This window comes from Pavona decussata, unplaced genomic scaffold, assembly GCF_977016875.1.
Source record: "Pavona decussata unplaced genomic scaffold, jaPavDecu1.1 SCAFFOLD_469, whole genome shotgun sequence".
Classification (NCBI taxonomy): Eukaryota; Metazoa; Cnidaria; class Anthozoa; order Scleractinia; family Agariciidae; genus Pavona; species Pavona decussata.
In genome coordinates this window covers 127,955-272,133 of record NW_028145807.1, presented here as the reverse complement: position 1 = coordinate 272,133, position 144,179 = coordinate 127,955, and the positions used below count along the sequence as shown (strand labels likewise).

The 144,179-nt window shown below is 39.0% G+C and overlaps 9 protein-coding genes, 1 long non-coding RNA gene and 3 pseudogenes across 11 annotated transcripts; 3 read left to right on the top strand and 10 right to left on the bottom strand.

The window, feature by feature from the left end:
* Nucleotides 1-19,273: 19,273 nt before the first annotated feature.
* Nucleotides 19,274-20,647, bottom strand: LOC146450289 (uncharacterized). Its single transcript, XM_085100564.1, has 2 exons — nt 20,520-20,647; nt 19,274-20,009 (listed from the first exon to the last, which is right to left on the bottom strand). Exons 1-2 carry the CDS (start codon nt 20,578-20,580, stop codon nt 19,630-19,632), a joined length of 441 nt encoding a protein of 146 aa, XP_084956690.1. The 5' UTR covers nt 20,581-20,647; the 3' UTR covers nt 19,274-19,629.
* A 1,775-nt stretch (nt 20,648-22,422) lies between these two features.
* On the top strand, nt 22,423-23,494 carry LOC146450288 (uncharacterized). Its single transcript, XM_085100559.1, has one exon. The coding sequence runs from the start codon at nt 22,463-22,465 to the stop codon at nt 23,204-23,206; it is 744 nt and encodes a 247-aa protein (XP_084956685.1). The 5' UTR covers nt 22,423-22,462; the 3' UTR covers nt 23,207-23,494.
* A 1,278-nt stretch (nt 23,495-24,772) lies between these two features.
* On the bottom strand, nt 24,773-26,238 carry LOC146450287 (uncharacterized). Its single transcript, XM_085100565.1, has 2 exons — nt 26,104-26,238; nt 24,773-25,510 (listed from the first exon to the last, which is right to left on the bottom strand). The coding sequence occupies exons 1-2, from the start codon at nt 26,162-26,164 to the stop codon at nt 25,131-25,133; spliced, it is 441 nt and encodes a 146-aa protein (XP_084956691.1). The 5' UTR covers nt 26,165-26,238; the 3' UTR covers nt 24,773-25,130.
* A 2,866-nt stretch (nt 26,239-29,104) lies between these two features.
* LOC146450286 (uncharacterized) lies at nt 29,105-34,022 on the top strand. The gene is made up of 2 exons (XM_085100560.1): nt 29,105-29,260; nt 32,426-34,022. The coding sequence occupies exons 1-2, from the start codon at nt 29,200-29,202 to the stop codon at nt 32,788-32,790; spliced, it is 426 nt and encodes a 141-aa protein (XP_084956686.1). The 5' UTR covers nt 29,105-29,199; the 3' UTR covers nt 32,791-34,022.
* Nucleotides 34,023-44,915: 10,893 nt separating this feature from the next.
* On the bottom strand, nt 44,916-100,843 carry LOC146450280 (uncharacterized). Its single transcript, XR_014860339.1, has 2 exons — nt 100,801-100,843; nt 44,916-45,052 (listed from the first exon to the last, which is right to left on the bottom strand). It is a non-coding gene; the product is annotated as an uncharacterized LOC146450280 (long non-coding RNA).
* Nucleotides 45,950-47,040, bottom strand: LOC146450285 (uncharacterized). Its single transcript, XM_085100551.1, has one exon. The coding sequence runs from the start codon at nt 46,994-46,996 to the stop codon at nt 46,253-46,255; it is 744 nt and encodes a 247-aa protein (XP_084956677.1). The 5' UTR covers nt 46,997-47,040; the 3' UTR covers nt 45,950-46,252.
* Nucleotides 59,211-61,194, bottom strand: LOC146450284 (uncharacterized; annotated as a pseudogene).
* On the bottom strand, nt 61,208-63,124 carry LOC146450283 (uncharacterized; annotated as a pseudogene).
* LOC146450282 (uncharacterized) lies at nt 63,237-64,438 on the bottom strand (annotated as a pseudogene). Its single transcript, XR_014860340.1, has 3 exons — nt 64,047-64,438; nt 63,802-63,934; nt 63,237-63,710 (listed from the first exon to the last, which is right to left on the bottom strand). The product of XR_014860340.1 is annotated as an uncharacterized LOC146450282 (transcript).
* Nucleotides 86,308-95,966, bottom strand: LOC146450281 (uncharacterized). The gene is made up of 2 exons (XM_085100563.1): nt 95,839-95,966; nt 86,308-86,912 (listed from the first exon to the last, which is right to left on the bottom strand). The coding sequence occupies exons 1-2, from the start codon at nt 95,897-95,899 to the stop codon at nt 86,548-86,550; spliced, it is 426 nt and encodes a 141-aa protein (XP_084956689.1). The 5' UTR covers nt 95,900-95,966; the 3' UTR covers nt 86,308-86,547.
* On the top strand, nt 99,472-107,507 carry LOC146450278 (uncharacterized). The gene is made up of 2 exons (XM_085100553.1): nt 99,472-99,629; nt 106,898-107,507. The coding sequence occupies exons 1-2, from the start codon at nt 99,569-99,571 to the stop codon at nt 107,275-107,277; spliced, it is 441 nt and encodes a 146-aa protein (XP_084956679.1). The 5' UTR covers nt 99,472-99,568; the 3' UTR covers nt 107,278-107,507.
* LOC146450279 (uncharacterized) lies at nt 102,021-103,069 on the bottom strand. Its single transcript, XM_085100552.1, has one exon. The coding sequence runs from the start codon at nt 103,052-103,054 to the stop codon at nt 102,311-102,313; it is 744 nt and encodes a 247-aa protein (XP_084956678.1). The 5' UTR covers nt 103,055-103,069; the 3' UTR covers nt 102,021-102,310.
* Nucleotides 107,508-123,324: 15,817 nt separating the features above from the next.
* LOC146450277 (uncharacterized) lies at nt 123,325-125,272 on the bottom strand. Its single transcript, XM_085100561.1, has one exon. The coding sequence runs from the start codon at nt 125,219-125,221 to the stop codon at nt 123,341-123,343; it is 1,881 nt and encodes a 626-aa protein (XP_084956687.1). The 5' UTR covers nt 125,222-125,272; the 3' UTR covers nt 123,325-123,340.
* Nucleotides 125,273-144,179: the final 18,907 nt, after the last annotated feature.

Here is a 144,179-nt window from a genome sequence, read left to right as displayed (position 1 = left end):
TTTCAGCTTCTTTAGAGACAGGGAAATTTAATTTAGTCTGTATCAGTCTCATATGCTACAAGCTATTACAGTTCCACCTCATTCAAAATGGAAACCATTGGACACTCTTCCCATTTTTTTATATCCTGACGCTTAGTCTGATGTGCCAACTACATTTAGTAAAACATTAACTTTTTCATGTAAATAAATGTATGCGATGGACAGTTTACAGACATTGCATCATTTCTGTATGGGTTACTATATGGATGATTGGGGGACTATATGGAGGGTTAGGGTTAGGGTTTATGTAAGGAGCAAGGAAAAGGACCAACAACAAACACATCCAACATATTACTCTGAGTCTGGGAGTATAAGGCAGATATAATTTGTAAACATAAAAAGGAATCTTGCACAGAAATGCAGTTTCCAAAAAAGGGATGAAATGCAATCAAATTTAAACCTTTGCGATTTGTAGCACTACGAACAGTATATATTGGAATTTAATAGACTGTATTTTATTGCTTTTTTGAGAAGGAACTAGGAAAAATTAAAACTGCACTGGTTAAGGAAAGTCTGAATAACAAACGAGTAAACCTACCCATCTGTGCTCCTCTGAGTTGTTGGTCTAAATGAAAAAAAAAAAAAAAAAATCAAAAATCAAAAAACAAATGATAGGCCGCTATCTACTTTCAAGAAGTTATGCAAGCTTGAATGGGGCGCTCAAATTCTTAATTTCCCTTCCCTAACCCACTCGTACTAATCGGTTGCGACAAATTTCTATCTCACCCCCGCTGTTGGCTTGTAGCATTTTTTGCGCTACTGATGTCAGTCCAATCGTTAACAAAACGTAGCAAATCGTTTCATCGTAATCTTGAACATTTTTTTAAATTTTAATTTCACGTCATTCAACCGGCCAACCAAATTAACAGCGTCAAGAAATACATGTGAGAACGGGAAGTCCGTTTGTTGGAGCCACGATGGCGCAGGTTAATATCATTTTGTGCTTGTTTCTTTGTTGGGAAGTTCGGAAGTGCTTTTTTTTAACCGAGTTTTCGGATGCTGTTTCAAATGTTAGCGAAATAGTGGCCTCCGTTGTTAAGATTATGCAAAAGATAGGAAGGTAACGAATTCCAATTTTAAGGAGCAGCAACAGTAAAAACAACAACAACAAAAAAAAAAGATGTCCTAATGTGGTTAGATTCCTGATTTGACAGTCCTGAATTGAGTAAACGATTGTTTATAAATTCCTTTGTTTATTCAATTCTAACGTTATTGTGTGCTTCATAATGAATTTATCAGTAGTACCAGATAACCTGTTTCATGACCAACATTACATTGAATAAGATGGCAGCTGTACACTTTAGATATACTATCTAGCCTAACGAACAAAGTAAAAAAAAAACGGTAAATCCCATCTTGCATCTTGCATCTTGAAATCATATGAGCGGCATGTGTGTCTGACTACGCTTTTGAAAACTAAAACAACAAGAAGCTGTTTCCATCTTATACTCAAGCCATATTTGACTGTGTGGTGCGTAAAGCCTACAATCTTTTAACAGTGATAACCTCCAGCATCGCCAATTTCCCCAAATAGATAGCTTTCGAGCAAGCTCTCCTGGGGGTGGATCCTCTTTCTCCCTTCCGCCCCCCACTCCCAGGAGAGCTTGCTCGCAGGCTACCAAATAGATAGATACAAAATATAGTGAGGCAATAAGTAACCACCAGATAGAATTGCATTTCTTGCAGTCAGAATGAAGTACAGGGGAAAGCGACATTTGTCATACGAATGCTTTTTATAATCCCCGGGCTTTAATCCTTACGCAGAGTTTCACTTTTCGTTCAGAGACAGAAACCATTTGTACGGTCCTAATATGCAGTATGTGACGCCGGGTCAATGACGGATCCTAATTTTCGGTATGATCCAGACCCCAGACCGGGGGGGGGGGGGGGGGTACTCCCTTATGTGTCATTACGGGGACGTGCGGCCCGATAGGGTATGGTTTTCAGGGTGTTTTGTCTTGAACAGGGTATCTATTTCATCACTTTCTGTCTTAAATAGGGTATCCCTACATGATCCAAAGGCTTAAACAGATTGTGATTGCCAATGCCTTAAAATACAGTAAGAAACTAGTGTATTCTTATTTCATTCTAATCTGAAACAGGGTGTGATTTGGGGTTAAATGTCTTAGAAAAGCCTGAAAATTTTGATTTCTGTCTTAAACGGGATAGGGAAATCAGAGAATTGTGTCTTAAGCAGGGTCAGGGTTTGAACGCCCGGGCCGCACCTCCCTACCCAAGCATCTGTTGAGTGCCACCCCCTCCCCCCCCGGATCTAGAGTAACGTTACGCATCACGCGTACGTTTATATCCTTGTACGTTTTTCAATGTTTCGCTGTTCATATTTTTAAATGTAATTCAGGGGAAAGCATTTTTTATTCACCTTTCATTTTGAAGACAGAAACTGAGAAACCGTTTCTACATTGATTGCTTTTCTATACTAAACGTAAGAATCTTTATTTATCTATCTATCTATCTATCTATCTATCTATCTATCTATCTATCTATCTATCTATCTATCTATCTATCTATCTATCTATCTATCTATCTATCTATCTATCTATCTATCTATCTATCTATCTATCTATCTATCTATCTAAACTAATTGTAAAGGTCAAGAAACCAACTTCATATAGGTCATTAGCTGTATTCGCTCTACGTTTTGGCCGTCGCGGCCTTCCTCAGGAGCGTACACTAGTTTGACAACAACGGTAACGGTTAGGTCAATATGAATTCAAATAATGCACTTACAATAAACGGTTAACTATGACGAAATAGCGATAACGTGACAAGTTCAAATAGATTAAAGGCACGCGCGCACGTGTAAATTAAGATTAGGTCACGGTGATCATACAAAATGACAACTATAAGGAACTTTACATGATTACAGTCAATTATTTATCACGGGTTTCAATTTGTTAATCCAAAAGCTCTCTCTGGCTCTTCTGATTGCAACGTCACTATTTCGTACCCCCTCTAGCTCAGTTAATTTAAAATATTTAAGGCCACAGGCCCTAAAATGTCTGACTGTGGGAATATTCTTGTGACCGGTTTGAATATCCGAACGGTGTTGGTTTGCACGCAAACGTATACAGTTCCCTGTTTCTCCAACATATTGTTCCTTGCATTTCTCACAGGTTACTAGATAAACAACGTTGGACGTTTGACACGTAGTGTTCTCCCTAATTGATACTCTTTCTCCGGTAGTAGTGCTTACGATATTTTGCGTAAAGAAACCATAAGTCTTACAACAGGCACATCTGGAGTCATTGTTACAAGGCCAGAATCCAGGTTGTGTATTAGAATCAACTGGACGTTGCTTGTGTCTGTGGGTAAAATGAATCTTCAGATTTTTGTTACTGTTGAAGGTGCGGTGACATATTACGCATTCAGTTTCAGTTGGGTTTGGGGTATTGATTGGAAGTTGGGATAGGCGGTTGTTAGCTAGCTCAGATTCTGCGCTGTTTAGAGGTGTTAGTCGCTTGCTTGTGAGTATTTGTGTTAGGTTCCTCCCTTTCCTATAGGCAATTATTGGGGGCTGAGAAAAAACATCAGTACATCTTTGTGACGTATGAAGGATTGGCTGGTGGACTTTAATGATTCTACGGAGGTCTTCTAGAGCTGGATTATACGTGACTACAAGAGGTACCCTATCGTTGCCCTTTTTTTCGATATCCGTTCGTAAAGCTTGTTCCCTGGAGACTTGTCGCGCTTTGCTGATTGAGTCTTTAATCAGCTTTTCCTTGTAACCACGATCAAGGAGGATGTTGTGTAGTTGATCGGTCCGCTTTTTGAAGAAATCTTCCGTGGAACAGATGCGGCGAAGTCTTAAGGCTAAGCTGTAAGGAATTGCGGTTTTGGTGTGTCGTGGGTGGCAACTAGTCCAGTTGAGGTATTGGTGTGTGTCGGTTGGTTTGGTGTAAAGATCGGTTATGATTTTGCCATCTTGTAGGATAACGTTGACGTCAAGAAAGGGTATGTCACTGGATGATACTGATTGTTCAAATTTGATGTGTGGATCGAAGTTGTTACATTGTTCATAAAACTGATTGAGTTTTATACGGCCGAATGTCCACAGGAAAAAAATATCGTCGATAAAGCGGAACCAGATGAGAGGTTTCAGCGTAGTTTGGTCAAGCAGTTGTTCTTCTAAGTGTCCCATAAACAGATTGGCATACGTAGGAGCCATCTTCGTCCCCATCGCGGTACCTGTCTGCTGAACAAAATGGTTCCCCTGGAATGTTAGATTATTGCATGTGAGTACTAGATTGATGAATCTCAAAATAGTGCTGATTTTATTCTCATTAAAGCCGTGTGCACGCATATAGTACTCACATGCTCCCATCCCACTAGCATGTGGGATGTTCGTATATAGGGACTTAACATCCCAGGAGACCAGTAATGTTTCCGGTGGTAGTGTCTCGGTGTTGTTGATTTCTACCAGTTTGCGTAAGAAATCGTTGTCATCCTTCAGATGGGAAGGTAATTTCTTCACCAGTGGTTGGAATTGGTCATCAACCCATTTAGAGATGTTAGCAGTTGGTGAGTTGATCGTGTTGCAAATTGGACGCGCTGGTGGTGGACGTTGTGGCTTGTGAATTTTCGGTAGAAAGTAGATGTTAGCTGGGCGTGCGTTAGCAACCACCAAGAAGTTGGCCGTATCATCATTGATCACACCTTTGGTCAAGGTTCACGGACTACAACTTTAACTCTCTCCAGAAAATCGTACGTGGGGTCACTTGGTAGTAGACGGTATACTTCCTCATTGTTCTCGTCTTTACCATTCAGTTGTTTGTTTCTATCTATCTATCTATCTATCTATCTATCTATCTATCTATCTATCTATCTATCTATCTATCTATCTATCTATCTATCTATCTATCTATCTATCTATCTATCTATCTATCTATCTATCTATCTATCTATCTATCTATCTATCTATCTATCTATCTATCTATCTATCTTCGCCCGCGAGGTCATAGACTGATTTAGTTGCCAAATTTTCGGTTAAACAAAACTAACCTTGAGGCACTCGGGTTAGCCTAAAAAACACTCCGGTTAGCTTAAAGAGCACTACAGTTACCGTAAATAGCACTTAGGTTAGCTTAAATAGCTCGCTGGTTAGCTTAACGGTTAGCAGTTTATGTTGGGGTTGTTCATGCCTGGCATGCCTCGCACGTCTGGCTCGCATATTGTAAACACTCCTCACGGCCCGAAAACAAAGAACGCGACCGAGAATTTAAAGAATTTGATAACACGACAGAAAATGTAACTCGTACCAGCCGAGTACAAAAAACGAGACCGAGAACAATAACTCGTGGCCCGAAGTCTTATCTCTCGGCCCATCACGACCCCAAAAAGAGAAAAGAATTAATTTGATAATGCTACCGAAACCTTAACTCGGTCCGCCTCACGGCCCAAGTAACAAGTTCAAGAGAACAACACAAGAACGTTCTGATTTTTTATTAGTATTATTATTATTACTTTTTTTTTTTGCAAAATTGACAAAGAAAGTTGTTCAAGGGGCTTCGAAGAGCTTTCTCTGAATCGGTCATGTCACTTTTCCATACTATTTTCATCGATTGAGCAGGCCAAGAGAGGTAATTCAATAAACGGACTTATACCTTATTAAAAAAAAATTATGTCGTTATAAAAATGTTAATTGTGGAGCTCCGCTTTTAGGCTAGCCTAAAAATAAATATTACAGCATAATAAACAACACCACAGGAAAGTATTGCTTAGCACGCAGCTTTCATTTGGATGCCCGCGTCACACTTTAGGATTTCACCCACAAACTAAAAAGTTAGAACAAACTTGTACAGCATATAAAATAGCACCACAGGAACGTACTTCTCAGTAGCCTACATTTGAATGGTCACACTTTAGGATTTCATTAACAGACTCAAAAGTTAGAGCAACCTTGTACAGCATATAAAATAGCACCACAGGAAAGTACTGCTCAATAGCTTTCATTGTAATGGTCACCCTTTAGGATTTCACCCAAAGAGTCCCAATTTAGAACCACGATGTACAACATAATAACCAGCACCAATGGATAATATTGCATAAGGGCTTTTATTTGAATATTGAATAAACAGCATCACAGAAAAGTACTGCTCAATAGCTTTCATTTGAATGGTCAAACTTTTCGATTTCACCCACAGACTCAAAGGTTAGATCCACCCTGTGTATAGCACCAATGGAAAGTATTGCTTAGCAGCTTTCATTTGATTGGTACTAGTCTCAAAAGCTAGAACCACCCAGTGTATAGCATAATAAACAGCACCATGGGAAAGTACTGCTTAGAAGCTTTCATTTGAATGGTCCCAGGTTAGGATTTCATCCACAGACTCAAAAAACCAGAACCACCTAGTGTATAGCGTAATAAACAGCACCACAGGAAAATACTGGTCAGTAGCTTCCATTTGAATGGTCACACTTTAGGATTTCACACACAGACTCAAAAGGTAGAACCACCCAGTATATAGCTTAATAAATAGCACCACAGGAAAGCACTGCTCAGTAGCTTTCATTTGAATGGTGAAGAAGAAGTGCCTTGATTTACCATTTTGTTTTAAAATAAGCTGTTACATCAAAAGGCAGGAGATCCAGCAAGCTCTGTTGAGCTTCTTAAAAGATCCCCGCTTAAAGTTATTTAAATTGATATGTAAATCAGTTAATAACAGAAGGCGGACTTCTTGTTTTACATTACTAATTGGAAAGCTATTTCTTGACTAACATGTTACTTATTGTAAACGAAAACGATTATGAAAGATGATCTTGAACATACTCTTTAAGTTTGGTTTTGAATGTATTAAACGAACTTATGTTTCTAATTTCGATGCGAAGGCTGTTCCATGTAATTGCTCCCTTAAACTTTATAGAAAATTTGCCATAATTTGTTCTTCTAAATTCGATATGTACCTTTGACGAAGATCGCGTATTATAGGAATGTATACTTTCATTAGTTTGAAAAAAGTTATCAAAGAATGCTGGTAATTTGTCATGGTTATATGAATACATGAAAACTGCCGTCAGGTACGTATTTAATTCAAAGATCCTCAGTATTTTCAATGACTTGAACAGTGGTCCAGATTTTTCTGTATAATTGGCGAAGCTTATAATCCTGATGAGTTTTTTTCTGTATCCTGAGGATAGGCTTTAATCTAGTCGGGTACGTGCTCGCCCAAATAATGTTGCAATATGTTAAATATGGGTAGATCATGGTGTTGTACAATGTGAGTAGTGTTTTAAGAGGTAAGAAATGTCTTGCTTTGGCCATTATGCCTGTCATTTTTGCCACTTTCATTGTGACATGGTTAATATGGTATTTCCAAGTGAGTTCTTCATCAATGTATAATCCTAGAAATTTGGTGTAGTTCACTTGATTTATTGGTTGTTCATTAATAATCACGTTTACTTTATAACTCAATTTACTCTTTTTAGTTTTGAAAATCATGAATTGTGTTTTATTGACATTAAGAGATGGCTTATTTGCATCTAACCATAAAGATACCTGTTTAAGTTCTTGATTCATCATTTTATATAATGTTTCTAGATCTTTATGACTAAAGAATAAGTTCGTGTCATCTGCAAATAGTATAAAAGACAGTATCTGAGAGGATTTAGTTATATCATTAACATAGATCAAAAACAAAAGAGGTCCTAAAACAGAGCTATGTGGTACTCCACATTTTATCGTCAAGCCGTTTGAGATGGTCAATTTATATTTGACAATTTGTTCTCGATTCGACAAATAATTCTTGAACCATTCTAATACAACTCCTCTTATGCCAAAGTGTTCAAGTTTATATAATAGGATATTGTGATTTACTGTGTCGAATGCTTTTGAGAGATCTAAGAACACACCCATGGTATATTCCTTATCGTCAATGGCTTTTGATATCTTTGAAGTTTCATTGTAGCGAGATTTGTCGAACGCTTCTTCCGAAAACCGTACTGATTTTCACTTAGAATACTATGCTTATCCAAAAATTTGACAACTCTCTTATACGTTAGTGTCTCTAAAATCTTTGAGAAGCATGGTAGAACTGAAATCGGTCGATAGTTTGAAAATGATTCTTTGTCGTTTGATTTAAATACTGGTGTAACGACTGCTTTTTTAAGTTCAGAAGGGACAATGCCCTTGACAAACGACAGATTATATACGTGCGTCAAAGGTTTTACTATGTGTTTTGAAACTGCTTTCACAACTTTTGGAGATATCTCATCAAAATCACCTGATTTATTTCCGTCTAATTGACCTATTTCTGTCGCCACTTCGTTCTCCGTGATTGCATCCAAGAACATGGAGTTTTGATTACTCTCACCTAAATACAAGCTGAAATCCCTAAAACTTGCTGGTATTTTATTAGCTAAATTAGGCCCTATGTTAATAAAGTACTCATTAAAGCGTTCAGCTATTTCAGTTGGGTCAGAAATCGTTTTATCATCCTTTACGAAGTTATCCGGTAACTCTGATTGCGATTTAGTTTTGTTAATTATTTCATTTATCAATTTCCACGTGTGTCTTAAATTTCCTTTTAACTCATTAAGTTTGTCACGGTAGTCAATTTCTTTGCCATTGTTTTGATTCCGTTAAATCTGTTTCGAAATCTTTTGTAAGTTTTCTCATTTACTTCAGTTGGATCGTCAATATATTTTTTGTATAGCTTGTTTTTAATCCATTTAGACGTTAAAATACCTTTTGTAATCCAGGGTGTTTGACTGGCTTTGTGGTAGCTATTGGTATTGTTAACTAGACGAATGCTTTTATCAAATGCGTTAAAAAGTGTGTTATAAAAAATAAGTATATGCGTGTTGCGGATTTTCCTCTCCATATATTTGTTCCCATTTTTCACATTCTAGTTTCTGGTTTAAGAGGTCGAGAGTTTTGTTTGTGATTTTCCTATGTTTTGTCTTTTTCTTTGTTGTATTTTGGGTTAGCGAAATTGTTATTTGTAATATGGGTAGGTGGTCAGAGAGATCAGTAGAAAGTAAACCACTAGTGAAGTTATCTACTAGACTGTTAACGAAAATGTTATCGATTTAAGTTGCACTTCTACTTGTTATTCTTGTCGGTTTCGAAATTAGCGGGTAAAAAGAGGATGAAAACATGCAATTTAAGACATCATTTGAATGCCGACTTTCTTCAACTTTCAGTTGATTGACATTGAAATCCCCCATAATGTAGCATTTCTTTTTTTGTAAATCAATTTTTTGAAGTATTTCAGATAAACTTTGCTTGAACTGATCTAACTTATCATTTGGAGGTCTATATATAACTCCCACAATGATATTATTTGGTTCTGTTAATTCTACAAACTGCGATTATATTATGTCATCAACATTAATAGAAAGATCATTCCTTTCTCTGAACTGGCATGATTGGTGTATATATAAACCTATACCGCCTCCGGGCTTTTGATCACGTACTTTACCTGTAAAGCTGTATTGTGACAAAGAAAAATCATTTATATTTTCATTTTTTAACCATGTTTCTGTTAACTCTATTACTGAAAATTTATATTCTAGAGAATCAAGATAAGCGACTAGATCGTCGTGCTTATTTAAAATGCTTCGTATATTTAAATGTAGAATTGAGAAATTAGTCTCTTTATATGTCTGCATTAATCGTTTGAATGTTTCTTCGTCAAAATAATCACAGTTATCAACATGATGAATAATGTTGGTCACACTTTAGGATTTCACACACAGACTCAAATGTTAGAACCACCCAGTGTATAGCATAATAAATAGCACCACAGGAAAGCACTGCTCAGTAGCTTTTATTTGAATGGTCAAACCTTAGGATTTCACCCACAGACTCAAAAGGTTAGATCCAGCCTGTGTATAGCACCAATAGAAAGTATTGCTTAGCAGCTTTCATTTGAATGGTACTGGTCTCAAAAGCTAGAACCACCCAGTGTTTAGCATAATAAACAGCACCATGGAAAAGTACTGCTTAGCAGCTTTCATTTGAATGGTCCCAGTTTAGGATTTCATCCACAGACTCAAAAAGCTAGAACCACCCAGTGTATAGCGTAATAAAGAGCACCACAGGAAAGTACTGCTTAGCAGCTTTCATTTGAATGGTCCCAGTTAGGATTTCATCCACATACTCAAAAAACTAGAACCACCCAGTGTATAGCATAATAGACAGCACCACAGGAAAGTACTGTTCAGTAGCTTTCATTTAAATGGTCCCAGTTTAGGATTTCATCCACAGACTCAACAGTTAGTATCACCTTTTACAGCATAATAAACAGCACCACAGGAAAGTACTGCTCAGTAGCTTTCATTTGAATGGTCACACTTTAGGATTTCACACACAGACTCAAAAGTTAGAACCACCCAGTGTATAGCATAATAAATAGCACCACAGGAAAGCACTGCTCACTAGCTTTCATTTGAATGGTCACACTTTAGGATTTCACACACAGACTCAAAAGCTAGAACCACCCAGTGTATAGCATAATAAATAGCACCACAGGAAAGCACTGCTCAGTAGCTTATATTTGAATGGTCAAACCTTAGGATTTCACCCACAGACTCAAAGGTTAGATCCACCCTGTGTATAGCACCAATAGAAAGTATTGCTTAGCAGCTTTCATTTGAATGGTACTGGTCTCAAAAGCTAAAACCACCCAGTGTATAGCATAATAAACAGCACCATGGAAAAGTACTGCTTAGCAGCTTTCATTTGAATGGTCCCAGGTTAGGATTTCATCCACAGACTCAAAAAACTAGAACCACCCAGTGTATAGCATAATAGACAGCACCACAGGAAAGTACTGTTCAGTAGCTTTCATTTAAATGGTCCCAGTTTAGGATTTCATCCACAGACTCAACAGTTAGTATCACCTTTTACAGCATAATAAACAGCACCACAGGAAAGTACTGCTCAGTAGCTTTCATTTGAATGGTCACACTTTAGGATTTCACACACAGACTCAAAAGTTAGAACCACCCAGTGTATAGCATAATAAATAGCACCACAGGAAAGCACTGCTCAGTAGCCAGGGGCACCCAACAGATCGTTTCGGTAAATTATCTGTTCGGAAGGCTTTTAATCCCCTATAATTTTCTAAAGGGAATTTTCACTTCGAACTTTCGTGATATGGAAAACTTTAGGCCTAGTGTTTTCGGATTGATTCCTCGCGAAGCGAGGTTAATAAATTTGTCGGGCCGAAGGCCGCGCTCGGGAGCTAAGCCGTGCGAATTCGAGCCGAACATGTATTTATATGTTTATATATTTCCGTGAAGGTGTCCGTGCTGTTGCCTGGCAACAGTGCGCAAACAAAGTATGAATGACGTCAGACTGTCTGGCGTCGTCTGAAAAAAATTTGCATACATCGGAAAAAAAAAGCGTGCATGATCAAATTTCAACTGCAATGTTCATCAATATTCACTGGATACAGAATTATCTCTCCAGAATCTTTTCCCTTTCTTTTAGAAATCTTTTTTGTGAAAGATTGAATTGAAGAAATTACACGTTTTGTGGCCGCGGTAAAATAATTTTACGTGGGAAATAAATTTATCGAACACGACAGCGCTGCACGCCTGTTGTACAGGGTGTTTCAAAAGTTCGTGGACACTTTATTTTAATACAAATAATTGATAGTTTTAGAAATCAGATATTAATGAAGGTTTTCCAGTTTTATGTACATTGTTTCCTTTGACCACTGTTGAAACATCAATATCCAGAGTGCCCCCATTGTTCTGTATAACGTTTTTGAGCCGTTGCGGCATGGAACGAGCTAGCTCCCTTAGGCTTGCTAGCGGTATGTTCTGCCAGGCGTTGCGTAACCTTGATTCTAGTTTTCCCATCGTCTTAGGGATCGGATCTCTGTATGCAGCTTCGTCGATGATGCTCCATAGGTTTTCAATGGGGTTAAGGTCAGGTGAATTTGCTGGCCACTCATCTTTTTGGATAAAATTCGGGAGGTTTCTCTTGCACCACTGCTGTGTTGCTTTCGCCGTATGAGCTGGTGCGCCTTCTTGAACGAGGGTCGCACTGCTATTGTTTTTAAAAAGCTTTCGTTTTACAGGCTCTTCTGTTGTAGATCTTCGGCTGAAAAGAGGCTTCATTTCTCTCTCAAAGATTTTTGTGATGTAATACTCTGCCGTTACAGTCTGTCCTTGCGGGATGAAATGTAGGGAAGTAAGGCCGCGGCCTGTCATGCCACCCCAAACCATCCATTTGGCGCTTCCTTTAAATTGGTACGATGGCGGAACTTGACTCTCCTGTGAGCCCCATACGCTATCGTTTTTAGGGTTCGGAAAATGAAAAAGGCCTTTTTAAGGTACTCATCGCTAAAGAGAATTTTCCCGTTCATCTGCTGTAAATTTATGATATTTATAAGCGAATACTAAGCGAGCTTTCCTCTGGTTGTTGCTCAGAAGTGGAAGCTCTTTTTCGTCTCAAAGGTTTATCCTTTTCTTGACATATACCTCCACACTGTTGGTGCAGATCCAGGCAGACCTTTGTTCTTCAGTTGCTTGCTGATTTTTCTTGTAGAATTTCCTCTTTTATACTTTGCTTTTTTCTATAACTTTCTTTGCCGTTCTGTCAAGGACTGATGGTCGACCACTTCTTGGCTTGTCGTAAAACTCTTGTAAACCTGTAATACCACTTCGCTACCCAGCTCTTGCTTTTTTGCAGTATTTTAGCCGTTTCTCGAACAGATACTCCAGATGATCCTAGAATTGCTGCCTGTGCTCTTAAATAGACTGCATTTTTAGGGTTCATAATTAAAAATTATACCAAGACGTGGAAAATCTACAGTATGTAGTTGCTACTGAAAACAGACAAAAATGGCGGGAAAGTACAGAAACACACACGTTACAGATTTGTACCTTTTGACGGGAAAATATTTATTTCAACGGGGATTTTTATCTGACTCATACAAAAGTTCTGAAAATCGATAAACAATAAGATTTGTTAATATCTGCAAGAAAATGGAGAGAAATATAAGAAATCTGGATGAAGTATAGACTTTTTAAAATGTCCACGAACTTTTGAAACACCCTGTACATTACGTGGCGTCAGAAATAGATTTTTAACCGCAAACTAGCCTGTGGAACTACGAAAAGACCATGCTCATAAAAAAAATCCTATGTCCCTTTTAATCCCCTCATTTGATGCTACAGTACGAGTAAAGAGGGTTTTCCACCCAGCCCCAGCTTCGCGAGGTTTTTGCGAGTCACGTATTTCTAGTAAAAATGTCGTTTCGAGTGCCGAAAAAAGGTCACCTAAGATTTTCGGGTAGGAAATAAGGCCTAAGATTTTCGGAAAATGGACAAAGATGCCCTAGTAATTTCGAAAAGATACAAGTTGCCCTAGAATGACCGCACAGATAAAAATATTATAGCGCGCCCTGAAATGAACCTACAAAGCTTTAAAGGCACTCCAGATAGCCTAAAATAGCGTTTCAAAGGATCTGAGAGAAAACTGTCGTTGGGTGCCCCTGAGCAGCTTTCATTTGAATGGTCCCAGTTTAGGATTTCACAAACAGACTAACGCTAGAACCATCCAGAGTATAGCATAATAAACAGCACCACAGGAAAGTACTCCTTAGCAGCTTTCATTTGAAATGTCACCCTTCAGGATTTTAGGGACAGACTCAAAAGTTAGATCCAGCCAGTGTATAGATCCAATGGGAAGTATTTCTTAGCAGCTTTAATTTCAATGGTCAAAGTCTTAAAAGTTAGAACCATCCAGTGTATAGTATAATAAACAGCACCTCAGGAAAGTACCGCACAGCAGCTTTCACTTGAATGATCACACTTGGGAATTTCATCCACAGACTCTAAAGTGAGAACCATCCAGTGTATAGGATAATAAACAGCACCACGGGAAAGTACTGGTTATAGCAGCTTTCATTTGAATGGCCCCAGTTTAGGATTTCATCCACAGACTTAAAACTTAGAACCACCCAGTGTTTAGCATAATAAACAGCACCACAGGAAAGTACTGCTTAGCATCTTTCATTTGAATGGTCCCAGTTTGGGATTTAATCCACAGCCTCAGGAGACACAGGGGTAAGAGAAGAGATACAAGTTGAAAACAAAAACGTGTCAACGTACAGAAATTTATAGACCCCTGTTCAGGAACATCAACACATGTTTATTTTGAAGCTTCTCGTAACAAGTAACCAAGATCTAAAGTTCTAGAGATATGATTAGTTATATACCAAGTAACGCTTCCTGTTAATAAAATTACTGAAACTTAAACATTAGGACATGTATACGGCGCTTGCACTGAGTAGATGTAAGTGATAATCCACAGAAATAGTCCCGTGTTCATTACTTGAGTAGAAATTTTACGGTATGAACAATGCTTTTGCTTTCTCTTACAGTTTGTATGTAGAGACGATTAGTTACACTTCAAATGCTGAGCTATAACGTTCAGAAGTAGTAATTAATATTAACAGTTTATACGTCAATTTCGTCAATATCCTTCTTGACTGTTTCTCCCAGCTTCTCAATAACGTTACCACGGACTTTGCCATATTTGTTATCGTCTAAGGTAAAACTCTGAACTGCCTTGAAAAGGCCTATGTCCTGCTTGGAATACGTCATGAAGAAGAAGTCGTCGGACACATGACTAGCCTGGAAAAATGAACCAAGGAAGGCCACAGTGATCTGGTTATTCTTGTCAGCTACACACGGCATAATTTGGAAGTTTCCATGCTTCTCGGAGGCGCTACTGGAACCAAACAGAGTGATCGCGTCTGCAGGCTTTTCCAGGTTATCGATAGTTGCCTTCAGGACTTCCATTAAATCTGTTTCTTGTTCAATCAGGGCAGCCAGAAGCTCGACCGTTATTTGGGAAATCTTGAGATCAGACTGAGAAGACTGGTATTTCTCGAACTTGAAGTCTTGTAGGACCCATCCAACGTTTCTCAAAACGTCAGTATAAACGTTGCACCACTTTTCAGTGTCAATAAAGCGGTCGTGTTTCTTGTTTGCTGCCAGTTGCGCAAGCAGAGTGGAATACAGGACATCTTGTTTCTGTTGCCTCTTCAAGTTGGACGTAAAGGAAACCAGGCTACCATCATTTACAAACCCCTGTGCCTTATAATCTTTAGACGAAAAAGCAACGCCAACTGACCTGCTACTAATAGAACGTTTCTCAATTTCCAACTCAGCAACAAATTTCACTGGATCCATGGTGATAGATTATTGTCGTATTGACAAACGGGAAAAGTTAAACGGTCTAATTACTGACCAGAAACGAGAATTGCCAAAAATGGTCTTATCCTGACGCTATTGGTCAGATCATACAAAATAAAGTGCCTCAGTTCTCATCTAATCAATGATTTTATTATTATTATTATTATTATTATTATTATTATTATTATTATTATTATTAATATTATTATTATTAATATTATAATGATAACCTTATTATTTACAAGAGTAAAATCTACTAGATACAGTTTGATTTTATTAAAACCTGAGTGATTTTACAGTTTGCTGTCATAAAATTGTGAAATATCAACATCTCATATATAAAACCTAATTCATATGGGTTTGTTTCAGAAGATAAAAGAACAATTTCCACTGATGTAATAAAAATATATATACCCTATTATTATTATTATTATTATTATTTGTATTATTATTATTATGATAACTTTATTTTACAAAAATAAAATCCACTAGATACAGTTTGATTCTATTAAAACCTGTGTGATTTTACAGTTTGCTGTCATAAAATTGTAAAATATCAACATCTCATATATAAAAGCTAATTCATATGGGTTTGTTTCAGAAGGTAAAAGAACAATTTGCACTGATGTAATAAAAATATATACCCTATTATTATTATTATTATTATTATTATTATTATTATTATTATTATTATTTTTATTATTATTATATTCTCATTAGTGCTTCGGTACAGTTCAGTTCGGTTGATATCCCGCCAGTCAGGCATGACAAGATATTTTTACTACTATTCCACTGCTATTTCCATTTCCACTACCTGTACGTGTTAATATCAACAAATAAAATTAAGTCACACAATCGCAACTTGTCAAAGCCCGCCGAAAGAACGAACTTCCGCTTTACGTTCTGCTGCACTTTTTTGGTCCGTTTCATGCACATTGAGGCTTTCCGTTAAAGAAAAAAACAAAAAAACAAAAAACAAAAAAAAAACAGAAACACAAAGTGCCATGGTGCTGTCGATTCTACTAAACTGCGCAAATCGTATGCAAGTTCAAAGAAACTCCAGTAACTTGTCTTTACTTGATACCGATACGGTTTAAACGATAGAATTACAAGAGTTTAAGGCGAAGAAATCATTCTGCAAGAACGGATCGTTTTGTTAAAGGGAAGACAAATTCTGCTATTAGTTAACATGACTTTCTAGGAGTGTTTGGAGGGCTTCATGTTAGATTGTTAATTGGTGCTAAATAATATTTTTTAATTGAGAAAATTTTTCGTATTCCTTATAGGTTTTGCGGATGTTGTGAGAAAACAAATGGAGCTCAGTTCAATCAATGCTCCAAAAATGACTCGCACAACAACTTGGTCTCAGCTTCTTAGAAAACATGGAACATCTCGCGAAGTGACGTAAGTGTCATCGATTCCGCGAAATTACATTAATTATATCTTATTGTTTTCTTTTGTCGGAATTGCGAGCTGGTCTTCAAGACTAGTGTTATTTCGATTCTCCCATCACTGCTAACAGAGGCTTCTTAACTTCACGAAAGACAGGCTCTGCAGAGATTGTTAAGTCTTCACTGTGCTCTGTAGGGATAAGTGTCAAGTCCTTGGTGAGCATTGGGAAAGCTGTTGCTTGGATACAGTGTCAAGTTTTTATTCTTGCAAAGAAAAAGTAACAATATCATCTAGTCTCAAAAACAAAATAGGCTTTTCTTCAGTTTCTTATAAAAGAGGGAAGTAGATGATTCACAAAAGTGATGGAAGTGTCGATTCCGCGAAAGCACGTTGACTGTAGCTTATGTATCAGTCAATTCCAAGCGCGATCATCCCCCCCCCGGGCAACCCCCGGGCATTTGACCCCTGTTCGGCTCCACATAGTGGGGCATTTGACGCGAATAGAAACCCGACCCATCGGGCATTTGACCCGTCGAAAAAATGCTGGTCAGCGGTCGCATAAATTGTCAGAATGCTTACTATTTACTCGTATATTTTGCGTCAAACAGTTTTAATGTAGTAAGCCATTTAATACTACCATAGAGAAGCGTTCCAACAAATATATCTGAGATTGTTTTTGGCATGGCGGGGTTACATATTGCTCTTCGCTTCTCATTTTCAGTGGTATGTCCAAGTTCCCTCAAGCTTCGTTCTCCCTTTGCTCGGCGTTCGAAGCTCGACTTGTTGGCATGTCTAGGTTTCATAACATATTGTTTTTTATCATTGTTCTTGTTATCACACGTATTAGCAAACTTCATGTACATTAAATACAAAAGAAAAGCGAGTATCGGTACATATATCGTTGAACTCTCTGTTAGTTGAGTTTCATATGTGATGTTATGCATTATCTTTAATAATAAATTGTTTTAAATTTATTAATGTATGAATTTCGTTGATTTTCATATAAACAGAGCTAGCGAATACAAAAAAAAAAAAAAAAACCAACACGATGACTTTTCAGCCCCAACCAGTGGGGCATTTGACCTAGAAATCGGCCCATATAGAGGGGAATTTGATCAGGCATTTTTAAAAAAGTCAAATGCCCGGGGGTTTGCCCGGGGGGGGGATGATCGCTTTTGGAATTGACCCAGACATTAGCTCGAACGAACACTATCTTTCGATACTTTGTAGCAAGGATTACCCTGACCACCTCGAGATCTAAATTGTTTTAGTGTCACTTTCATTAATTACTATTTTTAAACTTTATAGCTTGAAATTTAATAGGAGGTTTTGCCTAGCCACTTGGCGGATACAGTTAGTACTTCATTGGTTGAAAATTACTCTAATTAAGTCTCGAAAGTGCCTAAATGTCGTATACTTCTAACGCTGCAGGCAGTGGTAGACTAAGTTCCTTAGTCGTTAATAGGCAATTTCACATCAAGGTACTCTGAATTGTGGACTGAGTCCTGTTCCCTAGACATACGTAGTGGGTTTTAGTTGCTAAGACTGCTTTATTGGAGATCAATGGTCTCCAGACAACAACTAAGAACGTGCTTCACTTCAAATACTGTGGCAAACACTTGTCTGTGCAGCCAGGCATATACTACTTTGATTACATAAATAGACCACAAACAAAACATGATATTGAATGTGTGTTAATAACAAAGTCGCACAACTTGACAAAGACAGGAAAAAGATTGAACATCCGCTTAAGGAAAATTTCTGTGGTACTACTTTATCCGCAGACTCAAAAGATAGAATCACCTTGTACAGCATAATAAACATCACCACAGGAAAGTACTGCTCAGTAGCTTTCATTTGAATGGTCACACTATAGAATTTCACCCACAGACTCACAAGTTAGACCCACCCAGTGTATAGCATCAATGAAAAGTATTCCTAAGGAGCTCTCATTTGAATGGTCCCAGTTTAGGTTTTCTTCCAGACACTCAAAAGTTATAACAACCTTCACCAGCATATAAAATAGCACCAAAGAAATTTACTGCTCAGTAGCTTTCATTTGAATGGTCCCAGTTTAGGATTTCATCCAGAGACTCAAAAGTTAGAATCATCTTGCACAGCATAACAAACCCCACAACGGGAAAGTACTGTCCAGTAGCTTTCATTTGAATGGTCACACTTTAGGATTTCACCCACACACTCAAACGTTAGATCCACCCAGTGTATAGGACCAATGGAAAGTATTGCTTAGCAGGTGTCATTGGAATAGTCCCAAGCTAAAAAGTTAGAACCATCCAGTGTATTGCATGAAAAACCGCACCACAGGAAAGTACTTCTTAGCAGCTTTCATTAGAATGGTCCCAGTTTAGGATTTCATTATAACCACCCAGTGTATAGCATAATAAACAGCAACAAAGGAAAGTTCTGTTTAGCAGCTTAATTTCATTTGAATGCTCCCAGTTTAGGATTTCATCCAGAGACTCAAAACTTAGAGTCACCCAGTGTGATAGCATAATAAACAGCACCACAAGAAAAAATTGCTGAGCATCTTTCGTTTGAATTGCCCAGTTTAGGATTTAATCCACAGCCTCAGGAGAGAAAGGGATAAGAGAAGAGATACAAGTTGAAAATGAAAACGTGTCAACGTACAGAAATTTATAGACCCCCGGCTTTTCAGGAGCATCAACGCATGTTTATTTTGAAGCTTCTCGTGCAAAAGGAGCTATTTATAGTATAGATAAACAACTAAGATCATACGGCTTTCGCTTCTTGGAGAGAAAGCCACCGAATTGAAAACATGCATATGATAGCTTTCCTACAAATCAGTGTCGTTTTGTAATATTATAGCGGCTTTTAAGTTAATAAGTAACAATTCAAAAATTCTTCATTTCTTGGCTTCCTGTTTACAAGTAACCAAGAGGTTAAGTTCCAGAGATATGAATAGTTTTCATATGCCAAGTAAACGCTTTCTGTTAAGAAAGTTACCGAAACTAAAATATTGGTACATGTATACGGCGCTTGCACTCAGTATATGTAAGTCATAATCCACATTAATAGTCCCGTGTTCACTGCCGTCATCTTGCTGCTTATCTTATGGGATGATCCAGAGGGAACGATTCCAGAATTGCAGTTGTTCCCCGTACAACAAGTATTTTCAAAATCGAAAGACCAGCTAACTGGCGAAGAAGGGCAGGATGGTCTATCGCTCCTTGTGATGTCACAGATCTGTCCTTGGGCGCCACATCTTTTGTAGAAAACAGTTTTCCTTTCTTGACCAGCGCTGCATGTCATTTTGCCTGTGACACAATTCGGTGATCCGGATGGGCATGTGGTTTTAGTCAGCTTAGAATTGCAATCTTCCCAGGACAATTCGCTTGTACAACGGCCACAACTTAGAGAAAGGGCTGAAACAAACACATTAAACCAAACTTTAAAGAAGAATCGTACATACTATCGAGAAAAATAGCTCTTTTCTCGATCCCTTTGAAAAAGAAATTACCTTAAAGAGAGACTGTTTTGTCCACGAAATGCCAGTACAAAACTCTAATCAGCGAAGCAGTTAGAATAGAATAACTGCGGCAGGCGTATTTTGCAGAATGCAGCATTTAACGCTCTCTACAACATTTAGCACTTGAATACTATTTAGGGTTCAACAGTGATTTTAAAGACGGTTAGCTAATGGTTGTTGTTATGGCAGAAATTTTACATTACTGGACTGGCTTTGATTCGGTGTTTAGCGTTCGCCGTACTGCAACATACCCGTGCAAGAATAATTGTACTATCTTACGACTTGAACGAGAGTAATTCAACGCACGATGAAGCAATAATGTACTTTACATACTGACACGTTTCAGTCTTCTGAAATGGCGCACACGGATGTACTGTTGAGTTCGTGATAAATAAGGTTGACTTACTTTCTCGAGGAAATGTGAAAACCAGGATGATATAGGACATATAAAAGTAACTGGTCGCCATCGCTTGGAATTCCACAACGCTTCAGATCAGTGCTTCAAAGCCGAAGCTGACGAATGTCTTCGAGACAGATAAAATGTCGGATTGTGACTCTTTGGAGGGCAAAAGTCCACTGGGAAGTCACTCTACATTTGACGGGGGAGGGGATCGTAAGATAACCAAAGATAATAAATGGAGGTGGAGAATGATAAATAACACACAAAGAACCAAAGTTCATTATTAATTTAAATTATACGTGGATAAATTCTTGCAAAATCAAAACCACTACAAATTCTCTTTTTAAAAGAAATTTCGAAGTCCACCTCTCTCCAAACTCAAAATGGGCTCGTCTCATTTTCTTAGAAAAGGCGGACCTAATAAAGTGTCGTTGAATCCGAGAAATTACGTTGGTTAAACTCTCTTGAACAAACAGTCTTTCGAAAGTCTGTAGAAACACTGTAGACTTATAGCAGTGAGCATCTTTTATAGAAAAAATAAACAATTTTCGCTTTAAAGACGTCGGGGAATAGGTTATGGCGTGGTGAACTTGATTGCTTTTAAAACCTAGCTCGAAATGTAAATTCTTCTAGTTTCGCTTTTATTAATTTTTTTTGTTTTCGTTAAAGCTTGATATTTAACATGACCGTTTGCCTAGCCACTTGGAGAATTCTGTTAGTTCTGCATGGGCTGAACATTATTCTAATTAGCCTCCAACTGGTTAATATCGTCTATTTCTGACGGTGTAGGTGACTATATCCCGAGTCTACCCGCGGCCATTTCACGCAAAAGTACTCTGAATGCAGACTGAGTCCTGTCCCCGGCTGATAGACCTAAGTAGTGGGTTTTACTAGTTAATACTGCTTTATTGGAGATCAATGGTCTCCAGACAGCACTAAGAACGTACGTGCTTCACTCCCAATATTCTGGGAAACACTTGTGTGTTCAGCCAGGCGTACATTACTTTAATGAAAAAAAATTGACCACAAACAAAACATGATATTGAATGTGTTTTTATAACAAAGTCACACAACTTGGCAAAGACAGGAAAAAGAATAAACATCCGCTTAAAGATCTATTGCAACAAAGTGCCCTTAAAAAAATCTAGCAAACTACCAAGGTACACGAATACGGCAACATTATGTCAAGAAACTTAACTTGTCTTTCCGTAATATCGAGGGAAACTTCAGTTTGTGTAGAGCCCCATTTACAAGCGCAAAAATATCGGAATAGCACCTTCAGAAGGTAATGTTGGAACCCCTCCAATTAGGGGCACCGGTGCCGGACATTGTGGCGGAAAGTGCCGTGTCGGTTCTTTTTTCCGGGTGTAAATGGCATTTAAGTCATGTTAGAATCTTCAACATTTATTTGTGCTCTCCTTGGTAGCGAAAATGATTAAAGCGACAGCAACACTCGTTTACCGAATTCAGATAAGGCAGAATTTTTAGCTAAGTTTCTTTATTGGGGCAATAGCTTGATTTTCAACGAACATTTCGTAATAACAGCAAGGTATAATTTCCACCGCGCTATCAGTAGACAAAGTGCATGCCACCAAAGTTCATTCATAACTAGTGCAAATATCTATGCACTGACGGAGCATCAAACCGAACTAATTTGAAACTTAATTTTACATCTTTAACTCTGAAAAAAAAAAATCCCTCCAGATGTTGGTGGGCAATTAAAGTCTTTCGGTGTCCCCCTGGGGTTCCACTCGTTTATTCTGCGCGTTCACTTTACCTATGGTCGAACGCTCATATAATCTGACCAATAGCGTGGTTTTATGACCATATTTAGTAGTTCCCGTTTCCTTAAGTAGAGGGCGTCCACTGTTCCTCTTTCTGTTCACAGTCAACGCCTACCTTCCAGAACGCCTAGCTTCGACTCAGCTTCTGTCTCCCGAGCTCTAGTCATGGCTTCAGTGAAATTTGTACGTGAGTTGGAACTTGAAGAACCTTCCGTCTTGCGAAGTCGCAGTTCAGCTCGCACTGCCGCAGCGGTTTCCGATGGTAAGGCCCAGGGGCTTGTCGATAATGGAAGCCTGGTTTCCTTTGCCTCCAATGTGACGGGCCAAAAGAAACAAGACGTCCTATACTCCACTCTGCTGGCGCAACGGGCTGCAAACAAGAAATACGACCGCTTCAATGACACTGAAAATTGGTACAAGTTTTACACTGACGTGATGGGAAAGGTTGGATGGGTCCTGCAAGGCTTCCAGTTCGATGAATACCAGTCTTCTCAGTCCGATTTCAAGATTTCCCAGATAACACTGGAACTGTTGAGCGCCCTGATCGGACCTGAAGCCGAATTGATGACAGTCGTGAAGGCAACTATCGATAACCTGGCAAAATCTTCAGAAGGGATCACTCTGTTTGGTTCCAGCAGCGCCTCAGAGAAGCACGGAAACTTCCAAATTATTCCGTGTACAGTCGACAAGAGTAACCAGGTCAATGTTGCCTTCGTTGGTGCCTATTTCACGGCCAGTCAAGTCTCCAATAACTACTTCTTCTTCACTTACTCCAAGCAAGATATCCATCTTTTCAAGGCAGCCCAGGTGTTCACCTTAAACGAAGACCTCTATTCCCAAGTCCGCGAGACAGTTATTAAGAAGCTGGGGGATGCAGTCAAGACCGACATTGACGACCTGCAGATATAAACTGTTCAAGTTTAACATGCCAGTACAAGTCCGCATTTAACAGTAATGTTTGTACCTGCCACTTGACATATTCTCATAGTATAAAAAATAGACTTGTTTCCCTACCCTGGAACTATTACAGTGTTAACAAAGTAAACTGGACTGAACAGTTAGGCGTAGAGCCACGGTCTGTGTAGCTAATTTGTTTTGGCAGCGGACATTTGTAATTATCAGATTATATTCGCCATGATCTGGTAGGATTGTAGTGTAACGCAGTGAAATAAACTATGAACACGTAGGCCGATTAAAGTTTCATTTGCTTATTACCTAGCTGCTTACAACTATTTGGGATAGATGAACAACACCTTTCAACCACTAGCTTTGCCATTCCATAATAGTTGAAACTGGTGAGAATAAAACAACTGGCGTGAAATTAAGTCCCTTACTTTGATGTTAATATGAACATTACAGGAAGAACCACCTTACATGCCATAAGAAATAGTACCACAGGAATGAACTTCTCAGGCATAACAGCCAGCACTACTCCAATTGAACAGTATACTAAATAGCGTTAGTAGCAAGAACTTGAATAGATAGCTTTCATTTGAATGGTCACAACACTTTAGGATTATATCCACACACTCAAAAGTTAGAACCACCTTGCACAGCATAATAAACAACACCACAGCAAAGTATTGCTTAGCAGCTTTCATTTGAATTCCCACGTCACACTTTAGGATTTTACCTACAGACTCAAAAGTTTTAAGGACCTTGAACAGCCTTGATAACAAATAGCACCACAGGAAATTACTGCTCATCAGCGTTTATTTGAATGGTCACACTTAAGGATTTCACCGGAAACCTCCCAATTTAGAACCACCTTGTAAAGCATAATAACCAGCACCAATGGAAAGTATTGCATAAAAGCTTTAATTTAAATGGTCTCAGTCTTAAAAGTTAGAACCATCCAGTGTATAGCACAATAAACAGCACCACGGGAAAGTACTGGTGAGCAGCTTTCATTTGAATGTTCCCAGTTTAGGATTTCATCCACAGACTCAAAAGTTAGAACCAGCCAGTATATAGGATAATAAGCAGAACCACAGGAAAGTCCTTCTTAGCAGCTTTCATTTGAATGGTCTCAGTTTAGGATTTTGAACTACCAGGTGTATAGCACACCACAGCAAAGTATTGCTTAGCAGCTTTCATTTGAATTTCCACCTCACACTTAAGTTTCTTTTAAATAGTGTTAGTTTAGGATTTCATCCACAGACTCCAAAGTTAGAATCAGCAAGTGTATAGCATAATAAGCAGAACCACAGGAAAGTCCTCCTTAGCAGCTTTCATTTGAATGGTCCCAGTTTAGGATTTCATGCACAGACTAAAAACTTAGAAGCACCAGGTGTATAGCATAATAAACAGCAACACAGGAATGTACAGTACTGCTTAGCAGCTTTCATTTGAATGGTCCTCGTTTAGGATTTGATCTAGAAACTCAAAACTTAGAACCACCCAGTGTGGTTAAGATAGAAGTTGAAACTGAAAACGTGTCAACGGACAGAAATTTAAAGACCCCTTTCAGGAGCATCAAAACATGTTTATTCTGAAGCTTCTCGTGGAAAAGGAGCTATTCATTGTATAGATAAACACTGATTAAGATTATACGGCTTTCACTTCTTGGAGAGAAAGCCACCGGATTGAAAACATGCATATGATAGCTTTCCTACAAATCAGAGTCGTTTTCTATTATTATAGCAGCTTTTTATTTAATAACTAACAATTCAAACATTCAACGTGAATATCATTCGTATCTTAGCTTCCTGTTTACAAGTAACCAAGAGGTTAAGTTCCAGAGATATGAATAGTTTCTATATGCCAAGGAAACGCTTCCTGTTAAGAAAGTTACCGAAACTAAAATATTAGTACATGTATACGGCGCTTGCACTCAGTATATGTATGTCATAATCCACATTAATAGTCCCGTGCTCACTGCTGTCATCTTGCTGCTTATCCTATGGGATGATCCAGAGGGAACGATTCCAGAATTGCAGTTGTTCCCTGTACAACAAGTATTTTCAAAATCGAAAGACCAGCTAACTGGCGAAGAAGGGCAGGATGGTCTATCGCTCCTTGTGATGTCACAGGTCTGTCCTTGGGCGCCACATGTTTTGTAGAAGACAGTTTTCCTTTCTTGACCAGCGCTGCATGTCATTTTGCCTGTGACACAATTCGGTGATCCGGATGGGCATGTGGTTTTAGTCAGCTTAGAATTGCAATCTTCCCAGGACAATTCGCTTGTACAACGGCCACAGCTTAGACAAAGAACTGAAACGAACACATTAAACCAAACTTTAAAGAAGAATCGTAAATACTATCGAGAAAACTAGCTCTTTTCTCGATCCCTTTGAAAAAGAAATTACCTTAAAGAGAGAGTAGCTATAAAGCATTGTTCTTTAAATATTGAAATCTCTTAACATACCACTGTAAAGTTATATAAATTTGACAATTGGTATCTGTTTTGTCCACAAAATGCTGGTACAAAACTTTTATCAGCGAGGCAGTTAGAATAGAATAACTGAGGCAGGCGTATTTTGCAGAATGCAGCATTTAACGCTCTCTACAACATTTAGCACTTGAATACTATTTAGGGTTCAACACTGATTATAAAGACGGAATTAGCTTTTAGTTGTTGTTCTGACGGAATTTTTACATTATTGGACTTGCTTTGATTCGGCGTTAAGCGTTCGCCGTACTGCAACATACCCGTGTAAGAATAAATGTACTATCTTACGACAAGAATGAGAGTAATTCAACGCACGACGAAGGAAGAATGTACTTTACATACTGACACGCTTCTGTCTTCTGAAATGGCGCCGATGGATGTACTGTTGAGTTCGTCATAAATAAGGTTGACTTACTTTCTAGAGGAAATGTGAAAACCAGGATGATAAAGGACATATGAAAGTAACTGATCGCCATCAATTTGAATTCCACAACGCTTCAGATCAGTGCTTCAAAGCCGCAGCTGAGGAATGTCGTCGAGACTAATAAAAATATCGGAGTGTGACTCTTTGGAGTGCCAAAGTCCACTGGGAAGCACTTTGCATTTGAGGGGGGAGGGGATCGCAAGATAACCAAAGATAACAAATTTACAAGACGAGTTGTGCTAGAGAATGATTGTAAAAACGAACAAAGAACCAAAGAATGCATTAATAATTTAAATAAATTCTTGCAAAGTGAAAGCCACTGCAAAGTCCCTCGCTAAAAAAAATTCCGACGTCCACCCGTCTCAAAACCGAAAATGGGCTCGACTCATTTTCTTAGAAAAGGCGGACGTAGTAAGTCGGTGTCGTTGATTCCGAGAAATTATCTTGATTACACCCGACTTTAACGAACACTGTTTTTCGAAAATTTGTAGAAACGCTATAGCAGTAAGTATCTTTTACAGAAATATTTTTGCTTTTAAAATGTCGGGGAATAGGTTATAGAGTGGTGAAGGATTACAGCTCGAATGTAAATTCTTCTATTTTTGCTTTAATTATTTTTTGGTTGTTGTTTTCGTTCAAGCTCGGAATTTAACATCATCGTTTGCCTAGCAGTTGGAGGATTCTGTTAGTTCTGCATGGGCTGAAAATTATTGTAATTAACGGCTACTACTGGCTCATGTCGTCTATTTCCAACGTTGTAGGTGAGTAAATCCCGAGTCTACCGGCGGCCATTTGACATCAAGATACTCTGAAGCGTGGACTGAGTCCTGCAGTCCCCGACTGTATAGACCTAAGTAGCGGGTTTTAGTTGTTAAACACTGCTTTATTGGAGATCGATGGTCTCCAGCTGAGACCGTACTTGTTTCACTGACTCCTCAATGATAGTTACGAGGGAACTTAAGCAACGACGACCGGACGGCGACGGCAACAACAACCGGCGCCGTAAAACAGAGCAAAAACAATCGCTGTGTAGGTCAGTACCGGTCTAAATTTTTGTTCATTTCTTTGCCTTCCTCTGCAGAACACTCAAAGGTAAATGACTAAATTCAAGGTTTTTACCGTGTTTGTAGAAGTTGAACCAGTTGAAAATAATCGCGAAGTAGAACAAATGAAATAAACTTATATTTCAAGTTACCGGTTCTCGTCTGCGTTGCCGTGGTCCCTGCTTTACCTTCCCTAGTCTTGAAACACTTGTGTGTGCACAAGTGTTTGCGAGAGTACATGTATTTGGAGTGAGGCACGTACGTTCTAAGTGCTGTCTGGAGACCATTCAGGGGCACCCAACGACAATTTTCTCTCAGATCCTTTGAAACGTTATTTTAGGCGATCTGAAGTGGCTTTAAAGCTCTATAGGTTCATTTTAGGTAGCGCTATAATATTTTTATCTTTTAGTTCGTGGTGAAAATTCTCCTTAGAAGATTGTAGGGGATTAAGGGCCTTCCGAACAGATAATTTACCGAAACGATCCGTTGGGTGCCCCTGGCCATTGATCTCCAATAAAGCAGTATTAACAAGTAAAACCCATCACGGATGTTGAAGCAGATGTTTATTCTTTTTCTGTCTTTTCCAAGTTGTGTGACTTTGTTATTAACACACATTCAATATCATGTTTTCTTTGTGGCCTATTTATGTAATCAAAGTAATGTATGCCTGGCTGCACACACAAGTGTTTGGCAGAGTATTTGGAGTGAGGCACGTTCTTAGTTGTTATCAGAAAACCATTGATCTCCAATAAAAGCAGTGTAAGCAAATAAAAACCGCTACTATGACTTAGCGGTATGATTCAGCCGGAATGGTAATATCGATTTTAGTTATTTTTCTTTCACTTTCTTGCTTGTGAATATACCCCCAAGATCTTTTTAAATTAGTTAATTTGTTGATATGTTTGTAACTTTGAATATGCCTTTTATCGATTTAATAAAGATTATCATCATCATCATCATCATCATCATCATCATCATCATCATTATCATCATCATCATTATTGTTATTATTATTATTATTATTATTATTATTTTTACTACTACTACTGCTGCTGCTGCTACTACTACTACTACTACTACTACTACTACTACTACTACTACTACTACTACTACTACTACTACTACTACTACTACTACTACTACTACTACAACTACTACTACTACCTCTTCTACCAGTTTTGCAGCCCATAACATGACTCCCTGTGGTGTGTGTGTGGGGGGTGGGGGGGGGGGGGGAGGGGGGGTGTTAAGATATGTGTGGCGCCAGATATGGTTTTTGAGCCTTTGATGATTTTATGGTCAGCGAAGTATATTTTACCAATATTTCGAAAGGCACGGCCTTTCCTCTTCCGGGTATGTTAGAGACTGACCCTTTGGCAAGAGACGTTACAATTTAAAACTGTTACAATAGAAACCTTAAATTTCGAATTGTAAGTATTGTTATTGTTTTAAATTGTTACGTTTCTTGCCATTGGAAAAATATACTTCTCTGACTGGGAAATCAGCCTTGCTCATTTTAAGGTGATTTGTGCTACAATTTAGTACTGATTAGATCCTTTACTACAGGATCCGGTACTTTATTTTGTCGCGGTGGTTTTTGCAAACACAGATATTTACGGCAGGTTTTTAATGAATTTTCGTTTCTTTCTACACCAATTTCCATTTAATTTGTAAGTTAATTTCGAGCTGGGATGAACCGGAATTTATTTACGCATTACGTGTTACATTATGTGTTCTTAATGTGAAAGAAAAAGAGGGGGCCAAAGAGACCCCGTCCTCCCCCCCCCCCCCCCCTACTCAATAAATCCGCCCCTGGCTTAAACAGGAAACCCTTCGGTAAATATGGTCATAGAATAACCTTATTGGTCAGAGATGAGGTGCAACACGGCCATGCGCCTGTCTTGTGACTTGGTCAGGTGACGATTGTTTATAAGGCTGTTGGTGCATACATTAAAACGCATTTGGAGAAGTAAGAACGAAGATATTTGTTAGCTTCAATTGGGACTTTGCTGTATTCGTACTTGTTGCGTTGGTAATCAAGACGATGGCGATCACTTGTTTTGCTGTGTCTTTCATAACCGTGGTTCTCATCTTTCCTCCAGAAAGTAAGTCAAAGGTTTACTCCAGAATAGCCTGTCAAATCAAACGAACGTGTTACTGATCATGAGAAGCAGTAGTCACTCGTACGCTATTGTTAAAAGTCTAGTTTTCCGTGAAATCTCAAGGAGAATAATAATTAATCCAAGTTGAATATTCGGTGCGCGGTACGCAGTGAACAAGAAGTCAAATCTCGCTTTTTGTTCACGCTCATGGAACGAGGAATTCACGCAATTTTATCAGTATTTGATATCATCTATTTATACTTCACACGCCCATAGCACGAGGAGTGTATCTATTCTACGTGCTTCTACTACTACGTAGCTAGCCTTCTACGAAAAGTTCCAGGGGCAGGATGTTCTTGCAGTGATCATAACATGACGTACCACACAGCGGCGAACAGATACGCGTGTATATGAAACAAATTGCCTCGATATTCAATATATTTAGCTGTATAGACGTTTGTACTGACACAGGAATATCTCGCTCGGAAAGTGGAACCGAAATAGACACAGCAGTAAAATAAATTCAATTATTAGAATCAGCCGCTTTTTCGTCGTGACTTAAACTATTCCATTAGCAAGGATAGTTTTATCAATCGGCGAAGCATACAGTTGGAATACATGAATCAGCCCCAGCATCACGAGTAATGCCAGAATAGCAGGCATCTTGTTAGACATGGTATGCCACTTCAGGGCATCCCGCGTAATAATTTCCTGAGTTACATGTGAGTTATGGAGTTGCTTTCGTTTTGTGCATCGCTGGCATCGACGGCATCCGTAATATTAATAGTATTGGCGTGATACTTGCGTGGTTTTCGCGTGATGTGATTCAAACAATGTGGATCCATGGCGACCTCCTTTCATAGCTTTCACCTTGAATAATTTGGTCAGTTGCAGCTCTGTACTTTTTATGAAAAAATTGTCATGCAGCTGTGAAACTGAAAAAGACGGAGATCTGTAGTTTCCAAGCATTGTTCGTATATGTGGTTCTCATCTCTCAAGGAAGCAAGTCAAACTTGTTGTATGGCGTAACGCAGGTTTCCAGTTCGCGGTTATTTTGCTTGAGATCAACGTTAATCTTTATTGAGGAAGCCGACATCACGCAAAGTGGTTTACAGTGGGGTCCTAAAAAAGAAAAATTACAAAACAAAAAAAAAAAACAAAGTTCAATGAGTAGCAAATATAAAAAAAAACATTTAAGTAACATAGCGAATAAGAGTAAATTAAGAAAGGCGGAAAATATTAAGAATAATTACAAGCTAAAAAAACAAATGATGCTAAAGAGGGCGTTTATCATAGGGAAATATCCAAAGAATTCCAAACATCAGCAGCAAAATTTAGTGTAATCCAATCTCCCCTCCTTCTAGAGGCAAATGATTTACGGATATTATGCTTCGATCTGGTATTGCTATGATGAAAACTGCTATTGGATGAACAGTGACACGGGTGCATAAAGAGGTTATTAACATACTTGTAATACACTTTTGACTTAATAGACCCATTCGGCTAACGCAATGTTGTATCCAATTCAGATCCCCCGGGGTTAAGATTCTTTGTTTATTGCATTCGCATTATAATGTAGCATTCACATTTAAATGATATGGAAATGCTTAGAACAAAACATTTCATGTCCAGAGGATTTGAATTGGGTACAACATTGCGTTAGCCGAATGGGTCTATTGAAATCTGTCCACCGCAGATAATAATTGATAAGTATTCACAGGAAAAATCGGATTCTGCCCTAAACGTTTGTTGAGTTTTTAAACAAGAAGACCTCCCTCTGAAAGCGGATTTGGCCGCATTGAAGAATATAAGGAAAGAACAGCATGGAGACTTGACAAGACTACTGACAGTTCTTTACTTTTGTGTTGTTTATTGTATTCATTCCGCCGTATTGTCTACTCTTATGGTCGGATGCACCTTACCTCGTTATTTTAAGGCGGACTATGACCCCCTCGAGTATGATGATGGGATGGTTGTAGGGAGTAATTGTTGACTAAAACCAAACCTATTAATTAGCTTGACATTCAAGTCCTAGCAGTATGCAGCATGTTTGACACATGAACCTAGTTTGATGGCCTTAGCTCCCACGTGTCTCCTGTATCTTAGTGGTAGAGCATCCGAACTAGTAATCGGTGTAACGGTAGTTACTATCAAGTTCCACAAGACGTGCCGTAAATTGAAGGGGGCTTACTTTACGAAGACAAAGATCCAAAACTTGAAGACGATGAAAATGACCAATAAGGTTTATTTCGAGTCAGCGAGGAAAACTCGTAAACTGAAAACAACGATTACAAAATACAACTAAATAGGAGGCTAAATAAAGCAATTAAAACACTCTTTTGATATTTTGGGGGCGGAACGACAATTCGCATAAAAACAATTCTACATCAAAATAATAATGTTCCGCACATGAAAGGTCACAAAACTGAAGTGAAAATATGCATAAACAATACGAATCAAAACATACTTAATAACACAAATGACAGTTAAAATAACGTGAAATAATTATGGATTTGTAACGCTCGAATAAACTACTTATTTGCATATGCACGAGGGAAACGATAACAATAAGCTTGTGCTAAAATCAAGTCGTGCAACATACTAAATCAATTATAACTAAATTTGAAAACAAAGGAAAAAAAAACACTTACATATGTAATACACACAGTAGAAATACTTGATAGGAAATACGAAAGGCCAATTGACTTAAAACCTAAACTTCTGCTGGAGTTACCTCAGCTCTTGCAAGACTTTATACCGACTGAACTTTGGCCAAGACAGCATGAACCGAGTAAGACATGCGCAATACAGAACCTTAGCGAGGATAAGCAGATGAAAGAAAGTAAACAAAATCGCGTGAACCGATAAGCTTAAAAGGACTAAATGAATTAGACAATCTTTAACAATCGCAAGGTCTTAGGTTCAACTCCTGATAGCAACACTCTGATTTCCTTTTTCCGAGTATGCCTGTGTCTGACTCACTCAATAACACATCATTCTCAGGTAACAATTTGTAGTTAAACAGTTGCTAAAAACAGTAAACGAGGGGCAATCCAAGACGATTCCGGTGTGTGTTTCGTAACACTTGTATCCGACGCTGGTATTCGATAGTTTTACTGTCCAGTTGTTAGTATTAAGTTTACTCCGTCATTTGTTGCCTTTTTTCAGTTTCTTGCCTAAGTTGTTACAGTTGCACAAGCAAAGATTCCTGGGAGGATTGTAATTCCAAGATGACTAAATCCACATGTCCATCAGGATCACCAAATTGTGTGAAAGGTACACTGACATGCGGTTCTGGTGATGCAGCGACAACTGTCTTCTACAAGAGATGTGGCGCCGAAGGACAGACCTGTGACATCACAAGGAGCGATAGACCATCGTGCCCTGGTTCTAGTTCTGGTTGGTCTTTCTCCTCTAGCAACAAGTGTTGTACTGGAAACAACTGCAACTCAGCATCATCACAGAAAATCAGCGGTGCGATGACAGGAATGTGTCTCGGGTTGGTCTTGTGGGCTCTCACTTACATGTACTGATTGTTCGGCAGTGTACGTGTAAGAGGAGCTGAATAGTGCTGTTCAGTGGTTTCATAATAGCAAGTGATTCCTGGAACTTATCTTTTAGTTTGTTGCATAAACGAGGCAATCGTTTAAATGCTGTTTACGGTTTCTATTGAACTTAGTAGGGGTAGTATTGGATAGCTGCCAAGACAATAATAAGCACTTAATGACTGGCCCCAAGGAAAACAGTGAGTTTTCTTTACCCGAGATCCTCAATAAAGGAAACAAAACTCACTGTTCCCGTGGGCCCATTCATTAAGAATTTTGTTTCCTCCCAACTCAAAAATAAACCAAATTATACACGGGTGTCGCATTACGACTTTATTGCAAAATGGTACAAATCTTGAACGTTCGTCCAAATTTTTCACGGCATTGTGTGTGGTCTGGTCAGCAAATTTCTAGTTTTGACACAAAGAAGCTGTGTTCTTCAGTTCTTGTTCAGTTGAAAGCGTCTAGCTGCCATGACTGCAAAACAAAACATATTCTTGACGGGGGCTGGCACACAAATTTGCCGCGGTTTCAAGGTGGACGATATGGGTTAGTTAGGTTTTATTATGTTCGTTTTCAGATTAGTTTATTAATATCTCTATCATGTATAATTTTTAAGAGAGTATAACATAGGATATGTAGTTTTATCTTATCAGAAACAAAGACAATTATTATTATTATTATTATTGTTGTTGTTGTTGTTGCTGTTGCTGTTATTATTATTATTATTATTATTATTATTATTACTATTATTATTATTATTATTATTAGTATTATTATTAGTAGTATAAATACAGTGTAAACGTCTGGATCCCTAGAACCTAAGCAAACGATAGTTGGGCGGCAAACCCTAGCCAACCTCGCGAAGACTCTTCTTCTTCTTCTTCTTCTTCTTCTTATTATTATTGTTATTACGACCTGATCACGTGCGAGTCGAAAGTTCAAGTTGCTGTTTTCCTAGAGAGTTAGTGAGTTTTGACCCATGGCAAGTGACACGTTCTCCTCCAATCGGAAAACGTATTTGAGTTGGAAGGTATAAGTTTCTGAAAATAAAATGACTACCCGTGACAAGGGTTAGAGCTACGCCTATGTGCGTAGGCGTATGGATTTCTGACCCAAAAGTTGAATTTGTTTTTCAGTTTCAGGACCTATTGTATGAATAGTGCTTTCGTAAAATTTAAACGCTGTATCTTAAAAATAAACTCTTATAGTTACTGTGACTTTTCACGTTTTGTTTTTCCCGCCTCTGGAGTTCTCGCCTTAAGCCCATGTACACGTATCCGTTTTCGTTTGAAAACGCAACTTTTTCTTTACGGTTTGGCCGTCCATCCACACGTATCTGGTGAAAACGGTCACCGAAAAGGCAACTTTTCAAAAACGCTGTTCAGAATGGAAATTTAAAAAAAGAAAACCATCTTCGTGTTCTCGTGTGGACGGCTGGCATAAACGCCAAAAAAAAATTATTGCTTTTTCTGGAGATTTGGTTATGTCATAAAATTTCTCGAAGGACCCCGCCCATCTCGTTCAACACAATCAACATCTTTGAGCAATGTTGGATTCAACAATGTTGGGTGATGTTGCAATTGTTTCTCCCTGCCTTCGGTTCATTTCCAGTATTTTTTACTTACGGCTTCTACTTCAAGTTAGATAGTCCTTTCTGTCACCTTTTGTTTTTTTTTCCTTTTTGGCGCCAAAAACATGGCGCGTAAGGTCTGGAAAAGTGAAAAAACTTCAAATATAACAGGTGAACGGTTTTAATATCCTCACTTCGTGTCAAAGGAACGGTCACAAACGAACATATATATATATATATATAGTGTGACTACCAGTGGATAAACTGAAGACTTCATCTGCTATAAAAGTGCTCAATGGTAAAACCAGAGCTGTGAATAAAAGATGAACTTTTGGAGTCGGACTAGTTCAAACACATTTAATTGCTACTCGGAGTTTCATGCTTCTAGCGAAGCAATCATCAGGCAACTGACAACAATAACGGTTACATGAAAAGATATACAATTTTTTTTTTTTTTTTTATTGTTTGCAAAATCACATTACTTACATTACTTACAGTACGGGCTAAATATATCACTAGACAATACAGTATTCTACCTACAATACATGCTTACTGGTTACTTACGCTACTGAACAAAACAGGACTCTACTTACAATTCAATACAGATAGCCTTAAACATAACAGTAACTAGATTACTTACAAACTGCGGGTTACACGCTACTAAAAACAAAACAAAACAGGAAAGCAGTAAGAAAAGGATGAAATTTTGTCACTGGAAGAAAAAAAAAATTGTGCGTTTTCGTTAATTTTAATTAATTTTAAATTTCCCATTTTTCAACTTTCCATTGTAAGATTAGCGCTGACTTCAATTCTAGAATATTTGGAGGTTTTTCTAACATTTTACATGAGTAGTAATATTTCTGAGTTTGTACAGTAAGGATCTGGAATTTCCGCATTAATTTTGAGTTAGTATTCGGGGGTGGATCATAGTCTTTAAATAGGTACTGTTGTTTAGATGGAGTAAAATTTACTTTGTGCTTATTATTAAACCATGTTAAGGCTTCTTGAAAGAGTTTTTGGCCTGCAGGGCACCACAGAAATGCATGTACCAAGGAATCAGCTGAATTACAGAAAAAACACTCCCCATTATCTGCTATTTTAAATCGTTTGAGCTCTTTTTTGGTCACTAAAATACGGTGTAACATTTTAAAGGAGAATTGTCTCAGTTTGTTGTTAGTAGAGAGGCGAGGTATATTTTGGAATAATTTTTGCCATTTACATTCTATATCGGGGTATTGTCTGGCCCAAGTTTTAATGGCTGTTGGTGTAACTTCTGCTTTTTCTTGAAAGAGATGATAATAGTCTTTACATTTCATTTTTGAAAGTTTAATCGATTTGTCCCTAGATAAGTCAAATGTATCACAATCATCGAGAATAAGGTTCATAGGTCTGGGTGTAGAAGCTGCCTTTGATTTGAGGTTTGCTGGAATTGATGCAAGGATTTGAAAATAGTTTAGAAAATTAATTTTTATTTTGTACTTGCGATTAAATTCTTCATAAGTTAAGAATTTTCCATTTTCATTCAGAATGTCTTGAATGTAGTAAATTCCATTTTCGGTCCAACTTTTCCAGAACAGCGATTTACCTTCAATAGTTATGTCTTGATTGTTCCATAAAACAAGGTCACTTTTGTATTTATCTTGGCGATTTAGACGTAATTCCTTAAAGTACTCTAGCATTTCTAAGTAGAAAGACGGTAAATTTTTGTCTAGTTTCTTTATATGATAATTACACTTGAGCAAGAAGTTAAGACCTCCATATTTTTCAAAAAAAGCGTTTGGAATAGCTGTCCATGCATCGGTAGTTGGACTGTTAAGCAGTCTACCAATCCAACTCAAGCGGAGTGCTTTAACTGTCGTTGCAAAATTTGGAAAGTTCAGGCCACCTTTACTTGTTTCTTGAAAAAGAACTTCCCTTTTTATTTTATCTTTTTTGTTTTTCCATAAAAAATTAAAGAGCTTGGTTTGGACTCTTTTAATAACTTCTTGAGGAACAGTCAACATTGAGGCTGCATACACCAATTTAGAGACTCCTAGAGTTTTAGCAAGCAGGGTTCTTCCCATAAGTGTTAAGTCGCGAGACAACCAGATATTTAATTTAGTTTCCATCTTTTGAATTTTTAGATAAAAATTCAAATTGTTATTTTTGTCTCTATCGTTTGAAAGATAGGTTCCTAGGGTCTTAATTGGGTTCGCTGGAACATCTATCTCTAAGGGTTTGGTTTTGTTGTTTTTCAAAGAGCCTATCCACATAGCCTTTGTCTTTTTGCTGTTTAGCTTTAAACCTGAAATTTCACCAAAGCTCCCCAAAACTGACATACTTCCACGTAATGACATCGTATCCTTACATATTAATGTAGTGTCGTCAGCGAACTGGCTTAGCTTAGCTTCAATGGAATTAGGTAGTTCAATACCTGTTATTTCCGGATTTTGTCGTATTTTTTGTGCAAGAAGTTCTACACATAGGACGAATAATAGAGGGCTCAGCGGGCATCCTTGCCTTAAGCCCCTTGATACTCGAAAATAATTAGTCATGTATCCGCCGTTTATAGCTCCGCTTTCAACATCGCTATAGAGTACTGAAATCCATTTTTGAATGTTCGGGCCAAAATTGAAGAATCTTAAGGTGTGATGGATAAAAGGCCATTCTAATGTATCAAAGGCTTTTTCGAAGTCTATAAAGAGTAGTATTCCTGGGACTTTGTTTAATTCGGTAAATTCCATAAGGTCATTTAAAAGCCTCACATTTTGACCGATGTATCGTCCTTTTACGAACCCTGTTTGGTCCGAATGAATCAGTTTGGGCATCTTCGTCTCTATTCTTTTTGCAATAGCTCTAGCCAATATTTTATAGTCGACATTAAGCAATGTTATTGGACGCCAGTTGCTTAAAACCATAAGATTGTTTTCATCTTTTGGTATTAGCGAAACAATTCCTCTTCTCTGAGATATAGACAGTTTGCCTGTTTGAAAGGCTTCGTTGAAAGAGTCGAGGAGGTTCCTCCATAGCAATTCGAAGAAGATTTCATAAAATTCTTTCGTGAAACCGTCATCACCTGGAGTTTTGTCAGGTTCGAAACCTTTTAAGGCATTAAGTAGTTCTTCTTTTGTCAGTTCTTGCTCAAGTTCGCTTGCTTCGTCTTGAGCTAGTTTTGGATTTTGTAAATCAGAGGAGAAGCGGGCAAAGTTGTCGTCGAAATTATTGTTCTCGTCTTGTGGGATTCTAGCAGTCAGGAAGTTTTTGTAATAGTTTTCTATTTCTTCGGCATTTATCATGCTTAAATCCGTGATTATTTCTCCGTCTATTGTTTTAAGCTGGGTTATAATCTTTTTCTCATAATTCCGTTTTTCCAAGTTAAAAAAGTATTTCGTTGGTTTTTCACCTTAAAAGACCTAAAAAGTGGCAAACACTCCCCATACACCAAAGAAGGAAACGTACCGCTGTACGTACACAAGCAATCGAACCATCCACCTTCAATCCTTAGAAATATAATCGAATCCATAAACAAGCGGCTATCTGAAATTTCTTCTGACAAGGAATGCTTCGACAAGGCCAAAAGTGTGTACCAAGACGCACTTAATAAAAGTGGCTATAAGTACAACCTGTCGTATAAAGCACCAACACCTGAAGCATCACGGCAACGCGCGCGCAGAAACCGCCAAAGAAGTATCACGTGGTTCAACCCTCCATACAGTCAAAATGTACAAACGAAAGTCGGTAAATGTTTTCTCCAACTAATTGATCTGCACTTCCCTAAATCCAACCCGCTGCACAAAATCTTCAACCGGAACACTCTTAAGCTGAGCTACAGCTGTATGAACAACGTAAAATCCATCATCTCCAGCCACAACAAAGCTCAAATAAGCAAATCGCCAAATCAATCCGAAGAAAGCGAAAACAACTGCAATTGCCGAAACAAGAATTCTTGCCCACTTGAGGGAAATTGTAATGTACGGAACATTGTCTACCAGGCAGAGGTCGTCACACCGCAGACAATACAAACTTACGTCGGATTGTGTGACACAACGTTCAAAGAACGTTACAGAAACCATACATGCTCCTTTAGAAACGAACGTTACAAAAATGTAACAGAGCTAAGCAAGTATATATGGAGTCTCAAGGAACAGAAAATCAATTATCAGATTAAATGGAGAAAAGTAAAGCAAGCTAGATCGTATTCAAATGTCAACAAAAAATGTAATCTTTGCTTATGGGAGAAATATTTCATAATTTGCAGACCGCAAATGTCATCACTCAATCATAGAAATGAACTGACATCGATTTGCAGACATTCTAAGAGGTTTCTGTTAAATACCGCGTTTACTTAGTTTACTCGACCGTTTTACATTGCGCCCAGTTTTACCGCCCAATAGAATCTTGACACATCACGCAAGCAAGCATTGTTCCCTATTTTCAAATTTGTATATCTTTTCATGTAACCGTTATTGTTGTCAGTTGCCTGATGATTGCTTCGCTAGAAGCATGAAACTCCGAGTAGCAATTAAATGTGTTTGAACTCCAAAAGGTCATCTTTTATATATATATATATATATATATATATATATATATATATATATAGCTTTCTGTTGTTACTGCTCTGTTGCACTCCTGATTGAAAAGGTCTCACTGGTGTAGTTGGGGAGACTTCCTGTGAGTGCCATGGAAAAACGCCTACGCCAGAGTGAACAGGGATCTGAAGGCTAACATTGTATGTACCTAGTAACAACATCCAAACAAACACTCTTCGGTTTCCATCCTCAAGATTATTTAGATAATTTACGAAAATTCGCCTGAATTGCCTACTATACATAATCAACCTCCAACTTGTAACAAGATGTAAATGTTGAAATGCATGTAAATGGTTGCTGTGAAATAAAGTTGATTATTATTAAACAAACCAAAAAACCCCGCTGTATATTACAGAAATAGTCTATTTCAGTTAACAGTTTTGGATAGTTTCGAACATAAAAAAATAGCCAAAGCATTCAGTCTTTTATGCTTTATTGAACTACTTATTATTTTATTTGACCACGTTTCTTAAACGTTGCGAAAACTACCGACTGTTCCACACTGGCTGTCAAGGTAAATTCTATCTTCACATAAAGAAAAACAAACATGAAAAAGCTAGTAGAACAATTTTAAGTTATTGCAAAGCAAAGGGATTTTTTTAAAGTATGCAAGTGGTTTAAACGCAAAGTTATAATTATCAAGCAACTAAGCTTTGGAGTTATGTTGAAACGAACATATTTGTGTAGTTGTCTAACGCTGGAAAACTCTCCCACGGATAAAAAACGAAAAAAAATCTTAATAACAACCACCACAAAACACACAAAGATAGTTAAATTTCGTTTTGTTTTATTAATTTTGCTTATATCCTAATGTATATGTATATATACGTTTTATTTTTACTGTCTGAGGCTGTTTCCAACATAACCGGTCACCGGGAAAATTGTCGACGGGTAATTTACACTGCGTTAAACGATCCCACTAATCCGACCGGGGCAATTGAATTTGTACCCGTGTGATCTGTAGGAGAGATTCCAGGTGTCTGAATAAATTCCGGCCCCGAGAATACAATTCCGATGCCGGAAAAAACGAGTACTCAGGAGATCGGAAATGGGAAACGAAACTAGTGACATCGAAAATTAATTTGCGAGCCCGATAATTGAATTTTCGATATCGTACATACCCCGCTACAATTTTGAACGATATATTAAGCCATACGTACGCGCAGCAAATTATGCGTCGACCTTATGCGTCAATTGTTATTGGCTAAGTCAAGAAAAGGTCAATAAGCGGGAAATTCCCGTTCAATAAAGATCAGATTAAGAACTGTGAAATACAAGTTGGGAAAGTCCCGTTATACTTCCGGTGCTTCTAGATGGTTGAGTTCAAAGTCAAATGTGTTGTGGTCATACTGTCTGAAATTGCTTATCACGCGTGACAATATTGTTACTATGAAAGAAATGTGATGGTATATTTCCAGCCTGGTGAATGAATGAGAATGATGATTATTCTAGAAAGTGACGCAGGCATATTCGGAAAAAAGGCTGGAATCGGAAGGTCTTGGGTAATCGGAAGGTCTTACGTTCGACTCCTGATAGGAGAACTCGAATTTCTTTTTCCGAGTATGCCTGCGTCACTTTCTAGAATAATCATCATTCTCATTCATTCACCAGGCTGGAAATATACCATCACATTTCTTTCATATACCACACGTTCGACATTCAAATCCTAGCAGTATGCAGGATGTTTGTCCCATGAACCTAGTTTAATGGCCTTAGCTACAACGAGTCTCCTGTAGCTCAGTGTTAGAGCATCCGAACTAGTAATCGGAAGGTCTTAGGTTCAACTCCTAATAGGAGAACTCGGATTTCTTTTTTCCGAGTATGCCTGCGTCACTTTCTCTGTTCTCCTGGTTGTCGAAATCTTGGTAGACGTTATAAGCCTATATAGAAAATATATCACATGAGGAGGGAATAGCTTAAGTATGCAAGGTGTACGATCAATTTAAAAGAAACAACGGGCAAATTTTGGAAATCAAACACTCATTTTAGAAATCAAACAGGCAAATTTTGGAAATCAAACACGCATTTTAGAAATCAAACGGGCAAATTTTAGAAATCAAACACTCATTTTAGAAATCAAAAACAAACTTGGGAAATCAAATATGAAACCAAAAAAATAAAAAAAAATAATTCAAGAAAAAATAGAATAAAATGAAAAATCAAATCAAACAAATCAAAGCAAATGTTTTTTAATCAAACTGAAGGAAGTTTGCAATCAAAATTAATATTTGCAGCAAGAAGAAAACAAGGCAATTACCAAAGGAGATAATTTATTTGGTGATACTCCTCGAACACCGTAGATAATATTGTTACTAGACTTAATACGCTCAGGATTAACTGTTCTCCTGGCAGTCGAAATCTTGGTAGACGTAATAAGCCTATATAGAAAATATATCACATGAGGAGGGAATAGCTTGAGTATGCAAGGTGTAGGATCAATTTAAAAGAAACAACCCTCCGATTCCCACTCCATATCTGATATAAATTATAATACCTAAACAAAAATCCTTTCCAATTCACTGGAAGGTATCCAAATCCAAATCCATGGTACTGCTATGGGTACAAAAATGGCCGTTGCTTTTGCAAACATTTTTATGGCCGACATTGAAACATAGACTGTTATCCAAAGCGTCGTAAAACCTCCAGCTAGTTATTGCTTTAAAGTGCATATGGCAGATTTTTTTTATTTGCTTCGATCAAGTGCACATATTAATTGTAAAATTTTTAGGGGCAGTTATGTACAACAACATCAACAACAACAACAATAATATATGGGAAGCTAGATAACTTTTTTCTGTGCGACACTGGTAAACACGATATATAACGGTTCATCGAACAAGCAAACTCATATCATCTAACAATCAAATTTACGGCTGAAATCTCAAATGTTGAGACTACATTTCTGGACACAGTTGTATACAAAGGCAATCTCTCCCATCATCATTCCATATTGCATATTGAATCACATTTCAAGCCGACTGAAACCTTTCAGTACACGCTTTTTTTTTTTGAGAGGAACAAGGAAGATATGGAGCCGAGGGAAAATTGAAGGACTTCAATTGTACTCTAAGAGGGAGACATTGGTGTTTGCGGTATTGCAGTGTTGCTGTTTTTTTGTGCGGTATTTTGGTTAATAAAATCCCAACCATGCGATGATTGTGGTGATCTCAAACCCTACAGTGTGCGATGTTTATGTTTTTAAACCTACGGTGTCGGCGAAACGAAATTATTTGCGGTGTTGCAGTGTCCTGTTTGACCCTTGTCAAAACTGAATTTAGCTTCTATATCTTCGTTAATTCATGGTTATTTATTCACCTTTAAATTAAAAGCACGTACCACTTAAAATCACGGTTAATTTATGAATATAGTCAGATACTTTCTAGTTAATATTGCATATGCTTTAGCTACCAATTCCAAGCCGTTTCCATTTATATGTGACTTGACCTCTGCCACACAAACTATAGGCCAGCTCGAGTTTTCACAGTTTTAGTAAGTAAACCCGTGATGAACATACGTAACAACATGAGTGAGTCTAAGGGCTCAATAGGCATTATTTTCAAGGCCAGCTTCGATATATTGCAATGGATCTTCGATCGGTAATTTTTCATCAATGCATTTAACGAGATGTGTGACTTGATTTGTTATTAACACACATTCAATATCATGTTTTGTTTGTGGCGGATTTATGCAAACAAAGTAATGTAACGTTGTTCGTCTGAGTGCAAACACGAGTGTTTCAAGACAAGGGAACTTAAAGCAGTGACGACGGCAACCCAAACGAGAACCGGTCACTTGAAATATAACTTTATTTCATTTGATCTACTTAGCGATTATTTTCAACTTCTACAAACACGGTAAAAATCTTGAATTTAGTCATTTCCCTTTGTTGTTCTGCAGAGGACGGCAAAGAAATGAACAAAAATTTAGAACGGTACTGACCTACACAGCGATTGTTTTTGCTCTGTTTTACATCGCCCGGGTTGTCGTTGCCGTCGCCGTCAGCGAAGCAAGTACGTCCTTAGCTAGAGATCATCGATCTCCAATAAATCAGAAAAAAAAAACTAAAACTTTCTAATTAGGTCTATACAGTCGGAGACTGCAGGACTCAGTCCACACTTCAGAGTACCTTGATGTCAAATGGCCGCCGGTAGACTCGGGGACTTACTCACCTACAACGTCGGACCAGTAGTAACTTTAATTACAATAATTTTCAGCCTATTGAGAACTAACAGAATCCTCCAAGTGGCTAAGCAAAGGGTGATGTTAAATTCCGAGCTTGAACGAAAACAACAACAACAAAAAATAATAAAAGCGAAAATAGAAGAATTTACATTCGAGCTGTAATCCTTCACCACTCTATAACCTATTCCCCGACATTTTAAAAGCGAAAATAGTTTAATATTTCTGTAAAAGATACTTACTGCTATAGCGTTTCTACAAACTTTCGAAAGACAGTGTTTGTTAAAGTCGGGTGAAATCAAGGTAATTTCTCGGAATCAACGACACCGACTTACTACGTCCGCCTTTGTTAAGAAAATGAGTCGAGCCCATTTTCGGTTTTGAGAGAAACCAGTGGACTTCGGAATTTCTTTTAGCCAGGGACTTTGTAGTGGCTTTGACTTTGTAAGAATTTAAAATAATGCATTCTTTGGTTCTTTGTGTGTTATTTATCATTCTCCAGCTCCATTTATTATCTTTGGTTATCTTACGATCCCCTCCCCCCTCAAATGTAAAGTGACTCCCCATTGGACTTCGGCGCTCCAAAGAATCACACTCCCGATATTTTATCTGTCTCGAATTGCGAACACATTCGTCAGCTGCGGCTTTGAAGCACTGATCTGAAGCGTTATCGAATTCAAATCGATGGCGATCAGTTACTTTCATGTGTCCTTTATCATCCTGGTTTTCACATTTTCTCGAGAAAGTAAGTCAACCTTGTTTATGACGAACTCAACAGTACATCCATCGGCGCCATTTCAGAAGGCGGAAGCGTGTCAATATGTAAAATACATTCTTGCTTCGTCGTGCTGTGAATTCCTCTCATTCAGATCATGTCGCAAGATAGTACATTTATTCTTTCACTGGTATGTTGCAGAACGGCGAACGCCGAACGCAGAATCAAAGCAAGTCCAATAATGTAAAATTTCTGCCATAACAACAACCATAAGCTAACCGTCTTTATAATCACTGTTGAACCCCAAATAGTATTCAAGTGCTAAATGTTGTAGAGAGCGTTAAATGCTGCATTCTGCAAAATACGCCTGCCTCAGTTATTCTATTCTAACTGCCTCGCTGATAAAAGTTTTGTACTAGCATTTTGTGGACAAAACAGATACCAATTGTCAAATTTATTTAACTTTACAGTGATACGTTAAGAGATTTCATTATTTGAAGAACAATGCTTTATAGCTACTCTCTCTTTAAGGTAATTTCTTTTTCAAAGGGATCGAGAAAAGAGCTAGTTTTCTCGATGGTATTTACGATTCTTCTTTAAAGTTTGGTTTAATGTGTTTGTTTCAGTTCTTTGTCTAAGCTGTGGCCGTTGTACAAGCGACGTGTCCTGGGAAGATTGCAATTCTGAGCTGACTAAAACCACATGCCCATCCGGATCACCGAATTGTGTCACAGGCAAAATGACATGCAGCGCTGGTCAAGAAAGGAAAACTGTCTTCTGCTAAGGATGTGGCGCCCAAGGACAGACCTGTGACATCATAAGGAGCGATAGACCATCCTGCCCTTCTTCGCCAGTTAGCTGGTCTTTCGATTTTGAAAATACTTGTTGTACTGGGAACAACTGCAATTCTGGAATCGTTCCCACTGGATCATCCCATAGGATAAGCAGCAAGATGACAGCAGTGAACACGGGACTATTAATGTGGATTATTACTTACATATACTGAGTGCAAGCGCCGTATACATGTACTAATATTTTAGTTTCGGTAATTTTCTTAACAGGAAGCGTTTACTTGTCATATAGAAACTATTCATAATTCTGGAACTTAACCTCTTGGTTACTTGTAAACAGGAAGCTAAGATATGAATGGTATTCACGTTGAATTTTTGAATTGTTAGTTATTAACTAAAAAGCTGCTATAATAATAGAAAACGACTCTGATTTGGTGGAAAGCTATCATATGCATGTTTTCAATTCGGTGGCTTTCTTTCCAAGAAGTGAAAGCCGTATGATCTTAGTTGTTTATCTATACTATGAATAGCTCCTTTTCCACGAGAAGCTTCAGAATAAACATGTGTTGATGCTCCTGAAAGGGGTCTTTAAATCTCTGTACGTTGACACGTTTTCATTTTAAACTTCTATCTTAACCACACTGGGTGGTTCTAAGTTTTGAGTTTCTAGATCAAATCCTAAACGAGGACCATTCAAATGAAAGCTGCTAAGCAGTACTGTACATTCCTGTGTTGCTGTTTATTATGCAATACACCTGCTGGTTCTAAGTTTTTAGTCTGTGCATGAAATCCTAAACTGGGACCATTCAAATGAAAGCTGCTAAGGAGGACTTTCCTGTGGTTCTGCTTATTATGCTATACACTGGCTGGTTCTAACTTTTGAGTCTGTGGATGAAATCCTAAACTGGGAACATTCAAATGAAAGCTGCTGAGCAATACTTTGCTGTGGTGTTGTTTATTATGCTGTGCAAAGTGGTTCTAACTTTTGAGTCTGTGGGTACAATTTTAAATTGTGACCATTCAAATTAAAGCTCTTTATTCAAGTTCTTACTAGTAGCGCTGTTTAGTATGCTGTTAAAGTGGAGTGGTGCTGGCTGCTATGCCTAAGTAGTTCATTCCTGTGGTACTATTTACTATGGCATGTAAAGTGGTTTTTCCTGTAATGCTCATATGAACATCAAAGTAAGGGCTTAATTTCACTGCAGTTGTTTTTTTCTCACCAGTTTCAACTATTATAAAATGGCAAAGATAGTGGTTGAAAGGTGTTGTTCATCTATCTCAAATTGCTGTAAGCAGCTAGGTAATAAGCAAATAAAACTTTGATCGGCCCACGTTTTTATAGTTTATTTCACTGCGTTCAGTTACACAAAAATCCTACAATATCATGGCGAATATAATCTGATGATTACAAAAGTCCGCTTCCAAAACAAATTAGCTACACAGACGGTGGATCTACGCCTAACTGTTCAGTCCAGTTTACTTTGTTAACACTGTAATAGTTTTAGTGTAGGAGAACAAGTCTAATTTTTATACTATGAAAAACTAAGAGAATATGTAAAGTGAAAGGTACAAACATTACTGTCAATAAATGCGGACTTGTACTGGCATGTTAAACTTGAACAGTTTATATCTGCAGGTCGTCAATGTCGGTCTTGACTGCATCCCCCAGCTTCTTAATAACTGTCTCGCGGACTTGGGAATAGAGGTCTTCGTTTAAGGTGAACACCTGGGCTGCCTTGAAAAGATGGATATCTTGCTTGGAGTAAGTGAAGAAGAAGTAGTTATTGGAGACTTGACTGGCCGTGAAATAGGCACCAACGAAGGCAACATTGACCTGGTTGCTCTTGTCGACTGTACACGGAATAATTTGGAAGTTTCCGTGTTTCTCTGAGGCGCTGCTGGAACCAAACAGAGTGATCCCTTCTGAAGATTTTGCCAGGTTATCGATAGTTGCCTTCACGACTGTCATCAATTCGGCTTCAGGTCCGATCAGGGCGCTCAACAGTTCCAGTGTTATCTGGGAAATCTTGAAATCGGACTGAGAAGACTGGTATTCATCGAACTGGAAGCCTTGCAGGACCCATCCAACCTTTCCCATCACGTCAGTGTAAAACTTGTACCAATTTTCAGTGTCATTGAAGCGGTCGTATTTCTTGTTTGCAGCCCGTTGCGCCAGCAGAGTGGAGTATAGGACGTCTTGTTTCTTTTGGCCCGTCACATTGGAGGCAAAGGAAACCAGGCTTCCATTATCGACAAGCCCCTGGGCCTTACCATCGGAAACCGCTGCGGCAGTGCGAGTTGAACTGCGACTTCGCAAGACGGAAGGTTCTTCAAGTTCCAACTCACGTACAAATTTCACTGAAGCCATGACTAGAGCTCGGGAGACAGAAGCTGAGTCAAAGCTAGGCGTTCTGGAAGGTAGGCGTTGACTGTGAACAGAAAGAGGAACAGTGGAAGCCCTCTACTTAAGGAAACGGAAACTACTAAATATGGTCATAAAACCACGCTATTGGTCAGATTATATGAGCGTTTGACACTAGGTCAAGTGAACGCGCAGAATAAACGAGTGGAACAGCAGGGGACACCGAAAGACTTTAATTGCCCCTTCAATATCTGAGGGATTTTTTTTTTTTTTAGAGTTAAAGATGTGAAATTAAGTTTCAAGTTAGTTCGGTTTGATGCTCCGTCAGTGCATAGATATTTGCACTAGTTATGAATGAACTTTGGTGGCATGCACTTTGTCTACTGATAGCGCGGTGGACATTGTACCTTACTGTTATGACGAAATCGTCGTTGAAAATCAAGTTATTGCCCCAATAAAGAAACTTACCTAAAAATTCTGCCTTATCTCAATTCGGTAAACGAGTGTTGCTGTCCCTTTAACCATTTTCGCTGCCAAGGAGAGCACAAATAAGTGTTGAAGATTCTCAGTAACATGACTAAAACTTCAGTTAAACCCGGAAAAAAAGAAGCGACAAGGCACTTTCCGCCACAATGTCCGGCACTGGTGCCCCTAATTGGAGGGGTTCCAACATTACCTTCTGGAGGTGCTATTCCGATATTTTTGCGCTTGTAAATGGGCCTCTGCACAAACTGACGTTTCCTTCGATATCACGGAAACACAAGTTAAGTTTCTTGACATAATGTTGCCGTATTCGTGTACCTTGGTAGTTTGCTAGATTTTTTTAAGGGCAGTTTGTTGCAATAGATCTTTAAGCGGATGTTTATTCTTTTTCCTGTCTTTGCCAAGTTGTGTGACGTTGTTATAAAAAACACATTTAATATCATGTTTTGTTTGTGGTCAATTTTTTTAATTAAAGTAATGTACGCCTGGCTGAACACACAAGTGTTTCTCAGAATATTTGGAGTGAGGCACGTACGTTCTTAGTGCTGTCTGGCGACCATTGATCTCAAATAAAGCAGTATTAACTAGTAAAACCCACTACTTAGGCCTATACAGCCGGGGACAGGACTCAGTCTGCATTCAGAGTACCTTTGCGTGAAATGGCCGCGGGTAGATTCGGGATATAGTCACCTACACCGTTGGAAATAGACGACATTCACTAGTAGGAGGCTAATTAGAGTAATGTTCAGCCCATGCAGAACTAACAGAATCCTCCAAGTCGATAGGCAAACAGTGATGTTAAATATCAAGCTTTAACGAAAACAAAAAGAAAAATAATAAAAGCGAAACTAGGAGAATTTACATTTCGAGCTAGGTTGTCAATGCAATCAAGTTCACCACGCCATAACCTATTCCTCGACTTCTTTAAAGCGAAAATTGTCTATTTTTTCTGTAAAAGATGCTCACTGCTATAAGTCTACAGTGTTTCTACAGACTTTCGAAAGACTGTTTGTTCAAGAGAGTTTAACCAACGTAATTTCTCGGATTCAACGACACTTTACTAGGTCCGCCTTTTCTAAGAAAATGAGACGAGCCCATTTTGAGTTTGGAGACAGGTGGACTTCGAAATTTCTTTTAAAAAGAGAAATTTTAGTGGTTTTGAACTTGCAAGAATTTATCCACTTATAATTTAAATTAATAATGAACTTTGGTTCTTTGTGTGTTATTTATCATTCTCCAGCTCCATTTATTATCTTTGGTTATCTTACGATCCCCTCCCCCCTCAAATGTAAAGTGACTTCCCAGTGGACTGTGGCGCTCCAAAGAGTCACAATCCGATATTTTATCTGTCTCGAAGACATTCGTCAGCTTTGGCTTTAAAGAACTGATCTGAAGCGTTGTGGAATTCATAGCGATGGCGACCAGTTACTTTCATGTGTCCTTTATCATCCTGGTTTTCACATTTCTTCGAGAAATCAAGTCAACCTTATTTATGACGAACTCAACAGTACATCCATCGGCGCCATTCCAGAAGACGGAAGCGTGTAGGTATAAAAAGTACATTTTTGTCTTGTCGTGCGTTGAATTACTCTCATTCATGTCGTAAGATAGTACATTTATTCTTGCACGGGTATGTTGCAGAACGGCGACCGCTGAATGCCGAATCAAAGCAAGCCCAATAATGTAAAATTTCTGCCATAACAGCAACCATTAGCTTAGCTAACCGTCTTTAAAATCACTGTTGAACCCTAAATAGTATTCAAGTGCTAAATGTTGTAGAGAGAGTTAAATGCTGCATTCTGCAAAATACGCCTGCCTCTAACTCTAACTGCCTCGCTGATAAAAGTTTTGTACTAGCATTTTGAGGACAAAACAGATACCAATTGTCAAATTTATATAACTTTACAGTGGTATGTTAAGAGATTTCAATATTTGAAGAACAATGCTTTATAGCTACTCTCTCTTTAAGGTAATTTCTTTTTCAAAGGGATCGAGAAAAGAGCTAGTTTTCTCGATAGTATTTACGATTCTTCTTTTAAGTTTGGTTTAATGTGTTTGTTTCAGTTCTTTGTCTAAGTTGTGGCAAGCCGTTGTACAAGCGACGTGTCCTGGGAAGATTGCAATTCTAAGCTGACTAGAACCACATGCCCATCCGGATCACCGAATTGTGTCACAGGCAAAATGACATGCAGCGCTGGTCAAGAAAGGCAAACTGTCTTCTACAAAAGATGTAACGCCTAAGGACAGACCTGTGACATCACAAGGAGCGATAGACTATTCTGCGCTTCCTCGGCAGTTAGCTGGTCTTTCGATTTTTAAAATTCTTGTTGTACTGGGAACAACTGCAATTCTACAATCGTTCTCTCTGGATCATCCCATAGGATAAGCAGCAAGACGACAGCAGTGAACACGGGACTATTAATGTGGATTATGACTTACATATACTGAGTGCAAGCGCCGTATACATGTACTAATATTTTAGTTTCGGTAACTTTCTTAACAGGAAGCGTTTACTTGGCATATAGAAACTATTCATATCTCTGGAACTTAACCTCTTGGTTACTTGTAAACAGGAAGCTAAGATATGAATGGTATTCACGTTGAATTTTTGAATTGTTAGATATTACGTGGGATGCCTGTGCAGCCCACGTTATAAAATGAAGGCCGTTTGTTACGCGGGATGCCTTGAGGAGGCATACCGTGTCTAAAAACGGGACGATTTCTTTTTCCTCGTAGCCACAAATCTGCACATTAATTTATTCATTAAACTCACCCCTCTCCTAGTCGGGATGTATTGTTTTGATTGTCTTTAACAAAAGCAGGCTAACCAAAATCCATTCTATTCGCGTATATCGCGAGGGAGGGGACCCACTCACCCCTACTAGTCTGACGTCAAAGTATCATTCATAAATCTCGGATTCAATTTGGCGCCGTATTGTTAACATGTTGGGGGCTCGAGTGTGCCGTTTTCAAACGGAAATTTTATCATTTTGAAACGGTAAATCAAAAGAATAACCTCTAAGAAGCACTCGACACTTAAAACGGTGGAAATTGGAGAGTTTCTGGCGAAGGAATCGTGCTTTGTTTGACAGCCCCGAACCACGATGGGAGACAGAAAAGAGTTCATCGAGAAGCTTACATTATCGTAATGGAATTCCCGAAATTTCCAGTGAGATCCTCAGTAGCGTAACACAAGAGAAACAACATAACGCGATCCTCGTGACTCAAAATATCCCATTAGCAATGATAGTTTTATCAATCGGCGAGGCATACAGTTGGAATAAATGAATCAGCCACAGCATCTTCGAGAGTTCCTGGCAAAGGAATCGTGCTTTGTTTGACAGTCTTAGACCAAGATGGCAGACTGAAAAGAGGTCACTTACATTATCGTAATGGAATTTGCGCAATTACCCTTGAAACCCCGAGTAGCGTAACACAAGGGAAACAACGTAACGCGATCTTCGTGACTCAAACTATTCCATTAGCAAGGATAGTTTTATAAATCTGCGAAGCATACACTTGGAATAAATGAATCAGCCACAGCATCACGCGTAATACCAGTATAGCAGGCATGTTGTTTTTTTTTCTTCCTCGTACCTACAAATCTGTACATTAATTTATTCATTAAACTCACCCCTCTCCTACTCGTGGTGTATTGTTCTGATCTTCTTCAACAGAAGTAGGCCAATCAAAATCCATTCTTGTCGCTTACATCCTGAGGGAGGGGAGCCACTCACCCCTACCTGTGTGACGTCAACGCATCATTTGATCTATTTATTAAAAACAGATTAAATTTGGCGCCATATTGTTAACATGTTCTGGACTCAAGTGTGCCGTTTTCAAACGGGAATCTCACCATTTTGAAGCTGCAAATCGAAAGAATAACCTCTAAGAAGCACCCGACATTTAAAGCGGTGGAAATTGGTGAATTCCTGGCGAAGGAATCGTGCTTTGTTTGACAGTCTTAGACCACGACGCGAGACTGAAAAGAGGTCATTGAGAAGCTTACGTTATCGCAATGGAATTCCCGCAATTTCCCTTGAAACCCTGAGTAGCGTAACACAAGGGAAACAACGTAACGCGATCGTCGTGACTCAAACTATTCCATTAGCAACGATAGTTTTATCAATCGGCGAAGCATACAGTTGGAATAAATGAATCAGCCCAAGCATCACCCGTAATGCCAGTATAGCAGGCATCTTGTTCTTCTTTGTATCCACAAATGCGCATCTTTCAATTATTAACTCGTCTCAGATGTATCAAATTCAGTTTTCTCCTAGAGGGGATCTTTTTGTCTTCTATTGTTCTTATTACGCGGGATGCCCTGAGGGGGCATACCGTGTCTAAAAACGGGTCGATTTGTTTTTACACGGAATGCCCGCAGGGCATGACGTGTCTAGGTTTCGGTTGGGTATCTTCTTCGTCGTAGCAACAAATCGGTACATTAATTTATTCATTAAACTCACCCCTCTCCTACTCGGGATATATTGTTCTGATTGTCTTCAACGAAAGCAGGCCAATCAAAATCTGTTATTCGGGCACATATCACGAGAGAGGGGACCCACTCATCCCTTCCTGTGTGACGTCAAATCATTATTTGATTTATTCATTAAACCTTGATTAAATTCTACCCTCTCCCCGAAGGGATTTATTGTTCTGATTGTCTTGAACAAAAACAGCCCAATCAAAATCTATTATCGGCGCGTATATCACGAGGGCGGGGACCTACTTATCTCTACCTGTGTGACGTCAAAGCAAGTCATCGAAAAGTTGTTTTTGATCAATGGCGGCCACATGTATGAATTTAAGACTCTGATCTGCCGTTTTCAGAGAGAAAACTAGCCTTTTTCAAGCGGTAAATCGAAATAATAACTTCTAGGTAGTACTCGACAGTTGAAACAGTGGAAATTGGGAGAGTTCACAGCGAAGAAATTCCGCTTTCAAAAACAGACCGAATAATCAACGCGAAGGGTTAGAGATAGAGGAGGCCAGACCAGTTTAGCGGGCTCATGACGTTATTGCAGAGTTATTTCTGGTATGATTCCTAGTAACACAACGATAAGTATCACGCAATATATCTGAATAAAACCATTCAGACAATTATTTCAATTGCCAAGGGAGGATAGTTTTTAAATATCTGCGAAACATACAATGGGGAATAATTGGGGCTACATTAAGCATTCCGTGTTATGCCATTAGCCGGGCATCTTGTTTTTTTTCTTCCTCGTAGCTACAAATCTGTACATTAATTTATTCATTAAACTCTCCCCTCTCCTACTCGGGATGTATTGTTCTGATTGTCTTCAACGAAGCAGGCCAATCAAAATCTATTCTTGTCGCTTCTATCGCGAGGGAGGGGACCCACTCACCCCTACCTATGTGACGTCAACGCATCATTTGATTTATCCATTAAAGCTGGATTAAATTGTGGCGCCATATTGTTAACATGTTCTGCACTCAAGTGTGCCGTTTTCAAACGGAAATTTCACCATTTTGAAGCGGTCAATCGAAAGAATAACTTCCAAGAAGCACTCGACATCTAAAACGGTGGAAATTGGAGAGTTCCTGGCGAAGGAATCGTGCTTTTTTGACAGTCTTAGACCACAATTGCAGACAGAAAAGAGGTCATTGAGAAGCTTACGTTATCGCAATAGAATTCCCGCAATTTCCCTTGAAACCCTGAGTAGCGTAACACAAGGGAAACAACGTAACGCGATCTTTGTGACTCAAACTATTCCATTAGCAAGGATGGTTTTATAAATCTGCGAAGCACACAGTTGGAATAAATGAATCAGCCACGGCATCTCGCGTAATGCCAGTATAGCAGGCATCTTGTTGTCTTTAACAAAAACGGTCCAATCAGAATGCAATATCTTAGTGTAGGTCAGGAGGGATCGGAGGGGAGTTAATTACTATTGTGATTATTCAGGTCCTAAGTAGCCTCCCACGCAGTCGTTTTTAGGGGAGGTAATACGAGTCCCCTAAAAACGACTGCGTGGGAGGCTAGGTCCTAGTGGTCTCTCAGTGGAACTGAAAAGGCTTGACTTTAGTCGCGTGGCCATATTGTTTAAATGTTTTAGATTCCAATGTGCCGTTTTCAAAAAGAAAAGTAACCCTTTTGAAGCGGTAAATCGAAAGAATAACTTCTAAGAAGCACTCGTCAGTAAAAACGGTGGAAATCGGAGAGTTCAAGGCGAAGGAATCATGCTTCTGTTTGACAGTTGTAGAACCATCCAGAATATGCGGGGGAAAGGTCATTGGTATTAAGCTAAAACGCAGATCGCATCACTTTGTCGAATTGACGCTTAAACGCAACTGGAAACCCACTTTACAAAAAGATTAAAGGCTTGATTGTCCATTTGTACTAAAAGTTTTCATTTAGGAAAGCTTTTTGCCTGTTTTCTTTCTGTTTTTTTTTTTTTTTGGTGAAACGAAAACAATTTGTAATCTTGCACTTTTATTTACATAACCAGAAACGTGAGTCAGGCGACGTTATTGTAATAGAAATTCCGGTATAACGATAAGACGCGTAACACAAGGGAAACAACATAACGCTATCTTTGTGACTCAAAATATTCCATTAGCTAGGATAGTCTGCAAAGCATACAATTATAAGAATCAAGGGTCATCACACGTAAATGCCAGTATAGGCATCTTGTTAAAGTAAAAGCTGTCGGTAAATTTAGCATTACATTAAGAGTTATGTTACGTTGACAATAGCTGATTGAAAAATGAGATGCGTGATATCGTTAAGTTGTTTGTACATAAGTAATTTCCTCAGACATTTCAGAGATAACCTTATGGCTAAGTGAACCAATCAGGAACCTACTGGTGGTATTACTCAATCCGTGCTTGTGTAACTAGATTTCATGTGATAAAGGGACAATAGAAAGCTGTTAAAGTTTAGTTGGGAGCGAACGTGATTGCTGTGAGAACTAGGAGATCGTGATTATTGGAATAAAACGTGAAAACTCTATCTTATCGTGACTCAAGTTGGAGAATACTGTTTTGGAGGCGAACAATTCTTCAAACCTGGCACCTCCGACGAGACGCTTAGGACAAGCAAATTGTTGTGAGTATAATTTGTCCTGAATTTTGTCGAGCTAGAAACAACAGAAGCCACAGAGAGCAAACTGGAGATCAAACTCGCCCAGTTGCAAAGAAACGAAAAGAGAACGAGCCTGGTCATTGAGAGTGGCAACTCAGAGGCTATCGAGCGACATCTACAAACTTTGAAGACTATTTGGGATGCTGTAAACCACCTGAGACTGGAAGTTGAAGTGAAGAAACTCGAAAAGAAAGAAGAAGCAACTGAAATTCAAACTTGGAACGACAACGTGGACGCGAAATTACACGCAGCGGACATGGAACTCGGAAACTTACGTAAATGGTTACGCAATCGCGAAAAGAAGCAGAAATCAACGCGAAAAAGGAACAACTTCAATTCGAAGAAAAGGTCCAAAAGATGAAGTTGCAGCTAAAAACAGAACAACAAGCTAAGACGGGAAGCCATAACGAAGGAGGCGGTCATAGCTTTTCTGCTAGTGGTGTACAAGCCAAACTACCGAAGCTGGTTATTACGAAATTCAATGGTTCCCATATGGATTGGCCGCGTTTTTGGGGACAATTTTCGGAGAACATGGACAAAACAAGTGTTGCGCCAATTACAAAATATACTTATTTACGGGAATTGGTTGCCCCTCAGGTTGGCCGCACAATCGAAGCTTTACCTTTTACTGCAGAAGGGTACAATCGCGCCAAAAGCATATTGAAGGAGAAGTTTGGTAAGGATACCGAAATAATCAAGGTCTACACCAAGGAAATACTTGAACTTCCTACCGTGACGGGTGCGAATCCTAAGGCTATCAGCGAGTTCAGCGAAAGACTAACCTATTGCGTGCATGCTTTACAAACGTTAAACAAACTGGAGCAAGTAAACGGAGCCGCCTTGATGACACTAGACAAATTGCCTGGCATCCGTGGGGATCTTGCCGTGCGTACAGATCCGGAATGGGATAAATGGGATTTCGCGAAACTCAGCGACGCCATTCGTTTGTGGACAAGGAGAAATCCTGTCGAAGACAAACCGAGTGAGAGAGATTTTACTGAGCGGCGGAATCAGAGGGGGATCGATCACGCAAGCTCTACCAAGCGCGTGGGCAAGATTTTAATCCTGAAGAGTGCGTTTACTGTGGTGATGTGAGCCATAAACCATCGGAATGTCAAAAGATCACAACAATAGAAGAAAGAAGAGCTACACTAGCGAAGAAGAATTTGTGCTTTAATTATGCCACACCTACACCATCATGCCGCGGAATGTTACAGTAAAGCCACATGTCTGCATTGCAAAAATCGACACCACACGTCAATATGCGACCGCAAATACACACCCAAAGATGGTAAGGATGATAAGAATACCCTGATGACTGAAAACGGAAACAAAACCGCATATTGGCAGAGACGGAGAACCGGTAGCCGAGAAAACAAAACTGGGGTGGTTTGTAATGTCGCCAGGACAAGAATTTGACCGCAATCGCATGATGTTAACACAAACAAGCCGAACCGATTACGAAGAACTGTGTCGTCTGGACGTTCTAGGATTGGCAGATTCTGCAGAACATGATCAACTAGCGGTCTACAACGAGTTTAAGGAGCAGCTGGTGAGGAACAATAGAGGATGGTACGAGACAGGTCTACCATGGCGAGGAAACCATCCCTTTCTGCTTTCTAACAAGCAAGGAAGTCTTCGACGTCTAACTGGCCTGAACAAGAGACTCGAGTGTCATGGTTTGACAGCTGAGTACGATGAATTAATTCGAGACCAAAAGCGACAAGGAATCGTTGAGGACTGCCCTCCTGAACCTACTGGAACTGAGTTCTACATTCCTCACAAACCTGTAATCCGTGAAGAAGCTGCGAGTACAAAACTATGGGTAGTGTACAACGCCTCAGCCAGAGCTTACGAAAGCGCTCCATCCTTGAACGAATGCTTATACCCAGGTCCTCCATTACAAAATAAGTTATGGGATGTCTTGGTTCGACAACGTTTTCATCCTGTAGCGATATTCGTCGACCTCCAGAAAGCCTTCTTGCAGATACAAATCAAGGAAGAAGAACATGACGCACTTCGCTTTCATTGGAAAATAAACGAACACTCTAATTTAGAGACTCACAGATTCACACGCGCTTTATTTGGTTTAACTTGCTCGCCTTTCCTCCTTGGGGGAGTCATCAAACAGCATTTACAGCTATGGGAGAGCAAATCGCCGGAAGTGGTTGCTGCACTACGCAAGAGCTTATACGTAGACGACCTGCTAAATGGTGGACAAACTGTCGCAGAAGCCCGAGAACGAAAAAGGTCTGCCATTGAGATATTTAACGATGCAAAGTTTGTACTACACAAATGGAACTCCAACGTCGCCGAATTAGAAGACATGCATGACCGAGAAAGTGGGGACAGTGAGCTATCATCCGCCAAGCAGCAGTTAGGTGCGCAGCCGAGCGAATCTAAGGTACTTGGGTTGCAATGGAATAAGCAGTTGGATACAATGACCGTGATCTTCCCTGAAGACGAGACACCTTCAACCAAGAGAGAAGTTTTCAAGAAGTTAGCTAAAGTTTATTACCCCCTGGGTATTGCAACACCGCTCACTTTACAAGGGAAGTTGATTTACCGAGACCAGAAGGTGCCATGGGATGCGGAACTTACCAGAAACCTTGCTGAGAGAGTGAAGAAATGGGAGCAGACCCTACCAACTGGTGTGAGCGTACCACGCCCTGTGACGAACTATAGAGGACCTGTGCTAAATTTGGAGTTACACGCCTTCGGCGATGGAAGCACGCAGGGAGTAGGTGCTACCATTTACGCTGTGGTTCAACAATCAAGTGGAACTACTCAACGTCTGGTAGCAGCCAGAGGCCGACTAGCTAAACAGGGATTTACAGTGCCTCGCCTGGAATTGATCTCCACCCTCATGGCGACAAACCTGGTGTTAATTTGCAAAACATGTTGAATGATCTACCCAACCCAAGAGTCTATGCCTGGTTAGACAGTACCGTCGCGTTGCACTGGATCCTCGACAAGGGAGAGTACAAGCAGTTCGTGAGAAACCGAGTTGAAAAAATTCGCCAGTGCCCCGAGATTGAATGGAGACATGTACCAACCCATGATAACCCGGCCGACATAGCAAGTAGGGGTGGAGGAATTACTGAGCTGTGGTTGAATGGACCTGAATGGCTCTCCGACAAAGAAAATTGCCCCCCTTATCCAATGACATCCGCTTCAACCGCCACAGAAGAAGAGGCTAAGGTGATCAGAGAAGTACTTAAAACTGGCCAAACTAAAGAATCTGCTGACGTTATGGACCAGCTTCTGGAGAAGCATGACCTGCTCCGCGTCTTACGAGTGGAAGCCTGGATTGCAAAGTTCATACAAAACTGTAGAGGACGAGAGAAACTATCAGGTCCCTTGACGAAGTCTGAGATCGATGACATGAGGCGAAGATGGATACCACTTGTGCAACAGCGAGATAAACTAACGCCTTACTTTGAGCAGACACAGAAGGCACTTAACTTGCAGATCAATGACGCCGGCTTACTTGAATGAAGTGGGAGAATTCAGGGGAACTATCCAGTCTACTTGCCCTCAAGAGTCGTCTTTACCCGGAAGTTGGTTCAGAAAGTACACCGCGAAACTCTCCACGGTGGTATTGGTTTGACAATGGCAGCAGTTAGAGAACAGTTCTGGATCCCAAAACTACGGAGCCTAGTCAAGTCTGTGCGGAGTGAGTGTTATGGCTGCAAGAGATTCACTGCTACGCCAGTTACCGCCCCAGTTCCAGGAACACTCCCCGAAGATCGAACTGTTGTTGGAGCAGCATTTGAAGTTGTTGGTGAAGATTTCGCGGGACCCATCAGATACAGACAGAATACGAAGAGTGAGAGAAAGGCCTTCTTAACCATCTTCACCTGCAGCCTATCTAGGGCCGTTCATCTTGAATTACTGCCAAGTCCAGAGACCGGGAAATTCATCGCCTGTTTGAAGCGTTTCATAGCTCGCAGAGGCAGACCGCGAGTGGTTTATTCAGACAACGGGGGAACCTTCATTAAAACCAACAAGTGGCTTCGCCAGCTACGCAAGGACGAATGTCATCAAAGTCTTCTTGATGAGCATGAAATCGACAGGTCTGAAAAACGACTGCGCATGCGCTTGGTTTGGCGCTTCCTCGCGCTCAGTTCGATCGTTCGATCAATGAAAGTGTACCGCCATGACGGCTTTACTCTTGTGTGCGATTCCAAGGCGATTATTACTTTTAAACAAGATGGAACTGGACGCAGTTTGAAAACGGTTGCGGTGAAGGGAAAGTCTCTGGCATACTGATATTATTTCGAGGGAATGCTGGCTATCAGAGGAAGTTTGAGGTGGCTAATTCCGACAAAGGTCGCGTCTCCGTTGTCGTTGAGATGAATCAAGAATGGCAGCGCCCGGTGAGTCGGATTGTATGATTTCAAGACGTTAGTTTAGTTTGAATAAGATTAACAATTAAAATTTCAGTGACATTAACGAAAGTAATTCTTTTTAAGCACAGTTTAATGACAATTTGACTCCCAAACAAGGCTGCAAATAAGGGATGAAACTGACAAGTCTACATCATACGTGAACATGTGCTTTTGACATCATTGTCACTTGATACACTCGGATTTTATCATGTTTCATTACACAATTCCAACATAAAGTAATGTTATAACTGTGAAAAACTTAACGTGTTGTCCACGTTTGCCTGAAATGTTTAGTCCATTTTGCTGACAAAATTTGTTTGCCTTAGTTTTTTTAGCCGTATTTTTTTACCCACTTTGTGTACAGCTGTACTTCCACTCTCTAGTGGAACTTCACATTGGTGACTGTTCCAAGAGTGTATTGAAAGTTATTTATTTTTTTAAACCAAGAGAGTAGTTCAAAAGAATGCTGCCACTCTGCAAAGGCAACATGAGCCCCACTGTTTTCCATGGAGGTGGCTGTCTAAAAGAAAAATCCCCTGTGTAGTTGGAATAAACACAACTGTGTTAGATCTTAAAATGAAAACTGATGTTGTATGCCCTTGTGCCAGAACTTGTCGCCAGTAGAAAGGCAAGGAAGCTGTTGGATTTGTCTCTGGAACAATGCTCACAGGCAGTTCAGGTCAAACAGTGGTATGTCCAATGGCATTTTTCAGTGCTGTGGATGCTTGAAGCGCTTCTAACACACCAAATGTTTGAGGGATATTTGTCACTGAGTCATACATACTATTCCCTGCTAAAATTCCCTGAACAACTATCTGATAGACCCATGTTTGGCTGAGTGGACTCTCCATCACAGGAATGTCAACATTGGGTGAAAAAAACATTTTGCTAAACAAAAGGGCAATGAATGTGCAAGCATTACTTCCTGTTCTTCCAAGAATTGTTGACTGAGAGATAGCATATGGGAAGGACCAGTAAGTGACGTTAACATCGTGTTGCGGTGGGAAATAATGGGTGTGAGAACACGAGGAGAGCTGTTAGAGTGAGGTTCATGTACAGAAGTTGGAGCTGAAGAGTGATGGTGTGTTGAATGGTTGGGTTGGGATGGAAGAGGGATTGTTGCATAACTATTTAAGGTGCTGTCAATCTTTGTAGCCCATTCTGTTGAAGAATAGAATGATTGAGCCTCGGTTACAGTCATGCTTGCAGGTGTACTAATACATTCTTCTTCATGAATGTCTTCATTATTTTCAAATGTATCAGTATCCTTAGAAGTTAGAAGTCCAGTGTTGAATGTGTTAGCCAATTTTTGCACTTTTTTCTTTAGAGGAACTAAACAGATTGGGCAACAGTCATGTGAAGACAAGCACGATTGATGGAAACAGTGAAAGCAGGCCAGTCTTATAACAGTGCTTGTATCTCTCCTCGGCAAGTTGGAAAATCACAGTAAACATTTGGGTCAGGTTCCAGGCCAGGTTCTACATCATCCAAGTTGTAACTCAATGGAAAACACTTTGTGTCAACTATGGTGTCAAAAGTTGGCAGATAATACTGTGGTTTCCCTTTTGGCTTTCCATTTTTTGTAAGTGTACGTTCAACCTGCGAAGAGCAAAACAAACAAAGTCAATAGACAATGAATAGACACGATTGCACTTCCAGGTGTGTATAGTTGTATACTTTTTTTTATTTTAATGTAGTGGTTTGTTTTTTTTGTTTACATTTAAGCAGTTTTAAATTTAGCATCAAAAGTCAATTGCATTTCTACGGTTTTGCATTGGTTTGCTCTGTGATTGGCTGGAAAATTTCCCACCGCTTTCTCAACCAGGGAGAAGCAAAACCAAACAAATCATGAGTTGCAACCCCTTCCTTGCCTTGCACTGGTTACTTGTTATTACTTTGAATTCTAATTGGCTCATTGTGCTTTGTGCCTCTATCATGATTAGCTGGAGTAATATCTTTGGGTTGATTTTAAGACACTCAATAATATTGAAAAGTGCTCTATTTATATCTTTCAATAAGTGGATTGATGTTACTATTTACCTTTTCACTTAATAGGGTTTCGAATTTACAAGTATAACAAAAGCTGATCATAGAAGTATTTTCAGATGTTAGTTCCTGTATTTATTTCTGAGTGTTCATTTGTCGAGTTTAGTTTTTTACAGAAAACTTGTAATTTTTTTTCATGGACACCTTGAAAACATTGCAACAAACTGTATTTCCATGTTTGGGCATAATCTAGATTATGAAATTGTAACAATTTATCATGTATTTTTGTCTTAGGATTGTTACCTGGTGTGATTTCTGACAGTTCCTTGAAACACTCCGAAACAGATCAAGTAAGAATTCTGCTGTTTTTCCTGCGATGAGCCACAAGTTTGGTTCAGGATTACCTTGGTGGTATTGAGGAACAAAGGACTGTACAAAATCATTTAAAAATCCTGACGATGCTATAGATTTTGCTGTGTCTTCAATGCTCTTTGCATCATCAAGCTTCTGAGTGTTTCTTCGCAGTACAGAGTGCCAGACTTCAACCTTTTTTTCGGTGATTATTTTGAGGATGCTTGCCTTCTTTGACCAGTATTCAGGAAGATGTTTGCATTGGTATGCACAGTCACTCAAAAAGGACAGGGTTGATTTATCATAATGTTTCCTTCTCCAGAAAATGAAAATTATCGCTATTTGTGCCATAACTTTCTCGTACAACTTTAAGTCACCACTTCTGAAAATGTTATACTGGTAGAAAACCAGGGGCAAAACATGTTCAAGCAAGTGCAAGATGGTCACATATTCATGTTGCTTGCACTTTTCAAATTTTTCCAGTACCTTTTGTCTGATCAGTTGCCAACTAACTAAGGCAGCAGTCAAACATAGGGATGTCCGAAATGGTTTTGGTTTTGATGCCGAAGTACCTCCCAACACCCATGAAAACAATTTATCAAAAAAAAATTAAAATTCAAAACAACATCTTCATAAGCATTAAGACAGACGTGGAATGGCCCTTGCTCTGGTATAATGCTAACGTTGGGATTCCATCCACTTGCTATCAGCTTTTTGGGATAATACCATCCTGGCCAATCAGCGGGCAGTGGTATAACAAATTTCTTGCTATATAACTGAAGTTCAGGACACTTGTTCAGTACACGCTTAAGGGGCCATTTTGTAATCTTCCATGCTCTTTAGATCTTGTTGGAACCTCGTCGATTAACATGCATGTCTCCAGTGTCTCAAGGTCTTGTCTCGTTGGGTCTGAGTACACTCTAAACAACAAAACAGTATATCAGTAAATAATAATACACTGAATACAGGGTTTTTAGTCTGGGAACTGTAGTTAGCAGCCCTGAGTGACTGTAAAAATTGTTCACTAACTTGTATAAGAGGAGTAAACATTTATTTATTCACTCATTACAAAATGTTACTTTTTATTCTTTTTGTTGTGGTTATTGTTGACTATTTTTGTCTTCTTTTATGGTTATAATAATAATAGTGAAAAGAAGTGTTTTTTAATACATGTACTGTTGTCTTTAAATTTTATAAGACTATTTTCTGTGAAGGTACATGACTGTACATGTAACAAATTACACTTGCATGTACCTTAGTTCTTGCAGTGCTGCCTGTAATCTTCCTGGATCAATGTTTTGCATGTAAGTTGGAAGTTGGTCCCAAAACTGTTTATTCATACCCCTTAATGAATTTGCCAATGTTTGCAGAACAGATGTAATATTAATTCCTCCAACACAGGTCCTCTGTTCTCCATTCACACTTATTGTAACTTGGCTGTGTAAGGGCAATGCTTGCCGTGGTACTGCATGAACTGATTGATGAATATCTGCTAAGCAGGATGCCATGTGGATGACATTTGTCCGTACTAACTGTGCTGGTGTATGAAGTGAATGGATGTTGTGGAAGTCGTCAAGCATTAAAACTATAAAACATTGAAGCTGTTGAGAAAGACATTATGTATTATCATACATGAGTTTATCACACCTAGAAATAAAGGAAAGTTAATTTAAACCAAGAGTAGAATTGAAACACAACATAAGTAAACCATGAATTAAACAGCATTTTGTCACATTTCTGTTATAAGGAGATAACAAATTTAGCTGTAAGACCTTCCTTCTTGTTTTAAAGGTTTTTCTTCTTAGACAACTGGTACACAACTTTTAGATATTAGGGTTATGCTGTTTTACACTTGACAGACTGACCTCATTTGCTCTCTGAAATTGCTGTGATACAAAACTTGCGTGTTGTTGACTCAGCATAGCTTTTAACTGCTGTACTGTTCTGGGGGTTGTGCTGAATCCCAACACCTGGCCAGCAGACAATCCTTGCAACGACATGCCACAGCTGGCTGCATGTAGTCCACTGTCCTTCTGTAGGGCAGAAGTTTTCTGTGACCTGTCACATAGTTAAAACAAATTGGCTTACATTGTTATTATGCTGGTCATAAATGACTGGGTGCAAACCAATTTCCCAAACCACTTAACTCAAAGTACACACCTAAAATATTCAAAGATGTGTAGTAGAGCCACCGCTCTCTGCTCTTGCAGCTGTCTCCTTTTCTCAGTTAGGATTTTACCTCCTGTAATACAGGTGAGAATGTCCTGGAACAGTCCAGGGCTGTTTTTATCCGTGAATTTTTGCATGTCATGTGGATCATAGATCTTGATGTCAGGGGTGGTGATTTGGTGCCTGTACAGAGCCTTTTGAAATTCTTCCAACTTCTTGTCAATTGTTGATTCTGAAATGAAGTAATTGAATTTTCAAGTACAAAATGCCATAGGGACAATGTAAAGTAAAGGTTAAGATGTTCAATTTAATAGCAGCTAGACCTTTCATTTCCATGAGCTGTTGTTTCATCGTATTCAGTTGTGTTTCCGGGGTGTGACATTTTTCGGCCTCCTGTTTGTAAAGTTGGTAAAACTCTGTCTCCTTTTCTGTTAAACTGGTCATCGTATTCGTTTTCTACAATAAATGCAACAAAAACATGTTGGTATTTATAACATGGGTACTTGTAAATGACCTGATAAAATAATACACACTGCTAAGGGAAGTGCGAAAATAGATTTAAGCTTACCTTCTTTCGATTTTTTATGGCCATACCACTATTTCCTTCGGTTTTTTTTGTAGAACTTTCCTTTACACGCATGGCACCACTTGCTCCCTGGTCGATAGTTTTCGTTTTGCTTCCCGTCATTATCGATAACTCCGTAAAGGCTTACAGGAATTTCTACCAGTTTCTTAGAGTGTTGCCCTTGAAAAGGTGAAGTCCTGCCTCTCGATCACTCCGCGATGTCTAAGGCAAACTAGTGTGTCCTCCGGCACGTTGGCAGCTCTCGCCAAACCTGGCGGTAGGGGCTTACTATCCCCGTAGCAAGCCTCCTTAGTATTCCTTGTTTTACCAGCGAACCAACATCCAGAAACAGACGGCAAAGTGGCCAGAAAAAGCCAACACAGTGCGGTAAACATTAGCGATAATTTTCCCTAATTAGCCGGGATCGTAACTTTACTAAAAATTTCACGCGAAAGGCCGTTTGCGGCACGAAAACAATTTTTTCTCAATTTCTACACCCACTAGATTGTTAGGAAAATATTTTTTCTTTTGAAAACTAGAGTTAACTTTTTTATTTTTTGAACAGTGACCTTATTTTTTCAATTTAAATGCCGTCTGTTTACTTCCCGCGAAATGGGAGTCATTTTGAATGGGCGCGCGTCTGAGCCTGCGTTTTTTGCCGCAGGTCGATGTACATGCGCAGTCGTTTTTCAGACCTGTCCATGAAATCAACTGGAAGTTCAATTTGAGTCACGCCTTATGGTGGTGCGGGCAGTTCGAACGCTTAATCGGAGTGGTAAAGTTAGCGATGCACAACTTCATTGGGGGGAGGAGTACTAACCTGGGAAGAACTCAGTGAGGTGCTACTCGATGTGGAGACTCAAATCAATCGAAGGCCATTGAGCTACGTGGAGGACGATGTGGAACTTCCCGTCCTCACCCTCTCAAGTTTCCTGTTCCAGCGCACCAACCAGATACCAGAACAACACACATGGCGAATTGGAGATCCAGACCTCAGAAAACGCGCGAAATACTTAAAGTCCTGCAAGGACAACCTTTAGAAACGGTGGAAAAGAGAGTACCTGTCAGCCTTACGAGAGCGACACAACTTGACCCATAAAGCAGCTAGATTCCAGCCTAAAGTCGGAGATGTTGTCATCATCAAAACTGATAACAAGAATCGAGGAACCTGGCCACTACCGTAGTGAGTGCAATCTACCTTGGGAAAGATGTAATCATACGCGCTGTGGAACTCAAGACTGCACATGGTCAAATAGAGCGACCTGTTCAGCACCTGTACCCACTCGAGATCGCCTATGACAAGGATACAGTTCGCCACATAACCAGGGATGCGACTTCTGTACCGCTGAACCCAAGTTCAGCAGTGTTCAGGCCGCAACGAGACGCCGCAGTTGCTGCAAGAACCAGGATCCAGGAACTAAACGAATTTGAGCTCGATTGATTAAGAAACATGGACGTTGTTGATATGATTTTTCTTTTCTTTGCTAGCTTAGCTAGGACTTGACGAGAACTTTGATTTAGCTATATCTTGTGTTTAACTCCTTCGGACAGAACAGGGGGAGGGTGTCGGTAAATTTAGCATTACATTAAGAGTTATGTTACGTTGACAATAGCTGATTGAAAAATGAGATGCGTGATATCGTTAAGTTGTTTGTACATAAGTAATTTCCGCAGACATTTCAGAGATAACCTCATGGCTAAGTGAACCAATCAGGAACCTACTAATGGTATTACTCAATCAGTGCTTGTGTAACTAGATTGCATGTGATAAAAGGACAATAGAAAGCTGTTAAAGTTTAGTTGGGAGCGAACGTAATTGCTGTAAGAACTAGGAGATCGTGATTATTAGGATAAAACGTGAATACTCTATCTTATCGTGACTCAAGTTGGAGAATACTGTTTTGGAGGCAAACAATTCTTCAAAAGCTGCTATAATAATACAAAACGACTCAGATTTGTAGGAAAGCTATCATATGCATGTTTTTAATCCGGTGGTTTTCTCTCCAGGAAGTGAAAGCCGTATGATATTAGTTGTTTATCTGTACTATCTTTAAATTTCTGTACGTTGACACGTTTCCCTTTTCGACTTGCATTTCATCTCGTTTCCCTTTCTTTCCTGAGGCTGTGGTTTAAATCCTAAACTGGGACAATTCAAAGGAAAGATGCTTAGCAATTCTTTCCTGTTGTGCAGTTTATTATGCTATACACTGGGTGATTCTAAGTTTTGAGTCTGGATGAAATCCTAAACTGGGACTAATTCGAATGAAAGCTACTGAGCAGTACTTTCCTGTGGTGCAGCTTATTATACTGAGCAAGGTGATTTTAACTTTTGGGTCTCTGGATGATATACTAAACCGGGACCATTCAAATGAAATTAAGCTGCTAAGCAGTACTTTCCTGTTGTGCGGTTTATCATGTTATACACTTGATGGTTCTAACTTTTTAGACTGGGACCATTTAAGTGAGAGCTGCTAAACAATACTTTCCATTGGCGCTAAACACAGGGTGGATGCAGCTTTTGAGTATGTGGGTGAATTTCCTAAAGTGTAACCATTCAAATGAAAGCTTCTGAGCAGTACTTTTTTGTGGTGCTGTTTATTATGCTCTGCAAATTGATTCTATCTTTTGAGTCCCTAGATGAAATCCTAAACTGGGACCATTTAAGGGTAAGTCTGCTAAGTAGTACGTTCCTGTGGTGCTGTTTATTATGCTCTGCAAATTGATTCTATCTTTTGAGTCCCTAGATGAAATCCTAAACTGGGACCATTTAAGGGTAAGTCTGCTAAGTAGTACGTTCCTGTGGTGCTGTTTATTATGCTCTGCAAATTGATTCTATCTTTTGAGTCCCTAGATGAAATCCTAAACTGGGACCATTTAAGGGTAAGTCTGCTAAGTGGTACTTTCCTGTGGTGCTGTTTATTATGTTATACCCAATATGGTTTTAACGATTGAGTCTGTGGATTGAATCCTAAACTGGGAAAATTCCAATGAAAACTACTGAGCAGTACGTTCCTGTGGTGCGGTTTGTTTAGCTGTGCAAGGTGATTTTATCTTTTGAGTCATTAGATGAAATCCTAAACGGGGACCACTCACATAAGATTAAGCTGCTAAGCAGTACTTTACTGTGTTGCTGTTTATCATGCTATACACTTGATGGTTCTAACTTTTTAAACTGGGACTATTCAAATGAAAGCTGCTAAGCAGTACTTTCCTGTGGTGCTGTTTATCATGCTTTCCACTGGATGGTTCTAACTTTTAGACTGGGACCATTCAAACGAGAGCTGCTAAGCAATACTTCCCATTGGTACTACACAATGCGTGGACTTAACTTTTGAGCGCGTGGTTGAATTTCCTAAAGTGTGACCATTGAAATTAAAGCTACTAAGCAGTACTTTCCTGTGGTGCGGTTTATTATGCTGTGCAAGTTGATTTTATCTTTTGAGTCTGTGGATGAAATCCTAAACTGGGACAATTCAAATGAAAGCTACTGAAGAGTAATTTCCTGTGGTGCTGCTTATTACGCTATACACTGAATGATTCTAAGTTTTGACTTTCTGAATGAAATCCTAAATTAGGACAATTCAAATGAAAGCTGCGGAGGAATACTTTCCTGTGGTGCTGTTTATTATGCTATACACGGAGTGGTTATAAGTTTTACGGCGGAAGATGAAATCCTAAATTGGGACCATTCAGATGAAAGCTGCTAAGCAGTAATTTCCAGTGGTGCGGTTTATTATGCTATACTCTATGTAGTTCTAACGATTGAGTCTGTGGATTGAATCCGAAACTGGGAAAATTCAAATGAAAGCTACTGAGCAGTACGTTCCTGTGGTGCGGTTTGCTATGCTGAGCAAGGTGATTCTTAGTTTTGAGTCTCTGGATGAAATCCTAAACTACAGGGACTATTCAAATGAAATTAAGCTGCTAAGCAGTACTTTCCAGTATCGCTATTTATTATGCAATAGACTAAGTTGTTATAAGTATTAAGTCTGTGGATGAAATCCTAAACTAGGACAACTCAAATAAAAGCTACTCAGCGATAGTTTCCATTGGAGCTTTACAATGGGTGGATCTAACTTTTGCTGAGTATTTGTGTGAAATTCTATAGTGTGACAATTCAAATGAAAGCTACTGAGCAGTACTTTTCTTTGGTGATGTTTATTATGCTGTGCAAGCTGATTTTATTTTTTAAGTATGTGGATGAAATCCTAAACTGGGACCATTCAAATGAAAGCTGCTAAGCAAGACTTTCCTTTGTTCCTGTTTATTATGCTTAACACTCCAGCAGGTGGTTCCTAGTTTTGAGTCTGTAGATGAAATCCTGAACTGGGACCTTTCAAGCGAAAGCTGCTAAGCAGTACTTTTCTGTGTTGCTGTTTATCATGCTATACACTGGTTGGTATCATACTGTGATAATTTGTAATTTTCTTTGATTAATTTATTATGCTTTAATACCCTTTAGTTTTTGCATCATGTAAATAATATGAGTTCTAAATGCGCGATTCAGCCTTTGGGCTGCCATGTATCTATCTATCTATCTATCTATCTATCTATCTATCTATCTATCTATCTATCTATCTATCTATCTATCTATCTATCTATCTATCTATCTATCTATCTATCTATCTATCTATCTATCTATCTATCTATCTATCTATCTTATAACTTTTGAGTCTGTAGATGAAATCCTAGACTGGGACCATTCAAATGAAAGCTGCTAAGCAGTACTTTCCTGTGGTGAGGTTTATTATGCTAATGCACCGGAAGGTTCTAACTTTTTAGGCTTGGACCATTCAAATGTGAGCTGCTAAGCAATACTTTCCATTGGTGCTAATTACACAGGCTGGATCTAACTTTTGAGTGTGTAGGTGAAATCCTAAGAAGTGACCATTCAATTGAAAATTAATGAGCAGTACTTTCCTGTGGTGTAATTTTTTTTATGCTGAACAAGGTCGTTATAACTTTTGAATCTCTGGATGAAATCCTAAAGTGTGACGTGGGAATTCAAACGAAAGCTGCTAAGCAATACTTTCCTGTGGTATTGTTTATTATGCTGTGCAAGGTGGTTCTAACTTTTCAGTCTGTGGGTATAATCCTAAATTGTGACCATGCAAATGAAAGCTATTTATTCAAGTTCTTACTAGTAGCGCTGTTTAGTATGCTGTTCAATTGGAGTAGTGCTGGCTGCTATGCCTGAGAAGTTCATTCCTGTGGTACTATTTATTATGGCATTTAAGGTGGTTCTTCCTGTAATGCTGATGCTAATATCAAAGTAAGGGGCTTAATTTCACGCCAGTTGTTTTTTTCTCACCAGTTTCAACTATTATGGAATGGCAAAGATAGTGGTTGAAAAGTGTTATTCCTCTATCTCAAATTGTTGTAAGCAGCTAGGTAATAAGCAAATAAAACTTTAATCGGCCTAAGTTTTCATTTTTTTTCAGTGCGTTACACTAAAATCCTACAAGATCATCGCGAATGTAATCTGGAGATTAAAAATGTCCGCTGCCAAAACAAATTAGCTACACAGACCGTGGATCTACGCCTAACTGTCTAGTCCAGTTTACTTTGTTTACTCTGTAATAGTTTCAGTGTAGGAGAACAAGTCTGTTTTTTATGCTATGGAAAACACAGGGAATATGTAAAGTGACAGGTACAAACATTACTGTTAAATGCAGACTTGTACTGGCATGTTAAACTTGAACAGTTTATATCTGCAGGTCGTCAATGTTGGTCTTGACTGCATCCCCCAGCTTCTTAATAACTGTCTCGCGGACTTGGGAATAGAGGTCTTTGTTTAAGGTGAACACCTGAGCTGCCTTGAAAATGTGGATGTTTTGCTTGGAGTAAGTGAAGAAAAAGTAGTTATTGGAGACTTGACTGGCAAAATCTTTGTTGAAAATCAAGTACTTGCCCCGACAAAGAAACTGAGCTAAAAAATCTTCTTTATCTAAATTCTGTAAGCAGGTGCTGGCAAACGGACTCCATCGGATCTGATGGAGAGAGTTATCGTGGAACGAGTCCATCAGGCTGCCGCATGTCATTTCGCGAGAGTCTTAGTATATATACAGCAAACTAAAGTTGAGAGGGGGTTGGAAAATGTCGGCAAACGGACTCCATCGGGTCCGATGGAGACGGGTTGCCGTGGAACGAGTCCAACGGACTGCCGCATGTCAGTTCGCGAGAGACTTAGTATATATACAGCAAAGTATAAATGTGAGGTGAGGGGGGGCTCAAGGCAATGGTAAAAGGTCTCAGTGGGGTTAACAAGTGCCACCAATGTTCTCCTCGAAAATGCTGAGAAATGCCTACCGTCAATCTAGAGGCTCTGCCATTGAAGTCGCATGTCACACGTCCCCGTCATCGTAGTCCCCGGGAATGCTTCGGCAGCCGAGTGACAGCGGCGAGAGGCGAGTGTCCGGCGCCTCAAAATAACCGGAACCCGTGTGCTAAGGGAAGGAGAACCCCTACAGAAAACCACTGGCCCTCCAGGTTGGGGGTTGGGCGTGGGGCCAACAACTCCACCCCGTAAAAAATACCTAGTTACGGAAACCGCAATTATGTACCCAAATCCACAGGGTCCTATGGGAATTTCAAGCCAAGCAATGGAGCTAGGCAGTATGACAGCTCCTAGTGAAAGCCCACCTCGGGAAGCTATGAGCTCAAGGAGGAGTTTTCTTGGGCCCAAAACAGTGATACGACTTGCAACATGGAACGTCCGCACAATGTTTGAAACTGGTAAGACGGCACAGGTTACGAAGGAGATGGAAAGATATGACCTAGATATTTTTGGTGTAAGTGAATGTAGATGGACCGGCACGGGAAGAAAGAGGACAGGAGATGGCTTTACAATCTTGTTTTCGGGAAAGGAAAACACACATGCGAGTGGTGTTGCTCTTATCATCAGCAGAAGTACAGAAAAGACCCTTATTGAATTGGAGCCTGTTAGTGACAGAGTCATTAGAGCAAGGTTCCACTCCAAATACTGTAAACTCACTATTCTACAGTGTTATGCCCCTACGAACGAGGCAGAGGATGAGGTAAAAGACGACTGGTATGAACAGCTCCAGTATGAAGTTTCTAGAGTCCCTCGACATGACATGCTTTTGATAATGGGAGATATTAATGCTAAAGTTGGCTCTGACAACAGCAATTGTGAAGCTGCTATTGGAAAGCATGGCTGTGGCAGTTATTAATGACAATGGTGAAAGATTAGTTGATTTTTTTCTGAACAATAACTGTATAATAGGGGGTACAATCTTCCCCCACAAGAACATTCACAAACTTACCTGGAGATCCCCCGACGGTCGTACAATCAACCAGATCGACCACATACTGATCAACAAGAAGTGGAGGAGATCGCTTCTGGATGTAAAAGTGTATCGGGGTGCTGACGTAAGCAGTGATCACTACATGTTATTCACAAAAATTAAGCTAAAACTTATGGCTGCAAACTCCAATAAACAATGCAGGAAAGTGTTTGACATCAACCGACTGAAATGTCATGAGGTCAGGAGCAACTTTAGCCTTGAACTTAAAAACAGGTTTGCTGCACTTGCCACTCTTGAAGATGAAACAGATCAGGGTTCAGTGGAATGCTCACGGAATCGAATCAGAGAGGCCCATTCTGATGCTGCGAAGAAAGCTGTTGGTTTTAAGAAAAAGGGGAACAAGAAATGGTTATCAGACGAAACTTGGGCCAAAATAGATACAAGGAGGAAAGCAAGGGTGAAAATGCTGAATGCCAACTCATCAAGGCAGATTGAACGGACACAGCAGGAGTATAAGAACAGAGACAGAGAAGTGAAACGGAGTGCAAGAAAGGACAAAAGGAACTTCATCGAGAAACTGGCTAGCGAAGCAGAAGAAGCAGCAGAGACAGGGGAATTCAGTACAGTCTACAAGATCACTAAACAGCTTTGCGGTAACAACACCATTCACAGCATACCAGTGAAAGACAAACAGGGGAAAGTGGTAACAACAGAACGGGAGCAGGCTGCTAGATGGGTGCAACACTTTGAAGAAGTCCTTAATCGGCCAGATCCAGATGAACCAGCAGATCCACCACCTTCTGAATCTTACCTTGATATAGACACCGGCCCCCCAGGTATAGCTGAGGTTCGCTCGGCAATTGAGAATCTGAAAAACGGAAAGGCCCCAGGAATCGACTCACTGCAAGCCGAACTGCTGAAAGCAGATATAGGTACAACATCTAGGCTATTAACAGACCTCTTCTGTAAGATCTGGGAACAGGAAGTTATTTTTAAAGACTGGTTCAAAGGTCTCATATTCAAACTACCAAAAAAGGCGACCTGGGCAATTGTGATAACTGGAGGGGAATTACCTTACTTTCTGTACCAAGCAAGATATTCTGCAGAATACTACTAAAGCGCATAAAGAAGGCTATCGATACCACACTTAGAGAAGAACAGGCCGGTTTTAGAAGAGGAAGAGGTCCCTTATTAAGATGTTCTACGTTAACTTCGAATGCAGTATCATCCTCGAAAACACAATAACAGAAGCATTTCCAGTTAAATCCGGAGTGCAACAGGGCTGTATACTCTCGCCTATTCTCTTCCTTGTTACAATCGATTGGGTGATGCGACAAACTGCTTCCCTACGTACCCATGGAATACAATGGACAATCTTCTCTCACCTTCAAGAACTTGACTTTGCTGATGACATTGCCACCCTTTCCTCAACAACTACTCACCTTCAGGAAATGTCAGACGATCTCAATATGAACTCAAAGAAAACAGGGTTAAATATCAGCAAAAAGAAATCCAAAATTATGTGTTTCAGCTCAAGTCCCACAAGGACAATTAACATCGACGGAGAACCTCTGGACCACATTGAAGAGTTCACTTATCTCGGGAGTGTGATCAGTACAGATAACAGTGCCCAGAAGGATATCAAGGCCAGGCTCAGCAAAGCCAGGTGCGCATTTAGTAGACTGAAAAACATCTGGAAGTCTAAACAGTACAGCCTTAGTACCAAAGTACGCATCTACAACAGCAACGTCAAATCTGTGCTACTTTATGGCTCTGAATGCTGGAGAATTGTCAAGAGAGACATAAACAAAGTCAATGCCTTTCACAACAGCTGTCTGCGAAGGATCTGCAACATCTTCTGGCCCAACAAAATTTCTAACAACGACTTGTATCAGAAGACCGGGTGTACAAGTATGGAGCAAGAAATAAAGAAACGCCGGCTCAGATGGCTGCGGCATTTCTTACGTATGTCACCGGAGAGGATACCCAAGGTTGCCCTAAGGTGGACACCAGCAGGCAAAAGAAAGAGGGGAAGGCCCAAGACCACCTGGAGGAAGACAGTTGAACATGAGCTAAAGGAGATGGGCTTATCATGGGGAGAGGCGCAGGCAACCGCTTAGAACAGAGACAAGTGGAAAGAAGTCATTGCTGCGGCCCTATGCCCCACTGGGGGCTCAAAGGACTAAGGAGGAGGATAAATGTGAGAGGAGTGGAAAATGTTGGCAAACGGACTCCATCGGATCCGATGGAGAAGGGTTGCTGTGGAACGAGTCCATCGGACTGCCGCATGTCATTTCGCGAGAGTCTTAGTATATATACCCCATATATACAGCAAACTATAGTTGTGAGGGGGGTGGAAAATGTGGGCAAACGGCCTCCATCGGATCTGATGGAGACGGGTTGCCATGGAATGAGTCTATCGGACTGCCGCATGTCAGTTTGCGAGGGACTTAGTAAATATACAGCAAACTATAGTTGAGAGGGGGTTAAAAACTGTCGGAAAAAGGACTCCATCGGATCCTATGGAGACGGGTTGCCGTAAAACGAGTCTATTGGACTGCCGCATGTCACTTCGCGAGGGACTTAGTAAATATACAGCATACTATAGTTGAGAGGGGGTGGAAAATGTCGGCAAACGGACTCCATCGGATCCGATGGAGACGGGTTGCCATGGAACGAGTCCATCGGACTGCCGCATGTCAGTTTGCGAGGGACTTAGTAAATATACAGCAAACTATAGTTGAGAGGGGGTTAAAAGATGTCGGCAAACGGACTCCATCGGATCCTATGGAGACGGGTTGCCGTAGAACGAGTCTATCGGACTGCTGCATGTCAGTTCGCAAAGGGACTTAGTAGATATACAGCATACTATAGTTGAGAGGGGGTGGAAAATGTCGGCAAACGGACTCCATCGGATCCGATGGAGACAGGTTGCCATGGAACGAGTCCATCGGACTGCCGCATGTCATTTCGTGAGAGTCTTAGTATATATACCCTATATAAACAGCAAACTATAGTTGTCAGGGGGGTGGAAAATGTGGGCAAACGAACTCCATCGGATCCGATGGAGACGGGTTGCTATGGAATGAGTCCATCGGACTGCCGCATGTCAGTTTGCGAGGGAATTTGCGAGGACTCCATCGGATCCTATGGAGACGGGTTGCCGTAGAACGAGTCTATTGGACTGCCGCATGTCAGTTCGCGAGGGACTTAGTAAATATACAGCAAACTATAGTTGAGAGGGGGTTAAAAGATGTCGGCAAACGGACTCCATCGGATCCGATGGAGACGGGTTGCCGTGGAACGAGTCCATCGGACTGCCGTGTGTCAGTTCGTGAGTTGTGGAGGGGGTGGAAAATGTCGGCAAACGGACTCCATCGGATCCGATGGAGACGGGTTGCCGTGGATCGAGACCATCGGACTGCCGCGTGTCAGTTCGCGAGAGACTTAGTAAATATTCAGTAAGTTGAGTTGGGAGGGGGTGGAAATTGTCGGCAAACGGACTCCATCGGATCCGATGGAGACGGGTTGCCGTGGCAAGAGTCCATCGGACTGCCGTGTGTCAGTCCGCGAGAGACTTAGTTAAATAAACAATAAGATGAGTTTGGGAGGAGGTGGAAAATGTGGGCAAACGGACTCCATCGGATCCGATCTAGACGGGTAGCCGTGGCTTGAATCTATCGGACTGTCGCATGTCAGTTTTTGAGACAGCGATAGAGATGGGTTGTCGTGAAAAGAGTTAACCGGACTTCTTCACTTCGTGAGAGTGTGATAATATATAGGTCACGAGAGGCTGCAAACTGGAACGGAGTTAATAAGCGGCACGAGAGACGCCTTTAATAACTAAGGTTGGTGTTAGTTGCGACACAAACGCGAATTGAATGAGAGCGTGCGCTCACTTTCGTGGGCTTGGACTCTAGTATCGAGAGAGCTTGGGAGTTGTGTTCCAAAACAAAATGGCGTCCGGCATTTGAATATTATATTTGGCGTAAAAAGTGGTTTCGAACGCGGTCACTTTAGGATACATGGATTTATAAGTTACTGCCAGTTCTCAAACGTGAAGAATTTTTATGTTTGCAAATTGCAGGAGGCAGATTTTATCATGAAATTATTGTTATGGTTAAAGTTAGTTTTGTGTGGTTGAAGAGGCGGTTCAACAGTTCGACGGTTTCCTCTTTTTAGGCTCTCCAGAGTACTTTTAGAACTCTAGAATTGTATCTTATTGGCGCTTTGGAATTTGTACGTGTTGGTCATCCTAGGGTTTCAAATTTATTTTATTGAAAATTCAATTGAAATACGAAAGAGGGAATTTTGCTAATTCCTCCCAGTCTTTGAATTTTTATTTCTTTAAATCCGTACAGCTATTTTGTATAGCCTGCGTAGCAGGCGTCGAGAGGGATAGGGAGAAAAAAAAGGTTTATTTAGGCAGTGAAAGGTGAAAAATCTAACTTCAGACAATCGTAGGGATTATTTAGGTAAGCTTCTAAAATTGACGTGAATCGAATGGAACGGCTAGCTGTTAATTTCAATCGTCAACAAGTAAGTCTTAATATAATATTCTATGAAACATTGCTTCTCCGAACAGATATTTTGCACAAAAGAGTCGTTGGGTGCCCCTGGTTAAAGAAGTATGCTTTCATGGCTTTTTCATACTAGGAGCTATTCAGAATAGGTTAATTAGCAAAAAATGGAGACTGCAGGGTGCAGATTGCAGTCTGCAGACTGGGTATAAAATGCAGACTAGGTATAAAATGCAGTCTGCAGACTGGGTATAAAATACAGAGTGACACCAAAACAGTCTCTCAATTGAGACTAGTGTAAGTTGAACTCAACTTACACTAGGCCAATTGCCTTTCTTTTCTATGAAATTGACATTTTTATATATTCTTTCGAAAAGCGTCAATCTTGAATTGAAATAAACGACCCCAAAGTATGATGTAAGTACTAACGCGGACACATGACCTTTACTGGTCTACCTCTCTATTGCTTTGTGTCAACATTGCAGTAAAATGTTTTTTGAATAAAATATGTGTTCATGTATCGTAGAGTACTAAAGGTATGCAATGTCTTTGAAATTATTTATTCAAAGAAACAAGTTAAAATGCAGTCTGCAGACTGGGTATAAAATGCAGACGTTGACAAACATAACAACTTATCATCTTACCACCTATCGTTCTTCGAGAACTTGTCCTTTGAAGAGGACTGCAATTTGCAATACCTTAACAAACACCTTCTCGAGACATTCAAGCAAGCTTTGTAAAGGCCTATTGGAAATTGGAACCACTGCTTCTTTTAGACTCCAAGAAAGACCTTGCCTGTGCCACCTTGAGATCCATTGCTTTAAACTACATTGCAAGACGCAGTCCAACACCACCTAAAGCTCTGTTACAGGCCATCAACAATCTCAAACGCCGCGATGACATAGTTATCACCAAACCTGACAAAGGTTCTGGCGTTGTTGTGATGGATAAGCTGATTACCTACGGTTACTGTGTGACGCTTCACTTCGTGATTCCACCAAATTTACCCAATGTAGCACTAAGCGTCCAAAAGCGCGCGGGGGACCACCTAAGCATTATCATCATTATCATCCCTTGCTAGAAAAAGAGAATGAACTTTACATCAAAGTACACAGCATCTTGCCTAAATCACTCGCTGATGCACTCTGCCCAAAAGGCTCCGGACTTGCCCACCTGTATGGGTTACCCAAGACACACAAGCCTGAACTGTCTATGAGACCAATATTATCCGCAACTGGGACCTACAACTACCCTCTTGCAAAATGGCTGGAAGAGAAATTAAAGCCTCTGTCAACTAATGCGTACACCATCAGCGATATCTTCCAATTCTCCCAAGATATCAGAAACACCCCTGTTGATGCTGATCATATACTGGTATCATATGACGTAACTGCTTTGTTCACAAATGTCCCCGCTCACGAAACCATCACAATACTTGTTGAGAAAGCTTTCAGTGACAACTGGTTCAATGACACGATCTAAACCTCACCAAAGACCAGCTTAGGGACCTGCTCGAGCTTGCAACTACAAACCAACTTATTTAACTGAATGGCGCGCTTTACGAGCAGGTAGAAGGCGTGGCTATGGGTTCTCCCCTGGGACCATTATTAGCCAACACGTTCATGTGCTCTATAGAAGAAAAAATGGAAGAGAAAGACGAGCTCCCCGCTTTCTATAAGCGATACGTGGACGACACCTTGACCATCATGCCTGACCTCAACGAAGCTAACATTTTCCTCGACAAATTGACCTCTTGCCACAGAAACTTGAAATTCACCATGGAGATAGCTGAACAGAATGCCATTCCTTTTGTTGGTATGAACATTACTAAAATTGGCAACAGGCTCGAAACATCAGTCTACAGAAAGTCCACGAACACTGGCTTACTTCTACACTACCACAGCCATGTGGACAAACGTTACAAAGACTGCTTACTCACCACTATGATCCATCGCGCACATCAGCTGTGACATCTACCCATACTGCGTTTTCTGATGAGTGCAACAAGCTCCGCTCTACGTTCCTCAACCTCGACTACCCAATTAATTTGATCAATTCAGCGATCAACAAGTTTTTGCATAATATCGACAACATCGATGCTGACAGGAATACAATGGATGACAACTCTACCATCATGGTCCCACTACCATTTAAAGATCAGCAATCAGCTTACTCCGTCAAGAAGCAAATTCAAAATTTGAGCGCCAACATTGGAGTCCAAATTAAGCCAGCCTTTCAGTCTAAGAAGATTGGCCAAATTCTCGCGCTAAAAGAGAAGAAGCCCCCTATTGTCAACAATCAATGCGTGGTTTACAAATTTGAGTGTGATCTGTGCGACGCAGATTATGTCGGGTACACCACTCGTCATTTACACCAGCGCATTAATGAACACAAATATTCTGCAATTGGGAAGCACCTTGAGCAACACGGTCTATCGAAGGCTGATTTAGCCGACAAGCACTTCTCTGTTCTAAAGAAATGTTGATCAAAGTTCGACTGCCTGATCTTTGAGATGTTGTTCATTAAGGAATTAAACCCTGAGTTAAATACTCAGAAAGACTCTATTCGCGCCAAACTCTTTACATGACTCCGGCTGCGTGCGAATACTTCATTAAGATCACATATTTTTGCTTTTATTTGTCTCTAAGGAATTATTTTACATTTATATTCATTTTCATTTCGCTCATCACTGACTTGATAATAACGTTGAGCAAACGTCAAAACGTCGTCGCTTTTTAAACTTTTAAACCAAGATGGTTTTAAATTTTTTAAAGTTTTCAACATTATCGCATTTTTTTATAGTTGAATTGTTTAACAAATCTCTTCTTCCACGTAAGTTAAAATCTGTCGATTTAAAATTGCTTGCCTTTTTTGTGAATCAACTCTGTTTCCTTCATTATAATATGATAACTGTCACGGGCGTAATTCTTTACGGTCAATTTCGCCAGAGATGATCTAGATGACACTAGGGTAAGTTGAAATTTGAAAATTTATGCTGTATTTGACAAAGAGACGGTTTTGGTCTCAGTCTGCATTTTATACCCTGTGCCCTGTCTGCATTTTTTACCTATTCCCCAGTCTGCAGTCTGCATTTTATACTGACCGTTTTCACAATTAGAGTTTGGTCTGGGAGAGTTAATACTTTGGGAAGATCATTCGGGAGGATAAAGTCTGATGAAGAAATTGACTTGAATCATTTTTTTGGTGGCTATGTACTGCTATTTGTAATTTTGACTTTGGGAAAATAATTGTCTTTTCATGCCTTATTTGAGTGTTCTTTTGCGAGGTGTATTATGTAATTTGTGGCAGTGTGTAGGTCTGTTAATTTAGACCTCAAGAACTGTCGCCTTAAACTCAGATTTTGAAAACAGTGAATTGGAAAACAGAGATTGTTGAGAAGAGGATTTTCATCTGTGTGTAATTCTAATATATTCTTGTTGTATTAATTTGAATTATGTTTAATATATTAATGTTTGTTGCTGTCGCAGCTGCCAGGTGATTGTTTTGGAATTTATGCATGATGTGTGTATGTGTGGTAGCTTTTCATTAATATGGGGACAAATGTATTGGTTTTACATTGAAGGCATGTCTTCATAAGATGTGGCTTTATTGTTTCCCTATTCAGTATGTTTGCATCTAAGCATAAATACAGGTTCGTAATGATATAATGCCATTTTAGGTACTTTTTAGGTGCTTGGTTAATGTGTCATAAGGGCAATTTTTGGGGACTTCAGCTACTGTCTGCTCATTAGGGAATGTCTGCTAATCATTTTGTTTGGTCATGTTTAAATCCTGTGGCTTTGCTAAGAGCTTTTAGTGATTCCACTGGGCATTTATTTCCCACTCAATGTTTTGTAAACTTGCAGACAAGAAATCTAGTGTAATTATTATTTAATTTATATTGTCCAGTATCACTCTTATTTTGGTGAGATAGAATCATAAATGGCTGGAAAAAATTAACGTTATTTTCACTTTAGGCCTGTTCCTATGATGTTGTCACTCATGGTGCATAGTAAAAAATTAAAAAAAAAATGGTTTTGTTTTTAAGGCTGATTTTGATATGGGTGGGTGTTGTGTTATTGAATATGGCAGGTTAAAGTAAGTTGCACATCTATATTTTTCGGAGGTTTGGTTTAAAAACAGTTCTGCATTCTTGTGTTCACCTTAATCTTGAGAGAAAAAATAACAGGGCATGAATGGGTTGTCAGGAAGATGGGGAGTGGGAAAAGTGACTAACTCTTTTGAGTTGTTTTCAATTGATATGAATGCCATAATTTTAGAGTTCACTGGAGATTATTTTCCTTTGCCCTCTGTAGTACTTTAATAATCATCTAAATTCCATTGGGGTTTGATTCTCTGCTTTTTGTGCTGATTGGCAATGTTGTTAATAGTCCTTGCTGGGCAGTAATATTTGCTGTGAAATCGGGATCTCTTTAATTTATAGCAACTGCTGATGTTATTGTGTGAGTTTGTCATTTGCTTTCTTTTATCATGGTCTATATGAATAAGAACGATATGGTATTTGTCGTTAAAAGAGTAAGTTTAATTTGCTAATAGGAACATTTAAGTTAAAATACAAAGTTGTCATGATAGAAACAAAAATTAATCTTCGAAACTTCAGATACACTACCAACCCATCATTTTAGAAAAGAGATTAAAATGACCCGATACACTGTCTGTCCAGCAGGGTATCTGAATCTCCTTTATTGATTTTTTCAAAGTTAAAAATATTGTGAATGACAGAATTGAAATGAAAGTAACTTGTTCCATTCACGTTTGAACCAGTAAAAACATCTTGTGTGAAAAAGATTTACTAAAACACCAGGGCCCAGTTGTTCGAAGGTGGTAAGCACTTAACTCGGGTTAAAATTTAACCCAAGTTCCTTTTTGTTGTGTTTAAAAGCATTTTCCAGATAATTTTCTCTGTTTTTTTAAGGCTTCCAATAGTAAAGTTGTAGATCAAAAAAGAATTAAAACTGAAATGATTTTTTAGTTTCATTTCTGAATTGAAATTTCGCATTAACCCATGGCTATCGTAACCCAGCTTTGAACAACTATGCCTAGATAAACATTCCTTTAATTGTATGGTACGTGTTTAGGTCTCCACCCTGGGCCTGTCACCTTGTCGCGGTGGTGGAGCTTGTGTGTCTCAGTGACCCCAAGAGCTATGCCGGTGGGGACTCAGGCCCTGGTGGGTGCAACCGTACCGGATTGGTCGAGGGACAGAGACCTGACAAAGGACAGCCCCTGGCCCTCCAGGTTGGGGGTTGGGCGTTAGGCTAATCACCTAACCTCGTAAAAAGTGAATGATTACAGAAACCTTACACATAAGAGGCAATCTACCGAATCTTGGGGGCCGAGTGGCACACAACATGACGTTCCACAGTGAAAGCCACATGGAAGCTCTGGAACCGAGGACGCCAATAGTGCACCCAAAAACACAGTTGAACGTGGAGAAGTTGAGTGACAAAGTAAGAACAAGGAGATGGAGATTCATTGGACACATCCTGAGACAACAACCTGACAATGACTGTGTTACAGCCCTAACATGGACCCCAGAGGGAAGGAGAAAGAGAGGCCGGCCAAAAACAACTTGGCGGCGCACGGTAGAAAAAGAGAGGTCCAAAGCAGGGTGGCAGTCCTGGAGTGAGGTGCGCACTGCAGCGCAAGACAGGAATCGCTGGAAAGCCCATGTGGAGGCCCTATGCGCCACCTTGGCACCAGGGGACAAGAAAAGAAGAAACGTGTTTAGGTAGGTAGAATTGATAGTAGTTGGAAATAACTAACCGTACAACACTTGAAGAGAAATAGTAGTGCTTTTCCCGGCAAATAGATTCATTATTTACCAAAATCAGACTTGGTTGCACAAGGCAACACATATTCCATCATAAAGCTGGAATTCGTGTCCCAGAGGGGTACTCCCCTAAAAAATGGTTGGAGTGCTTGTCATACCTTTTAGGGCTATAAAATTGTTAATTGGTACGCTTAGGGTGCTATATCGTAAATGCCTGCTGTAAACACTATAACATTATTTGGATAAGTCTTATGACAAAATTTAAAACAGTCGTTGATAAGAAAGTATTCGAAGGTTACCTGTATTAAAATTTTCAGTGCCATTTATATAATTTGTTGTTGTTGAATTGCAACCTACTAGGAGTGGAATTAATTTGAGACATGACTATAAACCAAATTCTGCTACCTCTTAACAAACAAGCCCATCACTTTTATAGGGAAGTACCCCCTGGGATTTCTGTTGGGGGACCAGACTTCTAAAACTTGTCATGCATAACCAAGATTTATCCTAACCAGATCGATTAACAGCTTTTTGATATATAATATAAACATTGTTATGAGTCCCACAAGTTCTTGTAATGAAAACTGTTTGGCTGAATTATCCTTGCTTATAATGAGGTGATTAAACCAGAACAGCCTGCTGATTAACTTTAGTATAACACCAAGTTGCTCCTTCTTTGGTACATATGGATTGACTGATATAAACTTATCAGCCAAAAAATATTTTATAATTTAGTTTTAGTTAATTTCCATGTGGTAACTAGTAAAATCTGCATCAACTTATTGTAAACAATGAGTTAAATAATGCAGGTTCATTTCCTATACAATAAAGCGATTGCATTACAAATTACTTGTTGTATTTTTGGTGTAACGTTAAAGCCACATTTCCACATAATCTGATTACGATCACTTTTATCTAAGAAAAGCAGTTCCAAGAAAAACAGATCAGCGATAGCTTATTGGGCTGTCAACTTTCCCGGAAAATCAGGGAGTCTCCAGATTTTGAACCGTATCTCCCGGTCTTCAGATTTATCTCTGTATTCTCCAGATTTATAGGCGTATCTTCTGGTCTCCTGATTTATGTCTGTAATCTCCCGGATAATTGACGAAATTTGCTATTTCTTGAGACTTCATTTTCGGACAAAAGAGTTTCTGGTACTGTTTATCCCCCCCCCCCCCCCCTAAACCTGTGAGTTGATGCGATGCCTCTGTAAGGCCCTTTGTTATTGCTGGCCGGGGAAGTCATTTTCTCCATATTTCAAAACGTGCGACGTGACTACCCTGCAAGCAGCGTCTCTTCGATCTTCCTAGATCAGTGGAAGAGACTCTGCTCACAGGATAGTGATTGACAGCCCTGTGGCTATTATTTGAAAATTACTGTGCGGCGATTGTTCTATGTTGATGACAGTTTCCATATAATCGCCGCCATATATACGATCAATACATTCATACATTGTACTTAATTACTCAGCCAGATAATCAGGCAATTCTGTGGCAATCGGAAATGCAACGAGCGGGATTTGAGAAAATATTGTTCAGCTCCAATGGTTTAAAGAGCGAGATATAGAGTCGAGTGTAATATTTCGTGATGTTGACTTAATTTGCCTCGTATATTTCATATGTAGCACGCTTGTTTCGCCCCATGGCTTTTAGAACGACATAGCGTGCTTGTTTCGCCTCATGGCTGAAAGAACAACTGATGTTACAAGTGTAGCGCGCTTGTTTCGCCTCATGGCTTAAAAAACGACTAATATTACATGCGCAGTGCGCTTGTTTTGTATGACTTAAAGAACGACTAATGTTTCAAGTATAGCGCGCTTGGTTCTCCTCATGGCTTAAAGAACAACTAATATTACGTGTGTAGCGCGCTTGTTTTGTATGGCTTAAAGAACAACTAATGTTTCATGTGATATATTCATGTGTAGCGCGCTTGTTTCGGTTCATGGATTAAAGAAGGAGGTATATTCATGTGTAGCGTGCTTGTTTCGGTTCATGGATTAAAGAACGAGACATATTCATGTGTAGTGCGCTTGTTTCGGTTCATGGCTTAAAGAATGACTGATATTACATGTGTAGCGCGCTTGTTTTGTATGGCTTAAAGAACGACTAATGTTACATGTATAGCGCGCTTGTTTCGCCTCATGGCTTAAAAAACGACTAATATTACATGTGTAACGCGCTTTTTTTGTATGGCTCAAAGAACGACTAATTTTTCCTGTGTAGCGCGCTTGTTTCGCCTCATGGCTTAAAGAACGACTAATATTACATGTGTAGCGTGCTTGTTTTGTATGGCTTAAAGAACGACTAATGTTGCATGTATAGCGCGCTTGTTTTGAGATATTTCCTCTGTCTCGCGCGAACAGACTTCCGGGAGTCCGATTGACTCTTGTCAAGACGAGCTGTCTCCATCGGATCCGATCGAGTCTGTTTGCCAACTTTTCAATCCCCCGCTCGCTCTCCTGTTAACCCCTTACTTCCGGTACCACCAACGCCTTGCACTCATTTCCGGTTCCGGTCGCTATCGGACTCAATCTGCCTGCGAGTGAAGTCCACTCATTTCCGGTTCCAGTCGCGATCGGACTCAATCTGCCTGCGAGTGAAGTCCACTCATTTCCGGTTCCAGTCGCGATCGGACTCAATCCGCCTGGGAGTGAAGTCAACCGGACTCAGGTCGAGTGTATTGGACATGAGTGACTCTGGCTTGGGCGTTTTTCCATGGCACTCACAGGAAGTCTCCCCAACTACACCAGTGAGACCTTTTCAATCAGGAGTGCAACAGAGCAGTAACAACAGAAAGCTATATATATATATATATATATATATATATATATATATATATATATATATGATTCGCGCTTGCGTTGGTGAAGCGTTACGTTAGGTTGAAGGCCACACAAATTCTTACGTACGGATACATTTAGTTTTGCACTGGAACTACATGAATTATTCACGGTATTTCATAACAGTCAACTGCAAATTAAATAAACGAAAGCGATTGCCTTGGTGATCTAAATTACACTCGTAAAGCTCAGAAAAAACAGGGTCACTGTTGAAATAACACTTACGTAACTCTATAACGCCATGTTCGTTTGTGACCGTTCTTTTGACACGAAGTGAGGATATTAAAACCGTTCACCTGTTATATTTGAAGTTTTTTCACTTTTCCAGACCTTACGCGCCATGTTTTTGGCGCCAAAAAGGGAAAAAAAACAAAAGGTGACAGAAAGGACTATCTAACTTGAAGTAGAAGCCGTAAGTAAAAAATACTGGAAATGAACCGAAGGCAGGGAGAAACAATTGCAACATCACCCAACATTGTTGAATCCAACATTGCTCAAAGATGTTGATTGTGTTGAACGAGATGGGCGGGGTCCTTCGAGAAATTTTATGACATAACCAAATCTCCAGAAAAAGCGATAATTTTTTTTGGCGTTTATGCCAGCCGTCCACACGAGAACACGAAGATGGTTTTCTTTTTTTAAATTTCCATTCTGAACAGCGTTTTTGAAAAGTTGCCTTTTCGGTGACCGTTTTCACCTGATACTTGTGGATGGACGGCCAAACCATAAAGAAAAAGTTGCGTTTTCAAACGAAAACGGATACGTGTACATGGGCTTAAGGCGAGAACTCCAGAGGCGGGAAAAACAAAACGTGAAAAGTCACAGTAACTATATGAGTTTATTTTTAAGATACAGCGTTTAAATTTTACGAAAGCACTATTCATACAATAGGTACTGCAACTGAAAAACAAATTCAACTTTTGGGTCAGAAATGAATACGCCTACGCACATAGGCGTAGCTCTAACCCTTGTCACGGGTAGTCATTTTATTTTCAGAAACTTATACCCTCCAACTCAAATACGTTTTCCGATTGGAGGAGAACGTGTCACTTGCCATGGGTCAAAACTCACTAACTCTCTAGGAAAACAGCAACTTGAACTTTCGACTCGCACGTGATCAGGTCGTAATAACAATAACAATAATAATAATAATAATAATAATAATAATAATAATAATAAGAAGAAGAAGAAGAAGAAGAAGAAGAGTCTTCGCGAGGTTGGCTAGGGTTTGCCGCCCAACTATCGTTTGCTTAGGTTCTAGGAATCCAGACGTTTACACTGTATTTATACTACTACTACTACTACTACTACTACTAATAATAATAATAATAATAATAATAATAATAATAATAATAATAATAATAATAACAACAACAGCAACAACAATAATAATAATAATAATAATTGTCTTTATTTCTGATAAGATAAAACTACATATCCTATGTTATACTCTCTTAAAAATTATACATGATAGAGATATTAATAAACTAATCTGAAAAGGAACATAATAAAACCTAACTAACCCATATCGTCCACCTTGAAACCGCGGCAAATTTGTGTGCCAGCCCCCGTCAAGAAAATGTGTTGTTTTGCAGTCATGGCAGCTAGACGCTTTCAACTGAACAAGAACTGAAGAACACAGCTTCTTTGTGAAAAAACTAGCAATTACTGACCAGACCACACACAATGCCGTGAAAAATTTGGACGAACGTTCAAGATTTGTACCATTTTGCAATAAAGTCGTAATGCGACACCCGTGTATAATTTGTTTTATTTTTGAGTTGGGAGGTAACAAAATTCTTAATGAATGGGCCCACGGGAACAGTGAGTTTTGTTTCCGTTATTGAGGATCTCGGGTAAAGAAAACTCACTGTTTTCCTTGGGGCCAGTCATTAAGTGCTTATTATTGTCTTGGCAGCTATCCAATACTACCCCTACTAAGTTCAATAGAAACCGTAAACAGCATTTAAACGATTGCCTCGTTTATGCAACAAACTAAAAGATAAGTTCCAGGAATCACTTGCTATTATGAAACCACTGAACAGCACTATTCAGCTCCTCTTACACGTACACTGCCGAACAATCAGTACATGTAAGTGAGAGCCCACAAGACCAACCCGAGACACATTCCTGTCATCGCACCGCTGATTTTCTGTGATGATGCTGAGTTGCAGTTGTTTCCAGTACAACACTTGTTGCTAGAGGAGAAAGACCAACCAGAACTAGAACCAGGGCACGATGGTCTATCGCTCCTTGTGATGTCACAGGTCTGTCCTTCGGCGCCACATCTCTTGTAGAAGACAGTTGTCGCTGCATCACCAGAACCGCATGTCAGTGTACCTTTCACACAATTTGGTGATCCTGATGGACATGTGGATTTAGTCATCTTGGAATTACAATCCTCCCAGGAATCTTTGCTTGTGCAACTGTAACAACTTAGGCAAGAAACTGAAAAAAGGCAACAAATGACGGAGTAAACTTAATACTAACAACTGGACAGTAAAACTATCGAATACCAGCGTCGGATACAAGTGTTATGAAACACACACCGGAATCGTCTTGGATTGCCCCTCGTTTACTGTTTTTAGCAACTGTTTAACTACAAATTGTTACACGAGAATGATGTGTTATTGAGTGAGTCAGACACAGGCATACTCGGAAAAAGGAAATCAGAGTGTTGCTATCAGGAGTTGAACCTAAGACCTTCCGATTGTTAAAGATTGTCTAATTCATTTAGTCCTTTTAAGCTTATCGGTTCACGCTATTTTGTTTACTTTCTTTCATCTGCTTATCCTCGCTAAGGTTCTGCATTGCGCATGTCTTACTCGGTTCATGCTGTCTTGGCCAAAGTTCAGTCGGTATAAAGTCTTGCAAGAGCTGAGGTAACTCCAGCAGAAGTTTAGGTTTTAAGTCAATTGGCCTTTCGTATTTCCTATCAAGTATTTCTACTGTGTGTATTACATATGTAAGTGTTTTTTTTCCTTTGTTTTCAAATTTAGTTATCATTGATTTAGTATGTTGCACGACTTGATTTTAGCACAAGCTTATTGTTATCGTTTCCCTCGTGCATATGCAAATAAGTAGTTTATTCGAGCGTTACAAATCCATAATTATTTCACGTTATTTTAACTGTCATTTGTGTTATTAAGAGCCGTCCTCTGTAAATATCGACTATCGTCGTTTGGACGAGAAAAAATGAAATCCCTCAAACTTTCTCAGAAGAATGGTCTATATAAGTGATTCACATAAATATAACTTTCAGCTCAGTTCGATTCGTATTTTAGCTGTAGTGCGACCATCTTGGTTTTACCGCTCTGAGAGGGCTTTCAGCGGCCATTTTAGGCCACACTTTTAAGAATTTGCCTTACGAAGAAAGCGTTACAAATCCGAACAAAATCTCATTATTCGAAACAAGCAAATGTTTGTTGTTGTGTTGAGAAGCTTTTTTGGGAATTTGATCGAAATCTGATTTTTTTACAAAATTTTTAATTTCTTCCCTATTGAACTACTCTTCAAGTGCCAAAAAAATGGCCGAGTTTAAAGGAAAATATCGCTAAAGATACATCAGTTGGCATCCTAAAACAGCATCCCGGTTAAAGAGCAATGTCTCATCTGTAAGAATATGCAATAAAATTTTTGGGCAGTTAAAAAGACAAAATTATAGAAGAAGAAGTTTTAACTGTGCTTTTGGCAACAAACACCGCCTTCGTAATTAGCATAACAACATGAAAATAACGATTTACTAAGAAAATAACGATAAATTCCACTTACCTCGTGAAATATCGAGAACTGGATGTTTCAAAATATATCAAATTATAGTTTCAGTCGGATAAAGCCGCATTTTCGATGATTTGTTGTGCGAAATCACTGTAATACACCGCCGCCCGTAAACGCGGCACTGAGTTGAATTCTTCAAAGTCCTTCAGGACAACCATCAGCCGAAAAAATTGCCTTTCGCCCCATAAGCTGCCGTGTGCAAGGTGTCAAATATTTCTTTGTTATCCTTTATGACCAAAAATTCTTTCAGCAACCATTTAAATCCTGCTTTGAACTGGAGATTCTCGTCAAGAAATCGTTTATGTTCCGTTGACCTTCCGCCGTGATCACAATGAGATTGCGTTATAGAAACGCGCGCACATCCAGACGGGCTGGGGTGGGGGTGGGGAGGAAATAAAAATGGAACAGCTCCTAAATTAAAAAAAAAAAAAAAGGGGGGGGGGGCATTCAAGATTACTGTCAAATCTATTTTATGCATTTCGGGTACTAAATAGGAAACTAATGTCCCGGCTTACATAGAATTCCAATAAAAAGCGACTTACTTATTTGTTTATTTTTTTTTTGCCTGTTTGTGTTTTGGAACGTTGTCATAGCGTTTACCATTACGAGGACTTGGAGCCAGAAAAACTACTAAATCTGAACATCGTTGGAAATGCTATCAAATGTGACGAAGGGCAACCGACTGACAAATAGGGCACAACAGCTAATAGTAAGTGGCATTTATTGAGGGTGGCAAAGGGTTTTTTTTGCGACGTGTGATGGCGCATAAATAAGCAGCGTGACAGGTGATGGAACCCGTGCGTGATGCGGGACTGACATCAGTGTCTGTTAATTTCCCTATTTGAACCTAAAATAAAATCCCAGCGTAACTGGTTAAGTATTCCCCTCTTACGAAAACTTACGCGTGCCAACATGTACTAGCTGGTTGGTTAGCTGGAAAATATATTCTTTTGACTGAACTTGACTTGTCAACCCTCGATCGCCCTTTAATTTCTTTGACTTGTGTGGCGCCCAATCTACAGGGGTTGAACACTTTTTTCTTGTTGCAACGCCAACGGATTCCATATAATTCTCTGTGCTGAAGACAAATGCTGATTTTTAGGTTGTCTTCAGTTGCATCAAAGAGAACTGAAGACGTAATGAAAATGATGATGATGATGAAGCCTGACTATCAATGATGATAATAAGGGAATAACTCCCTTTTTCCCCTTTAAAGTTGGACGATCAGTCCCATCACAATATCACATTAAACCTTCGTTTCTCAACACATGTACCCCTACGTACGTTATAGCGATCATGCATTCGAAAATGTTGCCCGCGCGATAATTTCCAAAAAGTGAAATTTTTGGTTTATACTTTGCACAAGTGTACGTCCCCAGCTTCAAAATCCATTGAATACAAAAATAATAAAAAAAATTAAATGAATGCATTAGTACAAATTGTATACACTTTATAGGCGTCAATGAGATTCGCACTTTCCCACGGTCTCCTAGCACGTGATTAATATATGCCTCAGACCAAATTTCATAAGGAGGAAAATTTGGTAAGGAAGAATTTATGAGATTCAAATACGTGTTTTTCAAAAGCATTAGTTTAGAGAGTACGATCTAATGGGACAGTTTGCTCCTTACCAAGTTACACGCTTTTCACTCCGCAAATGCTTCTATTGTTAGCGTCTTCGTGTGAAAAGGTGTAATGACGTGTAATTGCAGGTGATAACTTGTGATCTGAAATGGCATGTAAACCAGGTTGCAAATTTCGTGGGGGGAGTTCAAAAAAATGTATTCGCTTCAAGGAATGAATACTTATGATTTGTACTTTGGTGTTTCTTAAGAGAAAACTGCTAAAATAAATATCAAAATACTCATACAATACCTGCCCTTGCTACGAGCAATTGTGCCTCGGTTTTTAAAGATGCGTCCCAAACGTGCAGTGCTTTTAAATGGACGCTCACGTCCCCTCGGCAGTCACTCAGTAGGACACACTGCACATTTTCATCGTTTTGGGTACTGGATCCGCAGGTACCTCCAACATAGACGAGTAGCCACAGGTGGCCATGACCAGGAATTCTTCACGGACCAATTAAAAGTGCGCCTACTAAGCCATTCGCTTTACGCGTGTCACGAAAAGTTTGTACATATTAAAACTGGAAACAATACACTTTGATTGACACATTATATTTCTATGGTTCTCTTTTGCGACCCAAACGACCTAAAATATTAAACACGATATAAAATGAAAAGTAGCAACACCTATGAAATTTAATTTGATGTAGTCATTATTTAAATCTACTCAACGATCGGCTTCGCGTTACCGCAGGGCAATTTGATCACAGTAAGGGAGGGGGAAAAAAAAACATGAAAGGAATTTTCGACTAACTTTCCAGAAGTACATTTTTGCCCCTAGATCTACCACAAAATATTTGAACTCGCTGGAAAAGGTACCCATCTAAATAAGAGACCATGACTTTACAGAGGGTACTTCTTATTACTACGCCAGAAACCAGAAAAAAACCTACACAAATTTCTCAACGTTCCCCAAAGTCACTAGTCATGTTCCATTATTCCGAGACAGGTGTTTAATTTATAGCCCCGAATAGGCGAAGAATGGCTAACGCTTTCGCAGCATCTTACAAGCTAAGGTCCGTGACATTTTTATTTCCTCTCCACCTCCACCCCAACCCGGATGTGCGCGCGTTTCTGTGACGTAATCTCATTGTTTAATCATGGCGAAAGGTGAGCAGAAAATAAAAATTTCTTGACGAGAATCATTGACCAACATCATGTATGAAACCTAAACAGAAGAGCAACGATCAACTGATGCTGTAAATTAGTGTTTTACTTGCCAACCCCCCCTCGCACGCCCCAACCAAAGAAATAGAGCACAAGGGCTTATCATATTCCACATTATTTTGGGACAGCAGTTTCCTGTTTAGTACCCGAAATGCATAAAATAGCTTTGACAGTAATCTTGAATGGACCCCCCCCCCTTTTTTTTTTAATTTAGGAGCTGTTCCATTTTTATTTCCTCCCCACCCCCACCCCAGCCCGTCTGGATGTGCGCGCGTTTCTATAACGCAATCTCATTGTGATCACGGCGGAAGGTCAACGGAACATAAACGATTTCTTGACGAGAATCTCCAGTTCAAAGCAGGATTTAAATGGTTGCTGAAAGAATTTTTGGTCATAAAGGATAACAAAGAAATATTTGACACCTTGCACACGGCAGCTTATGGGGCGAAAGGCAATTTTTTCGGCTGATGGTTGTCCTGAAGGACTTTGAAGAATTCAACTCAGTGCCGCGTTTACGGGCGGCGGTGTATTACAGTGATTTCGCACAACAAATCATCGAAAATGCGGCTTTATCCGACTGAAACTATAATTTGATATATTTTGAAACATCCAGTTCTCGATATTTCACGAGGTAAGTGGAATTTATCGTTATTTTCTTAGTAAATCGTTATTTTCATGTTGTTATGCTAATTACGAAGGCGGTGTTTGTTGCCAAAAGCACAGTTAAAACTTCTTCTTCTATAATTTTGTCTTTTTAACTGCCCAAAAATTTTATTGCATATTCTTACAGATGAGACATTGCTCTTTAACCGGGATGCTGTTTTAGGATGCCAACTGATGTATCTTTAGCGATATTTTCCTTTAAACTCGGCCATTTTTTTGGCACTTGAAGAGTAGTTCAATAGGGAAGAAATTAAAAATTTTGTAAAAAAATCAGATTTCGATCAAATTCCCAAAAAAGCTTCTCAACACAACAACAAACATTTGCTTGTTTCGAATAATGAGATTTTGTTCGGATTTGTAACGCTTTCTTCGTAAGGCAAATTCTTAAAAGTGTGGCCTAAAATGGCCGCTGAAAGCCCTCTCAGAGCGGTAAAACCAAGATGGTCGCACTACAGCTAAAATACGAATCGAACTGAGCTGAAAGTTATATTTATGTGAATCACTTATATAGACCATTCTTCTGAGAAAGTTTGAGGGATTTCATTTTTTCTCGTCCAAACGACGATAGTCGATATTTACAGAGGACGGCTCTTAAGTATGTTTTGATTCGTATTGTTTATGCATATTTTCACTTCAGTTTTGTGACCTTTCATGTGCGGAACATTATTATTTTGATGTAGAATTGTTTTTATGCGAATTGTCGTTCCGCCCCCAAAATATCAAAAGAGTGTTTTAATTGCTTTATTTAGCCTCCTATTTAGTTGTATTTTTGTAATCGTTGTTTTCAGTCTACGAGTACCATTAAACCTTTCCTCGCTGACTCGAAATAAACCTTATTGGTGATTTTCATCGTCTTCAAGTTTTGGATCTTTGTCTTCGTAAAGTTAGCCCCCTTCAATTCACGGCACGTCTTGTGGAACTTGATAGTCACTACCGTTACACCGATTACTAGTTCGGATGCTCTACCACTAAGATGCAGGAGATACGTGGGAGCTAAGGCCATCAAACTAGGTTCATGTGTCAAACATGCTGGATACTGCTAGGACTTGAATGTCAAGCTAATTAATAGGTTTGGTTTTAGTCAACAATTACTCCTTACAACCATCCTATCATCATACTCGAGGGGGTCATAGTCCAGCCTTAAAATAACGAGGTAAGGTGCATCCGACCATAAGGGTAGACAATACGGCGGAATGAATACAATAAACAACACAAAAGTAAAGAACTGTCAGTAGTCTTGTCAAGTCTCCATACTATTCTTTCCTTATATTCTTCAATGCGGCCAAATCCGCTTTCAGAGGAGGTCTTCTTGTTTAAAAACTCAACAAACGTTTAGGGCAGAATCCGATTTTTCCTGTGAATATTTATCACTGATTATCTGCGGTGGACAGATTTCAATAGAACCATTCGGCTAACGCAATGTTGTACCCAATTCAAATCTTCGGGACATGAAATGTTTTGTTCTAAGTATTTCCATACTAGAAATACGTGACTCGCAAAACCTCGCGAAGCTGGGGCTGGGTGGAAAGCCCTCTTTCGTGTTGTAGCATCAAATGAGGAGATTAAAAGGTTTCTGAACATAGCAACTATTTTGATGAGCATGGTCTTTTCGTAGTTCCACAGGCTAGTTTGCGGTTAAAAATCTATTTCTGACGCGATGAAATGTACAACGGGCGTGCAGCGCTGTCGTGTTCGATGAATTTATTTCCCACGGAAAATTATTTTACCGCGGCCACAAAACGTGTAATTTCTTCAATGCAATCTTTCACAAAAAAAGATTTCTAAAAGAAAGGGAAAAGATTGTGGAGAGATAGTTCTGTATCCAGTGAATATTGATGAACATTGCAGTTGAAATTTGATCATGCACGCATATCTTTTCCGATGTATGCAAATGTTTTTCAGACGACGCCAGACAGTCTGACGTCATTCAAGTGCGGACACCTTCAAAAAAACATATATATATATAAATATATTTTTCGCTCGAATTCGCGCGGCTTAGCTCCGCTCGGGCCGGCTCGGCCCGACAAATTTATTAACCTCGCTACGCTCGGGCCTTCGGCCCTCGCTTCGCGAGGAAATCATTTAAATGTAAATGCTACATTATAATGCAAATGCAATAAACAAAGAATCTTAACCCCGGGGGATCCGAATTGGGTACAACATTGCGTTAGCCGAATGGGTCTATTAAGTCAAAAGTATGTTTATAACCTCTTTATGCACCCGTGTCACTGTTCATTCAATAGCAGTTTTCATCATTGCAATACCAGATCGAAGCATAATATCCGTAAATCATTTGCCTCTAGAAGGAGGGGAGATTGGATTACACTAAATTTTGCTGCTGATGTTTGGAATTCTTTGGATATTTCCCTATGATAAACCTCCTCTTTAGCATCATTTGTTTTTTTAGCTTGTAATTATTCTTAATATTTTCTGCCTTTCTTAATTTACTCTTATTCGCTACGTTACTACGTTTTCTTTATATTTGCTACTCATTGAACTTTGTTTTTTTTTTATTTTGTAATTTTTCTTTTTGAGGTCCCTACTGTAAACCACTTTGCGTGATGTCGGCTTCCTCAATAAAGATTAACGTTGATCTCAAGCAAAATAACCGCGAACTGGAAACCTGCGTTACGCCATACAACAAGTTTGACTTGCTTCCTTGAGAGATGAGAACCACATATACGAATAATGCTTGGAAACTACAGATCTCCGTCTTTTTCAGTTTCACAGCTGCATGACAATTTTTTCATAAAAAATACAGAGCTGCAACTGACCAAATTATTCAAGGTGAAAGCTATGAAAGGAGGTCGCCATGGATCCACATTGGTTGAATCACATCACGCGAAAACCACGCAAGTATCACGCCAATAGCAATAGCAAGGATATTTTTATCAATCGGCGAAGCATACAGTTGGAATAAATGAATCAGCCCCAGCATTACGCGTAATGCCAGTATAGCAGGCATCTTGTTAACCACGATACCAGAAAACGGAAAACTTCTTACTAAAAGCGGCTGATCCTACTAATTCAATTTATTTTACTGTTGTGTCTATTCTTGGTTTTCATGTGACGTCACCAAATTCTAGAATTCAAAACTGGAAGGCCTACAAAATTTTTACCTTCATTCAAGGAAAGATTACGTAAAAATATGTCTGTTAACAATTTCTTAGTTCGATGTCGTGCTTCCTTTTGAAAATAGAACAGTTTCAATTTCCGAGTTTCCATCGTGCGTGACATCAGGAAGACGGCCGTGACAGAGCTTTTCCGTATCTTAAAAATGACTCTTCGGGTGATTTTCAGCATTCTAAACAATTTAAGTTTGAGGAGAAATATTAATCTAAACATTCAAAAATTCACAAGGGCAAACAAACATCTTTTCTGGCAAAAGTGAACTCCAGATGTTTTTTCCTATTTCCGGCCGCCATGTTTGTGCCCCTCAGAGGGACACAAACATGGCGTCTCCATACTAAGCTCTATAAATTTATGTCGAACATTTTGTCAAATAACTCGAGTACGGAATGCCGCACAGACCTCACACCTGGACAGATGCCTTATTTATTTATCCTCTATACCATGTCAATTTTTTGAGTTCATTCATGGAATGGGTTCGATTTTTTTTTTCAATGGCGTGAGAGTGAAAACCAAGAATTTCGGTTCCACTTTCCGAGCGAGATATTCCTGTGTCAGTACAAACGTCTATACAGCTAAATATATTGAATATCGAGGCAATTTGTTTCATATACACGCGTATCTGTTCGCCGCTGTGTGGTGCGTCATGTTATGATAACTGCAAGAACATCCTGCCACTGGAAATTTTCGTAGGAGGCTAGCTACGTAGTAGAAGCACGTAGAATAGATACACTCCTCGTGCTATGGGCGTGTGAAGTATAAATGGAAGATATCAAATACTAATAAAATTGCGTGAATTCCTCGTTCCATGAGCGTGAACAAAAGCGAGATTTGACTTATTGTTCACTGCGTACCGCGCACCGAGTATTCAACTTGGATTGATTATTATTCTCCTTGAGATTTCACGGAAAACTAGACTTTTAACAATAGCGTACGAGTGACTACTGCTTCTCATGATCAGTAACACGTTCGTTTGATTTGACAGGCTATTCTGGAGTAAACCTTTGACTTACTTTCTGGAGGAAAGATGAGAACCACGGTTATGAAAGACACAGCAAAACAAGTGATCGCCATCGTCTTGATTTCCAACGCAACAAGTACGAATACAGCAAAGTCCCAATTGAAGCTAACAAATGTCTTCGTTCTTACTTCTCCAAATGCGTTTTAATGTATGCACTAAGAGCCTTATAAACAATCGTCACCTGACCAAGTCACAAGACAGGCGCATGGCCGTATTGCACGTCATCTCTGACCAACACGATGGCTGCTATACTGGCATTACGCGTAATGCTGTGGCTGATTCATTTATTCCAACTGTATGCTTCGCCGATATCCTTGCTAATGGAATAGTTTGAGTCACGACGATCGCGTTACGTTGTTTCCCTTGTGTTACGCGACTCAGACTTTTACCGGAAATTCGTGAAAATCCATTACGATAACGTAAGCTTCTCATGCTCGATGACTTCTTTTCAGTCTCGCGTCGTGGTCTAAGACTGTGAAACAAAGCACGATTCCTTCGCTAGGAACTCACCAATCTCCACCGTTTTAAATGTCGAGTGCTTCTTAGAAGTTATTCTTTCGATTTGCCGCTTCAAAATGGTGAAATTTCCGTTTGAAAACGGCACACTTGAGTCCAGAACATGTTATAAACAATATGGCGCCACAATTTAATGCAGTTTTAACGAAGAAATCAAATGATGCGATGACGTCACACAGGTAAGGGTGAGTGAGTCCCCTCCCTAGCGATATAAGCGACAAGAATGGATTTTGATTGGCCTACTTCTGTTGAAGACAGTCAGAACAATACATCCCGAGTAGGAGAGGGAAGGGTTTAATGAATAAATTATTGTACCGATTTGTGGCCACGACGAAGAAAAAAAAAGAAATCGACCCGTTTTTAGACACGGTATGCCCCTTTAGGGGATCCCGCGTAAAAAGGTTATTCTATGACCATATTTATCGAAGGGTTTCCTGTTTAAGCCAGGGGCGGATTTATTGAGTGGGGGGGGGGGTCTCTTCGGCCCCCTCTTTTTCTTTCACATTAAGAACACATAATGTAACACGTAATGCGTAAATAAATTCCGGTTCATCCCAGCTCGAAATTAACTTACAAATTAAATGGAAATTGGTGTAGAAAGAAATGAAAATTCTTTAAAAACCTGCCGTAAATATCTGTGTTTGCAAGAACCACCGCGACAAAATAAAGTACCGGATCCTGTAGTAAAGGATCTAATCAGTACAAAATTGTAGCACAAATCACCTTAAAATGAGCAAGGCTGATTTCACGGTCAGAGAAGTATATTTTTCCAATGGAAAGAAACGTAACAATTTAAAACAATAACAATACTTACAATTTGAAATTTAAGGTGTCTATTGTAACGGTTTTAAATTGTAACGTCTCTTGCCAAAGGGTCAGTCTCTAACAGACCCGGAAGAGGAAAGGCCGTGCCTTTCGAAGTATTGGTAAAATGTACTTCGCTGACCATGAAATCATCAAAGGCTCAAAAACCATATCTGGCGCCACACATATCTTAACACACCCCCCCCCTCCCCCCCCCCCCCCCCTCCCACACACACACACACACCACAGGGAGTCATGTTATGGGCTGCAAAACTGGTAGAAGAGGTAGTAGTAGTAGTTGTAGTAGTAGTAGTAGTATTAGTAGTAGCAGCAGCAGCAGCAGCAGTAGCAGTAGTAGTAGTAGTAGTAGTAGTAGTAGTAGTAGTAGTAGTAGTAGTAGTAATAATAATAATAATAATAATAATAATAATAATAATAATAATAACAACAATGATGATGATGATGATAATAATCTTTATTTAATCGATAAAAGACATATTCAAAGTTACAAACATATCAACAAATTAACTAATTTGAAAAAGATCTTGGGGGTATATTTACAAGCAAGAAAGTGAAAGAAAAATAACTAAAATCGATATTACAATTCCGGCTGAATCATACCGCTAAGTCATAGTAGCGGTTTTTATTTGCTAACACTGCTTTTATCGGAGATCAATGGTTTTCTGATAACAACTAAGAACGTGCCTCACTCCAAATACTCTGGCAAACACTTGTGTGTGCAGCCAGGCATACATTACTTTGATTACATAAATAGGCCACAAAGAAAACATGATATTGAATGTGTGTTAATGACAAAGTCACACAACTTGGAAAAGACAGGAAAAAGAATAAACATCCGCTTCAACACCCGTGATAGGTTTTACTTGTTAATACTGGTTTATTGGAGATCAATGGTCAGGGGCACCCAACGGATCGTTTCGGTAAATTATCTGTTCGGAAGGCCCTTAATCCCCTACAATCTTCTAAGGAGAATTTTCACCACGAACTAAAAGATAAAAATATTATAGCGCTACCTAAAATGAACCTATAGAGCTTTAAAGCCACTTCAGATCGCCTAAAATAACGTTTCAAAGGATCTGAGAGAAAATTGTCGCTGGGTGCCCCTGAATGGTCTCCAGACAGCACTTAGAACGTACGTGCCTCACTCCAAATACATGTACTCTGGCAAACACTTGGCACACACAAGTGTTTCAAGACTAGGGAACGTAAAGCAGCGACCACGGCAACGCAAACGAGAACCGGTAACTTAATTGAAATAGAAGTTTATTTCATTTGTTCTACGTCGCGATTATTTTCAACTGGTTCAACTTCTACAAACACGGTAAAAACCTTGAATTTAGTCATTTACCTTTGAGTGTTCTGCAGAGGACGGCAAAGAAATGAACAAAAATTTAGACCGGTACTGACCTACACAGCGATTGTTTTTGCTCTGTTTTACGGCGCCGGCTGTTGTTGCCGTCGCCGTCCGGTCGTCGTTGCTTAAGTTCCCTAGTACCTATCATTGAGGAGTCAGTGAAACAAGTACGGTCTCAGCTGGAGACCATCGATCTCCAATAAAGCAGTGTTTAACAACTAAAACCCGCTACTTAGGTCTATACAGTCGGGGACTGCAGGACTCAGTCCACACTTCAGAGTACCTTGATGTCAAATGGCCGCCGGTAGACTCGGGATTTACTCACCTACAACGTTGGAAATAGACGACATTAACCAGTAGTAGCGTTAACTACAATAATTTTCAGCCCATGCAGAACTAACAGAATCCTCCAAGTGGCTAGGCAAGCGATGATGTTAAATCCCGAGCTTGAAAGAAAACAACAACAAAAAAATAATAAAAGCGAAACTAGAAGAATAATATATATAATATAACCTATTCCCCGACATTTTAAAAGCGAAAATAGTTTAATATTTCTGTAAAAGATACTTACTGCTATAGCGTTACGTTTCTACAAACTTTCGAAAAACAGTGTTTGTTAAAGTCGAGTGTAATCAACGTAATTTCTCGGAATCAACGACACCGACTTACTACGTCCGCCTTTTCTAAGAAAATGAGTCGAGCTCATTTTCGGTTTTGAGACGGGTGGACTTCGGAATTTCTTTTAGCAAGGGACTTTGCAGAGGCTTTGACTTTGCAAGAATTTATTTAAATTATTAATGCACTCTTTGGTTCTTTGTTGGTTTTTACAATCATTCTCTAGCACAACTCTTCTTATAAATTTCTTATCTTTGGTTATCTTGCGATCCCCTCCCCCCTCAAATGCAAGGTGCTTCCCACTGGACTTTGGCGCTCCAAAGAGTCACACTCCGATATTTTATTAGTCTCGACGACATTCCTCAGCTGCGGCTTTGAAGCACTGATCTGAAGCGTTGTTGAATTCAAATTGATGGCGATCAGTTACTTTCATGTGTCCTTTATCATCCTGGTTTTCACATTTCCTCTAGAAAGTAAGTCAACCTTATTTATGACGAACTCAAAAGTACATCCATCGGCGCCATTTTAGAAGACAGAAGCGTGTCAGTATGTAAAGTACATTCTTCCTTCGTCGTGCGTTGAATTACTCGCATTCTTGTCGTAAGATAGTACATTTATTCCTACACGGGTATGTTGCAGAACGGCGAACGCTGAACGCCGAATCAAAGCAAGTCCAATAATGTAACAATTCCGTCAGAACAACAACTAAAAGCTAATTCCGTCTTTATAATCAGTGTTGAATCCTAAATAGTATTCAAGTGCTAAATGTTGTAGAGAGCGTTAAATGCTGCATTCTGCAAAATACGCCTGCCTCAGTTATTCTATTCTAACTGCCTCGCTGATAAAAGTTTTGTACTAGCATTTTGTGGAAAAAACAGATACCAATTGTCAAATTTATATAACTTTACAGTGGTATGTTAAGAGATTTCAATATTCGAAGAACAATGCTTTATAGCTACTCTCTCTTTAAGGTAATTTCTTTTTCAAAGGGATCGAGAAAAGGTCTAGTTTTCTCAATAGTATTTACGATTCTTCTTTAAAGTTTGATTTAATGTGTTTGTTTCATTTCTTTGTCTAAGTTGTGGCCGTTGTACAAGCGAATTGTCCTGGGAAGATTGCAATTCTAAGCTGACTAAAACCACATGCCCATCCGGATCACCGAATTGTGTCACAGGCAAAATGACATGCAGCGCTGGTCAAGAAAGGAAAATTGTCTTCTACAAAAGATGTGGCGCCCAAGGACAGACCTGTGGCATCACAAGGAGCGATAGACCATCCTGCCCTTCTTCGCCAGTTAGCTGGTCTTTCGATTTTGAAAATACTCGTTGTACTGGGTACAATTGCAATTCTGGAATCGTTCCCTCTGGATCATAAGCAGCAAGATGACAGCAGTGAACACGGGACTATTTCTGTGGATTATGACTTACATATACTAAGTGCAAGCGCCGTATACATGTACTAATATTTTAGTTTCCGTAACTTTCTTAACAGGAAGTGTTTACTTGGCATATAGAAACTATTCATATCTCTGGAACTTAACCTCTTGGTTACTTGTAAACAGAAAGCTAAGATATGAATGGTATTCACGTTGAATTTTTGAATTTTTTCGTTATTAAATAAAAAGCTGCTATAATAATACAAAACGACTCTGATTTGTAGGAAAGCTATCACAGGCATGTTTTCAATTCGGTGGCTTTCTCTCTAAGAAGTGAAAGCCGTATCATCTTAGTCAGTGTTCATCTATACTATGAATAGCTCCTTTTCCACGAGAAGCTTCAGAATAAACATGTTTTGATGCTCCTGAAAGGCGTCTTTAAATTTCTGTACGTTGACACGTTTTCATTTTCAACATCTATCTTAACCACACTGGGTGGTTCTAAGTTTTGAGTTTGTAGATCAAATCCTAAACGAGGACCATTCAAATGAAAGCTGCTAAGCAGTACTGTACATTCCTGTGGTGCTGTTTATTATGCTATACACCTGGTGGTTCTAAGTTTTTAGTCTGTGCATGAAATCCTAAACTAGGACCATTCAAATAAAAGCTGCTAAGGAGGACTTTCCTGTGGTTCTGCTTATTATGCTATACACTTGCTGATTCTAACTTTGGAGTCTGCGGATGAAATCCTAAACTGGGAACATTCAAATGAAAGCTGCTCACCAGTACTTTCCCGTGGTGCTGTTTATTGTGCTATACACTGGATGGTTCTAACTTTTGAGACTGAGACCATTTAAATTAATGCTTTTATGCAATACTTTCCATTGGTGCTGGTTATTATGCTTTACAAGGTGGTTCTAAATTGGGAGGTTTCCGGTGAAATCCTCAAGTGTGACCATTCAAATAAACGCTGATGAGCAGTAATTTCCTGTGGTGCTATTTGTTATGCTGTTCAAGGTCCTTAAAATTTTTGAGTTTGTAGGTAACATCCTTAAGTGTGACGTGGGAATTCAAATGAAAGCTGCTAAGCAATACTTTGCTGTGGTGTTGTTTATTATGCTCTGCAAGGTGGTTCTAACTTTTGAGTGTGTGGATATAATCCTTAAGTGTTGTGACCATTCAAATGAAAGCTATCTATTCAAGTTCTTGTTACTAGCGCTATTTAGTATGCTGTTCAATTGGAGTAGTGCTGGCTGCTATGCCTGAGAAGTTCATTCCTGTGGTACTATTTCTTATGGCATGTAAGGTGGTTCTTCCTGTAATGCTCATATTAAAATCAAAGTAAGGGACTTAATTTTACGCCAGTTGTTTTATTCTCACCAGTTTCAATTATTATGGAATGGCAAAGATAGTGGTTGAAAGGTGTTGTTCATCTATCCCAAATAGTTGTAAGCAGCTAGGTAATAAGCGAATGAAACTTTAATCGGCCCACGTGTTCATAGTTTATTTCACTGCGTTACACTACAATCCTACAAGATCATGACGAATATAATCTGATGATTACAAATGTCCGCTGCCAAAACAAATTAGCTACACAGACCGTGGCTCTACGCCTAACTGTTCAGTACAGTTTACTTTGTTAACACTGTAATAGTTTCAGTGTAGGAGAACAAGTCTATTTTTTATACTATGAAAAACTAAGAGAATATGTCAAGTGGCAGGTACAAACATTACTGTCAATAAATGCGGACTTGTATTGGCATGTTAAACTTGAACAGTTTATATCTGCAGGTCGTCAATGTCGGTCTTGACTGCATTCCCCAGCTTCTTAATAACTGTCTCGCGGACTTGGGAATAGAGGTCTTCGTTTAAGGTGAACACCTGGGCTGCCTTGAAAAGATGGATATCTTGCTTGGAGTAAGTAAAGAAGAAGTAGTTATTGGAGACTTGACTGGCCGTGAAATAGGCACCAACGAAGGCAACATTGACCTGGTTACTCTTGTCGACTGTACACGGAATAATTTGGAAGTTTCCGTGTTTCTCTGAGGCGCTGCTGGAACCAAACAGAGTGATCCCTTCTGAAGATTTTGCCAGGTTATCGATAGTTGCCTTCACGACTGTCATCAATTCGGCTTCAGGTCCGATCAGGGCGCTCAACAGTTCCAGTGTTATCTGGGAAATCTTGAAATCGGACTGAGAAGACTGGTATTCATCGAACTGGAAGCCTTGCAGGACCCATCCAACCTTTCCCATCACGTCAGTGTAAAACTTGTACCAATTTTCAGTGTCATTGAAGCGGTCGTATTTCTTGTTTGCAGCCCGTTGCGCCAGCAGAGTGGAGTATAGGACGTCTTGTTTCTTTTGGCCCGTCACATTGGAGGCAAAGGAAACCAGGCTTCCATTATCGACAAGCCCCTGGGCCTTACCATCGGAAACCGCTGCGGCAGTGCGAGTTGAACTGCGACTTCGCAAGACGGAAGGTTCTTCAAGTTCCAACTCACGTACAAATTTCACTGAAGCCATGACTAGAGCTCGGGAGTCGAAGCTAGGCGTTCTGGAAGGTAGGCGTTGACTGTGAACAGAAAGAGGAACAGTGGACGCCCTCTACTTAAGGAAACGGGAACTACTAAATATGGTCATAAAACCACGCTATTGGTCAGATTATATGAGCGTTCGACCATAGGTAAAGTGAACGCGCAGAATAAACGAGTGGAACCCCAGGGGGGCACCGAAAGACTTTAATTGCCCACCAACATCTTGAGGGATTTTTTTTTTGTCAGAGTTAAAGATGTAAAATTAAGTTTCAAATTAGTTCGGTTTGATGCTCCGTCAGTGCATAGGTATTTGCACTAGTTATGAATGAACTTTGGTGGCATGCACTTTGTCTAATTGGAAATTATACCTTGCTGTTGTTACGAAATCTTCCTTGAAAATCAAGTTATTGCCCCAATAAAGAAACTTACCTACAAATTCTGCCTTATCTGAATTCGGTAAACGAGTGTTGCTGTCGCTTTAATCATTTTCGCTACCAAGGAGAGCACAAATAAGTGTTGAAGATTCTAACTAAATGCCATTTACACCCGGAAAAAAGAACTGACACCGCACTTTCCGCCACAATGTCCGGCACCGGTGCCCCTAATTGGAGGGGTTCCAACATTACCTTCTGGAGGTGCTATTCCGATATTTTTGCGCTTGTAAATAGGGCTCTACACAAACTGACGTTTCCTTCGATATTACGGAAACACAAGTTAAGTTTCTTGACATAATGTTGCCGTATTCGTGTACCTTGGTAGTTTGCTAGATTTTTTTAAGGGCAGTTTGTTGCAATAGATCTTTAAGCGGATGTTTATTCTTTTTCCTGTCTTTGCCAAGTTGTGTGACGTTGTTATAAAAACACATTCAATATCGTGTTTTGTTTGTGGTCAATTTTTTTAATTAAAGTAATGTACGCCTGGCTGAACACACAAGTGTTTCTCAGAATATTTGGAGTGAAGCACGTACGTTCTTAGTGCTGTCTGGAGACCATTGATCTCCAATAAAGCAGTATTAACTAGTAAAACCCACTACTTAGGTCTATACAGCCGGGGACAGGACTCAGTCTGCATTCAGAGTACCTTTGCGTGAAATGGCCGCGGGTAGACTCGGGATATAGTCACCTACACCGTCAGAAATAGACGATATTAACCAGTGGGAGGCTAATTAGAGTAATGTTCAGCCCATTCAGAACTAACAGAATTCTCCAAGTGGCTAGGCAAACGGTCATGTTAAATATCAAGCTTCAACGAAAACCAAAAAAAATTAATAAAAGCGAAACTAGAAGAATTTACATTTCGAGCTAGGTTGTCAATGCAATCAAGTTCACCACGCCATAACCTATTCCCCGACTTCTTTAAAGCGAAAATTGTCTATTTTTTCTGTAAAAGATGCTCACTGCTATAAGTCTACAGTGTTTCTACAGACTTTCGAAAGACTGTTTGTTCAAGTGAGTTTAACCAACGTAATTTCTCGGATTCAGCGACACTTTACTAGGTCCGCCTTTTCTAAGAAAATGAGACGAGCCCATTTTGAGTTTGGAGACAGGTGGACTTCGAAATTTCTTTTAAAAAGACTCAGAATTTGTAGTGGCTTTGACTTTGCAAGAATTTATCCACGTATAATTTAAATTAATAATGAACTTTGGTTCTTTGTGTGTTATTTATCATTCACGCTCCAGCTCCATTTATTATCTTTGGTTATCTTACGATTCCCTCCCCCCTCAAATGTAAAGTGACTTCCCAGTGGACTTTGGCGCTCCAAAGAGTCACAATCCGATATTTTATCTGTCTCCAAGACATTCGTCATCTTTGGCTTTGAAGCACAGATCTGAAGCGTTGTGGAATTCCAAGCGATGGCGACCAGTTACTTTTATATGTCCTATATCATCCTGGTTTTCACATTTCCTCGAGATAGTAAGTCAACCTTATTTATCACGAACTCAACAGTACATCCGTGTGCACCATTTCAGAAGACGGAAGCGTGTCAGTATGTAAAGTACATTATTGCTTCGTCGTGCGTGGAATTACTCTCGTTCATGTCGTAAAATAGTACAGTTATTCCTGCACGGGTATGTTGCAGAACGGCGAACGCTAAACACCGAATCAAAGCAAGTCCAATAATGTAAAATTTCTGCCATAACAACAGCCATTAGCAAACCGTCTTTATAATCGATTTAAAAGTTCTTACAACATAGCCAGTCTTATATTAATGTCTTATTAATGCTGACAGTTTCGATGACTGTCAGCCATCTTTATCAAAATTTGAAAAGCATGAAAAGTGTCAGAAGCCTTAAATAGGCTTTTGAAGGTGTTGATTATTGCGATAAATGCGCAAAGTCACTCTGTAGACGCCCGCTCTCCCCTGGTTTGGGGGTGGAGATCACTTGTGTCCATATGGGAGAAAGTTGATAGGCTCCCTCGTCCCTGTTCATAGTAGGAGTGTTCGATCTAATACATATGCTTCCACCCCCAAACCAGGGGGGAGCGGGCGTCTACAGAGTGACTTTGCGCATTTATCGCAATAATCAACACCTTCAAAAGCCTATTTAAGGCTTCTGACACTTTTCATGCTTTTCAAGTTTTGATAAAGATGGCTGACAGTCATCGAAACTGTCAGCATTAATAAGACATTAATATAAGACTGGCTATGCTGTAAGAACTTTTAAATCGACTGTTCACTTATCTAGCCTGATGAATTTCTTCAAGAACAAGATGCCCCTCTAATGGCATTACACGGAATGCTTAATGTAGCCCCAATTATTACCCATTGTATGTTTCGTAGATATTTAAAAAATATCCTCCCTTGGCCATTGAAATAATTGTCTGAATGGTTTTATTCAGATATATTGCGTGATACTTATCGTTGTGTTACTAGGAATCATACCAGAAATAACTATGCAATAACGTCATGACCCCGCTGAACTGGTCTGGCCTCCTCTAGCTCTAATCCTTCGCGTTGATCATTCGATCTGTTTTTTAAAGCGGATTTTCTTTGCTGTGAACTCTCCCAATTTCCGCCGTTTCAACTGTCGAGTACTACCTAGAAGTTATTATTTCGATTTACTGCTTGAAAAAGGTTGGTTTTCTCTCTGAAAACGGCAGATCCGGAGTTTTAAATTCAGACATGTGGCCGCCATTGAACGAAAACAACTTTTCCAAATGATGATTTGCTTTGACGTCACACAAGTAGAGATGAGTGGGTCCCCTCCCTCGTGATATACGCGCAGATAATGGAGTTTGATTGGGCCGCTTTTGTTCAAGACAATCAAAACAATAGATCCCTTCTGGGAGAGGGAAGAATTTAATCTAGTTTTAATGAATAAATCAAATGATGATTTGACGTCACACAGAAGTGATGAGTGGGTCCCCTCTCTCGTGATATGTGCCTGAAAAATAGATTTTGATTTGGCCGCTTCTGTTGAAGACAATCAGAACAATATATCCTTACTAGGGGAGGACAGAGTTTAATGCATAAATTAATGTGCACATTTATGACACCGATGAAGAAAAAGATACCCGACCGAAACCTAGACACGTCATGCCCTGCGGGCATTCCGTGTAATAAACGTCTTTATAATCAGTATTGAACCCTAAATCGTATTCAAGTGCTAAATGTTGTTGACAGCGTTAAATGCTGCATTCTGCAAATTACGCCTGCCTCAGTTATTCTATTCTAGCTGCCTCGCTGATTAGAGTTTTGTACTGGCATTTCGTGGACAAAACAGTCTCTCTTTAAGGTAATTTCTTTTTCAAAGGGATCGAGAAAAGATCTACTTTTCTCGATAGTATGTACGATTCTTCTTTAAAGTTTGGTTTAATGTGTTTGTTTCAGCCCTTTCTCTAAGTTGTGGCCGTTGTACAAGTGAAGTGTCCTGGGAAGATTGCAATTCTAAGCTGACTAAAACCACATGCCCATCCGGATCACCGAATTGTGTCACAGGCAAAATGACATGCAGCGCTGGTCAAGAAAGGAAAACTGTCTTCTACAAAAGATGTAGCGCCCAAGGACAGACCTGTGACATCACAAGGAGCGATAGACCATCCTGCCCTTCTTCGCCAGTTAGCTGGTCTTTCGATTTTGAAAATACTTGTTGTACTGGGAACAACTGCAATTCTGGAATCGTTCCCTCTGGATCATCCCATAGGATAAGCAGCAAGAAGACAGCAGTGAACACGGGACTATTAATGTGGATTATGACTTACATATACTGAGTGCAAGCGCCGTATACATGTACTAATATTTTAGTTTCGGTAACTTTCTTAACAGGAAGTGTTTACTTGGCATATAGAAACTATTCATATCTCTGGAACTTAACCTCTTGGTTACTTGTAAACAGGAAGCCAAGAAATGAAGAATTTTTGAATTGTTACTTATTAAATTAAAAGCTGCTATAATATTACAAAACGACACTGATTTGTAGGAAAGCTATCATATGCATGTTTTCAATTCGGTGGCTTTCTCTCCAAGAAGTGAAAGCCGTATGATCTTAGTTGTTTATCTATACTATAAATTGCTCCTTTTGCACGAGAAGCTTCAAAATAAACATGTGTTGATGCTCCTGAAAAGCCGGGGGTCTATAAATTTCTGTACGTTGACACGTTTTCATTTTCAACTTGTATCTCTTCTCTTATCCCTTTCTCTCCTGAGGCTGTGGATTAAATCCTAAACTGGGCAATTCAAAGGAAACATGCTCAGCAATTCTTTCTTTTGGTGCTGTTTATTATGCTATCACACTGGGTGACTCTAACTTTTGAGTCTCTGGATGAAATCCTAAACTGGAAGCATTCAAATGAAATTAAGCTGCTAAACAGAACTTTCCTTTGTTGCTGTTTATTATGCTATACACTGGGTGGTTATAATGAAATCCTAAACTGGGACCATTCTAATGAAAGCTGCTAAGCAGTACTTTCCTGTGGTGCGGTTTATCATGCAATACACTGGATGGTTCTAACTTTTTAGTCTGGGACAATTCCAATGAGACCTGCTAAGCAATAATTTTTCATTGGTCCTATACACTGGGTGGATCTAACGTTTGAGTGTGTGGGTGAAATCCTACAGTGTGACCATTCAAATGAAAGCTACTGAGCAGTACTTTATTTTGGTGCTATTTTATATGCTGGTGTTGGTTGTTATAACTTTTGAGTCTGTGGAAGAAAACCTAAACTGGGACCATTCAAATGAAAGCTCCTTAGGAATACTTTCCATTGGTGCTATACACTGGGTGGGTCTAACTTGTGAGTCTGTGGGTGAAATTCTATAGTGTGACCATTCAAATGAAAGCTACTGAGCAGTACTTTCCTGTGGTGATGTTTATTATGCTGTACAAGGTGATTCTATCTTTTGAGTCTGTGGATAAAATAGTATCACAGAAATGTTCTTTAAGCGGATGTTCAATCTTTTTCCTGTCTTTGTCAAGTTGTGCGATTTTGTTATTAACACACATTCAATAACATGTTTTGTTTGTGGCCTATTTATGTAATCAAAGTAATATATGGCTGGCTGCACAGACAAGTGTTGGCCACAGTATTTGAAGTGAGGCACGTTCTTAGTTGTTGTCGGGAGACCATTGATCTCCAATAAAGCAGTGTTTTAGATCTCGAGGTGGTCAGGGTAATCCTTGCTACAAAGTATCGAAAGACAGTGTTCGTTCGAGCTAAGCTACAGTCAACGTGATTTCGCGGAATCGACACTTCCGTCACTTTTGTGAATCATCTATTTCCCTCTTTTATAAGAAACTGAAGACAAGCCTATTTTGTTTTTGAGACTGGAGGACTTGGGGATTTATTTTAGGAGATGATATTGCTACTTTTACTTTGCAAGAATAAAAACTTGACACTGTATCCAAGCAACAGCTTTCCCCGTGATGCTCACCAAGGACTTGACACTTATCCCTGCAGAGCACAGTGAAGACTTAACAATCTCTGCAGAGCCTGTCTTTCGTGAAGTTAAGAAGCCTCTGTTAGCAGTGATGGGAGAATCGAAATAACACTAGTCTTGAAGACCAGCTCGCAATTCCGACAAAAGAAAACAATAAGATATAATTAATGTAATTTCGCGGAATCGATGACACTTACGTCACTTCGCGAGATGTTCCATGTTTTCTAAGAAACTGAGATCAAGTTGTTGGGCGAGTCATTTTTGGGGCATTGATTGAACTGAGCTCCATTTGTTTTCTCACAACATCCGTAAAAGCTATAAGGAATACGAAAAATTTTCTCAATTCAAAAATATTATTTAGCACCAATTTACAATCTAACATGAAGCCCTCCAAAACACTCCAAAAAACTCAGCAGTTCGAGTCATGTTAACTAATGGCAGAATTTGTCTTCCCTTTAACAAAACGATCCGTTCTTGCAGAATGATTTCTTCGCCTTAAACTCTTGTAATTCTACCGTCTAAACCGTATCGGTGTATCAAGTAAAGACAAGTTAGTGGAGTTTGTTTTAACTTGCTTACGATTTGCGCAGTTTAGTAGAATCGACAGCACCATGGCACTTTGTGTTTCCGTTTTTTTTGTTGTTTTGTTTTTGAACGGAAAGGCTCAATGTGCATTAAACGGACCAAAAAAGTGCAGCGGAACGTAAAGCGGAAGTTCGTTCTTTCGGCGTGCTTTGACAAGTTGCAATTGTGTGACTTAATTTTATTTGTTGATATTAACACGTACAGGTAGTGGAAATGCAAATAGCAGTGGAATAGTAGTAAAAATATCTTGTCATGCCTGAGTGGCGGGATATCAACCGAACTGAACTGCACCGAAGCACGAATGAGAATATAATAATAATAATAATAATAATAATAATAATAATAATAATAATAATAATAATAATAATAATAATAATAATAATAATAATAATGATAATGATGATGATGATGATGATGATGATGATGATGATGATGATGATGATGATGATGATAATAATAATAATAATAATAGGGTATATATATTTTTATTACATCAGTGGAAATTGTTCTTTTATCTTCTGAACCAAACCCATAAGAATTAGCTTTTATATATGAGATGTTGATATTTTACAATTTTATGACAGCAAACTGTAAAATCACTCAGGTTTTAATAAAATCAAACTGTGTCTAGTAGATTTTACTCTTGTAAATAATAAAGCTATCATAATAATAATAATAATAATAATAATAATAATAATAATAATAATAATAATAATAATAATAATAATAATAATAATAAAATCATTGATCAGATGAGAACTGAGCCACTTTAGATTGTATGATCTGACCAATAGCGTCAGGCTAAGACCATATTTGGCAATTCTCGTTTCTCGTCAGTAATTAGACCGCTTTAACTTTTCCCGTTTGTCAGTACGACAATAATCTATCACCATGGATCCAGTGAAACTTGTTGCTGAGTTGGAAATTGAGAAACGTTCTATTAGTAGCAGGTCAGTTGGCGTTACTTTTTCGTTTAAAGATTATAAGGCACAGGGGTTTGTTAATGATGGTAGCCTGGTTTCCTTTACGTCCAACTTGAAGAGGCAACAGAAACAAGATGCCCCGTATTCCACTCTGCTAGCGCACCTGACAGCAAACAAGAAATACGACCGCTTCATTGACACTGAAAAGTGGTACAACGTTTATACTGACGTTTTGAGAAATGTTGGATGGGTCCTACAAGACTTCAAGTTCGAGAAATACCAGTCTTGTCAGTCCGATTTCAAGATTTCCCAAATAACGGTCGAGCTTCTGGCTGCCCTGATTGAACAAGAAACAGATTTAATGGAAGTCCTGAAGGCAACTATCGATAACCTGGAAAAGTCTGCAGACGCGATCACTCTGTTTGGTTCCAGTAGCGCCTCCGAGAAGCATGGAAATTTCCAAATTATGCCGTGTGTAGCTGACAAGAATAACCAGATCACTATGTCCTTCCTTGGTTCATTTTTCCAGGCTAGTCATGTGTCCGACGACTTCTTCTTCATGACGTATTCCAAGCAGGACATAGGCCTTTTCAAGGAAGTTCAGATTTTTATCTTAGATAGATAGATAGATAGATAGATAGATAGATAGATAGATAGATAGATAGATAGATAGATAGATAGATAGATAGATAGATACTTTATTATAAACACCATTGCAGCCGTAAGCTGAATTACGGGATATTTACAAATTCTAATAATAACAAAGAGAAAATAAGAAAATTATCTACATCTTATAGACGGGGCTACAATTATAATAACAAAGAGGAAATGAGAAAATATCTACATCTTATAGACATGGCTAAAAATAAAACTGTTCTTCAAACGCTCGGTATTACATAGGGGGAGAATGAAATCACTTTTGCGTCTCAGTGCATATTTACAACTCTTCCTTTGAGGGAGGAGGCTATGGAGACTGTGGGTGGGGTTACAAACGATCTCGTCAAACAGATCGATTGAAATCTTTTCTCTCCTCTTATAAAGTTACGGTAGGCCAACTGTTTCTAGTGCTACAGTATATGACAGGTCAGGATAGATGATTCTGAATGCCCTTCTTTGGATCCGTTCCAAATCTACACTAATGTAGTTTGGTAGAGAACGATGGAATACAGGACCTGCGTATTCCAGGACGGGCCTAATACATGTCACATAGAATTACACCAGTTCACTTGGTGCCACTCCGGCAAAGTCTGTGGTAACGTTATTGAGAAGCTGGGAGAAACAGTCAAGAAGGATATTGACGAAATTGACGTATAAACTGTTAATATTAATTACTACTTCTGAACGTTATAGCTCAGCATTTGAAGTGTAACTAATCGTCTCTACATACAAACAGTAAGAGAAGGCAAAAGCATTGTTCATACCGTAAAATTTCTACTCCAGCAATGAACACGGGACTATTTCTGTGGATTATCACTTACATATACTGAGTGCAAGCGCCGTATACATGTCCTAATGTTTTAGTTTCAGTAATTTTATTAACAGGAAGCGTTACTTGGTATATAACTTTTCATATCTCTAGAACTTTAGATCTTGGTTACTTGTTACGAGAAGCTTCAAAATAAACGTGTGTTGATGTTCCTGAGCAGGGGTCTATAAATTTCTGTACGTTGACACGTTTTTGTTTTCAACTTGTATCTCTTCTCTTATCCCTGTCTCTCCTGAGGATGTGGATTAAATCCCAAACTGGGACCATTCAAATGAAAGATGCTAAGAAGTACTTTCCTGTGGTGCTGTTTATTATGCTAAACACTAGGTGGTTCTAGGTTTTAAGTCTGTGGATGAAATCCTAAACTGGGGCCATTCAAATGAAAGCTGCTATAACCAGTACTTTCCCGTGGTGCTGTTTATTATGCTATACACTGGGTGATTCTCACTTTAGAGTCTATGGATGAAATTCTCAAGTGTGATCTGTTGGGTGCCCCTGGCTACTGGGCAGTGCTTTCCTGTGGTGCTATTTATTATGCTATACACTAGGTGGTTCTAACTTTTGAGTTTGTGTGTGAATTCCTAAAGTGTGACCATTCAAATGAAAGCTACTATGCAGTACTTTCCTGTGGTGCTGTTTATTATGCTGTAAAAGGTGATACTAACTGTTGAGTCTGTGGATGAAATTCTCAAGTGTGATCATTCAAGTGAAAGCTACTGGGCGGTACTTTCCTGTGGTGCTGTTTATTATACTATACACTGGATGGTTCTAACTTTTGAGACTTTGACCATTGAAATTAAAACTGCCAAGAAATACTTTCCATTGGTGCTATACACTGGCTGGATCTAACTTTTGAGTCTGTCCCTAAAATCTTGAAGGGTGACATTTCAAATGAAAGCTGCTAAGGAGTACTTTCCTGTGGAGCTGTTTATTATGCTTTACACTGGATGGTTCTAACGTTAGTCTGTTGGTGAAATCCTAAACTGGGACCATTCAAATGAAAGCTACTGAACAGTGCTTTCCTGTGGTGCTATTTATTATGCTATACACTGGGTGGTTCTAACTTTTGAGTTTGTGTGTGAATTCCTAAAGTGTGACCATTTAAATGAAAGCTACTGAACAGTACTTTCCTGTGGTGCTGTCTATTTTGCGATACACTGGGTGGTTCTAGTCTTTTGAGTCTGTGGATGAAATCCTAAACTGGGTCCATTCAAATGAAAGCTGCTCAGCAGTACTTTCCTGTGGTGCTCTTTATTACGCTATACACTGGGTGGTTCTAGCTTTTTTAGTCTGTGGATGAAATCCTAAAGTTTAACTGGGACCATTCAAATGAAATCTACTAAGCAATACTTTCCATTGGTGCTATACACAGGGTGGATCTAACCTTTGAGTCTGTGGGTGAAATCCTTAGGTTTGACCATTCAAATGAAAGCTACTGAGCAGTGCTTTCCTGTGGTGCTATTTATTATGCTATACACTGGGTGGTTCTAACTTTTGAGTCTGTGTGTGAAATCCTAAAGTGTGACCATTCAAATGAAAGCTACTGAGCAGTGCTTTCCTGTGGTGCTATTTATTATGCTATACACTGGGTGGTTCTAACTTTTGAGTCTGTGTGTGAAATCCTAAAGTGTGACCATTCAAATGAAAGCTACTGAACAGTACTTTCCTGTGGTGCTGTTTATTATGCTATACACAAGGTGGTTCTAGTTTTTTGAGTCTGTGGATGAAATCCTAAACTGGGTCCATTCAAATGAAAGCTGCTAAGCAGTACTTTCCTGTGGTGCTCTTTATTACGCTATACACTGGGTGGTTCTAGCTTTTTTAGTCTGTGGATGAAATCCTTAACTGGGACCATTCAAATGAAAGCTGCTAAGCAGTACTTTCCCATGGTGCTGTTTATTATGCTATACACTGGGTGGTTCTAGCTTTTGAGACTAGTACCATTCAAATGAAAGCTGCTAAGCAATACTTTCCATTGGTGCTATACACAGGGTGGATCTAACCTTTGAGTCTGTGGGTGAAATCGAAAAGTTTGACCATTCAAATGAAAGCTACTGAGCAGTACTTTCCTGTGATGCTGTTTATTCAATATTCAAATAAAAGCCCTTATGCAATATTATCAATTGGTGCTGGTTATTATGTTGTACAGCGTGGTTCTAAATTGGGACTCTTTGGGTGAAATCCTAAAGGGTGACCATTACAATGAAAGCTATTGAGCAGTACTTTCCTGGTGCTATTTTATATGCTGTACAAGGTTGCTCTAACTTTTGAGTCTGTTGGTGAAATCCTAAAGTGTGACCATTCAAATGAAAGCTACTGAGAAGTACGTTCCTGTGGTGCTATTTTATATGCTGTACAAGTTTGTTCTAACTTTTTAGTTTGTATGTGAAATCCTAAAGTGTAACGCGGGCATCCAAATGAAAGCTGCGTGCTAAGCAATACTTTCCCGTGGTGTTGTTTATTATGCTGTAATATATATTTTTAGGCTAGCCTAAAAGCGGAGCTCCACAATTAACATTTTTATAACGACATAATTTTTTTTTAATAAGGTATAAGTCCGTTTATTGAATTACCTCTCTTGGCCTGCTCAATTGATGAAAATAGTATGGAAAAGTGACATGACCGATTCAGAGAAAGCTCTTCGAAGCCCCTTGAACAACTTTCTTTGTCAATTTTGCAAAAAAAAGTAATAATAATAATACTAATAAAAAATCACAAGGTTCTTGTGTTGTTCTCTTAAACTTGTAACTCGGGCCGTGAGGCGGACCGAGTTAAGGTTTCGGTAGCATTATCAAATTCTTTTCTCTTTTTGGGGTCGTGATGGGCCGAGAGATAAGACTTCGGGCCACGAGTTATTGTTCCCGGTCTCGTTTTTTGTACTTGGCTGGTACGAGTCACATTTTCTGTCGTGTTATCAAATTCTTTAAATTCTCGGTCGCGTTCTTTGTTTTCGGGCCGTGAGGAGTGTTTACAATATGCGAGCCAGACGTGCGAGGCATGAACAAAACATGCGAGGCATGCCAGGCATGAACAACCCCAACATAAACTGCTAACCGTTAAGCTAACCAGGGAGCTATTTAAGGTAACCTAAGTGCTATTTAGGGTAACTGTAATGCTCTTTAGGCTAACCGGAGTGTTTTTTAGGCTAACCCGAGTGCCTCAAGGTTAGTTTTGTTTAACCGAAAATTTGGCAACTAAATCAGTCTATGACCTCGCGGACGAAGATAGATAGATAGATAGATAGATAGATAGATAGATAGATAGATAGATAGATAGATAGATAAAGATGTCTTACGTTTAGTATAGGGGGGGGGGGGGGCACTCAACAGATGCTTGGGTAGGGAGGTGCAGCCCGGGCGTTCAAACCCTTACCCTGTTTAAGGCACAATTCTCCGATTTCCCTATCCCGTTTAAGACAGAATTCAAAATTTTCAGGCCCTTTCTAAGACATTTAACCCCAAATCACACCCTGTTTAAGGCTAGAATAAAATATGAATACACTAGTTTCTTACTGTATTTTAAGGCATTGGCAATCACAATTTGTTTAAGCCTTTAGGTCATGTAGGGATACCCTATTTAAGACAGAAAGTGATGAAATAGATACCCTGTTCAAGACAAAACACCCTGAAAACCATACCCTATTGGGCCGCACGTCCCCGTAATGTCACATAAGGGAGTACCCCCCCCCCCCCCGGTCTAGATCATACCGAAAATTACGATCCGTCATTGACCCGGCGTCACATACATATTAGGACCGTACAAATGGTTTCTGTCTCTAAACGAAAGGTGAAAACGTAAGGATTAAAGCTCGGGGATTATAAAAAGCATTCGTATGACAAAATTATGTCGTTTTCCCCTGTATTTCATTCTGACTGCAAGAAATGCAATTGTATCTGGTGGTTACTTATTGCCTCACTATATCTCTGTATCTATCTATTTGGCAGCCTGCGAGCAAGCTCTCCTGGGGGTGGGGGGCGGGAGGGGGAAAGAGGATCCACCCCCAGGAGAGCTTGCTCGAAAGCTATCTATTTGGGGGAATTGGCGATGCTGGAGGTTATCACTGTTAAAAGATTGTAGGCTTTACGCACCACACAGTCGAATATGGCCCGAGTATAAGCTGGAAACAGCTTCTTGTTATTTTAGTTTTCAAAAGCGTAGTCAGACACACATGCCGCTCATATGATTTCAAGATGCAAGATGCAAGATGGGATTAACGGTTTTTTTTTTACTTTGTTCGTTAGGCTAGATAGTATATCTAAAGTGTACAGCTGCCATCTTATTCAATGTAATGTTGGTCATAAGACAGGTTATCTGGTACTACTGAAAAATTCATTGCTTGATCACATGAAGCACACAATAACGTTAGAATTGACTAAACAAAGGAATTAATAAACAATCGTTTACTCAATTCAGGACTGTCAAATCAGGAATCTAACCACATTAGGACATCTTTTTGTTGTTGTTTTCTGTTGCTGCTCCTTAAAATTGGAATTCGTTACCTTCCTATCTTTTGCATAATCTTAACAACGGAGGCAACTATTTTCGCTAACATTTGAAACAGCATCCGAAAACTCGGTTGAAAAAAAGCACTTCCGAACTTCGCTAGAACGAGACAAGCACAAAATGATATTAACCTGCGCCATCGTGGCTTCAACAAAAGGGTGCGCACGCGGACTTTCCTTTCTCACATGTATTTTTTGACGCTTTTAATTTAGTTGGCCGGTTGAATGACGTGAAATTAAAATGTAAAAAAATGTTCAAGATTACTATGAAACGATTTGCTACGTTTTGTTAACGATTGGACTGACATCAGTAGCGCAAAAAATGCTACAAGCCATCAGCGGTGGTGAGATAGAAATTTGTCGCACCCAATTAGTACGAGTGGGTTAGGGAAGGGAAATCAATGCGAGTGCGTGCTTCATAGTGCCAAGATAACGCAATTTGGGCAGGGGCTATGGTACGATCATCTACAGAATAACAATCTGAAAAAGAGGAATCCTAAAATAGCTGTGGTATTCTAGTGAGAATTGTTATTCTTACCTCTCTCTCCTTTTGGACGTTCGCCTGATTTTAGAATATTAAAAAGCTTTGAATTTACCTTTCCAGTTTCCTTACTATTGCATAGTTTTTTTTTTGTATAATTTTCGCAGCGAGTTACCCAAGCTTTGTTTTTAACGCTCTGCGTTTTAGTACAGCTTTTTAATGATCCCATCATATATACTTGTCCAAACGTGACAGCAAGTCGACTGAACAATTTTCACGCCAAGGCTTATTTTTATCGTCGATTTTTTATACTCGTATCATATTTTCTTTAATTTATGACGTCATAACGATGTCATAACTATTTTTCCCACATCATTCTTTATACATTAATCTGTACACTTAGTGCACATCTTTATACACGAAGAAAGAGGAGATAGGCTTTTGATCGACGACACCTTCGTGTTAAGACGGATAACCCTGGTCTCACGGCGAAAAGCCTCCTATCAACAGCTGATGTTCAACCGGGCTCCGTTGAAGTGTGCGCGGGAAATTTTTGGCAACCGGCTCTGTTTTCCCGCGATTTTTAAGCATATAAGCTGGGAGACGTTATTTTTATGTCAGTTGGCGAGGGTCGACAAAAAAGGTGAGGACATTTTTAGTCAGTTTTTCTTTAACCCCAGTCGTTAAAAAATCCCCCAAAATCAAGCGGATAAGTCCCGTCTCCTTATTTGGAAATTTTGCGGGGGTGGGAATGCTACAGTAGGGGGTTACCGAAGGGCAGTGTGACCACGGCGTCGCCATGTCGCGCCTTGGTGAAGCCAATTTGGAGGACGTTTCTGTTGTATGAAGTTATTGTAATTGCACTTCTTAGAGTGGTTCAAATTGGGTTAAAATTAGTGTAGGTCTTATGAGCAGGCATTGAAAAAAATTTTGCGCGAGTTTTTTAAAAGCCATCAGGGAGAAGCACAACTACGATATGCATATTCCACTTCCAAAACTTGCTTGTCAACCATTTTCCCTCCACAAAATTCCTCATCCATTCTCCAAAAAAAAAGTATTAGATATTATATAAGCTTAAGTATATTACATATACCGGATTATAATTATACCGCAAAGTTGCTTAATTTGTGTGTTCTACTAAGAGGAAATGTCGCTTTAGGAGTTTGCAGCTGGTGGATATTTTGTTTTCAGAAAGATGCCTTCATGAATGGTTCTGGTTTGTAGAGTTTCCGGCCAGTTTAAGAATTTGAGCGCCCCATTCAAGCTTGCATAACTTCTTAAAAGTAGATAGCGGCCTATCATTTGTTTTTCGATTTTTGATTTTTTTTTTCATTTAGGCAAACAACTCAGAGGAGCACAGATGGGTAGGTTTACTCGTTTGTTATTCAAACTATCCTTGAACAGTGCAGTTTTAATTTTTCCTAGTTTCTTCTCAAAAAAGCAATAAAATACAGTCTATTAAATTCAAATATATACTGTTCGTAGTGCTACAAATCGCAAAGGTTTCAATTTGATTGCATTTCATCCCTTTTTTGGAAACTGCATTTCTGTGCAAGATTCCTTTTTATGTTTACAAATTATATGTGACTTATACTCCCGGACTCAGAGTAATATGTTGGATGTGTTTGTTGTTGGTCCTTTTCCTTGCTCCTAACATCAACCCTAACCCTAACCCTCCATATAGTCACCCAATCATCCATATAGTAACCCATACAGAAATGATGCAATGTTTGTAAACTGTCCATCCTTACATTTATTTACATGAAAAAGTTAATGTTTTACTAAATGTAGTTGGCACATCAGACTAAGCGTCAGGATATAAAAAAATGGAAAGAGTGTCCTTGGTTTCCATTTTGAATGAGGTGGAACTGTAATAGCTTGTAGCATATGAGACTGATACAGACTAAATTAAATTTCCCTGTCTCTATAGATGCTGAAAGAAATAAAAACATGGAGGGTAAGTTATATTAATTTATAAAATAACACAACATGGATCATTGGTTTTGTTCATTACTAACATTTTATTTAGAAAACTTTTATACCTGCCAACTCTCACGCATTATGCATGAGTCTCACGCCTGCGGACTAAATTAAAGACATCGATCTCACGCATCAAGGACAATTTCTCACACATGACTCACAAAACCGGACGAGTTGTTTTTAACACATGATTAATAACACAATTTCAATTCAAATTCCCCTGAAAAGGCGCTTAATGTTGACTTTGTGTCCTAACTGTATTACAGTACACTGAAATTTTTGCAAAAGCTTTCAAACGTCTACAATCCGTTAGAATCAGAAGTGTTCAAAGGTCGTCGGAACATCTTCGGACTTTTTCGGCAATGTTCGGAAGTCTTCTGAAAATAGTTGGAAATCTTCGGAACAAGACGAAAATCTCACGCATTTGACCCAGAAAAAGTTGGCAGGTATAAACTTTGTAATTTAAAGGAATAAGAATACATGTAACCTCAACTAAACTTCTGTTTAATTTACCTTGTATGAAATTGAGATGAAGCTTCTCGGGTTTTTAAATCCAGAAAAAATTTTGGTCAAAGTCAGACATTAATTAAGTGGTTAGAAATTTAAAACCATTATACATTGGTGAGTGTTTTTTCCACTTTTTTCATGCATTCTGAAAAGAAATCGTTGAAAAGAAATGTGCACTGTAATTATTATTGGGTAGTTCAAGTCCATGCATTACACTGCAATAAAACATGTGCCTTGTGCCTGAGTCAAGCTTTATTGAGTTATGTACAATCATGTGATTGAATGATACAGTCTTACATGCAGAAGAAGCGGCAGGTTTAGCCGGCAGAGGTGATGGTAAGTTATTTATAAGAGAACATAGATGAATCATGTTGTGAACGCGTTTTGACATTAGGGAATTGTAAAAGATAACTAGTCCCTTTCACTTCAGCTACAGTAATCAGTCAGTAGCAATTAACTCACGTTTTAAAAGTTATTTCAGCACAATTTGTGCATTTAGTCATGTTTACTATTGAATTCCCTAATTTACAAGACATTTGTTTGTTAGCTGACAGAACAAAGATTGCAATGTTATGCATTTTACAGTCATAAAATACCTATAGTAACTTTAGAGTATGAGAAAAATATTATGTTAAAACCCAAATCTCAGTTGCAAGTACTGTCTACAGAGAATCAAATATTAACATAATAATATTATTATCCCGAGAAATTGTGCATACTTAATCACCTTATCCTTAGGCAAGGAGGCTATAGGCCATTCTGGCTAAAATCACAGGATATTCTGCAAGATTGAGCGGAATAATCATTTATTCAACACATTGATAACAAAGTACATGTTTTAATTGCAGGAATTAGCTCAGGAGACAATGTTTGTTTTGAAATTGTTCTCCCCTGCACCTAAAATTAGATACAGTATATGGTATTACACGTATTAACTGCAGGACACAAAGACCATTACCATAATTAAGCTGCAGTGTTACAGTGTGTTGAATAAGAAAATTACAAAACCCTGGCTTGTTGGTGTCCTATAAATGAAATTTAACATTTAAGTCTGTATGAAATAGAAGCCATGTGATGCTTTTAAATCTTTTCCACTCTGATCAAGTATATACTTGCTCAACCAATCACAAATTAAAATAAATTGCAGAATCCAGTTAAATAAGAACTAAATAATTATATAGCAGAGGAACCTCCAGTGGTGAGAGAAGGTAAGTCATTACAAAAATGAGAAAGATCAATAAAATAGTAAATTATAAAGTAGCAGTCAAATGATAGTTGCAAGCTCAAGTTTTTTGTGTTGATAGTTGTTTTGCTCTTTCACTCAATGAGGGTAAATAAACTATATCATACTATCCTGTCATTTTTATGGAGCTGGGAGTGTGTACCTTGAAGTAAATGGTACAACTCCAAAAAGCTGAACATTTTGTTAAAATTACCGACTTTTGATGATATGTCTCAGAGTATGACAATATATTAAGGATTGGAGGCAAAATTTTTCTCTTGTAACTCCTTTTTGCTGTATTATTAAGAAAAGCCAAGACAGGATTACAGCCAATAAAAAATCTTACTTGACAACACTAAAAATGATTGAGTATTTTTTAACATTCTCAAGCAGCTGAAATGTGCATTTTGATTATTATTCTTGTAACTGTGAGTTGTTTGTTGAGCTGTTTTTTTTTAAACTCTAAGGAGGAGGAGCCCCCCCCCCCCCTCCCCCCCCCCCCAGTGCCACGTTGGGAACCACGTGGTGGTGGGAGGCCTGAAAGGCCAACCCACCGAGGTGGCAGTTTTGAAAGAAGTATATAAGTGATTATTAAGGGTGATGTAGTTGTTGAAATAACTATAATAATTATTGCCATTACAATTTTGGTGGGTGGAAGGGAAACGGTGAGTTTTGGTTTGCAGCATTGAATATTGATTATGAGTTGAAAGCACAACAATGACCTGTTAACAATGGAAAAACAGTAAATAAATAAATTATTAAAAATAAATCACTTTATTTAAGTGTCAATGTCTTTAGCGCAGAGCACTTATTGAGTACACTTTCCAAATTGAATTGGAATTTAGAAATGTTAATACCTAATTTAGGTTACTTCCAGTAACCTTACTCAATAATGGAATTGGCATACAATTGGCCAACAGAATCTAGCAAGGATACAGTGTTCTTGTAAGAGGAACAAAAATGCAAGGTGGTTGCTGTTTGGACATTCAGGGCACAGTTGTTCAAGCCCGATTAACCTAACCCTGGGGTAACATGAACATTGATTCAAGTTTAATTACTAACGAATAAAGTTTTGCCAAAAGATTTTTGTCCCTCAGTTTTGATATCGACTTTTCTTTATCATTAGCTTACAATTAGCTTTTAAGGACCTTCTTATAGAGCATGCTGTAAACCTTGATAACTTTTAATCGTGGATTAGTGTTAATCAGTTTTTGAACAACCGGGCCCAGGTTCTTGCATACTGAAGGAATTAGAAAAGAATTAAAAAGTTGTAAATTGATGCCAATTGATTTTAACGTTAAGTGATGTACATTTCTTTTTTGTTTCAAGGAGAATTAAATGTTTCAATTGCCATGGGTGGGGGCACTCCTATAAGGAGTGCACCTCACCCCATTTTCAGAGGGGTGCTGCTAATTGGGGCAGCCGCTGTGGCCGCCATAGTGGCCAAAGAAAGAACAGGAACGGCCACAGCCTCAAATAGCAGACACCATGTAATTTACAATTTTTTAAATGTTTTTTTTCGTGTAAACTTTTGTGACCTTCAGTTCCTTTTTGTCACCTTGAATTTATGCTTCAATTAAAAGGATGGAAACAAAAAACCTTACAGCTCTAGTACTGCTGTGTTTCTTTCTTTATTTGAATATTGACCATCACTGAACTGACATCACCTTCCAAAGATTCAATTTGCATCACAACCCATACAGCTAAGCCTTTAATTGGAAATTTTGAGAGGAAAATTTGTAGTGGAAAAGTTTAGTCAGTAGAAAAATTATTTTGGTTTGGTTTAGTTTAGTTTTTTTCTTCCTGAAACTAGATGTACTGGTTTATTAAATAATCTCCTCTTGAAGATATGATAAAAGGCATTAACTGTACCACTGTTACTTCAGAGTTTGCTTTTTGATCACAAATTAAAGTGATTTAAGGACGGTGCCTACTAATAGCGAAGTATTTTTACTCATTCTATCACTAGTGGGAAAAGCAGATTTTAGTAGCGGCTATTGAAATCCAAAAAGAAAATTGAGGGTAACCGGGCATCCTTTTAGAGATAACTAAGCAACAATTATTCTTTAAAGCAGCAAAATACAAAACAATGTACGACACTTTTTTTCCAAATTAAGGTGGCTCGATAGTCTAAAAATGGTCATTTTGACAATGTAATTCTCAACACTCTTTTATAACATAAAGTCAGTTGAACTATATCACTGTATTAAGCAGGTCTCACTAATTCATTTGCCATACATTTGGGGTGCATCTCTCACATTCCTGAGGAGCCACACCCATTCTAATACCACACCCATTTCCGAGGGTCTAGAAGTGGGTGTTCTCTTGAACACAATATCTCTACTCTGCTTTATGCTGGAGAGTTGAAATTTTAGCAAACGTTTTTTATGTTGTCAGAGCTATGCAATGACCTACTATTATAAAAAAATTGTGTTTTGATTAGGAGTTAGGCCTTCACCTAGAACACTCAACAAAATGTGAAATATCGTCATAGAAAAAGTGTTAATAAGTCATGATAGGGTGTCAGAAACCATATCAAAGTAAGTCATTGCACAGATCTATTTCTATCCAACAAAATGTGAAAATTTCATTGAGTTATCTTGAATAGTTTTCGAGATATTGTGTTTACGGTGGCTGAACATCTCTAAAATACGGAATCTGAGAAAAAAGCATTTAAAGGTAATTGTGGGTAAGGTTCACTGGGTTCAGTCCTAGAAGGCTCCAGCCTCGTACTGAGGTCCTTCAATAGCCTCCAAATGGTCACTGTAGCCTTTCTTCCAGTTTCTGATTTGCTTTCTCCTCTCCTTGGACTGATCAGAGCTCTTTCTGCGGGCATGACGCAACCTATTATAGTCCAGCTTTTTGCAAGCTTTGCTACAGTGGAGTCCTGGAGTGATTCCTAGCTCTTTGAGGACAAGTTTGACAGAGTCTGACCCATCATTGAAATGAGACACTGCAAGATAAGCAGCAAGTTCAACTGTGGGTAAGCCAGAGTGGGTCTCCTTTGTAGCGCGTTGCCAAATGAGTGCATTTATTGCCTCATTTCGGTTTTGTGTGCCACCATGGAGACAGCGCTGTAAGAGAGTTTGGTCACTGAGGGCTTCAAAAGTCGAATGAATTGCATTGGCAACAGCAGAAGGCAGTGGATGTGTGTGCCTGTAATCTGCTGTTCCCTTTGCCAAGTCTCTCTGAAACCCACACCACGAGTTTTCTCCAGGGGGACACAAGTCATGGTCTGGGTTTTCATCGCTGGATCGAGTATGGTGCCATACGGCCATGACAGCATTCTCCATAGATTGGATGTCATGGGTGTTTTTTCGGATGGCCTTGCCATAATAGACCTGTAGCTGATCTATTTTGTTGTTTGTCAGCCTTCCAATACCACCGATGGGTTTTCCATCCTCGAGTCTTGCCGGACCCATTCTCTTTTTTAGCGAGCGAAGGCGTGATCCCAGACGTTTCTGAACATGCCCCACGCACTCCAGCTTGGTGACCTCTCTTTCACCATAAACAGCTTCATCAACAATGAGCTTGTGGGCTTTGCTGTCCCCATCTCCCAAAAACTCTGTGTAGCGTACTGCATAGCTTTCAACTGACCGTTCAAATATGCCAAGAAGGCCACTGGCATCCAATGATCCAGATGAACCAAGGTGATTAGCCTGGCAAAGATGTTGGTGACCTTCCCACCAATCTTCAAATTCCTGAGTGCCTTCCTTGTTCCTCCACACTGTGCACTCCTTGCAGTCTTTTGACATGATTTCAATGTCAACTACTTTGCCAGTAACTGTGGATATTGCAGTGACTATCCCATACAAGGATGAGTAGCCCCTTCTTCTCCAAGTGCCATCGCCTGAAATTCCAATTTCAAACACACCATCCTCCTCTGGTTCATAGAACCTCTTGGCATCATCAACAGCAGCTGTCATACTTTGCTGGCAAACAGTCTGAGCAGCTTTCTTCACAGCTTCAACGATATCCCTATATGCGTTTTCATTCATGGGAGGAGGCATGTTCATAGTCCCAGCAAATTTGACCAGCCCTTGGTGCCCAACACCAATGTTTCTGGATGCAAGAACAGCTCTTCGGTTGACTTCGAATGCCTGAGAAGTCCCAACTCTAGAAGAAGAGTAAAATCTTTTTGTGAATCCACACTTTTTCCCGGTGCACTTGACAAATAGCAGGGAAGAAAATCCCATCTTTCTTTCGCGATCTTCTTCCAGCTCCACGTGGTTCTTCTTACAAATGGGGCAGAGTAACAATTCAAAAATCGAGCCGAGAATTGCCATGTCCACAAAACGAAAACCTTCCATTCTAGCTGCATCCACATCGCTGGAGCTACTTTCAGACTCAGACTTCTTGCTGGAAAGTCCTTGAACCTTTCCCAGCGAGGCAAACGATGATGTGTTTTCCGACACGTTAAAATTCGAGCGCGATGCGTCGGTTTCGTCAGAGTCTACTTCGTCGCTTCTTTCGACCGATTCTTGATCCGCTGAAGCTTCATTCGACTCTAATTCCTTTCTCCTGGTATACATATTCCCAGTAAACTTTCTTTTCTTGCTTCTACCACTCCTAAATTTCTTTTTTGGAGGCATTTCTGAAGATAACTTTCACAAATGAAGGATAAACAATGGAGACCACGTTTTCTACATTTATTACTGTATGTAGTCGAAATGAAATGTCCTCAATAAAAACTAGACTGTTTCCCAGGCCCCAGGAATAATTCAAGTCGCTCATACGCAATTTTCCTTGAAATTTTCAGTAAATATCAGAGCTTTTTGATCAAACTAGACGCGTAAACAACTCTCGTTGCCATGGAAACGGGCCAAAGTTTCTAAGAAAATTCTCAAAAGCATGCTAATAAGACAGGAAAAAGGCAGAAAATGGGTTTTTCATAAAGGTACAAAGGATAAACAATCCAAAAATATTGGTTTCCAAAAATGAAAGTTTTTGGCGATTTTTGGCCTATCGAGCTTTATAATCTCTGAAAAATGCATGGCTACCCCCAATTTTCTTTTTGGATACCAAAATAATTTGCTAAGTTCTGCTTTCTCTCCATAGTTTTAAAGCGCCCAATAAATCCCTGTATTAGTAGGCACCACCTACAGGAAACCCGAGTAACTCGAGATGGGAAGAACGTATGCGTAGTAACAATAGTAGGCACCGTTCTCAAGGGCTAATGCTTGAAACATCGGCATTTGCATTTGTTGATGATGGTCAGTTTACCTTTAGTTCAAATAATAAAAACAAATTTGTTATAACAATAGTAACAGTCTCATTGTTTACAGGTTTCATGAGTCAACTAAAATGGTAACAAATTTTTGTACACCGCTTGCTCCTTCTTTACGAACTCGATCTTACCTCTTTGGAAACATCCACATCCTTCAGATAACACGATTAGGAAAGTATGGCCATCTGAAAATTCTACACATTTTTTAATAGTAGCGGCATCATCGCAGGTTATGCTATCCATCAGGGTAAATTTACTCGCAATTTCTTCCGCTGCTAGTTTAGCTTTGGAAGTGGTACATGTACCTATGCTTTCCGTAAACCACACAGTAACCTCTTGGAAGTCGTGTTGCTGTACTAAAACGAGAAGTTTTGCCTCTACGTCGTAAAATAAACCGCAAATTCAATTTCGACAGCCCTCGTTGAATAACTTGAAGTGTACCTGCGTAAAAACTGGCGTCAATTCCCATTCAATGCAAAGACATCGCATATGTAGTTTGGCAAAGAAATGTGTAGCGACCGCGGACTGGCGCGCAGCAATCTGATTGACAGCTTAGTGTTCGCATTAATGCCATTGGACAAGAAACGGGGTGTGCGAGGAGGTGTGTCAAAAAGGCCTGGTCACTGATGGGAAATGTGTAAATGGACAAAAGTTTTGAATCTCTCTGTTACATTGTATGTTTACTGAAGTTTAACAAATTACGGTGCAGTGAGTATTGGAGTGGAAGGTTATCTTCAACAGTCCAGCGTTTTGGAATTTTGAATACTACCAAGGTAACACTAATTTACCCCTGAAAAACACTGGATGCCTGACTGAAGCCCATTACGCTCGAACTGTCAGTACTCGAAAACTGTATTACTGGAGAGGAATTTACCGTTTTTATCAAGTCTCGCGATAAACCATTCCTTTCTACTGCCTACTAACGGAGCACCATAGTTTCTTTATAAACTAACCATTATCCTTATGTAGCGTAATGTTTCGTGTGGAATTTGGTCGATAAACAAAATACGCAAAGATTTCCGCACAAACCAAAAAACAATAATTGGTTTTTTTTGGTTTGTGCGGAAATCTTTGCGTGTTTTTATTTTAATGTATACACTCATTGCAAAAACGTTAACGCCTAAAAAGTATAAACCATGAACGATCAGACCCAATGGCTTTATGGGTATAAGTGTAGTCAATTTATTTGCATAATGTTCTCTACTCGTGCAACGGTTGTTGACCAAAATTAGTTACACGTGGTAAATGATGGAAACTGTCCAAGCTTTCCTTAAAGTGTTCAAGTTGGCCAACAAGGGTCAATTTGAGTGATACACAATTCAAAACATGCAATGAACTTAAGCAATATTTGGTAGAAAATTATTCGGAAGAATTAAGTCAGCACTGTATTTTTTATTGCGAGCAATGGGAGGGGGTTAAGTTCTTATCCTTTTAATGAGTAGATCTTCACAAGACCATCTTGGTGTGAAAAATTCATAGAAATCTGTCAAATACTGACAGAGTTGTGGCCTTATGTGCCAAATGGCACTCTTACGGATTAAAGGGTTAAAGACGACAAAATACAAAGTCAATTTATGTGACCGACAGCGGGAAAAACAGGAAGACGTCTAGCAGTGGAGGAAACAAATTGACTGGCACATCATCAGAATCTTGAAGTGAAACCATTTTACTCCGATCCGGCGCGACGAAACGTTGGACTTTTCTTCTTGAAGTGAAACGTTTCGTCCGGTTGACGTTGTAAAACAAACGACAAAAATCAACAATGGAATAAAAGGACTGATTATTTTCAGAAGAGGCGAGTATATTCATGTGATTTTGTTGACAAAACTTTGCTGGTTTGCTGTCTTGCAAGATCTTGTTCTCTTGCATGCAGTGTTGACACGCCGTTTAATTTAAGCTTAAGCTAAATACTAGCTGCTATCGCTCAAAATACCGCTTTTGAGGTAAAAGGACGACTATATACCACATATAAGGTAATTCAACGTTTATTTATCATTGATTTATATACATAGTTAGCGATATATCGCTATAGGTGAAGCAAACGGTAAATCCAGTGCATTCACTATATAATAACAATCAGCTACACAGACACTTTGTGGGGGCCCCCTATGATGTAGTACACAATTTCGAGCTGAGCACACTCTTTTTTTATTAGAAATGACGTGTTTTCCTCATCTTTCACTGCGCAATTTTTACTTAAACTGTTCATTTATATTGAAAACCCGATAAAGTGACAAATTTTTGATTTTCATATAGGCTTACTTTCATAACTTCAAAGTGACTTTTGATCAATTCGCACTCACGTGTTCTTTGTTCTAGTCTTATGTCTATCACTCTTTCTTTAGCTGCCCCCGCTCTGTATGTTGTCTGTATATAGAGAAATATACCGATTCATAATCTTATGGTGATTTTCACACGTATTCTAATAGAATAGAAACGCATATTGGGACGCACATCTGGCATCCCCCACAGATTTTTTTTGCAGGGGGGATGACATCACAAAGAGAGATTTAGCCTGGGATCTGGATAGCCTAGTGACATCGAACACACTCTCCAATCTAGGATTATTACTATTTATTAATATTATTCTAATACATGTATCTTTGTTTGCACCTGAAGTCAAAGCTAGCTGCCATGTTGGATGATAAGGAGTAGTTAGCTCTATTTTCATGAAATTCCCTCAAGAAAAAAAAATTCTACGTATTATCATCCAGCATGGCCGCCTTGTCACGTGGCTACAAATCAAGTATTAAAATGGTTTTATTAAATGCTGTGGCTGTATGCCTGGCAGCTGGAAAGAGTCGTGGGACAGTTGGTCGTAAAACACTTAATAGTGGGGCATCTTAAATAATTGGCAATCCTTCAGCAAGGAATCTCGTGATAAGTTTTTTTTTTGTGGACTCAAATCAAGTTGATTGAGAAGGCATGAATGCTGTTTTATCAATCTGCTTTTGCCTCCTTTTTCTTATTCTATTAATAGTAACTAATACGTACATTAACATATTAAACATTATTTAATGTTATCAATACATTTGCTTTGTTGATGCTTTTGCCTTATTTAATAGTCCACATTTTTTAATTTTTTTAGGAGAACCCAACAAAGTGGACATCGCGAGGAACTGGGCAGTGCCCCATTGGTTGCGGATACACTTATTCTAATGCATGGATGCCAAATATTTTCCCGAATTATGGTTTTAAAATTGGCAGGAAGCACGAGCCCAAATTGAAGAAGCCAAAATTAGACACAGCCCCACCAAGCTGTACAGTTCTTATAGTTGAATCACCACAACTCAAGTTGTTTTCTGTTCAAATCAATTCCAAACACAATAGAGTGTTTGTAGTACAATCAAGCTCTGATTTTGTTTGTCACTCAGAGAAATGCAAAGAAAAGAGAGCAGTTGAGTGTGGCAGTTGGCATGGACTCCCCTGTGTCAGGAGTGGGCTGTTCTGGAGATGGTGGGGTTGGTTTGTCGTTGCTGGAGCCAGTTCCTGTGTTTGGGTCGCTCTGATTGGTCCTGCCTGTGGGCGCGGCATCGGGTGTGGACTTAGCAGTGAAGTGTAGGTCATCCGTGATAGTGATTCTGGGTGGAGGTTTGTGTACTGGGATGTACTGTCGCAGGAATTTTCTGTTGCGGAGGGTCATCCTGCTGGAGCCGTCCAGGCGCACAACGTACTGGTCATATTGGCGGACTTCAACGACAACACCTGTTTTGTCCCACTTGATCGGGTGATTGCCAGTTTGGTTTTGAACACGCACGTAATGACCAACTTTGAGTGGGGGAAGTTGGCGTGTGTGTTCGGTCCAACGTTCAGCTAGCTAGCGAACCATAGCTGGCGAACAAGCCCACGCAACATTTTGGTGCCCTACCCGACCTCCAGAGTGACAAGAAAGCCATAACTTTACGCTTGAAAGACACGCTTCGTTCGCTCGTCATAAATAGGAATGAATCCATTTCAGACGTTTCAGCTGATATTTTAATCACTCAAATCAAGACCTCGTCAACGAATGACGAGCGAACGAAGCGTGGAGCTGAGGAGCCAGGCCTCCTATTGCCTAACATAATTCTTACAATTCTCTATAAGCCTCATGTTTGCCACCTTTCGTTTCAGTCTTCTGTGACCAGATTACATTGTGCATAGTACATGTAGTATCTTGTTTGAAATAGAGCCCTGTTTTAAGCCATGCAGTCTCAAAGGTCACTTCTGTGTTATGAGCACTATGGCATTTTAGCACAGAAATTACTTTTGCATTGAGATCATAATGAGAAACATGCGCCGGAAAAGGGTTTGATTGAGTTGCAATCGAGCCTCCTCTAAAATGAAGTAAACGTACTACAGAAAAAAAATTACATTTTGTCGAAAATCCGATGCAAAGTTGGCTGATGTGAGGTTTCGTTCAGGCCTTCCAAGCCCATTAATTTTTAACCGATCGGTACAAGACATGCCGCAATCGACTGAAGTTAAACAAATCAGGGCTTGAACAATCGATGAAACCGATGATCGAAAAATCAATCGATCAATCGATGACAATCGATGCCTTGTTGGCTAATTGGCATCGATTGGCATCGGCCAATCGATGACCAATCGATAATCACACAAAAGTGGTCGCAACTCATCGATTGTCATCGATTGGTGTTAAAAATAATTTCGGTATTCCACACGTTCCAGTATGTACGTATACGCGCTCGCAGTACGCCCAAATGTTTCAGATTTCAATTCGTTCACCGGATTGTTGTATGCAGATGCGACTGGAGACGAGTGAGCTCTGAATGGTGGGTGATGTAATTATACTGAATTGTAATAAAATAAACCAGAATAAACGTGAATAGGCTTCGGTAATCACTTCATTAGTTTTTTTTCACAACAAAGGTGCATAAAGTAAACAGGGTAAAAAATGAATGAAGTCTACTGAAAAAGCCAACAACACAACATGTACAGCCTCTGTCCAAAACACAGTTACCACCGGTCACAAGAGAACTATAGGCCACAGTTTGGACTCGGATTCTTTTTGTAAATCTTGACTGAAAATAAAACGCATCAAAAATGAGAACCAATCGATGACAATCGATGTCAATTAACTGATCGATTGGCGTTGATAATCGATAAAAATTGATAATCGATAAAATCGATAATCACAAAAAACTCGTGCATCGATTGTTCATCGATTATCAATATCAATCGATTAATTAGCATCGATTGTCATTGATTCATCGATTGATTTTCCGATCATCGGTTTCATCGATTGTTCAAGCCCTGAACAAATGAAATGGCTTCTGTTGCTAATTCACTTCGAGATTTCACGAAATAAGATGTATGTAACGTATGTTAAGAAGGTGATAATACTCTGTAATAAATGGAAACGTCATGAAATGTAACCAGCCAAGAAGGGAAGAAGCATATCGATATGTTACTGACCTTGAAATCACCACGTCCTTCGATCGCTCCGCTTACCGCAAATGATCGTCTCACAGTCATCTTCGAGCACGATAAAGCCTTGACCTTTGTTATCGTTAGCAAAAATAGTCTATATTTTCATCCGTTACCATATGGGCTATTTTTGCACACGATCAGAGCGAGTTCGTTTCCCGAGAAAACGGTTTCAAACCAGTAACTGGTATCTCTTTCTTCGAAATGACCGCCTGTTGCTCCAGCCGTGCGACCGCGCCTCATCAAGTCATGTGACTCTGACATCTGCTGGCCGCTGGTAGCGCTGGCGTAAACAAAAATAATCGATGTCGATTCGTGGGAATGTAGAGGAATGTAAAGTTGTGTGTGAATGATTGCTGTGGAAACTCTGAGCAGCCTAATTTCAGCTTCAGGATTCCAAGGAGATGTGGTCCAAATGACGCTATAAAGGTAAGATGCAGCAGTGATCTTTAATTTTATGAAATCAGCTGTACACGATGTAATATAACTTTGCTTTGGCGGCCATTTTGTTTGAAATATACGTGTAAGCTCCAACTTAACTGATTTCTGCCCTCAATGCAATATTCATTGAAAGCTGTTGGTTTGAATTTAAGCAAGTTCGACGTTTTGACTCCACGAGAAACAGGTAACAAATCTTTATTTCCTCTGTAAGGCCGGCCAGGGATTTCATCAAAATTTATATACTAATTCTATACAAGCTTAAAAGCAAAACGGTAACGGGTCGTTTCGCGCTTACGAGTTGTTTCTCCAACGGCCAGGCAACTAACGGCTAAGCCAGTTCGCTGATGTCTCATATTGATATAATACAAATTATATGTTCACATTTAGGCAGAGCCTAGCTAACATGAGCAAGACGAGGCACTTGCCTTGCCTTTCGAAGTAGAAAAACTACTATTACATTGAAGTTGAATCAGTTCCTTAATAAGCATTTTAGATTGCATCCTCAAAGCTTAACTCCCGGGATTAACCCTCATAAGCTTATCAAGCTTAGGGAAAAGTCCACTGATTCCAGAGGGCAATTTGTTCAAAATTACAAGTGAGAGTCATCACAAATTCATCCAATGCGACTGAATGCAGGGCTTGAACAATCGCTGAAACCGATGATCGGAAAGTCAATCGATCAATCGATGACAATCGATGCCAATTAATCGATTGATATTGATAATCGATGAACAATCGATGCCCGGGTTTTTGTGATTATCGATTTCATCGATTATCAACGCCAATCGATCAGTTAATTGACATCGATTGTCATTGATTGGTTCTCATTTTTGATGTGTTTTATTTTCAGTCAAGATTTACAAAAAGAATCTGAGTCCAAACTGTGGCCTATAGTTCTCTTGTGACCGGTGGTAACTGTGTTTCGGACAGAGGCTGTACATGTTGTGTTGTTGGCTTTTTCTCGCGCAGCTCTAAGTTTCTCGATATGGTCTCTTTTTTCCAGCTTTTACTATATGTGTCACTCATTTAAGCCTGCATGTAGTAAACTTTATTCATTTTTTACCCTTTTTACTTTATGCACCTTTGACAACGAAGTAATAAAATGATTACCGAAGCCTATTCACGTTTATTCTGGTTTACTTTATTACAATTCAGGATATAATTACATCACCCAACATTCAGAGCTCACTCGTCTCCAGTCGCATCTGCATACAAACAATCTGGTGAACGAATTGAAATCTGAAACATTTGGGCGTACTGCAAGCGCGTATACTTACATGCTGGAATGTGTGTAATGCCAAATTTTTTTTGACACCAATCGATGACAATCGATGAGTTGCGACCACTTTTGTGTGATTATCGATTGGTCATCGATTGGCCAATGCCAATCGATGCCAATTAACTAACAAGGCATCGATTGTGATCGATTGATTTTTCGATCATCGGTTTCATCGATTGTTCAAGCCCTCCCAGGTGGAAATCGTATTAAGATCTTAGTAAGATCTTATTAAGTTTCTTATCAAGATTCTTATTAAGAATCTTATTTAAGAATCTTACAAGAATCTTACTAGATCTCGTCACAAGATTCTTACAAGATCTTACAAGATTCTTACAAGATCTTGTAAGATCTAATAAGATTCTAACAAGATCTTAAAACATTCTTACTTAGATCTCACAAGATTTTATAAGATTCTTACCAAGATCTTACAAGATTTCATAAGATTCTTACCAAGATCTTATAAGATGTCATAAGATTCTTGCCAAGATCTTACAAGATTTCATAAGATTCTTACCAAGATCTTACAAGATTTCATAAGATTCTTACAAGACTTAATAAGATTCTTACCAAGATCTTACAAGATTTCGACAAGATCTCTTCAAATGTTCAAATAAGATATTGTCAGGATCTTACCAATTAAAATTGGGAGATCCATAATCAGGATAAATCGAAGGGCCAAGATTTGATTTTGCTTTTCAAGCAAGCTGCAAAATAGGGAGAAAGCTGAAGTGTATACTTAAATTTTCTTTTGGATTGCCCTGACATTTCTGGCAATGACCTACACTGGTTCATTCAAAATTAAACTAGAATCATGTGTTCCTGAGAGTTTGATAACAGCTTGCTTACAATACAAAATCTATACGTACAGTGCAGGCCAAACTGACTTGAGGTGGATATGCTCATAGCACTTAGATTTAAAGGATGGGCCATTGTTAAACCATAACCAACAAGAAAAATCATGTGAGATAACCTTTTTATTGCTAAATCTTGGCTATTGTGAAATAAATTTATCACAACAATCTTCACAAGTTAACATGATGGAAACTTTCATTGACTACAATGCCATATACACTCAGCTTTTTTACAAGGCATATATTCAAGTTCTTGTGATGCATGCTCACAAGATCAACAGCACTATAATTATTATTGTAATCCACAAGAGTGACAGAAACAAACCTTTACCAAGAAATGTTCTCTAGACTAGGATAAAGTTCTACACGTAACTTTTTCTTTTATTTGCATCAATCAATGAAGCACTAATAATAATCTATTTGACTTAATTAATCTGGCAGCTTTAAAGCCTTTCTAAACAATCCAGAGAATTATTATTCCCCAGTATTATTTTCCCAAGAAAGACGCAACCTTAAAAACACTTGTACATATGAATAAGAGCTTGGTTTCCACTAGACAGGTACAATAATGTTCTTTAGTGTTAAAAAATAAACAAATAAATAAAAAATAAACATAAAACAAAAAACCCCAATAATTCCTTTCAGTTGCATGTTAAAAGCAAGAAAACATGAAAGCTTGAAATTGTCCTGTATGGCCCCTGTGGAGAAAAAAAGAAAAATAATTAAAAACAAAAGAACAAGATATCATTTTTAATGCTATTTTCCAATTTTTTTTCCTTGCTAAAAAAGCTACCAATTAGAACAATAATTATTTATTAACTAAGGTTAAGTGTATGCCTTCATTGGTCAAATCATCATGTACTGTTTGCCTCTGAGCAAATGCTGACAGCAGCCTTCTATTGGCCTCAAAATGTTGAAACACTGTTTGTTAGAAGTGTCTCCCTCCCTCCTCCTCCTAAGTAAAGTACAATGGAAGCAATGATGACCTGCACACCAATTTGCCCAAACAACATTGACCAAGAGGAAAGGGGAGCAGCGTTTCAACAACTATTGAGAGGTTATACTGTTTGCGAGCAGAGCCTTTCAACTTTTCAGCCAAAAGAATGGCACCAATATACAAGAGATACTCAGTGAAGCAACTAAACACAATAATTATTTGTTTTACAAATGTTGCATTGATCAAAAGGATTGTTACTTAGTGTTCCTTTTATAATTTATTGCTTGTTGTTTTCAACTATGATATCAAGTACTGATGTACTGCCATTATGTAAGTTACAAAATTTTATTTAGGATTATTGTTCCTGAGTAGAATTAGCAGAAGTCACAATTCACAACAAAATTAAATCAGTTGAAATAGATTCCAGTGGTCATAATTGTAAGTGACTTTATTGAGCAGGATTTGTTGACTTGACTCTGAAGTTGCAGTCTTGAGTCTCAACCTTGACAACAAAATGGAGATAGGAGTTGAAAATCTACAGTAAAACAGAAAATTGTGCACTTTAAATCAGTTCTTCTAAGTGATCACAGAGACCACTAAGCTGCCATTAACTTTAATTTAGACCATGTTGCAGTGAGCTTCTCACCCATAACAATCTTTTTAGTTCCTGGTGTGAGTAAAATGAGTCATACACTCCACGAAGATCATAAACTGATCTTCAAGCCAAATCAAGATCGATCACTCAAGTCTTCAGCTTATACCAACTCTGTCATGATATCAACCCGGCTACAAATTACTCCGTAAAAACGTTTGCAAAGGCTTCATATAAAAACTAAATAGGGAATGACCACCTCAACAATCTTCAAGAAGCAGCATGCATATGTTAATGTCCGTAATAAATTCGCGTGGACGATCACACATTTTCAAGCAGTCTTTCACAAAATAATCGGTAACAAAACTTACCTCTTTCTAATCAAAGGCTCCTGTGAGCCAACTCGTGAATGCAGATGACACATAGTAATTGAAATTTAGACGGCTACGGAAACTTCCTCAAAAGCTAAAAGAAATTATATCTTTGCCCGATTATGTAACGAAAAATGACCATTCTTGTACTATTAAAATGATTGTCAAATTATTCTGTACAGATTGAATAAGCCGATTATTCTGATGCGCCGATTAAAAAAAATCACGTGTTTTTTTTATTCAAAGTTCATGGGAGCACGCCATGTGCAGCTACGTCATGCAAATTCGTGTCCCCGATAGTCCGGGGCTACTGGATTTCGCGATCGGGCTAGTGGATTCTAACCATCACTTGCCCGATGGGCAAGTGAAGTTTTCTTGGGAATTAAAATTACAAAATTACTGTAGGGCAAGCCGATCTCACAAAGGGAAATATGTTCAACAAAGTATCGCATTACATTTCATGCCCGACATAAATGCGTGAAATTTTTCCTTTGGAGTTCAGTCCACGCAATCCTCAAGTAAAAATAATGAACTATGACAAGCTCTTGCTAAATAAGAATTATTTATCGACCGCGTCCTTTTGCTTTCCCATAAATTACCAGTTGTAAATTTCGAAAATGAAACATTTTTCCCCTGTGAAACCTCTATGAAAGCTGACAAGATCTTAAAGTGTTCATTTCACCAGAAATTTGCATAATTTTGTTTACGACGTCAATGATGCGTGATATGGCACGTTCCGCTTTCGCGTGAAAACTGACAAATTAAATTATTTTTAATTAAATTATTTCTAAATTAAATTATTTTTAATTCTTAAAAGAAACCGCACTTTGTAGAAAAAAACGAAAAAAACCTATAACTTTGCTCAGATTCAACGAAAAATCTCCATTCTTACACTGAAATGATTGTCAAATTATTCTCTACAGAATGAATGAGAGAATTCTGACGCGTCGTGAAAAAAAATTTGCAGGTTTTTTTTTTCACTAATTGAGTTTACGACCCCGGACTTTCTGAAAAAACTGAAAAAACTTGTAACTTTGCTCAGCTTGAACGAAAAATCTCCATTCTTGCACTAAATGATCGTCAAATTATTCTCTACATATTGAATAAGAATTTCCTGATGCGCCGTGAACAATAAATGTTCGCGTGTTTTTCCCACTAATTGAATTTGAAACTCACTCACTGCGCACGCCCGAAAGTTAACGACAAAACCGACTGATCGACCACGTCAAAAGCCAGCTATCGCTATAACTCGTTCATTGCGCATGCGCGCATTCACGAGTTAAAAAGTGGTTGTCCACAGTTTGCTGCTTGAAGCCATCATTTTTTTTTAGCTTAACAGAGGCAAAATCCAGAGGAAATGTGTGCTGTATACTTGAATCCCGCCTAAACTCTAACATTAAACGATCTTTCTCCGAGCCTGCAGTGGCATATCTGCTGACCAAAATGGTGCCCAGTCTTCCCAGTCTGAATGAAATCCAAGATGGCTGGTGGTGTTGCTGTGATTCCACGTTTTCTTGCTCATTTTAAAAGCTAGGATTGTGCATGAAAATCGTAGAAATTATGATTTAAAGCATTTTTGTTCTTTCCGGCATTAAATGGAGTTGAGATTCATTAATGCAGGTTTGTAAGTAATAATGTTTTCACAAATGAGTTTCAGTGTAGGACTGTGCATTTAGTTTTTTTTATGCAAATACAATCTAGTGTAAACTGCAAACTGTAAGTCTTAACAGTCATATCTTTTAAGCCTTTGTTTAGAAACACACAATGTCTACATAGCGTTTATCAACTTAGAACACTGAAGAAAACAGTATTAAGATGTACAAGATGTCACAACAAACAACTAAATTTCAAAGAAAGTAAAGGGACTATCACAGTCAGTGTGAGAGTCTTGCTGGCATGTTTATTCTTTGATCCTGTCAAGATTTTTGTAAGATATTATGAGATCTTAATAAAAAATTGAACCAAAGAAGAAGTTTTTGTTTTTGTTTTTGATTCAAAGAAAGTAAAGGGATTATCACAGTCAGTGTGAGAGGCTTGCTGGCATGTTTATTCTTTGATCCTGTCAAGATTTTTGTAAGATATTATGAGATCTTAATAAAAAATTGAACCAAAGAAGAAGTTTTTGTTTTTGTTTTACAAGATCTTCATAAGAACTGTTTTTAAAAGATCTTATTCTTTATTTATGCTAAGATCTTACAAAGATAATTGTAAGGTGGTAAGATCTTAATCAGAATGGTTGTAAGATCTTGGTACAGATTTCGATTAAGATCTTATTAAGAAAACATCAGGAAATGAGTAAGATCTTATCAAAATATGTTTATGATCTTATATTTAATTTATAGTAAGATCTTAACAAGATTCTTGTAAGTTAATTCTTAAGATCTTAACAAGATTGCTAATAAGATCTTGTCACAAATTTTGGTAAGATCTTAATAAGAAAATATTAAGAAATGGATAAGATCTTATTAGAAGCTGTATAAGATCTTATTGATTTTTAAGGTTGAGGATTTTATCAAGATTCTTACAAGAATCTTACAAGAATTTAGTAAGATCTTGTAAGATCTTATAAGATCTTAAAATGCTGAAGATTGTATAGTTTGTATTAAGATTTTATTAAGAAGTGTTGTAAGATCTTATTAAGATATGAAATCTTAACAAGATCTTATTAGGATCTTAGTGTTATTTTCATTCTTATAAGATTCTTACAAGATCTTGTAAGATCTTACAAGATCTTAATAAGATCTTACAAGATCTTAATAAGATTTCCACCTGGGCTGCTGAATGGTGAGTTTGCAGACATCCAAAACTGGCCCTGGTAAAGTCACAATTTGCTTAATGTTATGCATGTTAAATAACAGCCAAAACTTCTGATTTCTCTGGTAGGATGGCCACTTTTACTCTCTGCCTTCTGACTAATTAACTTTTTTGTGTACACTTAAAGTGTGCTTACCATTATAAGATTTACGGAGAGGATTTGATACTGACTGAACAAAGCCCTGTGTTCACTTGTTTCAAATTTATAGGAGTGCAAAGGTCATTTCTTTCTTATGAATTCTGTGGCTTTGGCTTTCTCTTTATTTTGAATTTAATGTCTACCGTAATTCAGTTTTGTTTTGCCACTATGCTTCTTATCCTGCAAGAATCGTGAGATCATTGCATTAAGAGCAACTCATCCCAGAAAGGGATGAGATCTTCAAAGGAGAATCTAAAGTTTTGTCCTGCCTGTTCATATCATGCGTACTCAAAGCACAGTCAGTGACTAGCATAATTTTATGGTAAAAGGATGGCAAGGTGTTAAACTCCTGTGAAACAAACAAAGCAAGGCAAGGTGATGGAAAAGACAGCCATTATTACAAAATGCAGTGTATTCCAAGATAACATGTTCGAAATTCAAATCCTAGCAGCATGAAGGATGTTTGTCCAATGAACCTACACGTAGTTTCATGGCCTTAGCTCCCACAAGTCTCCTGTAGCTCAGTGATAGAGCATCCGAACTAATAATCAGAAGGTCTTACATGTAGGTTGGACTCCTGATAGGAGCACTCAGATTTCTTTTTTCTGAATACAGTGTATGCCTGTGTCACTTTCTGGAATAATTCATCATTCTCAGCCTACATGTATTACACATAGATCTCAATAAGAAAGGCTCTTCATGTACATTGGCTGAAGAAATTTAATGGGCCAAACCAAACCTTCATGTATGTGATGTAAGAAGCATAGTCACAAAACAGACAAAACAAAAAGTAAATTTACAAGATATAGAGATTAGGCAAAAGCCATGTGCAGAACGCATTACAAAGATATGACCTTTGAGCTATGAATGTACACAGGAAACTAAATTAGTCAAGAAATGGTGAGGAAAAGCAGCCAATATAAAGAAAGTCTAAGACAGGCAGGCCTTACACCATTTATAAAGTAAACCATCTCCTCATGACACTTGTCCCATAGGGGCCATGCCAGGAGCAATGCTAAATAATGTTGACTTGCAAGGAACCAAAAAGTTGCTATTTCACATTTGAACAAGAATATTTTTTTTTTGAACATTGTATCCATGAAGAAGAGCTCAAAATAGCATTCCAGAGCTTCTGCATTTCACACTTCTCTGGAAGAGCATACGTGTACCCCCAAATTCCCCCTTGAAGCTCAAGTCTTTTTTACTTTCAATGCTCACCTCACCTTTCCTAAAAGTCTGGCTTTGGCTCTGTCACAGAGAGAAAACATTTGCTATGTCGAGTCATGGGTATTAATAATTTTATCAAGGTCCGAAATTAACGTTTTCCTAAGGGAGCCAACTGGCGACTAACCTAAAAATTGTGGTCGCCAGATGGAAGGGTTTGGTCGCCAAAAGCAAGTGTTATTGTTTTTTTTTTTTTTTTCTTTTTGGTTTCTTGCTTGCCACGCCACGATCGCGACTTCGCTTCTTAATTTGCCGCAAACTAAAGAAAACAATCTCTCTGGCCAGGGTATAATTTACCTTAATTTATAGTAAACCACAAAATTAAACCTTTCAAGAAAATGTTATCATTTAACACAATATACATGCAGCTATAAAAGGAGACTAACAAAAGCCGTGTAACGGTAACAGAGTCCTACATCACAAAAAGCGTGTTTGCCAATGCGAAGGCTTCGGGTTTCTTTCTATTATTATTTTCATTTAGTTGGAAGTATGCTGGTATCCTATTAAGAGCAATTGTCAGAGAAAACCGGGCGGTGCCAAAAGATTGGGGTCAGCCGATTTCCTATATTTTTTCAGCATTAAGAACCAAGCTGATAAGATTAACTCTGGTGACTTTAACAAGATTTCCCGGCTTTTCACTCTCGAGATTGACCACCCCCCTTGTTTTTGGCCAAGAGAAGCCCTAAAAACCACCAAAAACAATGGCAATTTCTCGGGTCAAAAACAATTTTTCCTTAAGGAATTAGTGCACAGATTTTTTTCTGAAGCTAACGTACCTTAAAATAAACGTTTTGGATGCATAAAATCAAGTTTTTAGTGTAACGATAATTTTGCCCAAGGGTTTTAATCCGGGTATATTGCGTGACTGTAACAGGATAGCGAATTTCGGCGATTTTCTAAGCCCATTTTCTTGAAAGTGCGGCGGTTTATTTTTTATTTAATTACAGATTTAAGAGTAAATGTCAGTAAAAATCGAGCAAAATTCAAAAAACGTGGCCACGGTCAAAAAATTGATTTTGCTCATACTTTGTCAGTTTGAAGGCCTAGGTAAGTAACTGAAGGATATGAGATTAGTTTTTTGAAATATTCCATTTAACGGCAGAAAACCACGAAAAACGGTCACCCTACCGGAAGCTCGGATTTCACCTAGCGGAAACTCGAAATTTCACACTTTTCAGCTTCTCGCTACACAGACGTTTACCTAGCTGTGAATCTTTCTTAAGTATAGTTGAATACATTAATTCTTCCTTAGTCAAACCATGGCAATAATTCTTATCTCTACTCATTTGTGAGCGAACTGAGACCCGATTAACAAGACAAGCTTTTCTCATTTACACGAAGGAGTAAAATAATCCAAACTCAGCGGCGAAAAAAGCTGACCGGTAGTTCTTCAAATCCTCTGATATTATAACCGAAGACAGTTCAGTCATTGATTTTTTGGTCTACGTTTTTAAATCTTTAGGATCTAGTAGCACTTTTGCATGAACGCCGATCAAAATTCGATAAAATTCCAATTGAGCGCCTTTGAAATCTACAACTCTACATAACAAAGCACTACTGAATAAATTAACTCCTCGGCCAAAGTTTGTACATAAAACATGAGGGTTTTACTTTTTTAGCGGTTTGAACCGTTTTAAAGTATTTATTAATGTTAAATATTGTCTACACAGGTAAAACAAACCATGAAACGCCAAAATTACCACGAGCTGAAATTAAATCTCACAGGCCTGTGTCACGCACGGAGCGACTTAGCTACAATTAGTACAGTAACAAACAGATATTTACATCTGTTGATTTAAAACAAATCTTATTTTAAAATATCTTACTCAACGATGTGCCAGGTTCCCCAGTTAACTTGCTGAAATAAAAATGAAAGAAAATATCAATTCAAACTGAAACGATTAGAATTGATTTTATTAAGAATGAGAAGCTTTATGCCGTCGATAGCCAATCAGAAGTACCTCCTGTTTGTTATGGATACTCACTAACTCCCTCACTTGCTCACTCACTCACTCACTCACTCACTCACTCACTCACTCACTCACTCACTCACTCACTCACTCACTCACTCACTCACTCACTCACTCACTCACTCACTCACATACCTGGCGACAAAGTGGGTAGGGCACTATACAGTGCATACACTAATATAAGCGCAATCCATAAAAAAAAGAGAGGCATGACATAAAGGTTGTTATAAAAATATTGGATTGGATAACTGAATGAAGAGATAAGTAATGAAATGACCCTCACCACCCCTACTTATTTCTCTCCGTCGTTTTTAAACAAATGATTCTTTCATATAATCTTAAGTTATCAGAATGAATAGACTAAAAATAATTCATTGGAGAGAGTTCCTGTTTGGTAGAACATCAAGTAGTTGGTTGCTTACCTGAGCCCACAGGGACAAGCTGTTTTGAAAGCTCAAATATCTTCATGGATTGGAATAAATTTATTCCTTTTTCCAGTGCGGGTGCCTTCCTCAGCTCCTTGCAGTGACCAGAAACAACTTCTGGGATGGTGCAAAGATTACCCGTCCTTCGCCAACCTATACCTAACTTGGCACGATGAACCGGACAGATAGTCATATCCACTAAATTCGCCGGCTTCTGAAAACATCCACATCTCGCCAAAATTAATTCTACCTCCGTTTCAATTCCGGAAAATTTCAACGACTTTTTGTGATTTTTGATATCCCTGTTACACCGCGTGATTGGCGTGACGGAAGTTGAAGAACTTGTGCGTTCGTCTGCGCCGCAAATCCCACCAACAATATTCAAGAACGAACAAGACATCGTTGTTCTATGAACTTCACCGACAATAAACTCTGGTTTTAGATGCAATGTTTCACAGATAAAGATAATTCGAATTATTTATATATTTATTTATTTATTTATTTATTTAATAAGAGAACGATGCAATTTTAGTGAGAGGAGGTACTTCTGATTGACTATCGACGGCATAAAGCTTCTCATTCTTAATAAAATCAATTCTAATCGTTTCAGTTTGAATTGATATTTTCTTTCATTTTTATTTCAGCAAGTTAACTCGTTGAGTAAGATATTTTAAAATAAGATTTGTTTTAAATCAACAGATGTAAATATCTGTTTGTTACTGTACTAATTGTAGCTAAGTCGCTCCGTGCGTGACACAGATTAGGGAGCGAGCCTGTGAGATTTAATTTCAGCTCGTGGTAATTTTGGCGTTTCATGGTTTGTTTTACCTGTGTAGACAATATTTAACATTAATAAATACTTTAAAACGGTTCAAACCGCTAAAAAAGTAAAACCCTCATGTTTTATGTACAAACTTTGGCCGAGGAGTTAATTTATTCAGTAGTGCTTTGTTATGTAGAGTTGTAGATTTCAAAGGCGCTCAATTGGAATTTTATCGAATGTTGATCGGCGTTCATGCAAAAGTGCTACTAGATCCTAAAGATTTAAAAACATAGACCTAAAACTCAATAACTGAACTGTCTTTGGTTATAATATCAGAGGATTTGAAGAACTACCGGTCAGCTTTTTTCGCCGCTGAGTTTGGATTATTTTACACCTTCGTGTAAATGAGAAAAGTGTGTCTTGTTAATCGGGTCTCAGTTCGCTCACAAATGAGTAAAGATAAGAATTATTGCCATGGTTTGACTAAGGAAGAATCAATGTATTTAATTATACTTAAGAAAGATTCACAGCTATGTAAACGTCTGTGTAGCGAGAAGCTGAAAAGTGTAAAATTTCGAGTTTCCGCTAGGTGAAATCCGAGCTTCTGGTAGGGTGACCGTTTTTCGTGGTTTTCTGCCGTTAAATGGAATATTTCAAAAAAACTAACCTCATATCCTTCAGTTACTTACCTAGGCCTTCAAACTGACAAAGTATGAGCCAAATCGATTTTTTGACCGTGGCCAGGATTTCTTTGATTTTTACTGACAATCACTCTTAAACAGTCTATACCCTCCTAAATCAAAAACAAAAGTTAATTGATCGGCACAAGAAACTCTTTTCACGCGAATTTTGTTGGAAAATGTCAAAGATCGCTCTTACGGCTAACTGCTCGCTGAAGTTTGAATAGCTGCAATACTGCATTATAAAGGTACTAATCCATTTTAAATGAGTATTTTATATTCCACTTAGGTTTGAATAAAGGGAAAATAACTATAAAATACTATTGCTTTAACTGACGTAAGGGTTATACAAGACTGCCATCATGCACGCAAAGGTCTCAATTACTTGGTGCTTCGATGATTATTGTCTG

Bases quoted from the DNA above. Each gene is read 5' to 3' on its own strand.
- LOC146450289 (XM_085100564.1), bottom strand. From the start codon at position 20,580: ATGGCGACCAGTTACTTTTATATGTCCTATATCATCCTGGTTTTCACA. The intron at 20,010-20,519 runs GTAAGTCAACCT...TGTTTGTTTCAG, and splicing joins TTTCACATTTCCTCGAGAAA to CCCTTTCTCTAAGTTGTGGC.
- LOC146450288 (XM_085100559.1), top strand. From the start codon at position 22,463: ATGGCTTCAGTGAAATTTGTACGTGAGTTGGAACTTGAAGAACCTTCC.
- LOC146450287 (XM_085100565.1), bottom strand. From the start codon at position 26,164: ATGGCGATCAGTTACTTTCATATGTCCTTTATCATCCTGGTTTTCACA. The intron at 25,511-26,103 runs GTAAGTCAACCT...TGTTCGTTTCAG, and splicing joins TTTCACATTTCCTCTAGAAA to TTCTTTGTCTAAGCTGTGGC.
- LOC146450286 (XM_085100560.1), top strand. From the start codon at position 29,200: ATGGCGATCACTTGTTTTGCTGTGTCTTTCATAACCGTGGTTCTCATC. The intron at 29,261-32,425 runs GTAAGTCAAAGG...GCCTTTTTTCAG, and splicing joins TCTCATCTTTCCTCCAGAAA to TTTCTTGCCTAAGTTGTTAC.
- LOC146450285 (XM_085100551.1), bottom strand. From the start codon at position 46,996: ATGGCTTCAGTGAAATTTGTACGTGAGTTGGAACTTGAAGAACCTTCC.
- LOC146450281 (XM_085100563.1), bottom strand. From the start codon at position 95,899: ATGGCGATCACTTGTTTTGCTGTGTCTTTCATAACCGTGGTTCTCATC. The intron at 86,913-95,838 runs GTAAGTCAAAGG...GCCTTTTTTCAG, and splicing joins TCTCATCTTTCCTCCAGAAA to TTTCTTGCCTAAGTTGTTAC.
- LOC146450278 (XM_085100553.1), top strand. From the start codon at position 99,569: ATGGCGATCAGTTACTTTCATGTGTCCTTTATCATCCTGGTTTTCACA. The intron at 99,630-106,897 runs GTAAGTCAACCT...TGTTTGTTTCAG, and splicing joins TTTCACATTTCCTCTAGAAA to CCCTTTCTCTAAGTTGTGGC.
- LOC146450279 (XM_085100552.1), bottom strand. From the start codon at position 103,054: ATGGCTTCAGTGAAATTTGTACGTGAGTTGGAACTTGAAGAACCTTCC.
- LOC146450277 (XM_085100561.1), bottom strand. From the start codon at position 125,221: ATGCCTCCAAAAAAGAAATTTAGGAGTGGTAGAAGCAAGAAAAGAAAG.